At 44.9% G+C, this 144179-nt stretch overlaps 1 protein-coding gene across 1 annotated transcript; it reads right to left on the bottom strand.

Moving 5' to 3' along the window:
• Positions 1-56940: 56940 nt before the first annotated feature.
• Positions 56941-143476, bottom strand: PPP1R14C (protein phosphatase 1 regulatory inhibitor subunit 14C). Its single transcript, XM_030853181.2, has 4 exons — positions 142677-143476; positions 77707-77790; positions 76242-76274; positions 56941-58519 (listed from the first exon to the last, which is right to left on the bottom strand). The coding sequence occupies exons 1-4, from the start codon at positions 142980-142982 to the stop codon at positions 58445-58447; spliced, it is 498 nt and encodes a 165-aa protein (XP_030709041.1). The 5' UTR covers positions 142983-143476; the 3' UTR covers positions 56941-58444.
• Between the last annotated feature and the right edge of the window lie 703 nt (positions 143477-144179).

Here is a 144179-nt window from a genome sequence, read left to right as displayed (position 1 = left end):
GTGATTAGATTGCCTGTCCATTTATCCACCCTCCCTGGGGGTCTTGGAAGTTTCCAGCTGGCCAGAACTGTGTGTCTTTTATCTGTGTGTCTCTGACATGATGCCTGACCCACAGCTGTACCAATTAATGGGTGTTTAATGAAGTAAGGGATTAGCGCTACAGTCTAAATTGCCTGAGAAACAGGAGCAAGTTAACAGGTCCCTGCCTGCCCGCCCACTTCTGATGGAGCTGAGGCTGCAGGAAGCAGAGCGGACATCCTCAGGAGACAGAAAGCGGGAAACCTGTGGAGAAATGGAAAGGCAAATTTCTTCCACTTCTCAGTCCTGTCCAGAGAGGTTCCCACACAGGAGGGTGTCCCCATGGCAGACATGACCAGTAAGCCTGGCAGAAGGGCCTGTGTGTCAATGGCCTGTGTCACTTTGGCTGATTCCCTCAGTTCAAAGTGAAAAAAGGGCAATGAAAGTTCCATTGCCTTCTGTGTTGGCTACTTTTTTTTTAAAATTTACATTTATATTTTAAATGATATGAATGTACCCCAAGGCCTTGTGTTGAAGAGGAGTTTTTGAAAGGGACCTGTAAACAGGAAGCACCGAATGTCACGGTGCTGCCCAGGGGACTTGAAGTCTTCAGGGTGTTTGCTTAACCTCTGCAGCCATAGGTTCAGGACTGAACCCAAACATTGTCACCAGTCACGAAGCCCTGTGTGTGCAAGTGGCTGAGGACACTGAAACGGAAACTCCCAGGTGAGTGAGCTATAACACAAGCACACTCTTTGTATTCAGTGCAACATCTTCTCTTACTATTTGAATTATTTACTCTCAGTATATATAGAGAGATGGACTTGATACTCTTAAGGATACAAAATATAACACATAAAAAGAAACAGTATCTTAAACATTCACCAAAAAAGTGACTTGATAAAAAATATAGAAAATACAACTTTCTATACCTCAAAAAGGATTGGATACAGACTTTCTTTTTTAAATTACAGACGTTTATACCTTTGTATTCTAAAAGTATTATTTGTATTCAGTATAAGCAACTATTCTTTTTAAAATATGAGGTTTTTTCCCTACATATATGACGCTGCTTTCCTTTCCTGTCAAATAAATTCAGCCCCTGGGCTGCCCTGGCTCATTCTGGGCATTAGGACACAGACCTGCCCTTGACCTTCATCTTTGATATGTTTACTGGGCACCAGGTCTGGCAGTCGGTTCTAAGGGGACAACTGTTGACAAAGTATCTGCCTTCCTGGCATTTATCTCCCCAAGGAACAAAGAAACAAGTGAGCCAGCATATGGAGCTGTGCCGATGGTGACAGGCACCACAAGGCAAAGGGCAGGGGGCTGTGACAGAGAGGACGGTCAGAGAGGATGGCCTGGGACCCAAGACCTGAAGGAGGAGAACAGGCAGTGGCAGGAAGAGCCAAGAACAAGCAAACCAGATGGAAGCAGCAGCAGGTGCCAAAGCTCCCAGGGCCAGCGGGGCCCGGCCAGGCAGCAGGGCGAGAGTGCTCGTGTCTGCGAGGAAGCTGAGAAGTTGCTCAGGCGGGAGCTTGAGTGCAATCTGGAAGGATGGGAAGCCACTGGGAAGATTTCTGCAAGGAGATAGCATGACTGATTTACAGTTTTGAAGATTATTCTCTAGATTGTGGTGGTGGTTGCATGAATCTACACACACACACACACACACACACACACACACACACACACACGTGCAAGTAAAACTGGTGAAATCAACTCTGTGGATTGCACCGATGTCAATTTTCTGATTTTGATACTGTGTTCAATAGTTGTATAAGACGGTAAGATGTTACCATTGGGGGAAACTGGGTGATGGGTACATGGGCTGTCCCTGTACTTTTTTTTTTTTTTTTGTAATTTCCTGTGAATCCATAGTTATTTCAAAATAAAAATTTAAAAGATTATTCTGTCTCCAGCCTAGAGAAGGGATGGGAGGATTTGCAGCAGATGCAGAAAGACATGTTGGGGCTTGGAACAGAGATGGAGGTAGAAAGAAATAGAAGGATTTGAAATGTATTTTAAAAGTAGAAAAAACAGTAGCTCTCAACAGATTAGATGTTACCCAGGCCAGGGATGGGGGCCAGGGTTTGGATTGAGAATAACTCAGTTATTGGCTTCAACAACTAGGTGGATGGTGGTGATATTCTATATATTTATTTTGGGGGGAAAAAAAGAATCCCAACCAGCTATCACTTCAAAATAACAAATCTAAATAAACATCTTGGAAAAAATGTGTCATTAGTAATACTGGGGACAAAATTTTTTAAAAGGAGTAGATTTTAGACAGTCCCAAGAATTGAACTGAAGCTAGAAACTTTGGGCTTTGCGGTACACAGTTCTCTCACTGCTGTGGCCCCTCCCGTCACGGAGCACAGGCTCTGGACGCGCAGGCTCAGTGGCCATGGCTCACGGGCCCAGCCGCTCCGCAGCATGTGGGATCTTCCCGGACCGGGGCACGAACCCGTGTCCCCTGCATCGGCAGGCGGACTCTCAACCAGCGCGCCACCAGGGAAGCCCAAAACTTTGGGCTTTAAATCAAGGTTTTGCTATGAAATGTGTGACCCTGGACAAGTCATTTCATTCCCTCAGAGTCTCAGTTTCCTTACCTGTTTAAAAAAAAACAACAACAAAAAGGACTAAACAGAAGCTCTCTGAAATTCTGGCTTTAAAATTCTGTAAAACGTGAGCTATTAATATTGAAGCTATTGAAGGTGACTTCAATAAGGTGACTTATTGAAGGTGACTGTTTTTACTGACCTCAGGCAGGTGAGTAACACAGGAGTGTGAGTTTTCTCTGGACACCAATTCTCAGAACATCAGTTGCTGTTAATTCTGTACCTGTGCCAACTTTGCATTCCAGGAAGAGCCCCCATAGGGCTCCTAGTCCTCGAAAATCAGCATCTTTGCAAGATATTGCAGCCAACACATGGATGGTAATAAAATACAGGGGAATGCTCCTCTATCTCACATAAACCGTCCAAGCTCTACCTGGTCTGCAGCAGGATTAGCTGAGAAACACAGAGAAGCCACTGCTGACTGGGCTGAAACCGTATCTGGGCCTGATGAATGTGGTAGGTGAATGCCTGGCTCACCGCCCGGACACTCCGCTGCATTCGGCCTCCTTGGCTGCTGTGTTAGACCATGTCCTTCCCTCTTGTCCTAAACTATCAGCAGGGTCATTTCCCTGGAGGCTCTATTTTGAGTCAGATTTGACTGACACACTGCACTTATTAAACTGTAGGCGTCGCCTAACTACGTAAATATCTCTTAGGAAGCACAGCGAAAGCGATCTTTGCGAAGGTGTGGCCTCCAGGACAGTAGCATGAGCACCGTGTCCCTACAGAAGCCTTAGAGAAATCAAAACTCTGCCCAAGTAGGAAATAGATGCCCTTCATCTCTCCCTTCAATGGACACTTACTGAGGGCCTACTATGTGACGTGCACTGCGAGTGAGGGGACCAGGGAGCAGCTGCAGGCTTTAGGGGTCTTGAGGAAGCCACTTGTCCTAGACAGAAAGAGACACTCAAAAACTCGGGCCCGGCAGCTCCTTCCCCTTCAACATCACTTTTCAGATTACATGAAATTCAATTTTCCAGATGGAAGTCTTTGAATGATACTAACAATGTAAGAGGCATCACCCTCACGTCTAGTGGATAGAAAATCAAAGTTTGAAAGAACTAACCCAGCATCATCATAGTTCAAACAGCCAACGTCTCGCCCTGTGTCTTTTCCGGCCTTACTGCCCTCTGCTCTCTCATCACTGCAGCTCGCTCACGGCCCTTCCTGGTGTTTGTCTGCAAGCCTTTTCAGGCAAATCCACTGCTAACTATATGACTTCTACGATTCCAATGCAAATTCCAGACAGAGAGGCTCTGATTAATCATTTTGTCCCTCTCGGGTAATGGTTTAATGCCAAGCCCCCTCACAAGTTGACAAAACAGACTGTATGCCCTTGAGGCAGGCATCCTCCCCAATCCGGTTGTCCCTGAGCGGTGGGATGGGCAGGGGGGCAGTGGGGGAGGCGTGGGTTCCTGTGGTGTCCAGGCACACAGTGAAGGAGCTCGTGGTGAGTGAGCTGTTAGCCAAAGTTTGAAGATCCATGTGTGAAAGAGATGTGGCCCAGAGATTCCAACAGCCACGTCTCCATCCCTCTCCCAGCAAACGTGACAACAGGCCAAACCACAAGTGCCATTAAGGGGATACCTAAGCTCTCTCCGGGGACACAAACACTTTCCAGGTCCTACCACTCTGCCAACATCAGAGACAGTGGGGCTAATCTGAGTTGCAACTACTTCAAGCTCTAAAAACGGCTGTTTCTTGGGGGAGAACAGATACATGTATTTGTATGGCTGAGTTGCTTTGCTGTGCACATGAAACTATCACAACATTGTTAGCGGCCATACTCCAATATAAAATAAAAAGGTTTTTTTAAAGGCTGTTTCAAAAAATAGTATCATGGGGCTTCCCTGGTGGCACAGTGGTTAAGAATCTGCCTGCCAATGCAGGCGACACAGGTTCGAGCTCTGGGCCCGGAAGATCCCACATGCCGCGGAGCAACTAAGCCCGTGCACCACAACTATTGAGCCTGCACTCTAAAGCCCACGAGCCACAGCTACGGAGCCCGCGTGCCGCAACTACTGAACCCCGCACATCTAGACCCCGTGCTCCACAACAAGAGAAACCACTGCAACGGGAAGCCCACGCACCACAATGAACAGTAGCCCCGCTCGCCGCAACTAGAGAAAGCCCGCGCGCAGCAACAAAGACCCAACGCAGCCAAAAATAAAAATAAATTTTAAACACTATATCATGGAAATCATCTAGGCTGGGCCTCATACATGTCACTCCAAAAAAAAGAAAAAGAAAACCACGTCACTCTCTTCCTTTCCTCGTCGCCCTCCTTCTGCAGGTGCTCTTAAATGTGAAGCAAAGTCCCTGATGAGAACAGAGGGAACTAACAGAATTACTCACTACATTAATGGATCACGCCAGGGACAGCCAGGGATTTAAAACTCCCATGAGCGTTTTCTTCCTGAGCTAGTAATTTCCCATTTATCTGCAGTTTGCTGAGGTCAAGTCTGTCATCAGCATTAACGTCCATTTGAAAGATTTTGAGATGTTATATTTAACAAAAGCAACTAGTCCTTCATCAGTAAAGGAAAAGAGAGTTGGCTTTTCTCCATCTCTTAAAAAAATGAATCAGGCAAAAAAAAAAAAATGAATCAGGCAAATTTCTGTAAAAACTTTTTTAATTAAAGTATAATTGACTTACAATATTATATTAGTCTCATGTATACAGCATAGTGATTCACTATTTTTATGCACTATAAAATGATCATCACCAGACAAATATCTATTAAGACCTCCCAGAAATGAACTTTTACAGTCCCTACTGTTAAACACAAGTGCTAAAGATGCAGAAGAAGCCTATGGAATGTGGGAAGAATCTACTGTCATATCCACATGCATTCGTTCACCGTGGGCCTGCCTTTAGCTAGGGTGGAGAGGGCATCAGACATGGCCACTGATCTCAAGGGGCCTTGTAATGCCACTGCTGATGACAGCCAGCTCTTACGAGGCACCTACTCTGTGCTAGTGCTTTACATACATTGCCCCTGATCTTATAACCATCTTCTAAGGCAGGTGACAGACTTGGGGAACAGACCAATCATATAAATGATGACTAAAAATATAAAGAAAAGTTTCAAATACATGGTAAAGAAAGCCAGGTTATTAAAGTTTTGAGAAAGGAAGTCAACTAGGGCTGTCTTGTGAGGCTTCCAGACAGTACAACAGCAGGAGAGAGAGAGGATGATGGATCTGTGAGAGGGAGAAGAGGGAGGCAACGTTGAGAGGGCACAGGCTAGCTTGGGGGCAGCGGGCGGGGAGGGAATTTTTCCACTGGGTTTACTAGACCTCCCGCATTTCTTTGTGCATATCTCTGGGCTAAAGGGACTTCCCAAATACACTGCAGTTGGCTCCGAGCCTGCAGAGCCCCCTTTCCCAGGCAGAGCCTGCCTTCCTTCCCAGGAAGCCTTCTGCAGCAGCCTTGGGTCATGACATCACTCCCTTTCTCACCGCCTACAGCATTTACGGTTGTAGAGCCCAAATTATCATGTGGTGGTTTTTACAGTCATGTGTCACTCTCCAATTCTTCATCACGTACATTTTTAGTGGCTCTGACAAGATGACAAACTCTTGGAGGTCAGAGCCACATTTTACACTTGCCACCTCTGCTCCCTGACTCTGCATTTGCCCAGGATTCAACCCTTGGTCTTCTGATCTTCTCCATCTATAGTATCCCTTCAACATGTCTTCCAATCTCATTTTAATCTACCGTTTATTTGCAGATGACTCATAAACTTTTATCTCCATTCCTTCCCTCTCACCCAAGTTCTACTCCTGAACCTCCAATTGTCCACAGGATACTTCCATGGCTGTGTCTTGTCATCATTTCAAATAGGATATATCCAAAATAGAATAATCTATATTCATTGCAGACCAAATTTTACAACTTCCTCACCTTTCTCAAATATATCACAATTCACTGAAACATACAATCCTTCTACAAAAATTCAAATGATAAATGCAATGTTCCTTTAATTGAATTCCAGGACTCTGAGTCCAGGTCTATGTGGTCAGTCTCAATCCACTTGTGACAGCAGTTGCAACAGCGCAAATGCCTAGAGCATCTCTCTTGTGTAGCTGTCATATCCAACAGCCTCCGCTCCTGCCCACAGATCTGAGAGGCTAGAAGTGAGCCCAAATGTTCAATACATTTTTACCATTATTAAGTAACATTAGCAGCCTAAGTGATGCCACAAAAAGAATCAAGATCCAAAGTTTATGACTTTGCCCTAAGGAGAGCCTTCTCGAGGTTTCACTCAGAGCTTATTCTTACTTTACGTTCAGTCCTAGCAAACATGATTATCTGGTTTATAGCTCCGTGGTAGAGGGATAAAAATACAAGGGAGAAGTGTCCCCGCCAAGTTGAGGAGCAGAAGGCAGGCTCTCCATGTGACGAGACGATTTTAAAGCCGTGAGAGAGGCTCCAAAGGATGGCAGTCTAAACAATTTTAGAAAAAGGCAGAAAACTTTGCCGCATTCTGAGAGCAACTCTACTTTATAGAAGAGAGCAAGTTATTATATGGAATGACAGCAAACATTTGTCTAACATTTTACATTTTGCAAATTTCGTCTGCTTCCTCAGCCATCTTTTGAAGGAAACAAGTCAAATATTATTCTGCTTTTGTATTTAAGGAGACAGAGACAGAGAGATGGCGTGACTTATCCAAGACCACAGAGGGAGGAAACGGCAGAGCCAGGAGACTCACTTGTGCCATCTCACACTCTCAGCATCTTCTTGGGGTCAAGTACAGTGGGAAGAGGTTGGTTAAATTTTTCTTCGCAGTTTTCCCGCCTCTGTCTTCTCCTTTCTCACGACAGCTCTGGGGGTCTTGCTTTCCCCATCTGACTACCCCCCATACTTAAAGTTATGGGAAATTCTCCTGGCTGCTTCCTGTACCAGTCAGTACCCCTATTCCCCAAACTCATGACCACCAAATCAATCTACCAAAAACACCTTTTCTCTGCCTATCAACTCCTCAAAAGATGGCTGCCCCTCTTCTACTGAATCACACCTGAGTTCCTGAACGCCTGGCTCCCGTGGCCCTCTGGGATCTACCTCCCCTCCACTGGGCCAGCTTTATGTCCCCTCTGTTCTACCCACACCCCACCCCAGGTGGGAGGAACTCATTGCCCCAGGATCGTAGCCACATTTTAAGGCCCCATGTAATTGCCACCTCTTCCCAGAAGTCTTCTTTGATTGCATTAATTTCTCTCTCTTTTCATTTATAGTATTTTTCTTCCCTCGCTACTTTCCAATCTTGCACTTTTTGAATTTACAAACAAAAAATTTAAATTTAATGTGGTCGGGCTTCCCTGGTGGGGCAGTGGTTGCGAGTCCGCCTGCCGATGCAGGGGACGCGGGTTTGTGTCCCGGTCCGGGAGGATCCCACATGCCGCGGAGCGGCTGGGCTCGTGAGCCATGGCCGCTGAGCCTGTGCATCTGGAGCCTGTGCTCTGCAAGGGGAGAGGCCACAGCAGTGAGAGGCCCACGTAACGCAAATTGGTTCCAACTGTGACATGTAACTCTGAGACCTCAGGCAAGGTGCTCCCTCTCTGACTTGGAGCTTTTTTATCTGAGCGTGAAATGGCAGCTAAGGCCAACGTTCTAATTGCCCTTTTTGTTAATCCACAGATGGAGGGCTTGGGGGCTGTAGACATTTCGCAGAGTGTAAAAGTGCGGTCTTGGAAGCAAAGCTCTGAGCTTCACAGGATCCCATCACAAGGCAGGCTGTGCTGCTATTAGACTCCTTCGCATTCGACAAAGCAGGGCAGGGAGTCTCTGGGGATTTCAAGGCTCCATATCCTAGGAGTCTGATGGGGATGGAGTCTCTGCAGAGTCACGAGGCCATAACAGAAAAAATGGTCTCGTTCTGGAATTCAGTGTGGAAGAGGCAGCACACAACAGAGCAGAGAGGAGTGAACCTGAGGCAGTGGAACATTCTCCCATATTCTTTTAGGGGGAGAGGCAGAGGAGAGTAGGGTTACCAGAAGAAATAATCAGTAGCATTCATCATGTTCTCTTTGAATATAATTTTACAAAGAGAAGGAGGAAGAGGAGAAAGAGGAGAAAAATCCTAGGAATAGCATTTCCCACGTCACGGGGGCCAGATGCAGATGGTGAGAAGGAACAATGGAGGGACCCAAGTTTTCAAAAAGGCCGAAAGAAGAGGCCAAATTGGGATTAAGGGAAATAAGTTCAGGCTAGTAGAATACGCCACCCCAAAATATGACTGTAGGGGTTCAGGATGTGACCCTCTCAAACACACCAATTTGGCGTATTGATGATTTGGAGCCGTGGGTGTTTGAACAACAGCAAATGCAGGGAGTGGCTTTCTCTGAAATCCCCTTCTCCACCCAAAGACGCTCAGTTGAAAACACTCTCCTCTCAGGGAGTCTCATCAGCTACGAAGACTGACACATCACAGGAGAGGAGGCTAGAAGTCAGCACCACCGCCGGCCTTTGTCCCAAACTACCACACCTCCCATCAAGTCTTCTAAGGGCCCATTCATCCTTCCTAAAAATCACTCCCCCCTAAGAAACCTATATCCCCTGTGCCCTTCCCTATTCAGATCATATTTAAGTCTAAATGCTAAGCCACCGTGGGGAGTTACTCCCTGGGCTTCCCGTGTACAGGCGGTTACATGTTAATAAACTTCTATTTGTTTTTCTCTTGTTATTCTGTCTTTTATCCCAGGAGTTTCAACCAAGAACTCAGAAGGGTTGAGGGAAAATTCCTTTTCCTCCCTTATATAAGAATGAGTGTGGACAGTGTATTAGTCAGAGTTCTCCAGAGAAACAGAACCTATAGGATGTGTGTGTGTGTATTCAGTGTGGACATTGGCTCACACAGATATGGAGGCCCACAAGTCCCAAGATCTGTTGTCTGCAGGCTGGAGACCCGGGAAAGCTGGTGTGTCGTTCAGTCTGAGTCTGAAGGCCCAAGAACTGGGAGCTCTGATGTCCAAGGGCAGACGGTGGTCGTCCCAGCCCAGGAAGAAAGAGAGCATCTGCCCTTCCTCCACTTTTTTGTTCCATTCAGGCCTGACGTATTGCAAGATGCCCACCCACATTGGTGAGGGTGGAGCTCTTTACTTTATCTACTGAATCAAACACTCATTCCTTCTAGAAATGCCCTCACAGACACATCCGGAAATAACGTTTTACCAGCTCTCTGAGCATCTAGCCTAGTCAAGTTGACACTTAAAATTAACCATCACAGACAGCCTTGAGGAAGTAGATCTAGGCTGAGAGAAACTCATACATCTCTTTCCCTAATAAACACTTCACACTTGCTGGCTTCAATGTTTTCTTTAACCAAGAAAGCTCTTTACTCAACAAATGAAGAGTAGAGATTTTAAAGAAAATTGATGGTCTAAGGGACTCATGTTGATACCGAGCAGAGCCCTGTGGGCCTCCTGGGCACAAAATCTTTCTGTGTCCCCTCTTTCTTTGATTACAGCCTTCATTCAGCCTCCATGACCTTCCCTGAGTTCCAATGGGCAGATTCAAGCAGTTGTTACTTAGGGACGGGAGGGGATGTGAGACCAGGGAGACACACACAGTCAAGAGTAGCCTTGGGGTAAAGTCCTGTTTCCCCATCAACGGATACACACAACAATATATCTGAGCTATTTTGCAGATGCTGAAACCCTCCCCAGGTGGGAGAAGTTAACCATTAACGAAGGTACACTGCCCACAGGCATGTAGACCCCAGACCAGCTGGACCTGAAGCTTGACGATGCTGACTCACCACCTACTTACCTCACCACCAGCCCATCAGAAGAATCCAAGACTGTTACTGCCTTGATCCTTATCGCATAGCCCTGACCACAAGCCCCAACTACAAGACCTCTCCCTATTCCCCACGGAGGGGGGCACAGTTCTCGAGGCGCTAGCCTGCTGTGTTCCCTCTTTGCCTTGCAAAGAAATAAAGCCACTCTTTCTTTCTCCTCCGTAACTCTGTTTCCGTATTTCTGTTCAGCATCGGTGTTCACAGAGCCAAGATTTTGGCATCAATGTGAGTAATAAAATCAGAGTGTTCACAAAGGCCCAGTGGCCCAACCCTGCCTGTAACTCCCCTGAGTGAATTTCTGGAGGTGGGGGGTGTCCAAACCCCCCGGGAGTTTGGAATTAAAAGTGCATGCCTGGGCTTCGCTGGTGGCGCAGTGGTTGAGAGTCCGCCTGCCGATGCAGGGGACGCGGATTCGTGCTCCGGTCTGGGAGGATCCCACATGCCGCGGAGCGGCTGGGCCCGTGAGCCATGGCCGCTGAGCCTGCGCGTCTGGAGCCTGTGCTCCGCAACGGGAGAGGCCACGACAGTGAGAGGCCCGCGTACCGGGGTGGGGGGCGGGGGAGTGCATGCCACAGAGAATCTGAGATCCACTCAGAGGCTAGTCTCTGAGCTGGTGGTAGATTCTGAACTGGATACCTTGGATGCTATCTTCGAAGCAAGTCCCCAGCAATCTATAGTTTCCTAGAAGGAAACACATCTATAGCTTTACTCATAAATTCTGTGCAGGAATAGTCAAGTCTTGGAAGGAGTTATATCTTCCAGTGTTCCGTGTTACTTTGCATTTAAAGAAGACGCTAATGGTCTGCTTAACCTACATGTAAACATTGACTGCCATTGACTGGAAACCTTACCAATTAACACATATTTTGTACGTGTATTATATAATGTATTCTTACAATAAAATAAGCTAGAGAAAAGAAAATGTTATTAAGGAAATCATAAGGAAGAGAAAAATACATTTACAGTACTGTACTGTATTTATCCATAGTATAAGTTTATATCATGTTTATGAGTCATCCACCAGTACCTACATCTATATTGTCTTATGATACAAATCACTGTAGATGTTATAAGTGTTACTACCACTAGACATCAAAAATGAAAAGATAATGTGAAAAAGAAATTCATATTGATTTACAGGTATGACAATTCATGCATTGATAATGAAGAAGCAGCAATAGGATTGTTTTACGGTGGCCTAGCGGAATCCATACAGTTGCTTCACAGTAGACTGGCCTATACTATAATGAATGAATTGTCATAAAATTTTCATGCCATACAGTATTACAGTCATATTTATAATATAGTATTAGAAACATTGTTACATTTTTTTGAAAACCACTTACCTGTGATGATGGGTTGATTTGCAGTTTCTCCAATTATGACAGAGAGAGGCATACTGTACGGCAATATAATTCTTTGAAAGCAAAGCAATAAAACAGTACAAAAACTGACACATTATTAATTTATTAAGTATCACTCACCTTATGCCTGGGTAAGGATAGACTCTTATCTACATATATTTTATCCGTTCATGACATACCTAACTTTTTCTTAATTTTTTTGATACTTCTAGGCTACACAGTTAGTCTGCGAGTTTTTTCAAATTGTGGCAAGTCTCTGCAAAATTTTCCAATGTATTTATTGAAAAATATCTGTGTATAAGTGGACTCACATAGTTCAAAGTCATGTTTTTCAAGGGTCAACCGTATTGAAAAGAGCTGTCCCCGGGGACCATTGCTCCAGATCAGGGGTCAGAAAACTTCCCTATAAGTCCAGACAGCAAATGCTTCAGGCTTTGCGGGCCACTGGGTCTCCTGTTGCACCTGCCCAGCTCTTCCGTGGTGGCCTGAAAGCAGCCGTGGACCATTCATAAACTAGTGGCTGCTGCCGTGTCTCAATAAAACTATTTACAAAAATGGGCTGCTCTCCTGTGGACCACAGTTTGCTGACCCTTTCTGCAGAGTGTCTTATTCTAGAAACCTTTGACATTTTTTCTATCAGTCTGGTTTGTCTAATTTTAAAAAGAGAAATCTATTTTTAACTGTTTCAACTGAAATGTATTATGATAGGAATGTTCCAGAAATAGCCTGGCTCCCTACGTGCCATGTTGTAAGCATACACCACACAGGTGGCACAGCGAAGGGGAAAGTGGGTCCCCACAGGCTCCAGCTGGCCTGCCACAGGCAATCCCAGCTCAGAGACCTGCTCGTGATCCGCCCCCAGCTCTGCTTGTTCGCTGGGCCCAACGTGCTTCCCATTTCCTGTTGTTTTCCACTCTCGACACAAGGCCCTGCTGCTAGAAACTGTGCTCAGCACCTCGCATCCTTGGGATATTACCAGTCAACACCAGTAAAGCCACAGGCTAAATTTAGCACAGCCCTGCCTGTCGAATCAGTCAGAACTGTCACCCTGTAATTGCAGTCGGCATCACTTCCTAACTGCTTGATTCCTGCTGGTTTTCCCTGTGTCAAGTGAAACTCAACCTCTCACTTGCAGTAAGTCTGTGTGGCTGGCTTTGATCTTTGTCCCTGGAGGGGCTGAAGCCACTGGTTTATGCTCTGCTGATCCCCCGCCGCTCAGGAGCAGACCCCAATGCTCTGACGGACACAGCTGCGCCAGGGAAGAGTGTGATGAACTGTTGGGCCGAAGGGGCAATAAATGATCATAGCCATCCTCCTGTAGAGAGCAGAGTGGAAGACTAAATCAGGAGCACACATTATCTCAATAAGCATTTTTTAAGGCATGTCAGCTTGAGGGTGAGAAGTGAGTCATGGCCAAGATCTAGGGACAAATGCCAACATCTAAAGCCGTCACCGCCCTGGAACTTCCCTGACAGTCCAGTGGTTAAGACGCCACGCTTCCACTGCAGGGGCGTGGGTTTCATCCCTGGTTGGGGAACTAAGATCCCACATGCTGCACAATGTGGCCAGAAGTTAAAAAAATATAATAATAATAAAATAAAGCCATCACCGCCCTGCAGGTACAACTGCGGGGCCCGCCAGCTGGAGCCGCATATACTGACTTCTTTCCTTCCATGTCCAGCTACGCGGAGCCCTGACAGGTGAACAGCACAGAAAAGCAAGCGCTGCTTGTGAGCAGCTCTCCATTGTGAGTGCTTGGCTCTGTACAGCCTCTATTCTCCTGGATCAGCCCTCAGGAAGCAAGTCGCTAATTCATATGCTTCACCGTCCAGACTGATTTGACATGAACACGTCTTAATGTGATTCTGAAAAGCCGACACTAATATGTTGGTGATGTCCATCAACTCAGCCTCATCAGAGAAGAGCCCGGAGTCTCTGCTTCACCCATGTGAAGGCTTAAAAGACCTGGGGAGGTAAAAATATGGATTATTCTAGGAACGACAGAGTCCATCAGGGTGCTCTGAGGGTGCCCGCAGGGAACGGAAGAACATACACATGGACTGTCTGCCCCCTGGAGGTCACAGACAGGCTAGTTTCTGGGAGTCCAGGACAGCTGCACAAAGCTGCTAGAGGCCCTGAGGCAGAGGCTTTGGGCACAAATCATTTTCTCCTTCATAAGGGTTTGTCAGTATTAGCAGGCTCCCACTGTGTCCCGTGGCCCAACGCGGGCTAAGGCTGGGGATGTCACCGGGCACGCGTAGGGAAACCCATTAGCCACCGCGGAAACAATCCCTCTCCGTCTCCTTGCCCTCGGGCCTGCTGATAAAAGGTTGCTTCTAGCTGGGTAGCAGCTGGGAGTGGGTGAGTGCTGCACTTCCACTGGGTCTATTGGGATGAGGCAGCTCATTGTCTTGTAAAACATTGAATCTCCCCAGTAAAGTAATAGAGCACTGGCCTGCGGGTCAGAAAAAGGGGTCCAGGAGCAGATTTGCCACTCATAACTCAGTGGCCTTGAGGACCTCAGTTAACCTCCTAGAATCCTGGTTTCTGTTAAGATGGCATTGTTGGAGGAGAGTCATCCTAAATTCTATACTAGGGAAGACTCTGCTAACATTTTATGACCGGTGCGTCCATGGTATTTTTACTCTGGAACACACAGGTATGTGTCTGCTGCATAAAAGCTGGAATGTCCTGGAGTTTGTAGAAAAGAAAAAGGAACTGTTTAATCCAGCTCTTTTCTCATGAGTAGTTTTCACTCAACTCTCTTTCTGACAGTGACTTACACCTGGTTCAGCCTCACTCGTCCCATAATTAGCTGGGAATGGTAGAGAAGCAGGTCAGTCTCAAGTTCTGATCACTGGTGCTGAGGCCCTTTCATCACACTCGACATCCTCTCCATCAGATTGACCAGCCTCTTGCCCAGGTGTGTGCTCAGTCTTCTAAATGAGACCTCTTTGGGCTCAAGAAGACAGCAACTCGGTAACAATGCTCTTTGGGATCATCTGATCTAAATTCACCTCATCTTCCCTCTCACAGCTGCCTGCATTTCCCCTGCTCACCCACTGGACCAATTCACCAGCCTACTTTCTTCTTTGTTTAGATTCACCATGCTGAGCCCTGCACTGGCCCTTGACGAGATCTGCAGAGAGTCACCTTGGCTCAGAAGGCCTTCTTTCAGTATCAAAGCCCCATTGCTGTCCCCTCTCGCCAACAGTCATTGCAGGGAGCCATCTCACAATCAGATCTTCAGCCCCAAGGAAGCCCAGGCCAACATCTGGACTGCAACCTCCCAACAGACCCTGAGACAGAAGCACCCATAGAAAGCACCTTTGGATCCCTGACCCACAGAGACTGTGAGATAAGAAACATTTGTCACTCTAAACCACTTAGTTTGGGGATCATTTGTTATGTAGCCATAGATAACAGATACACTAGTTAAACTTTTAAGAGACTTAGAGTCCAAATCCTAGATCTTGGCTCTTGCCTGTTGCCTAGGGATATTAATGATAATATCCACCCCTGCAGCAGGGTATGAAATACTTCTATTATGGAGAAGGGCAGATATTCAGAGTGACAGGCATGGGGGAGATGTGGGTACGGGATGGAATAGCATAGTTGGTGCTCTCCACCAGTTTTCACTTTCTTTTTAAAAAGGCTAAATTCCATAGCAGTTGTCAGGGAACCTCACAGAGCCCCCTGACAAATATATTCTTGTTCTTGAGGTGTTGGATTTCTAGCATCTATTTGAAAATTTCTGGCATTAGCAACTGATATGAAAACTTGATCTAAGATGGCAGTCCCAATCCTTCTCCTTCCCTCCAAGGATCACAGCGATTCCTTCCTGGCCTCCCTGTCTGCTGCCCAGTAAGCAGATCAAAATGTGCATTCAGCAGAGAGAAGAAAAGCACAGACACATCAAAGCCGGCCTTCTCTCAACATGTCAGTGGGCAGATGCTCAGAAATTCCTCTCTTCAGGATCTCCACGAGAAAAAGAAAATAATTTCTTTTTCTCTCACACAACCATAAAGTGTGAATTGTGTTGAATTGTGACAGAAGGATTCAAGAAAGACGACAGCAAAAGCAACATTGAGCGTGAGGGAAGACTCTTTTCCCAGCATGGTGGGTCACATTCTGGATGTGACAGCTGAAGGTCCTGTGCTAGCACTGCTATCCTGTCCCCATCGGCCACAGGGCCCAGGGCTCTGTTCCAAGACAACACAGAGCAGGCTGTGTGGCCTCTTCAGTGTCACTGGCATCAAGAGAGAGTAGAAAGACATTCTCCTGCAAAATGTGTCTCCCAGTGCTTCTGGGGGACTGCAAAAACCCAAAGAGAGAAAGGGGCAGGGGAGGGTGAGTAAGAGAACAGCTTAATAACTGACAACAGCAAGTTAGCTCTCATTCCAAATCACTTTAGATCTCCTGCAGGCCCAAGGAGGGTGGAGGGCTGCCAGTACAAATGACCTAACTGGGGGGTCTGGAGGGACCTGGGATGGTCTATATCATTCACACATGTCCTTGTGGACCCCAAGAAATTTTTTCATTGAGCCCCAGACTTGATCCCAAAGGTGACAGCTATAAACAGATCAGCCCTCACACCAAGGTGTGAGCCCAAGAAAAAGGTGAGAAACAGTGAAGTCATAAAAACGTGAAAAGTAAAAGCAATCATTTCAGAAAGCAGCCAGCTGGTAGATCTTCCCCTGGAATTTCCTATGTGTACCAAGTGAACACCCATGAAACATCACACAGGTGAGTATATAAAAAATTGTCCGTGGTCCAGAAGATCCCCTCGAGCTCCCTACCTCCCAGCCATCACCCTGTTACACCCCACTCCTTGAGGCAACCACCATCTTGACTTCTAACAGTAATGTTTAGTTTTACCTGTCTTCAAACTGGATACAATATACGATAATTGGGCATATTTCCTTTGATTCTGACTTCTTTTTCATATTATGTTTGTGAGATTTATTTACCTTTTGGGGTAAAGCAGTAATTGATTTATTTTAACTGCCATTCAGGATTCCACTGTATGAACGTGTCATCATTTATTCATTCTACTGATGATGGTTGGTAATTTCTAGATAATGATGCTATAATCATTATATAATCAGGTATATACTGTAGGGTATATACCTAGGAGTGTGTATTTTCAAATTTAGTAAATAAAACTCTCTTGTAAAGGTGACTATATATTTAAATTCAGAATAATATTTAATGGTGGTGGGTAAGTCACTTATACTCTAATATAAAGATTGAAAGACAAAGTATTAAAAATAACTATAACTACAATAATGCTTTAATAGACACACAATAAAAAAAGATGTAAATTGTGACATCAAATCATAAAATGTAGGAGAGGAGTGTAAAAATGTAGAGCTTTTATATGCTTTTGAGCATACTGACTGTTATAACCATAAGATGTTTTATGTAAGCCTCATGGTAACCACAAAGCAAGAACCTACAGCAGGTACACAGAGGATATCTGCACAGAGAAAGGAATCAAAGCATACCACTGCAGAATATCATCAAAGCACAAAGGAAGAGAGCAAGAGAGGAGGAAAGGAACTACAAAAGAGCCAGAAAGCAATTAACAAGATAACAATAGTATTTCCACACCTATCAATAATTTGTTTAAATGTAAATGGACTAAATTCATCAATTAAAAGACATAGAGTAGCTGAATGGATTAAAAAAAAGACCCAACTGTATGCTGCCTAAAAGAGACCCATTTTAACTTTAAGGACACATACAGGCTCAAAGTGAAGGATGGAAAAGATACTCCATGCAAGTGGAAACTAAAAAAAATGTAGTGGTAGCTATACTTACATTTTTTAAAAAATAGACTTTAAGACAAAAACTGTAATCAGAGACAAAAAGATCAACATATAATGATAAAGGGGTCAATTCCCCAAGAGGATGTAACCATTGTAAATATTTATGCACCAGTATTGGAGCACATAAATATATAAAGCAAATATTAACAGATCTGAGGGGGCAATAAACAACAATACAACAATAGTAGGAGACTTTGATACCGTATTTGCAACAATGGATAGATCATCCAGACAGAAAATCAATATGGAAACACTGAATTTAAACTACATGTTTGAACAGATGAACCTAACAAACATAGGCAGAATATACGATTCAACAGCAGTATAATACACATTCTTCTCAAGAGCATATGGAACATTCTCCAGGATAGATCATGTGTTAGGCCACAAAGCAAATCTTAATACATTTAAGAGGATTGAAATCATGTCAAGAATATTTTCCAATCACAATGGTATGAAGCTAGAAATCAAATATGTATGAGGCCAACATTACCCTGATACCAAAACCAGACAGGGACACTACAGTGTCCATCAGGACACTGATGAACATAAATGCAAAAATCATGAACAACATATTAGCAAACAGAATTCAACAGTATGTTAAAAGGCTACATACATCCTTTTGGGATGAAAGAATAGTTCAACAACCACAAATCAATAAGTGTGACATACCAAATTAACAAAACAAAGAATAAAAATCACATTATTTCAATAGATACAGAAAAAGCATTTGACAAAATTCAACATCTTTTCATGATTAAAAACTCTCAAAAAATTGAGTATAGTGGGAACATAGCTCAACATAAGAAGGTCATATATGACAAGCCTACAGCTAACATCATACTCAGTGGTGAAAAGCTGAAATCTTTTCCTGCAAGATTAGGAATAAGACAAATTTGCCCACTCTCACCAGAGCACTGGAAGTCCTAGCTAGAGCAATCAGGCAAGAAAGAGAAATAAAAGCCATCCAAATCAGAAAGGAAGAAGGAAAATTGTCTCTGTTTGCAGATGATATGATATTATATAGAAAACCCTGAAGACTCCATAAAAAAAACTGTTAGAACTAATAAATGACTTCACTAAATTGTAGGATACAAAAATCAATATACAAAAATCAGTAGCATTTCTATACACTAACTACAAACTATTGGAAAGAGAAACTGAGAAAACAATCCCATTCACAATAGCATCAAAAAGAATAAAATACTTTGGAATAAATTTAATCAAGGAGATGAAAAATCTGTACACTGAAAACTATAAGACATTGATGAAAAAAATTGAAGACACAAATAAATGGAAAGATATTCCATGGTCATGGATTGGAAGATTTAATGTTGTTAAAATGTCCATACTACCTAGATCTACAGATTCAGTCCTGTTTTTATCAAAATTCCAGTGGTATTTTTTATAGAAATAGAAAAAACTCCTAAAATTCATGTAGAACCTCAAAAGATTGCAAATAGCCAAAGCAATATTGAGAAAGAAAACAAAGCTGAAGGCATCACACTTTCTGATTTCAAACTATATTACAAAGCTATAGGAATCAAAACAGTATGATATTGACATAGAAACAGACATAAAAATCAATGGAACAGAGTAGAGAGTCCAGAGATAAACCCATGCACATATGGTTAATTAATTTTCAACAAAGGAGCCAAGAATAAACAATGAGGAAGACATAAATGGTGTTGGTAAAACTAGATATCCACATGCAAAAGAATGAAACTGGACCCCTATCTTATACCATATACAAAAAGCAACTCAAAATGGATTAAAGACTTGAATTTAGAGCCTGAAACCATAAAAATCCTAGAGTAAAACATAAGAGGTAAGGTCCCTGACATTGGTCTTGGAAATGATTTTTTGGATTTGACACAAAAACCAAAGGCAACAAAAGCAAAACAACTACATCAAACTAAAAATCTTCTGCACAGCAAAGAAAACCATCAGCAAAATGAAAAGTCAGCCTATGAAATGAGAGAAAACATTTGCAAACCACATATTCCATAAGGGGTTTTTATCCAAAATAGACAAGGAACTCATACAACTCAATAGCAAAAAGCCAAATAGCCCAATTTAAAAATGGGCAAAGGATCTTAATAAATATTTTTTTCAGTGAAAACATACAAATGGCTAACAGGTACATGAAAATGTGCTCAGACTCACTAATCATCAAGAAAATGCCCATCAAAATCGCAATGATATCACCTCATACCTGTTAGCATGTCTATTATCAAAAGATAAATAACAAATGCTGGCAAGGATGTGGAGCATGGTGCAGACGGTGTGCACTGTTGGTGGGAATGTAAACTGGTGCAGCCATTATGGAAAACAGTATAGAATTTCCTCAAGAAATTAAATTTAGAACTATCTTAGGATCCAGCAATCCCACTTCTGGATATATATCCAAAGGAAATGAAATCATTATCTTAAAGAGATACCTGTAATTCCATTTTCATTGCAACACTATTCACAATAACCAAGACGTGAAGACAACCTAAGTGTCTGCTGACAGATGAATGGATTAAGAAAATGTGGTATACTGAGAAAACCATAATTCAGAAAGAATCATGTACCACAATGTTCATCGCAGCACTATTTACAATAGCCAGGACATGGAAGCAACCTAAATGTCCATCGACAGATGAATGGATAAAGAAGATGTGGCACATATATACAATGGAATATTACTTGGCCATAAAATAGAATGAAATGAGTTATTTGTAGTGAGGTGGATGGACTTAGAGTCTGTCATACAGAGTGAAGTAAGTCAGAAAGAGAAAAACAAATACCGTATGCTAACACATATATATGGAATCTAAAAAAAAAAAAATGGCTCTGAAGAATCTGGGGCAGGACAGGAATAAAGATGCAGACCTACTAGAGAATGGACTTGAGGACACGGGGAGGGGGAAGGGTAAGCTGGGACGAGTGAGAGAGTGGCATGGACATATATACACTACCAAATGTAAAACAGATAGCTAGTGGGAAGCAGCCACATAGCACAGGGAGATCAGCTCGGTGCTTTGTGACCACCTAGAGGTGTGGGATAGGGAGTGTGGGAGGGAGATGCAAGAGGGAGGAGATATGGGGATATATGTATACGTATAGCTGATTCACTTTGTTGTACAGCAGAAACTAACACACCATTGTAAAGCAATTGTACTCCAATAAAGATGCTTTAAAAAAATTTTTAATTAAAAAATTAAAAATAAATAAAAATTTTAAAACGGTACTGATGAACCTAGTGGCAGGGCAGGAATAAAGACACAGATGCAGAGGACAGACTTGAGGAGACGGTGGGGGGAAGGGTAAGCTGGGACAAAGTGAGAGAGTAGCATGGACTTATATACACTACCAAATGTAAAATAGATAGCTAGTGGGAAGCAGCCGCATAGCACAGGGAGATCAGCTCCGTGCTTTGTGTCCACCTAGAGGGGTGGGATAGGGAGGGTGGGAAGGAGGCTTAAGAGGGAGGGGATGTGGAGATATATGTATACATATGGCTGATTCACTTTGTTATAAAGCAGAAACTAACACAACACTGTAAAGCAATTATACTCCAATAAAGATGTGAAAAAAAAGAAAATGTGGTGCATGTGTACAATGTGATATTACTCAGCCATAAAAAAGAAGGAAGTCCTGCCAATTGCCACAACGTGGGAGAACCTGGAGTACATAATGTAAGTGAAATTAGCAGACAGAGAAAGACAAATATTGCATGGTATTATGTATGTAAAATCTCAAAAGAAAAAAAATTTTTTAAAGTAGAACTCATAGAGACACAGAGCAGAATGGTGGTTACTGTGGGCTGAAAGTGGGGAAAATAAGCTGAGGCTGGTAAGAGGGCAAACCTCCAGTTATAAGATAAATAAGGTCTGAGGGTCTAATGTATAACGTGGCCACTCCAGTGGATAACACTGCATTGTATCATTAAAATTTGCTAAGAGAGTAGAACTCAAGTATTCTCACCAAAAAAATTTAAAAGATTAATATGTGAGATGATAGATGTGTTAATTCACTCGATGGTGGGAATCCTTTCACAATCTGTATGTATATCAAATCACTATGTTTTACACTTTAAACATATGACAATTTTATTGGTCAATTATACTTCAGTGAACCTGAAAAAATAAAATAAAGTATAGAAATAGCAATATCATGATTCTAGTATTTATTTGGGGCCCAGCAGTATTTCGGTAGCTCACCTCTGCATGCGCTTGGCTCGCCCACCAGTCTGATCACACACCCGCTACATCTCCCTACATATTTAGAAGTGATGCTGCCATTTCCCCAGTGGAGTACCAGGACTGACCAGCGGCTTCCATGTTATTACTACTTTCTCTGTTCCTTGGAAAAGCACCTGGATGTTCTGAGGTAATTTTAAAGAATCAACATTTAGTTTTTATAAAGAGATAAGTTAGTTCTTCACAAGGTTCAGCTTTCATAAATTTAGACAGGGTACTGTCAGCCTTTTGGAGAAAAAACCAGAGAAGTGTGCTTTACATAAGTCAGCATTACATAACTTTTCTTGAAGCTCAAGACTTAGAGTGATGAGAGAAAACCTTAGAAAAACCATTTCCAGACTCGCAAAATGGACAGCCACCACCAACACCATCACCCCAAAAGAAAACAACAAACTAGAGAAGTTCTCTGTTCTCATCAGAATGAACAAAGATGGGGATTTGGCTCAATTGCCTGAGGCTAACCTCTGACCCTGCCTGGGCATCCTGGCATGTATGGGTCCTGGGATGAAGTTGGTCCACTTTGGGGAGGAAGTGAGTGGCGTCTTTGTTTTTACTCTCGCTTCATTTAAAAAGAGTTTTCACAAGACTCAGAAACCAAAGGTGCATGTAAAGGATACATGCTCACTCTTTTTTTTCAATGGTTCAGACCTAGCAGGAGAAAGAAATTATAATGTAAAACCAGAAAAAAAAAAAAAAAGAGAGAGAGAGAGATTTTTAAAAGTTGCTGGGTCACACTACTAGGAATAAAAACTAGAAGACTTAATGCAAGAATCCCTCAACAATAGCTTAGGGTCCCCGTCCAACCCCACAGACTCACTCACTCAGTTCCAAGTTGGATGCTTCCCACAGGGCCTCCTGTCCTTTGTTTGCTATTTCTTCTCAGGAGAGGCCCAGCACTCAGCTGCATCACTTCTCTCCCCAGGAAGGTTCTACTCTTCTCCCCAATCCAAAAACTCAAAGCTTTAAGGAAATGAAGAACTTCTCTTTCCCATGAGATAATCCTGGGGAGATCTGACCTGACACACAAAAGTACAATAAACTCCCTTTTCCATAAAACTTGAAGCAACCAGGAGTATTGAATCCCATTTTACCCCTTCAGTATTCCACCAGCAGAAATACACTGGGTGAGGGCATATCTGGATTCCTCCAGCTACACAAGTGCACCTGTGCTATGATTCCAACTCTTCCATTTCACAGAAAATATTTTATAATGTAATCCAACTGTTCGCTATTGAGATATTACATTCCAAGCTTTTCTCCTGGAGCTCACCGTTGCCTTTAATATCCAAGCAAAATGGCACAGTGTAATTGAAAAGGCCAGATGCCACGTAGCCCCAAGGAAATATAGCTGCTTCTGATTACTCAACAAAATGAATGTTTTTTTGAGGACCTATTATGTTAAAAACTCAATGCTAGGAGCCTATAAAATACATAGAGATTAAAAAGTGTTGGTCCCATCCTCAAGGTCTTTTATAATCCAGTGAATTTTCTTTTGCTCTCACACCAGGTCTCAAAACACCACCACACCGGGGGCAGGTGGCAGTCCTGTAAAGGCTGAGACTGCAAGGCCCAGACAGGGAAAGTGACCATGAACTGCCAGGGATGAATCTTAGACGAGAAGCTAACGCCTGATTCTTGGGATGGCCTGCAGTAGGAATAATCATACAAAGCAGTGGATCCACTATTTGCTGTTTCTGCAGGCATTCAGGACCACATCACCTCTCTTCTCCTAGCTGTGAGCTTTTGTCAGCACATTTTGTCCACAGTAGGAGCTGGCAAACCCATTACGTGCAACCAAATGCTTCAGTGAAATGGGATTTGGTTCCTTAGGGCTCAGCTTCCCCATGAGAAATGATCCCACCCCCCAGCATCCCTCTGAGTTCTCTGCTGTTGCCAGGCAACCCCCCTGCCTCCCTGAGCTTCAGGGCCCTGACTGTGGGAACGACTTCCTTTGTCCCCATGTGTGCCTTCCTGCCTTTTAAATGTCCTCTGGTGGCTGAGATCACCCCACATGTGAGACCAGCATCTATATCCTGACTTGTGCTACCCTAGAAATGTCTATATCTGAGCCTTTTTTCCCCAGGAACCCAAAGTCCTCCTCTGTATGTCATGAATGTTATACAATCTATATGCAGACAGCATATATGAACACATTACACATGCAAATTGAGTTAGTTCCTTGGAAGTTCTCTGTTTCTTCCTTGCCAGCTGCCAGATTTGGCAGGCCAGCTGACACCCAGCCGGGCCATTTTATTCATCATGGCACAAAACCAGGGTTTGACCCCTCTCTTCCTGAGAATCACAGAATACAAAGGCTGGGAAGACCTGTGGGGTGGCCCTCAGTTCTCCCTTGACAACTCTGGCTTTTTCTTGGGGGCTAAATTAAGCTTTTTGCCCCAGCTATTGTAAACCTGTCTTCCTTATGATGGAGTACTTGTGGCTTTATTCTTTGGGGAGCACTGAGACACTGCCTAAAGAACAGCTGGATATATCAGAAAGAGGGCAGTCTCGGCCTCTGGAGGGATGTCCATCAGGACCCGAGGTTTCTATGTGGCAGGAATGTGTGTGGCATGATAGAAATGTTTCCATTTCATAGAAAACTTACGATGCAATCCAAGTGTCTGCTTGGGATGTTAGTCCCCAAGTCTTTCTTCTGAGAGGTCACTCTTTCCTTTAACATCCAAAAAAAAGAAAAGAAAAGAAAAAACCTTGAGTCCATGCCCCCTTCTTTATGAAGCCCAGTACCCCCATGTCTCCTGGAAGTCTCAGAGGGATTACATTGCTTGCAGTGTTGTCTCTTTCTCTTTCTCTCTCTCCCCCCACTCCCTTCCCTTCCCCCTTCACTTTCTTTCTCCCTCTCTCTCTCTCTCCTCTTCCTTTTCCACTGAATGCTCTGTTCTCATGCAATATCACTCCACCCTATGCTGTCCCTCTTCCTTCATTCCCCAAAGCACCACCAATACAAGAAGACGGTTTAGTGAAGGCTGGGATCATAGAGAGAGAATTACAGCACAGATCATATGACATCAAATTGAGCTTCCGACACCATAGCCCTCATCTCCCCAGCCACACCCGCCATAGAGACTTTCTCCTAGGCGCTCCTTCCTTTCAGGGCTCCTGCCTGCCTACGTTCACAGGAATCCTATGGACTTCTACTTATCTTCATGTTCGTACCAAGTACGTCCTCTCTCCCAGGCTATGAGACCCTAACCCAGAAATCCTGCTACTTGTAACATAGAAAACGTTGGTTCTTTTTTAAAGATTTTTGCATCCAGGCAAGTAATGTATTTCCTTCTGGATTAAAAATATTCTAACCAGTTCTTTACCCAACCTAAAAATGAGATGTATTTTTATTCCTACAGATATTCATTATTAGAAAATCTCAAGAAAACAATCATGGGGCTTCCCTGGTGGTGCAGTGGTTGAGAGTCCGCCTGCCGATGCAGGGGACACGGGTTCGTGCCCCGGCCCGGGAAGATCCCACATGCCGCGGAGCGGCTGGGCCCGTGAGCCATGGCTGCTGAGCCTGCATGTCCGGAGCCTGTGCTACACAACGGGAGAGGCCACAGCAGTGAGAGGCCCGCGTACCACAAAAAAAAAATCATGAAGTCATGTGCAAGCTTTCGTGTCCTGAAGATAAATGACAGCCCTTCCCTAGAACAGAGATTTGTAGACATCATTGTTGTATTTGTTTTTACTAACTTTTTATTTCCAATGACACTGTCATAATGCTTAATGGGATAACTAAAATTCCCAAGAAAGCAAGTCACTTCACTTCTCTCATGAAGTAGGGTTTCCCTCATCTGAAAAATGAGGGATTGCAGAGCAGCTGATCCCTAAGATTTCTTCTGGCCAATACCATGCTGTGTCTTCCCTTCCCTGTAGACTTAGAGGCTGGGCAGGAAGGGTAGGGAGTAAACCCAGTGGATTCTAACATACCTGTTAGTGGTACTTTGGAATGATTCTAAAAGAATCAACTGGAGAGTTTGTTAACTAAAAAAATACAAGCTCCCAAGGCCCATTCCTGAAGATTCTAAGCTAGAAAATCAGGCATGAGGTCCAGTACCTACATTTTAAAAAATAAAACAAACACCTCCAAAGGTGATTTTGATGAGTAACAAAGTTTAGAAACCACTGGATTTTTGTGACAATCCATGATAATAACCAAAATGCAGGTTAAAACAATCGACTGGATATCAAAGAGGAAAAGTAATATTCAGTTATTTCAATAGCTGTAGTCGATGTCTAGGGCACAAGACAACACAAACTGGCTTTTTCCAAAGATGATATAAAAAACCAAGAGGCTCCCCAAAGGATGTGTTGATTAAATGCTCATTAAAATGGAAGTCCAGCAAGCCCAAAAGGCAGAGCCACAGTATCCCCAAATACATAGCTGAGACTAGCAACCAGGGGTTGGCAAGGTCTCTTTAATATATAAGAGCTGGTGCTTCAAAATAAGCCATTTTAGGGTAATTAAGGACATCTTTGCAAGTAAAGTATTCCTTCTAGATTATAAATAATACAACCAATACTTTCCCATTCCAAAAAAAAGGCAATACATATTTTATCCCTCCTTATAGTATTACAAGAAAAATCTCTTCAGTGAAACTAAGAAGTTTGAAGCATAAAGTGTGCAGTATAAAGTCACTTGCAAGTCTCTACCTTTATATTAGACACAGCAAATATTCATAGTTTCTTTAGATCTCAGTTATCCTGAAAATAATAGAAATGCTCTCATTAATGTGGAAAAGGGATCATTAGAAAACAAAGAATTGAAAACTGCTTTTGAAAAGTCAAACTTTTTGTTTCAAAATAGATTTTTCTAGCTTTTACATTCGTTGTCATTGCTATGTTGTAAATTGCACCAAAATTTGGTGACTTAAAATAATACACATGTACAGTCTCACAGTTCCTGTGAATCACAAATCTGGAAGTAACTTAACTGGGTGGTTGTCGCTTGGAGTCTCTCATGGGGTCGCAGTCAAGTCCAGGGCTGCAGTCATCTGAAGGCTCGACTAGGGCTGAAAGATCTTCTTTCAAGTTGGCTCACTCACATGCCTGACAAGTTAGTGCTGACTGTTGACAAAGCTTGTCACCCCTTGCACCAACCTCTCCATGGGACGGCTTAGTGTCCTTACAGCATGGCAGCTGGCTTCTTCCAAAATGAGTGATCCAAAAGAGAACAAGACAGCAGCAGCAAGGTCTTTTATGAACCAGCATTCAAAGTCATGCTCAGTCATTTCCATAATATCCTGTTGGCTGCACAGGTCAGTCTTATTCAGTATGAGAAGGGACACACAAGGGCGTAGGTATCAGGAACAAGAACCATGGTGGACAGGGAAGGCATCGTGGAGACTGGCTTCCACACTGCTTGAAATGAACACCAGACCTCAGTAAACACACATTTAATTGGATCTTAAATACCATTGACTGTAAGATACATCTTTATTTTATGTAGCAGTAAGAAAGAAAAAATGGCCAAGATTGGGAGACTCTCCAAGTAAAGCTAGTCCACCAAAGCTACACCTTCTGTTTTGGGGTAAATGAGAATAAATTCACCCCACAAAAAGAAACAGCAGAAGACTTGCAAGTCTCAACTTGCACTGAGTGAAGGTGGGGAAAAAATATTCCCTGAGGAATTTGAACCCAAGCAGATAGGACCCCCAGACTGAGAGAGCTTTAAATATCAACAGAATCTAAGATCCCCTCTTAAGAAACTTGATTTCAATCCAGGTTGAATGCAACTGAAGAGACATTCAAATTTTAGAGGATGTTAAAATGTGGGAAAATGTGCATCTTAAAATCAAGAAAACACAGTAAGTTATCTCAGTGAGGATTTGGGTAAAATGTACAGAAATGGTTTAGAGTCAGCCTTCTTTAGGGCAAAATTACATAAATGGAGTCTTATTTTTGAAAAAAGAACAGAATCTTGGTCCATCTGCTGTGTTCTGTTGGCCAATACTTTGTCCTTTCTCATATCATTTTCTTAGACTCAGCTAATTACAGAAGCAGAAAATGAAGAGAAGCAGAAAGTTCATGAAGGGAATCAACGTAGAATCAATAGAAATAGAGTGAACTTTGAATTAGACGCACTTAGGGGCAGGTCTTTATAGTTGTGTGATCATGAACAAATTGCTTTCCCTCTCTGAGTCTCCAGTCATATGACTTCAGGTAAGGCCCAGGCAATGATTTACTTTACAGAGGTGTAAGAATTAACTATCACTTGTGTGAAACACGGTGCTTAGCGTATTTGCTCAACAATGAGAGCTATTATTATGATTACTACATATTTATCAGTCTCTAAGACTATACTCCTTTTCTGAGATTTTTTTTTTTTTAAACCTCAACCAAGAGAAAGCCTAATACCCAGGGAAGACTACCTTCCTCCTGCTGTTCATTCAGTAATAACTGTCAAAACCAGAACATAGGTCCTGGATCCATGTGTTATTCTAGCTGTACAAGCTAGGCAGCCCTGTTTCCTTACCAAGGAGCTGTACAGAGAATAGAACTGATTCTCAGCAATGACTTCCTCAAACCATCAAGAGGAGTCCCACGAAGCCTCCATCCTGGAGGACTCGGGCAACTCTCACTGATAGGAGAATTGGAGGGAATGGTTCTTCATTCTGCAAACATTTATTTACTAAGTGTCTTCTAAATTCCACTCTGAACCGGGTTTTGGGGATGTAGAGATTCATAGAACATGGCCAGTGGCCTTGAGCGGCTGATAGTCCTGTGGAAGAAACAACAGGGTGCATGAATCATCACAGCGAAGTTAAAGTCCCACAAGAGCTGTAGGTGGAGGTGGTGGCGGCACCTAGGACACATTGACTCTGCCTGGGGAGATCAGGGAAGGCTTCAAAGAGGAAGTGATGCTTGGATGAGCCTTAAAGGATGAGCAGTATTTTGCCAGACTGATCGTATTAAGGTCTTAGGGGTTCACTATATAATATCCATTTATTTTTTCCCTTCTCCCTTCTTCAGTTGAGAAACAAGACACAAGAGGTAGACAAATGGAGGTCAAAACGTCAGCTTTATTGCTGAGAAAGCCAATTGGAGAACATGGCTTTAGACATGTGGTCAACAAAGCACGTCCAAAACAGAGTAACTTTATAGTGGAGAAACCTGACAGTTGCTATCTCAGCCAGGGGATCAAGGTCAATATTGACAGTAGTAAATCACGTTGATACCAAGTGCCCTTGATATGATATGATGAGAATAACACTTTACCTCCGAGGTCTTCCTCCCCAAAACCTGTAACTCCAGTCTAATCATCAGAAAAACTTCAGACAAATTCCAAATGAGGCATTTTCTACAAAATACCTGACGAGTACTCTTCAAAACCTTCAAGGTCGTCAAAAATAAGGAAACTCTGAAAAACTGTCATAGCCAAGAGGAGCCTACAGAGATGTGACCAAAAAATGCAATGTGGTGTCCTGGATGGACTCAGAACAGAACAAGGACATTAGGTAAAAGCTAAGGAAATCTAAATAAACGATGGACTTCAGTTAATAAGAATATATCAATCTGGCTTCATTAATTGTAACAAATGTATCATACTAATGTAAGATGTTAATAATAGGGGTAACAGTACAGAGTATACGGACCTCTCTAAACCAACTTCTTAGATTTTCTGTAAATTTAAAATTTGTCAAACCCAAGTATCAAAGAGAAAAACAGGTGGGCCCTTCATCCAAGTGGAGACAGTGGGTCAGCTACTTGGGAACTGCGGAGCAGACCCCCGACCCAACATTGCTGCCCAGGACCACAAAGAGAGGAAACTGAATCCCCAAGATCTGAAGGCATTTATTTGATTGGCCCCATCCAACCATGGGCCACTGGCTGTGACCCCAAAGCTGGTCACTAAGGCGGCCTCCATGGAGGGTCAAGAAAAGGTTGCAAGAGGCCAGATATGCTTCCAGAGAAGCTCAAGGCAAAGCACTCAGCCCGTGGTTGCTTGGGCTTGGCTGTCTGAACTCAAAGCCTGGGTTTGCCACTTTCTCCCTGTGTGACTTTTAGCAGGTTGCTTAACATCTCTGAGTCTCAGTTTTGTGATCTGTAAGATGGAGATGGCAATAGAATCTACCTCAGTGGGCTGGAGAGGATTCAATTAGATCCTACAGCAAAGTGGGTGGAGCAGTCCCTGGAACACAGTAAGTGCTCGATGAGTGTAAGCTGTTATTATTACTCTCATAGAAACAGAGAGCCAGGGAAAGAGGTGCCCCCCCTGACCTAGCAGTCAGCGTGGGAGAGGACGCTGTGGCCCAAGAAGCAGCCCTTGCTCAGGCAGGGAGGCGAACGGAATTGAGGGGGGCACGTCAATGCTGTGGCCACAACCCAGGGTACCTGTGGGAAGATGGGCAAGATCAGACTGGAGTGGAGATTGGCTCAGCTGCGAAGCCAAAGAATGCCAGGATTCTGAACTTCTCTAGGGAGAGACAGAAAATATTAAAGCTGTGGTATGCAGACTTTTTCTATAAAAGGCCAGGTAGTAAATATTTTAGGCTTTGCGGGTCAAGAGTCAAAATCAAGGATATTACGCACCTGTTACATAACTATAAATACAGGCCTACCTCGTTTTATTGGGCTTCGCTTTACCGCGTTTTTTTACAAATTGAAGGTCTGTGGCAACCCTCCACCGAGCAAGTCGGCACCATTTTTCCCATGGCATTTGCTCACTTTGTGTCTGTCACGTTTTCGTAATTCTCATGGTATTCCAAACTTTTTCATTAGTATTAGATCTGTTATGGTGATCTGCCATTAGTGATCTTTGATGTTACTATTGTAATTCTTTGGGCATTTTTTAGCATTAAGGTATTTTTAAACTGAGGCGTGTACATTGATTTTTTTTATACATAAAGCGCTTCCATGCTGAATAGACTACAGTATAACGTAAACATTTATATGCACTTGGAAACCCAAATCTCATGTGCCTCACTCGAGTTCAGTACTGGCTTCACTGCCTTTGTCTCAATCCTAAATGTCTCTGAGGTCTGCCTGTAAGTAACAACTCCTAGGTGAGCCTAGTGCAGTTGGATGGCTTAATTCCACCCCATCTCAAATGCACCCCACCCCACTTTAGTGTAAGCATAGGTTTAAAAATGAAAACAACCGAGGTAAATTGTGGGATTCTCTGGTCTACACTTGTTAGCAAATCCATCCTCAGCAACACTGTGTTAGAACCCAGAGCTTCAGAGTCACTCACTTCTACCCTCTTGTTCTCTGTCATTTGAAGTCTCTGGAACAGCTGGTAATAAGAAATAAAAGGAAATGCCCTAGTACAGCAGTAGGGGCAGCTCCCCAAATGCTGTCGAGTTACAAACGCAGATTTACGGCGAACAGAGCAGCAGAGCGAGGCGATGAGGGCATCATGTGGGCTCTTGGCAACTTCTCTGCAGCTATGGCAGGAAACAGCCATAGACAACTTTAGATCAATGGGCGTGGCTGTGTTCCAATACAACTTTATTAACAGACTGAAATTTGAATTTCAGATCATCTTTACATGCCACAAAATGTCATTCTTCTCTTGATTTTTTTCCCAACCATTTAAAAGTGGAAAAACTATTCTTAGTTCCAAGACCCTGCAAATATAGGATGAATTCAGCTTTCGGGCCATAGTTTGGCCACTCCTGTTTAAAAGATGGTTCTAAATAAAGACTTAATCCTATCAAGTCATTAACAAACGACAGACCTAAAGCGTCTTCTCTCCGTTTCCCGGGGCTGATGGTAACAACCTCTCTGCTTGGAGGGTCTCTGCATCAGAGACTTAGTGAAGCAGCTTGATTCACTCTGTTCATCCATTTTCCTTGTTTGCAGCCTCTCACCCCTCCCTTCCATGGCAGTTGCTGTCTCAGATGGCAGGAGGATGAAACTCAGAAAAATCCTTGTCACTCTAAAATGAGGTGATTCTGGGCTCCTACCACCATTAAGATAAAGCTTCTTTGAGCCTCATGACTGTTGCCAGGATTGAATGAGCTCAGTTCAGTCGCTATAATTCACTTCTGGAGCAGCCATGCAAGTTGTTACACTAGATGGAAGCTCTAAGCTCCCGGCCTCCTGGAAAGGGGCTTAGGATGCGCTTGAGGAAAGTGACATGTAAACAACCAAGGGTGTGGTTCAATCTAGTAGCAACGCCTCCACAATTAAAATAGTCTCCGGGGCTTCCCTGGTGGCACAGTGGTTGAGAGTCCGCCTGCCGATGCAGGGGACACGGGTTCGTGCCCCGGTCCGGGAGGATCCCACGTGCCACGGAGCGGCTGGGCCCGTGAGCCATGGCCGCTGGGCCTGCGAGTCTGGAGCCTGTGCTCCGCAACGGGAGAGGCCACAGCGGTGAGAGGCCTGAGTACCGCAAAAAAAAAGTCTCTGATTTTGTAATCTAGTGGCTTGCAAATTGAAACAGGAGATTTGAAATAGTAACAGTAACCGTAGGTGCTGCCATTCACACGTTGGTGCAGAATAAGGAACAGATGCTGGATGAACAGGAGTTAACAAAGAAAAGGAGAAGGGAACCAGAGCACATGCTCCTTAATCAGTCCTGAGGCTGCACAACTGACCCATTTTTCAGCTCATTTTACAGAGAAAGAGACGAGGCCACAAAGGCCAGTGGCTCGTCCAAGCCCACTGGCCAGGTAGAGGTACAGCGAAGGCTGGACCTCAGAGTCCCAGGCTGGGAAGCACACGTCAGACATAGACTTCTATTAGCAAACTGGCTGAAATCACAGGATTTCTATCAGTTTACACCGACGGTTTCATGTTCCTCCACTTTAGGAAGTGGGCATTAGGGTGGGTGCCCAGGACAGTCTTGTATCTATTTTTGTCCTGTAAATAACAGTAACCTTTTCACTCTCAGCAGAGTGTCTGGCTGAACAGCAAATGATACGGTCACCCTAGTATTTGGCTGGACAGATAGCCAGTGTCTGCCAGGCCTCAGAGACTGATCAGAGGGGAAGCGTTCCCCGACTCAGCTGTAGGATGGCAGGCCCTCTTGGGACGGCCTGAAGCCTGTGTTCATAATGTTCTGTTTTTCTTCACCCAGCCCTTAGCCTAGGTATCACTTCAAGTGCAAAGAGTCTTTGGTCCTGTACACTCTGTAGTCATCTTCTTCATGCCCACAAACCGACAAGTTCAGGTGCAGGAGCAGGTCGGCGCAGACAGCACCTTGCAGCGCATCTGCCCCGCCCCTCGGAACAGCCCCGGCCCCTCCTGACTCTCCCGGGAGAGCAGCCACACCAAAGCTCCAGAAAACCTTCTCAGCCTGGAAGGTGCGCCTTTGAAGTTGGGTGCCCTCTGGGAAACAGAAAGCTTAGAAATGCTTACCTGGTGTTGAAAAACAAGTACCTAAGTCTGGACAGAAGGCAGTGGGAGGTAAACACCAAATGGGCCAAAGAAACACAGTGCGAGTCTAATCATCCTGACGTGCAGTTCATAAAGGAAGGAAGGCGGGGGAGGGGCGCTATTTTGAGCAGGTTTCCCAAAATGGGACCTGAGGGCCCCCTGACGGGCACGGTAGAATGGAGATTCCTGACCTCCCGCAGGGAATCTGAGGATGAGGTGGGAGGTTGCACCTACAGAGAAGACGCTGGGGTGCAGAAACGTGTTTCAATAAATATACTCGGACCATTCTTCCCTCTTCCTGCCATTCACGCTGCCTGTGGTGGCGTCACAGGCCTTTTTTCCCAGAACTGAAGGTGAGATCTCCAAAGACGGATTCTGCTGAGAGAAAGAACCAGTCAGTCAAAGAGGGGCAAAGAGACCAAGAGGAGAGGAATCAATCGTGTGCACATCCGTCTCTAGAAGAGTTTCCAGCTGCTCCGTGCTGAAGGCCCTCTGCCCTCTCCTCCCCAGATCATGCAGCGTGACCGGGCTCATGAATTCAGAACATGCCCCGTTCTGTGGGGTGGGTTACAGGTCCGATCCCTCCGAGGCCAGCTTCTCCGTTTGCTGCACTCTGCCATCAAATATCTCTTCCTATACATCTTGCGAGGTGAAAAAGATGGGGAAGCACTATAATTACTGCACAACAAACGTGTTTATTAGCCTTCTAATGATGGCGCACTCAGATCTGATATGCGTGGCTGGACGTGTGGTATGGATTCCCCCCCACCAACAAATTCTCCCACACCAGCAGGGTGTTACACAATTCAACTCAATTCTGACCCTACCTACCAGGAGACAGAGCCAGATCTCACAGGTTAAGAGCTCAGTCCTGTAGGAAGGAATGCCCCCTCACCCTGCTTCAGATGCCAATCACAAGCCCAGGTTGTCACCTGTGCTTCTGACTGACCACCTATAGACCAGAGGTTCCAAGAAGCCCCCTCCTTGGCTTCAGTGCATTTGTTAAAGTGGCTCACAGAACTCAGAAACATTTTACTTACTAGATCACTGGCTTATTATGAAAGGATGTAACTCAGGAACAGCCAGATGGAAGAGAGGCTTAGGGCAAGGCATGGGGAAGGGGCTCAGCGCTTCCGCGCCCTCTGCAGGTGCTCTACTCTCCCCAAAGTTCCTCGTGTTCACCCACCTGAAAGCTCTCTGAACCCGTCCTTTTGCGTTTTTATGGAGGCTTCATTATATAGGCATGATCGATTAAATCATTGGCCATTGTTGATTGACTCAACCTCTAGTCTCCTCCTCTCCTCCCAGATCAGGGGGCAGGACTGAAAGTTGAACCCTCTAATCACCCCCTTGGTTCCCCTGGCAACCACCTCCCCTCCTTAGGTGACCTAGGGGCCTTCCAAAAGTCGCTTCATTAACATAACAAAAGACACCGTTATCATTCTCATCACTTTGAATAAACTCCAAGGGTTTTAGCAGCTCTGTGCCAGGAACTGGGACTAAGACCAAATTCACATCTTATTTTAATTATAAATCACAATATCACACCTTCTCTTCACAGGTTAATTTGGGGTGTGGGGAGAGCTTTCAGCTTGCTTGCAATTGAGTGGGAAGAGGATGCAACATTGTCAGATCCACGTGTTTCTGTCAAAGTCAGACAATCAATACAGGACTGGCTTATCACCAGGAACAGGTGGAAGATTATGCTTCCTTTCAGAGAAGGCTGAAGCTCGCAGCACTAATCTGATCTGAAAACCTCCCATCCAGGCCCTCTCCTCTCCCCTGGCTTGCTTTCTTTCTTTCCCAGTTAATTTCTCCCAGCCCTCGCCATGTCTTCTGGATGCTTCTGATGTGTCAGCAATGAAAAGGAGGAGCTGGGGGTGGAATCCGGGTTGAGGGAAGGAGACAGAAGGAAAGTGCTGAGGTGACGGTTTCGCCACAGCTGGGTCATTTCACTTCAGGTCATTCTCCTTGAAAGATCAAGAAGGCCATTCATCCCTGCAACCCAGATGGACATGTGTTTCTCCTGAGAGAATCATTTTACAACTGATTTGCCCTTTTAAGCTACCCAAGTGCAACTCTAGAAGGTGTGTGAAGCTATATTTAACTTCAAACCCAAATCTGAACTTCTGCTGCTGTGAGGGCTGGTTGCTCCCTCAGGAACCGGCCAGACTGGCCTTTGCTATCACCCACCCCTCACTCACCGGGCCAGGCCTGCTGGGAGACCGCTAAGAAGGATCATGCTCTGACAGCTGCTCTACAGACACTCCTTTTCCAGAGCGAGGGCTGCAGCAGACTAGACGGACACTCCCCGGCCTGTTGGGTTCCACAGCCGACAGAGAAGGACAGCCATCTGCTGACTTTCTACGTGCTTGAGTAGCCGAGTCAGAACATATGTCCAGGGAGTTGTGGAGATACTGCCCATGTCGTGCAGCCTTTGTCCACACACTTTCTAGAACAAAAGCCCTTATTAATTCAATGCACCCCTCACATATCCCCCCTCCCCAGACATCTGTCAGCCCCTTGACAATTCTACCGAGCAGTTTTCTTGTTGTCCGAAGAAGGTCTTTCTTCATATCTTCCAGATAGTGGGGGCCTAATGTCATCTATCACCGGGGGCCTGAAAAAATGGGCCATGAGCACACCAATTTTTTAAGTTAACTATAAAAAAAGACTTCTCTGACAGAGCGGCGAATATTGCAATGGGAAGTGGTGATGTCTCCCTGGTTATGTCCCTACAAGAGGAGCGAGCCCCAGCCACATGATGAAGACCTTGCTCAGCTATACGTAGGTAGATATGCACAGACTAACTTGTTTTCTTGGATTGCTTTTAAAATCCTGTGACTTCGAAAAAAAAAAAAAAGACGGGAAAAGTGCCAAAATGTGTGGCAAACAGTGTGTGGTACAATTATAGATGAGGGCTCCCTTTCTTCCTATTGGATGTATTTTCTAACGTGCCAGCACAAGCTTTTATTACCTTTGTAATCAGAAAGACTGGGGGAGACGCTGTCCTGGCGCTTGGACAGCTGTAGGCTGTACTATGCAAATGAATTAACCTAGGGGCAGATGCTTCATGGGGGTGGGGGAGGGCGGGCAGGTGCATCATTTCCATGACTCATGCCGTTGGAATCCAGTGTCAAGTATTCCACGTGGGCAGAGCTGCCCTCCTTCAGGAACATGCCCAAACCCACCCAGCCCTGGGGTTAGATGTGGAAGCAGAGACTGGTGAGGTATCTCCCAGCCACATTTATAAAACCAGTTAAATTCAGGCTTCCAGAAACTTCCTTATGAATTTGAGAAGCTCAACTATAATGAGAGCTACCATTAGCCATCCAATCTTGGCTAAGGGGTCCAGGAACAAAATTAGAAGAGAAAGAAAGGGAGATGAATAGGCTGCCTCTGACCCATCTGATTCTGTGTCTCTGGCCCATAAAACTGACCATTGTCAGCAATTCTCTTGGAGCTTGCCCCAGCCTGGTTTAGCAAATCATTTCTCCAAACTGCAGAGAGCTTAAGCACAAATTGGGATCAGGGAAGAGGGTAAGTGTTTAGACCTTTCTAGGAAAGTATGTTAAAAATAGGAAGCAATGAGAATTTCCCCTCTCGCCAACTCCCGGCATTGATTTTTAATGGCATACGCTGGACAAAGGAATATTCAGGTACTTCCTCAGTGCTGTGGAGATGATAGCTTGGTAGCTCTTTATCTATTCCAACCTTCTTCTAAGAGCTTTCATATATTGCAGTCACTTTGAAGGATTAAAAATGGAATTTACCAGACCCTTGGCCGGTTTGTCCTGCAATCATGTTCTCCTGAAAATCATTCCTGGGGACCCAGCCTAAAATCCCACGCCTTTAGCCCTTCCAACAATTTTCTAAGCAAAGTAACTACAGTGGACTTTGTTATCTGCAACTGAACCCTGACTTTCAGCAAAGATGTGCTGAAAGTCCCATATGCCAGGCCCTGTGCTACCTGATGAGAGCATAGATATTAAGTCACCTGTATTGAGCACCTCCTATGTGCCACCGATCACTCTGCTATTCTTTCCCTTCAAGACCTTATTGATGATAAAATTACATTTGGACAAACAAAAATAATTACGAATGGTACGTTATGATACAACCAGTTAGTGGATAACAGGAGATCTAGAGTTATGGAGGAGCAGAGAAGACAGAGACCAAGAGTTAGGTAAGCTTTCAAAAATGGGGTTCCGTGCTCCCTAAATGTAACACTGCTATTAACTGCTCTTAGGCTTCTCCAAAAGCCTGCTTCCTTTTCTGGTTGTCTGCCTGTGTGCTAGGCTCAACACTTTCACTCCAGCCAGGCTGGTCTTCTCATGATCTCTCACCTCACCGTCGTTTCTCATTTTAACCCTCGTACCTTGAGTGTTCCTCTTTGCCCATCAAAACTCCTCACTCATCTCTACTTTCTCTGAATTCCTATAGCACTTGGGGGCCACGCTCACTGCTTTGAGTTCAGTCTTCCTCGTGTGGGGTCTGTATAGTTTGTGATGGTCACCCATCTGCTTATCCCGCTGTGGATAAGCAAGGGACTAGGCACTAAGCACGTGGCAGTCGCTAGATACATTTGATATGTGAACAGCCTCCGCTGTGTGAGTCACCTGTTTATCCACATGGCCCTCACCCTTGCTGTCTGGAAGTGAGATCAGCACAAATAGGAATTCAAGGAAGCAGAGGGCGGGGTACACTCAGTTTAAGAGTGAAGAGAGGACAAGAAAGACAGGGAAAAGGGAGGGTATTACACAAGAAAGCAAATGAAAGAGGGAAGGGAAAAAATACTTTGCCCTTGAGCTAGACAATACTTTTCTGTCTTCCTTGAGTAGCATCGCCATCCTAGCTGGTACCTGTTTGACTTCCTGAGTGCCTGTTCAGATGACATGAATCATGTTGAATTCTCCTGATGCTCATATGAGTGTGACAATAGAGGCCAAGTTCTTAATAATGACCCCAGCCTGCCATTCACAATCCCCATCAGCTGAGGTGGTGCAAACCACTGGCATTTCCTAAGTACTTACTGTATTTCCATCGTCCCGGTACCAAACACAAAATCCTATCCATCCTTTCCTGTCCACCACACTGCTGGGAAAACCGATCTGCCTCTCTTCCTCTACTGAGTTCAGAAAAGTAAAATACTTCTCCTGGGAGCAAACTAGGATTTGGAAGCCTTTGTACTATTTATTTCCACATATTTATCTCCAGATGAGAGTGTAAGCATTCATTCATCTGTATTGAGCACCTCTTATGTGCCACGGATCACTCTGATATCCTTTCCCTTCAAGACCTTATTGATAATTACATTTGGCTAAACAAAACAATAGTTACCACCAGCCAGTGCTATAACAGGAGTTTACCTGGGAGCAAACCGGGTTTGGAAGGCTTTGCAATATTTATTTAATCTAGTCACCTTCCACATGTCCCCATATAGGGTCGTACATTTGACCAATGAAAAGGCTCGGCAGCAGCTGCGCTGAATGTTCTCTGAGCATATGGATAAACACAAAAGCGTCACATGGAGGGACTTGGCCCTCAAATGGATCCAAGGTTTTTTTAAACTTGGAACTCAACGGCCCTCGCTTAGAACACAGAGCCTCCCGCTCATGCTGCTGATTCTTCCCCAGGGACTCTCCTAGACACCATTTATTCATCTAGATGCTCCCAAGAGAGAAATTACTCCCCTTGTGTGGGGCACTCAGGGCAGGCGCGGTAACTCTCTGACGCCCCTGGACACTCATTCATCACAGGCCGCTGACCGTCCCCCCTCAGAGCAGAAGGATGTGGTGCAGTTGCGTCCATGGGCCGAGGGTGAGGTGGGGCCGCTCCGCACAGGCACGCTGGGCCCCGCCCCGTCCGAGCCCTCGGCAGGCCTCCCCTCACACAGCCCCGACACTTCCACGGCGGCTCACAACCTCTCGAGGCAGATGTTTCCCTCATGCGTCTAACGATGAAAAGGAGCAAACAAAACAAACAACAGCAAAACCCAGGCCCGGGTGGTGTGAACACCTTGGCCAAGGTCACGCTGCAAGATCGATTCCGAATCCTCAAACTCTTCAATGGCTGCTTGCGCCGATAAAGTCCAAACTGCTCAGCACGTGTGCAAAGCCCCTTGTGAATGGCTGCCGGCTTCACCCCTCCCGGCCTCGCGCTGCAGCCTCCAGCCCTGCTGAAATCACTGGCCTCCGAGACTCCTGGTGCCCGTTCTCAGCCGGATGCTTGAGCTGTGCCATTACCGCTGCTGGGATATCCTTCTGCAGCCGCCAGCCCACCACCTAGGACGCCCCCTCCCGGCTCATTCCCACTCCTCCTTCGGGTCCCAGCACCTCATTCATCCTGTCAGTCAGTCAGCCCACAGGCGTTCTGCTAGTTCTTTCCCTACGTGATGGTACTTGGCACTGAGGGTACAGCAAGGAACCAACAGACCTGGTCCCTGCCTCCCAGAGTTCATAGCCCAGTGAAGGGACATAAGTAAACAGGCAGTGATAAGATGCTGGGAGGAGATGGTGTGACAGGATAAGAACAGGGTGTGTATTCAGGGTTCTCTGGAGAAACAGAGCTAGTGGGCAAGAGACTGTGTGTGTGTGTGTGTGTGTGTGTGTGTGTGTGTGTGTGTGTGTGCATGTGTGTGGACAGAGATATAGAAATTTATTATAAATAATTGGCTCGTGTGATCACAAAGGTGGGCAAGTCTCAAGCCCGGCAGGTAAGTCGTCAAGCTGAGACCCAGGAGAGCCAATGGTTTAGCTCCAGTCCATGTCCAAAAGCTTGAGTACTAGGACAACCAGTGGTGGAGCTCCAGGCCAAAGGCCAGCAGGCTGAAGATGCAGGAAAAAACAAAGTTTCAATTCTAGTCCAAAAGCAGAAAAAGATCTGACGTCCCAGCACCAAGGCAGGAGGAATTCGCCCTCATTTTGGGGAGGGGCAGCTTTCTCGTTCCCTTCAGGCCTTCAGCTGACTGGCTGGGGCTCACCCACAGCAGGGAGGGCAATCTGCTTTAGACGGTCTACCCGTTTCAACGTGAATCGCATCCAAAACACCTTCACAGAAACACCCAGAATAATGTTTGACCTAATTTTCCTGTGGCCCAGCCAACTTGACACATAAAATTAACCATCACAGGGCGCCATGGGGACACACAGCCAGACCCCCAACTCTGGAAGTGCTTCCATGATCCCCACCAAGACTCCATTCAGGGTCCCTCTCTCTGTTCCCACGGCCCCCATCACACTCCGTATCATAATTCCTGTGGGCTTGCCAATCTCTCCCTCCAGACCATAAACTCCTTGATGTTTTTAAAATGCTGTTAAGACCTTGCTCTGAAGTCAGACCAACTAGGCTAACTTCCTGACTCTCTTACTTTTAGCTGTATACCTGGGCAAGGTTTCTAACCACTCTGAGCCTCAGTCTTTTGTTTTTCTTTTTTTTTTTTTTGGTTTTTTGCAGTACGAGGGCCTCTCGCTGTTGTGGCCTCTCCCGTTGCGGAGCACAGGCTCCGGATGCGCAGGCTCAGCGGCCATGGCTCACAGGCCCAGCCGCTCCGCAGCATGTGGGATCTTCCCGGACCGGGGCACGAACCCGTGTCCCCTGCATCGGCAGGCGGACTCTCAACCACTGCGCCACCAGGGAAGCCCTCCTTTTTTTAAAACAAAATTAATTAATTAATTAATTTTTGGCTGCACTGGGTCTTTGCTGCTGTGTGCGGGCTTTGTCTAGTTGCGGCGAGCAGGGGCTACTCTTCTTTGTGGTGCACAGGCTTCTCATTGCGGTGGCTTCTCTTGCTGTGGAACATGGGCTTTAGGCACGCAGGCTCAGTAGTTGTGGCACATGGGCTCAGTAGTTGTGGCGCACGGGCTTAGTTGCTCCGTAGCATGTGGGATCTTCCCGGACCAGGGCTCTATCCCATGTCCCCTGCATTGGCAGGCGGATTCTTAACCACTGTGCTACCAGGGAAGCCCAAGCCTCAGTCTTCTTATCTGTAAAACAGGATAGTATTACCAGCCTCACAGGAATGTTGAGAGGATTAAATGAAGTAATACATGGAATAGGCTGCGTGCCAGCTGGCACATGGTAGGTCCCCAGAAAACAGCAGCTCTTACTATCATCCTCTGTTGAACTTCCAGCCCATGACAGACCTGCACGGCGCCACCTGACTCCCTTTCCTGTCCCGCCAGCAGTTGTGTCTGTGCCCACGAGCATCTCAGGGCCTTGTTCTTACAGGAGGCTGCTAGCATCCCCCTGGATAGGTGCAGCGGGAGGGGAAGTGTCTGGTCTTGTGGGAAGGAAGGTGATGACAGTATGGATATTTGTGAAAGTCTGTAAGCGCCTGGAGCAGCTGTACCGAGAACTATTCCCAACAGCTGATGAACGGTTGTCTTTAGTGACCAGCACTGCCAGGCTTGACCTTCAGTTAACAGCAGGACCGACTTCAATTGGACAATTGATTTTTGGTCAATCACCTTCAAAAGGTGGAGGCCTCAGGACAACTGGTTATCCGGTGTTTGATTTCCACTTCAAGGAGAAACGGTACCCAGGGGAATGAATCAACATTGTGCAATTTCACCTTTCCCCATCATTAAGCGTTCTCCTGTCTTTCTGGGAGATTTGGAACAAGTCCTTTGTGTATTTTTTTTTAATTGAAATATAGTTGATTTACAATGTTGTGTTAACTTCTGCTCTGCAGCAAAGTGATTCGGTTATACATATATATACATTCTTTTTTAATATTCTTTTCCATTATGGTTTATCATAGGATACTGAATATATTCCTCTGTGCTATTAGTAGGACCTTGTTTATCCATTCCATATATAAGAGCTTACATGTGCTAACCCCAATTTCCCACTCCAGTCCTCCCCCCTCCCCCTCCCCCTTGGCAACCACAAGTCTGTTCTCTATGTCCCTGAGTCTGTTTCTGTTTCATAGACAGGTTCATTTGTGTCATATTTTAGATTCCACATATAAGTCATATCCTGTGGTATTTGTCTTTCTCTTTGTGACTTACTTCACTACCACTGCGCCCCCAGGGAAGCCCCCGCCATAGCTTTTTATTTCTAAATCATTCTAACCCATCTTTCAGCACTACAACCACCAACTAAATGACTGTTTATAGTGAGATACTAAAGTATAACAGCAGTGAATGTTAACAGCACAATGGCCCCCAACAGCACTCTGGCTGGGGTTCCTCAGCACATACCACAGAGCTGTTTGGAATTGGGTATTTTTACTCATCAGCTAAAGGGCACTGCCTGAGGCCACAGCATAAGCTGTTTACAGTTCACTGGGCCCAGTATGAAAGCTGGGTGTCATGGGTTTGTGTCCCCTCCAAAAGACATTGAAATCCTAACCCCAGTACCTGTGAATATGATCTTATTTGGAAATAGGGTCTTCGCAGATGATCAAGTTAAGATGAAGTCATTAGGACAGACCCTAACCCAGTATAACTGGTGTCCTTACAAGAAGGGGAAAATTGGACATAGGGACAGACACACACAGAAAGAAGACAATGACCATGTAAAGACACAGGGAGAAGCCAGCCTTCTACAAGCCAAGGAACACCTGAGGCTAAGCTACAAGAACCTAGGAAAGAGACATGGAACAGATTCTCCCTGCAGCCCTCAGAAGAAACCAACCCCGCCAACACCTTGATCTTGAAGTTCTGACCTAATGAACAATGAGAGTATAAATTTCTGTTTAAGCCACGCAGTTTGTAGCACTTCGTCTTAGCAGTATATTAGCAAACTAATACACTAAGCTATCCTTGATTATTTTAATTTGGAGGGACTCTCTCCCATAAGGTAATATCTTTTAAATTATTAAATAGCATACTGCTTCCAGTGTGCACAATTAGCAGTGGTAAGCTAGGAATCTACGAAATGTTCGAGAAAGAAGAATTTGTAGAACTCTGGCCTTCCTACAAGTGAAGAATGTGGGGCTCAAAGCAAAAGAGTCTAGGATAGATGTGTAAATAATAATGGGAATAATAGCTAATATTTATTGGCTATTTCTATGTGCCAGGCACTGAGTTGAGCCCTTCACATATATTAACTCATTTAACTTGCACAACAAACTTACGTTGTAAATACAATTATCACCCCCATTTTTCAAATGAGGAAGACGGCCAGACAGGTTTAGTTACTTGCCTAAGGTGGTACAGCTAGTAAATGGGAATGCTGTGATTCGATCCTCGGCAGTCAGGCACCAGAGCACATCTCTTATGGCTAGAAAGACCTGGAAGCCACCAATTTTATAAGATAAAATTAATTCCGTGATCAGCGCCTCTGAGATATTAAGGAAGGCTCACATATATCCCTTCAGCCCATATTCACTGATGGCCTCTCATGACCAGGCATCATTCTGGGCACTGGGGAAGCAAAGCTGAACTTGACGCAGACCCTGCCTTCAGGGGACACAGCGTCCACGGAACATAGGCCAGTGCATAAATCCTTAATCTCATTTTCATCCCTCTGTGCTAACTCTTATTTCTGCTTACCACAAAATTGAGACTTATACTAGGGGGATTTCTATGATATAGTTGTGATGGTTAGTTTTATGTGTTAACTTGGTTAGACTGTGGTACCCAGTGATTTCATCAAATAGTCATCTAGGTGTTGCTGAGAAGGTATTTTGTAGATGTGAGTAATTTCTCAAAGCAGTTGAGAGTAAATAAGGAGATTAAGCTCGATAGTGTGGCTGGGCCTCATTCAATCAGTTCAGGACTTTAGGAACAAAAACTGAAGTTTCCCAGAGAAGAGAAATTCTGCCGCAAAACTGAAGCATTAACTCTCATCTGAGCTCTGGCCTGCCAGTCTGCCCAAAAGGTTTTAAACTTGCCAGCTGCTACAATCACATAAAATAATCCTTAAGATAATAATAATATGATAATATTAATAAATAATAATATTATATTGATAATACATAATTCTGCAATTAAAAAAATAAATTTTATATACACACATATACACATACACGTTTGTATTGATATATGCATATGTGTATATGCATGTGTGTATTCTATTGGTTCTGTTTCTCTGGCGAACGCTGAGGGAACAATAGTTTTGTTTAAAAATCTCAAGATTAAGAGTTGAAGATTTGGGTATGAGTCCCAGATCCATCACATACCAGCTCTGGAAACTTCAGAAGTTTCTGGAAGACATAAAAATTACCTTCAGAAATTCTCTTCAAGCTTTCAATTCCTTATTTATAAAGTGACAATAAAATTTTTTTGAATAATAATATTTGCCTCACCTCTTTCATAGAGTTGATGTGATGAGCATCAAATAATACAGATGAAAATACTTTTTAAACAAAATGCCACAACAGTATCAGTTATTAAATTCCAAGGGCATATTTCTTACAGGTGATAGGTGACTATTTCTTTTCCTTTCCAACTTTGCACAACTGGCCTCAAAGCGGGACAATAAAAAGACGGTGCTCGGCGTCAGAGGGAATGAATGAAGACGAGCCAGCTGGAGGTCACGGCGAGTCAGGGCCAGGAGGTGATCAATACATGCCGCGGGGCACCGGGGAGGACAGAGGCAGGCAGGCAGGACCTGTGTGCGCTCTGTTGGCATGGAGACAGAGGAGAGAAGGTATTTTCCATCAACCCTGCAATCTCCTTAGGAGACACGTTATAACAGGGAAGAGCCAATCCTGACTCCATGTTGGACCTGTTTCTTTTACCTTTGCTTCCTATTGCTTTTGTTCACTAAACGGATACTGTCTATACAGAATGGCCTGCCTCGGGGAACCCCGCCCCTCTGCCTGAATGTTAAACCAAAGTGCCTTTGTTCAGGGAAGTATCCTGACCCTGTCCACCTGTGGATGGCCGAAAGAAAGAAGAAATTAACACATCCGCACCCCCTGGCTGGCCGTTCCGGGGGATATTTGCAAGACTTGTGGCCTTTTTACTTTACTTCCCCACCTCCTCCCCCTCTCTGTTCTATAAAAGAAACTGGCATCCAAACCCAGATGAGATGATTTTTTGGAGACGTCAGTCTGCCATCTCCTCGGTCCAGCTTTCCGAATAAAGTCATATTCCTTGCCTCCGCACCTCGTCTCCCGATTTACTGGCCGGTCATGCGGTGAGCAGAGTGAGCTTGGACACTGTAATAGCGTGACCACGAAAACCAGCAGGCAGAGTGCCTGCTCCGCGCCGGGCAGTGAAACTACTGGCCGAAGCCTTGGGATCTTGGGTCAGGATGTCCCTGAGCTCCAGCTGAGCAGCCCCCTGTGATTTGAGAGGTGGGGAGGGAACCCCTAGACCCACCAGTGGGCCAGAAATAGGCCTTCAGAGATGCACAGCCTTTGGCTGGGTTAGGAGCGGTGTCCCGTGGAGGGGTGCCTCCTTGTAGGTTGCACGTGGGAAGGACGTGAGATGTGGGGCGCAGAGTGCCAGGGAACCCAGTGAGTGTGCCCTGTGCAGAAGGGAGTGGACAAGTCAGCCACCAAACCACCCAGCAGCACCCCTGTCACCGGGACGCCCTGCAGTTACCTCCCGGTCTACACAGCACGGAGGCCAAGCTGCTGGTTTAGCTGAGTTCCTCCAGGAGCCCCCTAGTGAGTCCGCGTGCTTCCGCCCCTGCATTACAGAGCTCTCGGCAGTCACCATCTCGGGTGTTTGGGGAGCAGCCTCCATCCAAGTCCTTCTCTCTACTCCTCTTTAAGCCAATGGCACCAAAAGCCAAACGACACCACACCTGTAGGGCCACAGGGCCACTGAGTATTTCCCTGGTCTTCCAGGTTTTATCTCGGCCAACTAATTAATTCTGAGAACAAAATGCTTTCTTCTCAAATCCAACAGAGTCAACCCAATCCTCTAATATCATAGTTCAAACTTAAAACGTGTCGTGTGACTGGTGTGAGCTTGTTTGAAGCCCTGCAGCCTGTGGTCTGGAATTTCTCCATTTTCTCAAAGCTCCTTACCATACATTTTTCATCACAAATATTGATTTCACACTCAGCCCTCAAGACGGGTCATATTTTTCTTTTGTATTTTCAAGACTGTTCTGTGTTAATGTTAATCTTTGTCTTCCAGGATTACCGCCATTCCCCATATGTTTTCTTCCCTAGATAATCATAAAAATTAAAAGCCCTCATTAGTATGCATCATTAAGGATGCCAAGTGTTTATGGCTATGCGTCCAGTGAACACTGCCTGGCCCACCCTGTGTCCCCAAGCAGCATCTGTTCTGGAGCGAGAGGCAGGAAGCGTTTCCACGCTGTACTGCCTGCTCGGGCCACACACCAGTTTCCAGAAGTGGGGTAAGCCTCATTCTGTAAGAATTTTATGGAGAAGAGTGACTCTGGCACTCTGCTCCTCAAAGGTAATTGATAAACATTTGAGTTCAGGACTTCCCTGGTGGCGCAGTGGTTAAGAATCGCCTGTCAATGCAGAGGACACGAGTTCAAGCCCTGGTCCTGTAAGATCCCACGTGCTGTGGAGCAACTCAGCCTGTGCGCCACAACTACTGACCCTGCACTCTAGAGCCCGCGAGCCACAACTACTGAAGCCCGCGTGCCACAGCTACTGAGCCTGCGCGCCTAGAGCCCGTGCTCCGCAACAAGAGAAGCCACCGTAACGAGAGGCCCGCGCACCACAACGAAGAGTAGCCCCCGCTCGCCACAACTAGAGAAAGTCCGCGCACAGCAACAAAGACCCATTCAGCCAAAAATAAATAAATGAATAAATTTAAAAAAAAATCTGAGTTCAAGCAAGAGGTTCCCATAAAAATGATAAAACATGCAAGCAGCATATTGGATGGAAGGAAAGAAGGGAGGAAGGGAGGGAGGGAGGGAGGGAGGGAGTCATGGACTATCAGGGAGAAAGGGGAGGTGACAGATTGTGTGACTCTCCAAAATCATCTTAGGAGCATTTGACAGTATCTAATAGGCTTAGAGACACAGGTAGCCTCATCCCGGTGGTACTCAGAGCAGGACCATGCACTAGCTAGTTGCCCAAATCTGCCAGTGTACTGTGTACAGCCCTCAAATTAAGAATGGTTTTTATATTTTTACAGGATTGTGAAGAAGTTGGGTTGGAGGGTGGGGTGTAGGGAGAGAATTGACAGAGGCTGTTAAAAGCTTTGTGGCCACAAGGCTGAAAATTTTTATGATCTGGCCCTTTACAGGAAAAGTTTGCTCTGGAGTTTCCCAAACTTGCCTGATCATTTTAAGACTCACCTGTGAAGACAGTCACACGCATAGATCCCCTGTAATGACAAGTGCCTCACAGCATTGTTCATAATCACTAAAAGTCGGGGCCTAAACATCCATCCAGGAGAGAATGGACACCTCCTGTAGAATAAGTGACGTGGCCAAATTATCATACAGGAAATTCTCACATGTAAAAACCAGGTTGCAGACAGATACATGGAATACGATGCTATTTACATGAAGTTGTGTTTTTTTGGTTTTGCTTTGTTTTTTTTGCAGTACGCGGGCCTCTCACCGCTGAGGCCTCTCCCGTTGCAGAGCACAGGCTCCAGGTGCGCAGGCTCAGCGGCCATGGCTCACGGGCCCAGCCGCTCTGCGGCATGTGGGATCCTCCCGGACCGGGGCACGAACCCGTGTCCCCTGCATCGGCAGGCGGACTCTCAACCAATGCGCCACCAGGGAAGCCCTACATGAAGTTTTTAATGTAGTACTGTTTATGGATCCTACATAAGTAGTGAAAATATGAAGACATGCATGGCAAGGATACACACCAAATTCAGGTTCATATTTACAGCTGCAGAGAGAGAGGGATGGGTCAGCAAGGCATATAAAAAGGACTTCAGTTTTATCTGTTTCCCTTCTTAAGCTTATGACTAGTAGATAAATAGGTGATGAATAGATATTTACATGGATATAGATAGATATATTTCTTTTTTTTTAAAATTTATTTATTTGTCTGTTTCAGGGCCTAGTTACAGCACACAGGCTCTTCACTGCGGCGTGAGGGCTTAGTTGCCCCGAAGCATATGGGATCTTTGTTTCCCAGCCAGGGATTGAACCTGAGTCCCCTGCACTGGAAGGTGGATTCCTAACCACTGGACCACCAGGGGATTCCCCAGATACAGATATTTTGATATTGTTCCTTAGATTTTTTTGTACACTAGAAATATTTTGTTGTAATAATTTCTTTTTAAAATTACTGCTCAGTAATTTACAGCTCTTAATAGATATTCCAAGAAGCTGAAGTCTTTTAGGGTCAACATGTGGATCACATGAAAGAAAATGCACAGTCTCTGTTCCCTTTTTAGATTAATTTATCAAGTGATGAAGATTTAAAATATCAAGTGACTTTTTCTAATCATTTTAGGGCGTGATGTCAGCTGGGCTGATGCTTGATTAAGGAGGCTCCTCCATTTCTTCCCCTGGAATTCCTTTTACACTTTGGTTTTTCTGGTTGAAGTAGGGAACATAACTTCTGTGAGCTTCTTTCTGAAAGCAGCAAAGAATGCTGGTCAGCATCTTTATTAAATACATGGACAGGTGGAGACTGATTTGGGGAAGCGCCAGGAGTGAAAGTCAGTGGGGTAGGGACAGGCAGGGGGTGGCGGTTTAACAGGCTGTGGTCTCAGCCAGGCTTACAACAAAGACACACTGGGAGAGAAAAAGAATGCAGCCTAAGGCGGCCAGGGAAGAAATCGTACAGATGATGCTTCCAGACAGAATGAAACAGATTGGAGCTGCCAGAGTATGGTGAGAGCTGCAAATAAAACCTCGGGGCTAGGAGAAAGGATTCTGCTAATTGGAGTGTATAATTTAAGAGGTGAACACAGTACAAAGCCCTAGAGGGAATGACTGCAGGTTTAATTAAAGATGATTTTCCATAGCCTTGTCCTTGATTTAAAAAAACATCGGCCCCCAGAAATGCTGTAAAAAAACATGTGTGCCTTGTTAGACGAATTTCTCCTTCTTTGAAACTTAGCTATGGACGTCCATTGTCCTACCCATAATTTTCCCCCATGGGGATGGCTACTGGATTTAGGGTACTTACTCAGTGGCCACCTCCACCCCAGCCAAGTATGACCCCAAGAGGGAGAAATGATACAAACACATTTCAATACTAAGGAGTAGAAAGTGTCACACACAGACAACAAAATCAAATCAAAAGTTCTTTCAGGTCCTCCAAGCTTCTAACTATGGAATTGGAGAGCTTGAGAACTGTGGGGTACAGACACTTGTCCCTCACAGGCAGATGCTCCAGTCTTGCTTCTAGAGAGTCTGATGGTGGCCTTGAAGACTTAAGGTGTGCTGTCAACTCCACTGAACTCCCCCTGGTTTCACACCTGTGGTCGAGCAGAATCAGATCAACGATGGGAACAGATCAAGAAGGAAGAGGGAGGAAAAAAAGCAAGGGCCTTAAGGGTAGAGATCATCATTTTCAAAACTGAAAATGAGCAAGAGAAGTATTCTAAGTAACTACACGCAGTATCTCTCTAGTTATATAATAGTAGGGTGCTGTATGTTTATATATGCTAACATACATATAAACTCTAATCCTGTTGCTTTCCAACTTTACAGATAAAGAAAGCAAGGGGCAGACACTTAAGGCAGCACCTGAAATCACATAGATAGTAAGCAGCAGAGCTGGGGCTGATTCCAAGCCCAATGCTACTGATTGATTGATCGATTGGCACCATGTCTTTGCAGCTACTCAAGCTTCCGATCTGATGAATACACTTACCACACTCACTTGCTTCTGGTAGATGGTCTGGTTTTTTTTGGCCGCGCCTCACGGCTTGCAGGATCTTAGTTTTCTGACCAGGGATCGAACGTGGGCCCTTAGCAGTGAGAGTGCGGAGCCCTAACCACCAGACCACCAGGGAATTCCCCTGCTTCCGGTCGATGTTTATGCTGTGCCCGACCTTTTACATTTATTGTTCATTTGCGCCTTTCTACTCCACAAGATAGTTAAGGCAAATATTCTTAATTTTAAGAGGAGGAAACAGAAGCCCAGACAGAATCAGTTGCCCGAAGACCCCAGGCTGGGCTCTGACAGACCCAAGTGCTTTTTGCACTCTGCCAACCCCCTAGAGCCCACTGGAGGCCCACTGTGGACCTTATCACAGTGAAGACCGCGCCCGCCCCACCCACCCCCTTGCAAACTTCAATCCCATGGCCCCTCGGGTATTGTTCTGAGCTAGACCTTCCTCTATGATATTTGTATTGCATGAACTTTTCTGTGGAGGAAATACGCAGATCGAGGTACCAGAATCACAGACTGCTTCATCGAGCACCAAGGGAGGGCCTGCCTCGATGCGTATTTAGTTTCGCTATTTAAAAATTTTTAATTATGAGAGATGCCCTTACTTTGTTTGGGGAGGCTTACATCACAAGATGGGAGCCAAAAGATGTGATGGCCCTTACACAGCCCTCACACACCCAGACCCTCCCCCTCAGGAATCTGACAAAAGCAGAGATGATTAAAGTTTAAGATCCCTACCAAGAGTATGTGCTGGTTAACTTGAAGGAGAACAAATGTCTGACGGTTGGGTCTCTGATGAATGTGGTGGAGGGCTGTGATGCAGAGGAGGGCGGGGGCCCGGGGGCCCACCTCTGGCTGCTGAAAACTCTTCTAGTAGGTGCTGCTAAGCCCCTTATAATAACCTAAGCTTGCTTCCTGCAGGAGTCTTTCTTATGAAGTAAGTGGCACTAAGGGAACTATATTCAATATCATGTGATAACTCATAATGGAAAAGAATTTTAAAAAGAATGTGTATATATATCTATGTATGACTGAATCACTTTGCTGTACAGCAGAAATTAACACAAAATCGTAAATCAACTATATTTCAATTAAAAACAACAAATAAAATTAGCGGCACTATAGCTTGGCCTCAGGGCCACCATTTAAAATGAAAGGGGGAGGGCTTCACTGGTGGCGCAGTGGTTGGGAGTCCGCCTGCCGATGCAGGGGGCGCGGGTTCGTGCCCCGGTCCGGGAAGATCCCACATGCCGCGGAGTGGCTGGGCCCGTGAGCCGTGGCCGCTGGGCCTGCGCGTCCGGAGCGTGTGCTCCGCGGCGGGAGGGGCCGCAGCAGTGAGAGGCCCGCGTACCGCAAAAAAACAAAACAAAACAAACAAATGAAAGGGGGAGACCAGAGGCGGCAGCAACATTATTATTATTTTTTTTTGCGGTACGCAGGCCTCTCATTGTTGTGGCCTCTCCCGTTGCAAAGCACAGGCTCCAGACGCGCAGGCTCAGCGGCCATGGCTCACGGACCCAGCTGCTCCACGCCACGTGGGATTTTCGCGGACCGGGGCACAAACCCGCGTCTACTGCCTCGGCAGGCGGATTCTCAACCACTGCGCCACCAGGGAAGCCCGACAGCAACGTTATTTTAAAAACCTGAAATGCACAGCGTGGTGGGCAAGCTCCATCCACTTTCCTGAGGAGACAATCCCACCTGACAACTACAGGTAATTGAAAAGCTCTCGCGTCATGAGAACCTACTGTATAGCACAGGGAACTCTACTCAGTGCTCTGTGGTGACCTAAATGGGAAGGAAGTCCAAAAAACAGGGGATATATGTATACATATAACTGATTCACTTTGCTGTACAATATAAAATGACACAGCAGCGTAAAGCAGCTATACTCCAATAAAACAAAAACAGAAACAAAAAATAAAAAAATAAATAAAAGCTTTGGGTGGAAAACCAATGTGATTTCCAGACTCAACTAATCCCATATAAAGATCTGAAGAGTTAGTCATAAAACATCCATGGCAGACATCAACATTTACTTTCCCAATTACTCATAAATAACCCCCAAGGACTTTTCACTGAAACTCTGACAACAGAAAAATAACGACCCCCTTAGTAATGAAGTTAGTATTTGAGGGAGTTGACTGGATTAATGATTGGTTATCAGTTTCAAACCTCTTCATTTCTGCTCGTTTTTCCCCAGACGATCGTCACTGAACTAACATTCGGTTTGATATCTGTTGTTGGCAATAAAATGGGAGTTTCAACGCTTAAAGGGTTTCTGCCTTCAGGGTCTGCAGCTCATTAGAAATATTGCTTTGTCTGGTTCATCCTATACATGGATGAGTCATTCTTGATGTCAGGGAGGTGGAAGGGTGGGAGACTGCTCAAGCAAGGGCAGTTTCTGTCCCGAACATTAAATGTGCAGCCTGCTTGTAGAGTGGCTTTATGACGTATCTTCCGCGTTTCCTCCACATAAAGATCATAAATTACGAAGCAGCACCTTGGATTAAATGAGTTTCATGATAAAACACGAGCAAAAAGAGCAATTAAGAGCTTCCCCCTCCTGGGCTTCCCTGGTGGCGCAGTGGTTGAGAATCCGCCTGCTAATGCAAAGGACACGGGTTTGAGCCCTGGTCTGGGAAGATCCCACATGCCGCGGAGCAACTAGGCCCGTGAGCCACAACTACTGAGCCTGCGCGTCTGGAGCCTGTGGGCTGCAACAAGAGGGGCCACGACAGTAAGAGGCCCGCGCATGGCGATGAAGAGTGGCCCCCGCTCTCCGCAACTGGAGAAAGCCCTCACACAGAAACGAAGACCCAACACAGCCAAAAATAAATAAATAAATAAATTTATTTAAAAGCTCAGGAAAAAAGAAAGAGCTTCCTCCTAGACGTTATAAAATAGTTTATGGAATTTAAATTCCCGGCCCAAATATAACACAATAACTTTCTTTCTTTGCACACCTAGGAAACAACAGAAGAATGTACAGAAAAGTGGTTTGTTGAGGTCCAGGACATCATTCTTATCCTTTCTTCCCTCGGTTTTTTTCCCAGGGACAGGATGATGAAGTGTGGGCTTTTCTTCCACTCCTTGCTCTGCATTGCACACCAGTGTTCACATGCTTGTCTTTCACGTGTTTGCCTGTTTGATGACCTAAGCAAGAAGCTAGAAGGGATGGGAGAGGAAGGAGGAGGAAAGGTATTTCTCCAGGTGTTCTGTCAGCCCCGGGTGTGCACAGATTAGGCAAAGGGCTTTGGCCGTTGAAGCAGACCTGTGAAGCTGAGCCTGTTGAAGCTAAGTCTACACCAAAGGCTTGTGATCCTCAGAACCTATGGACGGAACTCACCACACAAAGCAGAAGAGGACGGGGACGTGGAACCCACCTCCCAAACGAGCCTGTGTGTGAGTGAGACGGGACCAGCCCCACTGGCTTCCCTTAGTTCCCCGACCAGGGATCGAACCCGCGCGCCCTGCATTGGAAACGTGGAGTCTCAACCACTGGACCACCAAGGAAGTCCCCGGAACCTGCATCTTTTATAATGGGCAGTAAGCTCACGTGCTTTTTGCTTTAGAGGGAGAAACAATCTCTATCCTCCAAGGCTGTTTGCTGCACATACAAACATATTGAAAACATTTGTCCATAACTAAGGCAATGTCTGCCCACAAACATGCAGAAACATGAGAGACCTGTGTAGAACTGTCTCCTTACAAGGATAACACTGAATTTATATATGTGTGTGTGTGTGTGTGTATAAATGTGAGCAAGTCAACAGCACTAACATTAAAAGTGCCCTTTTTTAAATCCCCATGTTTGATAGGACTTCCTACCTCTAGAATCCACCAAAACAAGGTGAACCCCAACCAGCAAGGTCATTTAATACACCCTACTTGAAGAGCCTAACGCCAAAGGTAATATGTAGCAGAGATAAATCTGGCCTTATTTATTCAATGGAGCCAATAAAAGCACCAGAAAAACGGATTTCCAGGACCTAACTTGCAGTCGTTCTCGTATCAGTACTCTACTAAGTTGCCCGTCTGGTGTGCTGTTGTGGGAACATCCACACAGCTGAGAGGTGAACAGTCCAGTCTCACACAAACAATTCATCCCCAGGCAAGCAACACCACAGTGGCATCAGAACCCTTAAGAAGTGAAGCATTTCCAGCCCTTGTGTCTGAGTCGGGGGGGAAGGGAACTCCATGAAGTCTGGACTGTTCTTTCTTACTCACAGAAGACCGTGAGAAGCCACCTGATTTTCACAGGCAAGTTACAAACACATGCTAGTTCCGTCCCGAGTCCCAAAGGGAATGGCACTAGCTCCCAGTAGTAACTCTCCAGGATCCTTTGGGTTGAAATAATTGCAAGGAAGAAGAAAAGAGCAATGTGGAAAATCACCGGTCCCCCCTGTCTGTGTCCAGTTTGAAACTGGCTTTCCCAAAGTTCCAATTACCAAATACACTGAGTTCTTCTGTGTTTTCGGACAGACCACAGACAAGGGGTCCTCCCCACCCACAGTACTTCCCCGCCAAGCCACCTTAAGCCATTTGAGCCATCAAAGGGTCCTGAGGCTAGTGCCCAAAGCAGGGGTGAAAGGAGGGGGATGACAGGGGTGGGAGGAAGCTCCCGCAAAGTGCCTACACTCAGGGAAGGTCCCTGAGAAGCAGAGGGAAACCCCAGCACCTTTGACTCAGAAGCAAAAATGAGGTGGGAGCAGGGGAGTGTCGATCAGCAGTCACACGAACAGGTGGCTCTGGGCCTGGGCGTCTCAACGAGCAACACCCGAGTGGCAGCAAAAAGAACGACAAGCTCAATCCCAGTGGGCCGGGCGTGGAGCAATGCCCAGAGCAGCACTAAGCCACAGGGCAAACATCTGGCTCCCACTCTGACCGTGGAAAGGGACAAGCTCATCTCCCAGATGCTCCCCAACCTGCATCTCCAGGTGTGTGCCTCGTGCTTGGCTGGCTGTCTCTTCGCTGTGGCCCCTTCTCTGTACCCCTCCATGAAATGGTAGTCATGACTCAAACAGGGCTCATGTTCCCAACCATTTAGTCTTCTTGGAAAGAGCCAGATACAACCACGTACTCCCCTACTGTTGATAAACTGATTCTGCGCAGCACACAGTCCTTCGTGGGGACTCCAGGTTGTAAATGAAAATCAAATATCTGTGTGTTGCAAGAATTGGAAACCACATTACCCTGGGCTTCTCTTTCTCCTAATTTTGTTCTCTCAGGAAACTGATGAAAGGGTGCTCCATGCCAAGCGGCTAAGGCCAAGCTCAGGAGCTTTTTGTTAGGGGAGAAGGCATAAGAGCCCAGAAACAGAGGGGCCGCGGTACAGAGCCTGGCTGCCCTACAGCTCGGGAGCCCTTCGTTCTCAGGACTGAGAGAGAACCGGCAGGTGGCCGAGGACCCCTCCGACCGCAGAGCCTCCCCACGCGCCCCCGCCAGCTCAGGGGCTCGGCTCACACTCCACTGATGGAGTTCCCAGCTTTCACTCCTGTGCATGGCACTGAGAGTAACCCCTGTAAGAGGCAGATAAGCCTAATGGTCAAAGGGTTTGAATCTCAGCTCTGTAACTGTGTGACCTCAGGGAAGCTGCTTAACCTTTCTGAGTTGATTTTCTAATCTGTAAAGTGAGGATAATGCAACGCACCTCATGAGATTAATGTCGAGATTTAATGAGATAAGGCAGGTAAGCACTTAGCACAATGATCAAGAAATGGGAACTATTATTATGATTGTTGTAAATGGACGCCCCTCCGTAAAGTTTAAACTTAGATTCACCAGTGTTCGAGCGATCACTGGGCCAGAAGTTGGATACTTTGGAGTCATTTTCCTAGTCGTGTGCTTTAATTCCCCTCCAGTAGAAAACACAAGGAGAAATAGATAATGTGCTCACGTCACAGCTGCCACCTGCCGTGACAGCACAAGCAGGATGCCATGTGATCAGATGTGTGCATCAGACTACACAAGAATGACCCAGTGGCCCAGAGCCGCTCAACCTGGGGACCTTAAAAAATGCCTAAGCTCTGCTCCTACAAATTCTCATTAAGTTGGTCAGGACTGGGGTCTAGGCATCAGCTGTTTTTAAAGCTTCCCAGGTGATTCAAACGTACACTCAGGTCTAAGAATCACCCTCCTAGCTGGGAAGGAAACAGTTAGAGTTTTCTTGAAGAATCTTTTATCATATTTATTCAATTGGCAAACACCAGGGGCTTAATTTATAAGACCCAGTTCTAACCTCAAGGATCCTAGAGTCGAACAGAAGAGATAACAGGTGAATAGCCAGTAGTGATACCGTGGAGACATGCCACGAAGCCCTGCACACACTTAGGAGGGGTCCAGTCCAGCTCTCCAGAGAGAGCCTGTTGGTGGAGAGTGTGTTCCAGACCCAGGCAATAGTTTTAGCAAAGCTTTGGAGGAAAAAAATAGAGAACCTTCCAGACACCCCAAGCTTGTGGCTTGAGCGCTCAGGGGAGTCAGGGGATGCCAGTCCCTGAGCAAGGGCAGGGAGGAAAGGCAGGCAATGCGTGATGTGGTAGGACCAGAGGCCTCTGCAGGACAAGTTCATTCTTATTTCCTCTGAAGACCGTAACTTGGGCTGGTCAAGCCTAACAGAAGTCCTGCGAATTCTGATTTTTCTGTACTCACAGGGTGCACGGGTTTCTAACAATAGCTGGAATATCTGAGTAATCTGAAATCTTGAGGATTTACACCAGATGGGCAAAAGGGAGTTTTAGTGAAATGCAAGGGGCATGGCCTGAGACGGCTGGACTAGAAGGCAGGCAGGGCCAAGGGCACAGAGTCACCTTCTGTTTCCTTCTCAAGCCGGGGATGTGTCCCGGCCCCTTTGCTTTCACTGCCTGATCTGGAGACACCTCAGGTGAGGTCTAGGATCAAATGACAAAAGACCTGAAAATGAAAAGCTAGATATAAGTGCTTGGGACCCTTGTCTGCAGAGCATCTGACAAAGTGAAATCATCATGTCAGTGTTGTTTTTTCCAAGGCAAACACGTAAGCAGAATTGTAAGCAGCTTCATTTATTTGCGTAAATAGCTTGTAAATAAATCATTGGTAAACATTACAAAATTAAATACATTTTCAAAAGCTTGCCAGTGTACATAAAATTCACAAACATAGTTCTTTTAAAAAATAAAATATGTTCAGAGCACCCTTGATATAAAATGCCTGACCCCTGTCCTCTGACAGGGTCACCTAGAGACACCTTACAGTATGGGGGGTTTCTGTGGGGAGGCAGTGGGGACCTCCTGGAGGAAAGCAAGAGTTTCTCCTCTGACCTTTGACCCCGCCCACAGCCATCTGCATTTTGATCCTTCTCCAAGGATCTGGTATAGAACTGAGAGGGGCAGGGTAGGCATCCCAGGCTCCGCTCCAAGCAAAGGGATCAGGGTGCACAATTAGGGCCAGAGTCCTCACCACACGCCACTGAGAGAAGCCAGAAATGAAATCTCCACCACGCTTCCAAACCAGCAAATGCTCCTGTGTCCACCTTCTTGAGAGGAGGTGAGGCTTTCTCTCTGTTACACCTGCTCATCACTCAGCTCACCTCACCCTGGTCTGATGCTGCCCGGGCACCCAAGTGACCAGAACTACTTCTAAGGAGGAAGAAACTTAATCTGCTCACTTCCTTATGACCTGCTTTCATGGAGAGAGAGTAATACCTAGTATTTGGTTGAAAGCAGAGGATGAATTGCTACACGGCGCTTCCTCGTTCCACTGCAAAACACCACTCAGGTAGCGTGGGCATTTCTCTAGAAATCTGAATAAACATTCAAAGAAAGGGTTCAGCAAACTCGAATAATACCACAAAGGAGGCAATAAGTACATAACCTGGCAAAGCATCCGATTAACAAAATGATACAAAGTCCATAAATTAAGCCCTTGACCAACTCCACATTGTTGTAGTGTAGCTCATTAAAATAACGGATACACTGAATTCTTTCACTTTGGTGCATAAAGTGAATGTTGTAGGTCTCCAGCACTCACGCGAAGAATACCTAGTGGCCTCGTGAAAACATACGTGCCGTGACCTCCAATGAAAGGACGACCACAAGTGTATTCCATCAATGTGAAATAAAACTCACATCAACATGTTAACTTAGTTGCCTGAAGATATATACAAGCACGAGAAATTCAACTTCTGAGTCAAATGTACAACTTCAGAAAAAAGTCTAAGAAAACCATCATCCCTGTATAGTTAGGTCCTAAACATCTGGTTTCTCCAAGAAGATGCCTGGCCCAGCCCAGCCCTGCGTGTCTGCCTGGTTTGTCAATCCCTGGTTGGGCTGAAACCAGAGTGGTGATGTCTTTGCTATTAAAATATTACACCATCAAAACCTTTAAAAACAACAACAACAAAAGTAACATTCCTGAATAAATGTCGAATAGATACCACCCCTCCCTACCCCCAAAAAAGTTGCTCATAAGGACAACTATTCTTTAATAAAAGTCTTCGTGAAGTCGAAATCCCTTCTTGGGTCTCCAGGAGAGCTCCACCTCGTCCGGAATTATACAGTCTTCTTCTGTGGGGGGCTCAGTTTCCTCATGCCTCTTATCCGGGAGAGCAGCTCCTTGATAAATTCCTAAGAGATCAGAAGAAGTTATTATGAGGGGGTCACGCTATTAAAATTTGGGTTTAAAATCTGCTTGAAGTCATTGATGTCAACTGCAGTTAACCTTAGTTGATGAGCTTAGCTGGGTGTGTTAACTCAACTGGTACAATATAGGACATTTTTTAACAAATGAAGATGCTTAACCTTCACACCATCCTGCTTTCTCACTGTTGTACTCTTTAGAGAGAAAACCAAGCTGCCTTTACTCACTGACGTTAACCACTTGGCCCCTGGAGGCCTTTGTGGCTTAGATCAATGCCTCCCAACCTTTACTAAATCTTTAATCCGTGCATACAAATCGCCTGGGGAGCATGTAGACTGAATGAGTAGGTCTGGTTAGGGCTGAAGATTTTGCATTTCCAACTGGCTGCCAGGGTTAGTCTCTGGACCACACCTGAAACAGCAAGACTAGACCAGTGGTCTTCAAATTTGAGTGCACATCAGAATCACCGGTTGCGGGGGGGACCTTATTATATAAACCAAAGAGTGCTGGGCCCACTCCCAGAGTTACTGACTCAGTAGGTCTGGGGTGCGGCCTGAGAATTTGCATTTCTAACTAGCTCCCAGGTGACACCTATGCTTCTGGTCTCAGAATATTCCTGAGAACCACTGGTCTAGATCACAGTAAGAGTCTCTTGACTTTATTTGACTACAAATCACAGTTTGAAAAGAAAAACAGACACGTTTACATTTACAGCCCAGTACGTACGTACAAAAACATAACTGAAGTAAGAATTTAAAGAATAAATACTTACTATATGCCATGCACCCTATCGTTCCTATTTAAAAGGTAATGCTGGGGGAGACCCACTAAAATGATGTCGTGACTAATAATGGATGAAAACCCAAAGATTAAATAAAGGACAACCTAGAATGCTTCCCACTTGAAACCCTCACAATCTTTCATTGTTGCCTCATGTATTAAAGTTTTTGCCTACCAAATGTCACATTTATTAGACAACATTACTTTGTCCTCCTTTCTTATATTTGTTGAAGCAAAGCTGACAGCCAGTCAGACTTTCTGATCAGCAAAGGACAGCCAGTGCACGACAGAACTGTGCACAGTAGGGGCATCCCAGAGCAAAAACACTAAGGAGGCTTCCTCACCGTCACGGTCTCTGAAAACCAGCTCTCAGACAATCTCGCCTACCAATTACAACCCCTAGTCATAGCACCCAGACTAAATGATCCCGTGCTTCTCTCCAGCTCTAAAACACAATATGCTTAAATAGTTAATATTTTATTAGCCACCACGATTTCTTTTTTTAATAATCTTTTTGCTATTATAAAAATAACGTGCTTTTTCTAGAAAACCTAGAAAATACAAACCAGCAACAATTACTCTTCAGAATGAACCACTATTAACGTATTTTCTTCTATGGAAATTATTTTTACCTAATTAAGATCATACTGTATAAATATATCTTTTTTTCACTTAGCATTATGTCAAGGCTTTTTCCCACAACATTAGTCTTTTTAAAAATTAATTTTAATGGTTATACGGTCCTTTATTATATGGAGTCTGCTCAATTCCTCCATCACTGGATATTTGGTTGGTTCCTGGCTTTTCAAAATTATAAATAATGCCACAATTAACATCTTTGTGTATAAATCTCTCTCTGCAATTTGGATTATTCCCTTTGGAGAGCTATCCAGTAGTAGGTCAAAGGACATAAACATTTTAATCACCACTGTTTCTGAACTTGGACACAATGGAATACACGGGAGGTAAAATGACACCCCATTTTAGTTTTCTGAACACTACTTTTATCTAATTTAAGAACTTTCTAGGATGAAATAATGTCAAATTTCCCCACTTATATTTTCCCCACTTATATTCAATTTTCATTTTGTAAAGTTAAATGCATTTCCTGTTGCCCCCTTTACCATGTGGTTTAAACAATGCATAGGATACTGAGCATACAGTTTTAATTTCATTGTTTTTGCAATCTGTTACTCAAATGACTGCTGTGAAAATTTCAGCACTGGAGTGCAGTTTTCCTTTCCCTTTTTTTTTTTTTGAAGCAAAGGTCAAAATCACAAACCTTATCATTTATCTTAACTCTGATCATATTTCTGCACTATTTTAATAACATGTTTTTCATATAGACCATTATAAAAATAAAGACTAAAATCACATAAGGAATAATGTACCCTAAACTACAGACCTTTCTTCTTCAAGAGAAAAGCGGTTTGGTAATTTAAATCAAATTCAAATTTTCTCCAAAAACTGGTCATGCTGTACATAAATCTCAATGATTAAAAAGTTTAAATAATGCATCTTATATTTATGATACATTGACATTAATGAAAAACTAATTTTAAGTTTTATAATAATGCAATTTATATGTCTATAACTTAATAAAACTGTATTGTACATATTTTAAACCATTCAATAAATTTGCATAATGAGATGCTCAGCTAAGTTAAAAAATAGCAAGACCAACATTGATTCTTCAGAGAGAAACTTGTAACACCACTTGCACAGAAGGATTCTGTTGATCACAGATGATTCTCAAAGAAGATTCAAGGATCTCTAATCAAAAATAATGGGCTTCCCTGGTGGCGCAGTGGTTGACAGTCCGCCTGCCGATGCAGGGGACGCGGGTTCGTGCCCCGGTCTGGGAAGATCCCACATGCCGCGGAGCGGCTGGGCCCATGAGCCATGGCCGCTGAGCCTGCGCGTCCGGAGCCTGTGCTCCGCAAAGGGAGAGGTCACAACAGTGAGCGGCCTGTGTACCGCAAAAAAAAAAAAAAAAACTGACTGATGGGTCTTGGCTTATATTACTCAAAAATACTTTATATAAGTAACAACATATCTCATTCACTTCCAAAACAGATCACCGGGACTTGGGTTGGGGACACTACTTTAGTCAAAGAAGGACTGCCCCTTTGAAGAAATGACTTCTGAGTTGAAACTTGAATTAATAAAGAGAGCCAGCTTGAAGAAGATCTGGGGTCTGGGTCATGGCACGTGTGCAGAGTCACTGCAGAGAAACAAGCAAGGAAGTGGGTGTTCCTCGTGCAGAAAGGCCAAGGTGAGCGTGATGGGCGCCATGCTGGAGGTGCGAGGGCTAGCTCACCAGGGCCTTGTAGGCCACAGTAAGGCCACGAGGGAGTATCCTTGGTGTAATGGAAGACCACTGGAGGCTTTAAGTAGAGAAGCAACATCGTCTGGTTTAGGGTTTTAAAAGATCCCTTTGGCTGCTATGTGGAGAATGAGTTTTATGAAGACACGAGTGAAAGAGAGATCAGTTTGGAGCTGTTGCAATGGTCCAGGCAAGGGATGCCAGTGGCTTAGAGTAAGTCCATGGAAGCCAAAATGGGAATAAATGGGTAGATCTGAGATCCATTTCAGAGGCAGAGCCTAGACCTTGCTGCTGGACTGAAAGTGGGAGTAGGTGCAGGGAACAGGCACAGGAACAAAGGAAATGAAGGTCACTGATCCTTAGCAGAACACTGGCAGAGGGTGGTGATGATTACTGAGATGGAGATAACTGGAGGAAGAAAACAACAAGTTTACAGACTTGAGTTGCCTAGTAGGTACCTGAGGGTAAGTGTCAAGAAGTCAGATAAATGTAACTTCAGATCTCAGCTCATGGCTGAAGACATAAATATGGGCATCACCAGCATCTAGATCAGTGGCTTTCACCTAAAAACAAAAACAAACAAAAACCCCTAAAAATCTCTATGTGATCTATCCATGGTTATAGCAACCTAGTACACAGAGATGCAAGAAGGAAACAAAAGTTTTCTGTAAAAACATAACTTTTACTACATGTGAGATATTTTCTATTCTATTTCATCTTTTGAAAAAACTACAGGTCAAGACCACTTAATGGTTACCACCCACAGTTTGTAAACACAATGATCTAGATAGACCCAGGCTATTCAATACAGCAGCCCCTAACCACAGGTGGCTATTTCAATTTAAACTAATTAAGATAAATAAAAATTAAAATTCACTTCCTTGGTCACAGTAGCCACATTTCAAATACTCAATAACCATATACATCTAGTGGCTACCACATTGGACAATGCAGATATAGGATTTTTCCATCATCTCGGAAAATTCTATCGAACAGCACAAGATGACAATACTTGGAATCACAAAACCAGCTGAGAAAACTTTGGAGGAAAGTGTACATAGAGAGGAAGAAAAGGCCACAAGCAAGGCCAGAGGCCCTCTAACAAGTAAGATCTGGCAAAAGAGTTGCAGCCAGCAAAGGACACCTTAAAAAGAAGAACCAATGAGATAGGGGAGAACTCAAGAAAGTGTGCTGTTTTACTTTATTTTTAAAATGTTTAAAAAAATTTTTTAATTGAAGTATAGTTGATTTACAATATTGTGAAGAAAGTGTGTGGTTAAAGCCAACAGAAGGAATTGCTGATGAGAGGTTGAATCAGTCAAAGACAGAGCTATTGGATTAGGCAAGAAAGGGGCCACTGTGTCCTGGAGGACAGAAGTTTCAGTAGAATGGTTGGGATAGAAGCTCTCAACACTAAAAGGATTCCAGGGACTTTTCTGTAAACAGCTTTATTAAAATATAATTGTTATGCCATAAATTAGACATATTTAAAGCATAAAATTACTATGAGCATACCATCTGTACAGTGAACGTAATGGACCCATCCAATACCTCCAGCAGTTTCTTCATTTCCCTTGGCAATCCCTCCCTCCTCTCCCTATTCCTCCTACTCCAGGAGAACACTGATGTTTTCTGTCACTATAGATTAGTTTGCATTTTTCCTGAGTTTTCTATAAACAGAATTGTAACACTATATACTTTTTAGTCTGGCTTCTTTAGCTCAGCATAATTATTTTGAGGTTCAGTGATACTGTTGCATGTATTAACAGTTCATTTCTTTTATACTGCCAAGTGGCACGCCACTTCAGAGAAGTATCACAATTTGTGTACCCATTCACCTGTGGATGGAAATCTGAGCTATTCCCAGTTTGGGGCTATTACAGATAAAGTTGCTAAAACATCACGTACAAGTCTTTGTATGAAATATGCTTCCATTTATTTGGGGTAAATACCTAGGAGTGGAATGGCTGGGTCATTGATCTATTTATGTGTCTGTCCTTACACCAATACCACCGTCTTGATAAGTATAGATTTTTATAAGAAGTCCTAAAATCAGGTAATGTTAGTCAGCCAAAGTTATTAATCTTTTTCAAAACTATTCTAGGTCCTTGAAATTTCCTTCATAATTTTAGAGTTATTGAGCTTGTAAATGCCTACCAATAAAAACCTGCTGGGTTCTCACTGAGACTGCATTAAATCTATAGATCAATTTGGAGAGAACTGACATCTTAACAATAATGAATCTTCTCACCCATGAAAATGGTATATCTCTACACCCATCTAAGTCTGGTTTAAGCAACATCTTGTGGTTTTCAGTGTACAAATATTGCACATCTCCTGTCAGATTTATTCCTAAGTATTCAATATTTCATATTTACGTTATTGTGACTGGTATGCACTTATTTCAATTTTACATTGTTTGCTGCTAGTATAGAGAAATATAATAGATTTTTAAATATTTATCTTGTATCCTGCAAGCTTGCTGAACTCACATATTAGTTCTAGTAACTTTTTTGTACACTATCGGATTTTCTACATAGACAATCATGTTGTCTGTGAACAAAGACAGCCTAAGTGAGTATCAGCAGAAGAGAGGATAAGTGTATTATAGTATATTAATACATAAGAATGTTATTGCTTTTTTCGGGAAAGACCATTGCCCTGCATTTGCAGTACTTGCATTCTCTTGGGATTCCAAAAAACTTGATTTGGGGAGAGAAGAGAAGCCTCGCCTAACTTCTTTGCAGTTAACACTTAATGCTTTGGGGTCCTTTACTTGGCAAGGAGAGTTGGTAAAGTGAGTAATACACTATTTTTGGAAGATAAGCCTGGACAGTTTGAAAATGTTAAGTTTGGGCACAATTATTTAACCCTGGAACTGCACGTTAAAAGCCAGCAGAGTAATAGAATGTTCTGTTGCTCAGGTGCCCACTGAAACTTTTTTTTTCTTTTTTTTGCGGTACGCGGGCCTCTCACTGTTGCGGCCTCTCCCGCTGCGGAGCACAGGCTCCGGACGCGCAGGCTCAGCGGCCATGGCTCACGGGGCCAGCCGCTCCGCGGCATGTGGGATCCTCCAGGACCGGGGCACGAACCCGCGTCCCCTGCATCGGCAGGCGGACTCTCAACCACTGCACCACCAGAGAAGCCCTCGCCACTGAAATTTATAAGGAATTCCAGAAGACACTTGAGTGTGGGCAGGTCTGCTAAGATAGTATAGTCTCAGGACCTGGGAGGCCCAGTGACCCTTTCAGCTTTCCTATGAGGTGAAGACTTGTCATAATGACACTAAGATATTGGCCTTTTTTACCATTCTCAAATAAACAGAGGATTTTCTAACGAGTGGAAAGCAGATGCCCATGAGAACCTAGATGTCTTACTAAAGAGATCCATGTCGGTTTCTAATGTATTCATGAATTATAATAAAGATGACTATACACACTTTTTAAAATGTTACTGCACAGGAATGCAATAAAAATGAATAAACTAGAGCTTCCTGTATCAACATGGACAAATCTCACAAATCTCACGTTGGGCACAATAAGCAGGCTGAGAAAACTTGCAAAGTATCATTTATATAGTTAAAAAGCATGCAAGGTAATTCATGTGCACACTTGTCACTCCTACTTGGTTGCAAGGATCCAACTCCTCTTTGTTTTCCTAGCGTGGAGCTTAATACACAGGAGGTGCTCAGCAAAGGTCTGCAAAGTAAAGATATGTGTGTATGAAGCAATTAATTCATACGGCTGAGGCATTAAAGTGAAGTAGCAGAGAGAGGCAACCCAAGAGCCTTTGTATATCAGTGGGGGAGGGTGGAATTGTACAAAGTATCAACTGGCTCCAGCTACCATGGAGGAAGGTTCTAGAGGGTCTCCTTTCAGCCCTGGAACATTAGGCCACCTGGGAGAGTTAGGGAAAAGGAGAAGCACTTGGAGAAAAGCGGAGCCTAGGATGCTGGGGGTGGAGGGGTCAGGGAGGCATGTGCGCGCGCACACACGTACAGAAGAGATCAAAGAAGCAATAGAAAGAAAAGAAACATTTCCAGTGACCCTGGAAACCTGACTTTATATGACATGCAGCCACCTGATTTACAGAGAGACTCCTAAGAGAGAAAGAAGCCAAAGTACACTTCTGAAGGGACCTGGCAGCATCATGAGAACACAAGGTCCCTCCTCGCTCTGGAGTTTTGGCCGTGTGGCGCTGGCACAGGGCATGGCCTCGCAGTGGCCATGAGCTCTTGTCCCGGATCCCTCCTGGGTCCCGCGGCTTTCAGCTGCCACCCCCTCCTGCCTGCTGGGGTCTGCGCCAGAGGCGGCAGATGGACGCGCATTTTGTAATTAACGCCATAGGCAGGCGTCTGGGACCCTTCCCTAGTCGCTCAAAGTGAAGTGATTCATCCGTGACACTCAGTGATGACACTGCTCTGCTTTAAGGAAGGTGGGTCCAACGGAAAGGGGGAAAAGGAGAAACCAGGGTATCACTGCAAGTCGCTGCTCTGTGCATGATTCAGCTGCACTCGTGTTCTTTCAAGCATTTCAAGTCATTGGAAAAGATAAACAAGACAAATGGATAGTATGCGGTAGCCCTTTGATTGGAAGTATTTCCTGACAAAAGGACTTTCCAAAGAAATGCTTTAAACCGTGGCTCGGTGAATGGTGCCACCCACCACAGTGATCGTGTAGATCATGCGAGCGCCGAACAAGGGCACCCAGCAGAACGCTGGATGCTCTACCTACTTGCCAGAAAAATACCACCCACCCCTTCCAAGGAGTACCAACCGGGGTGAGGAGAAACAGCAGGGGAGGGTTCTGAAGCCTGGGATCATGGGGGTCAGCGGCTTCCCCGTGTGCTGCCTCCTCTTTGTCACCCCAATCAATGCACTAGTCATTTCCTAAAAATGCACGTTCACAGGGCCCATCTGCCCCAGGTCCTGAGCCTCACTGCCAAACGACGGCAAATCAAGTCACCTCGCGCACGTTCTACATAGCTACCTGACGCTTCTTCCCAAAAGCCTGACATTCAACAGATGACATGGGAATCAGGCAAGTAGTGATCGGGTGGAGAAAGAAGAATTTCTTTTTTTTTTAATTGAGAGGTAATTGACATAGAGCATTATACTAGTTTCAGGAGTACGACGCAATGATTCAACATATGTATATACTGCAAAATAACCATGACGGTAAGTCTAGTTAACATCCATCACCACAAAGAGTTACAATTTTTTTCTTACGCTGAACACTCGTAAGATCTACTCTCTTACCAGCTTTCACACATATAATACAGTATTGTGAACTAGAGTCACCAGGCTCTATGAGAAGAACTTCTAGATCCAACAAAGATTAGATACGTGAGAACAATGGAAGGGTAGGTAGTACGTACCTCTTTTCAAACGTGATGGCAACACCTGAAAACTGTTCCAAATGGCAGAATGTCCTCACCCGAAGAACTGGCTAAGCATTTAAAAATCACACTATAAGCTTTCATTGGCTTGGATATCGGGGTCACACAGGAGGCCAAAAGGGGCACGCAGTGAATCAGCCCTGAGGAACACAGCTTCGGGGGCGACCCCATCCCTGTGTGATGCTGGGATTTGCTCCCCACAGCCACTGGCATTATTCAGTACCACAAATGCCATCATCACTCATCACTGAAACACTTCACTTCCCCTGCTTTCTTGGGGGGAAGGGAGAGGGTTTACCTTCAGAGAGGTTCATTTGCTGACAGGGCACACAGAACTGATCCTGTTTCTCATTATCTGAAAAGAGGTTTATGAATCTGCTTTGGGTGAGGGTTTCTGCCTGCTGTGCTCGTAATGACTTCTGCCAACATGAATTCCTGAAGGTCTTAACAGCATCCTGGTTTCCCCGCCTTCAACTTAAAACCACTGACACTATTCTGTCTATTTATTTTCTTGACTATCCACTATTAAAGATTAATTTGTTCTGCTGGTGAGAGCAGCCCCATTAATCTATTCTAGAGATTCAGACCACTGCTCTTAGATTAATTTATTTTGTACCCAAATTCTAACCTTGGTTTATATGCAGCGGAACAGTTCATTTGCCCTCACCAGATTCAACCTTACTGGCATTTAATTCTTCCTTCACTTACTAATGGGTTTCTCACAATCCGTACACTTGCAATTCCCTCAACGTAAGGTCCACATAAGTAATCCAACCACAGTAAATTATCAATGGAGTAAATTCAGCAAAATTATAATCTCCCACTTTATAATCACTAAAGAAACTACTTTCATCATGGGTCCCATTATCAATGAAGAACAATATTATTTACTACAAATACATGAATCTTGTCTAAATGAAAGAAACCCATTTCTGAACTGTTTGAGACTTGCTTCTTTGATTGTGACTCCCTTTGCTAAAGATATAGAAATCCAAAAGTCGTGTCAAATTGTCTTTAACTCATATTTTTTTCTTCTGTCCATTTACGTCTAAACACAAAAGAATGTAAAGCTGTTTTTAATATAGGGTTGATCAGCTTTTAAAACATGATCATTCATTCTGAATTTAATGGAAAAAGAAAAGGCCATAAAATCACAATCAATCACTGGAAAATGCCAACCATTTGAAGATCCACTGCCCTTTAAAGCCTGTACCTCCTCCACCAAGTCTTTTATAAAATAACAATCATTAATTTCTTGCAGGGGGAGGTCAGAGGGGGGAAGCCTCCCAAAAGGCAAGATGCATGTGGCTCTTCCTAGAATGGCATCTCTTTCCTCTTTCCTAATGTTTTCTTGCAATTACTGTTATCATCGTCATTATCATTATTCTCATGGTCATCCTGCTTCTAAGAGTGTAGTAAAGAATTTAACCTTGCCCTAAAGGAGGTCTGGTCTTTGCCCTAGAATCCCAGGTGGCAAGCTCTAAATCCTTGGAATGCCTCCCTGATAAAAGTGCCTTTGTTTACCCGGGGACCTTGGGCCACGCAAGAGAGTCTAACAGTGTGATTTCGGGGGCGGGGGGGTGGGGGGACGACACACTTCAGGTCATGTGGTATCAGCTCTATATCCCCAGGGTCTGGAGACTGAGGTTAGCTACATGCACAGTCAACCATGTCTACGTGTCCAGGTCCCAATAAAAACACTGGACTCCCAGGCTCAGGTGAGCTTCCCTCATTGGCTACTCTGTACATAGCACACACATCACAGCTGAGGGAATCAACACTGTCCGTGACACCACGGGGAGAACAGCCTGAGGCTCTGCATTTGCATTTCCTGGATTCCGTCCCACATATCTCTCCCCCTGGCTGATTTTAACCTGTAGCCTTTCACTGTAATAAAACTTAACTGTGAGTATGACAACTTTAAGTGAGTTCTGTGGGTCCTTCTAGCAAACTGTCAAACACGAGTGTGGTGTGGGGACCTTGGAACTTGCAGTTGGTGTCAGAAGTGAGGACGGTCTTGGGGACCATTCACTAACACTGCAGAGTGCTGAGTAAGACCAGGAAATAAATGCAGAGTTTTGCTCCACGATTACATGTCTTTGGCAAGCTTTCCTAATATTTCAGGGTTGATTTTCCTCAATAAAGACAATCAGAATCAGATTTATAAATACTCCGAAGTAGAGCCTGTGCTCACCTAGTAAGAGTTAAGAGAAAGGCAGTGAGAAGAAGACAGAGCACAGGATGTCGACTCAAACTGTGTCCAAATGCCAGCTCCAGCACATCCTGGCTCTTTCCCCTGGTCAGAGGAGGCCTAATGAACGTGTGTGAGCAACTGACATACTGGGACTAAAATCCTCTGGGCCACAGGTGAAGCTTCCCATGTTTCTGGCTAATAAATCCCAACTCTTTATTATTTACCTGTCTAATTACACTAAGACATAATTAGGCTCTCATCGCCAATGGCTCCAACCACTAGAATGTCATTCTCATTGATTTGGGTCTTTCTTTGTAATTTCCCAATTCTCACTTTTCAGAAACATCGTTCTGAAGGTGACAGCTTTCAAAGGGTAGGTTTCCCTGCATGTAGCCTGCCTCTTCTGCTTTTCCTAGCAGAGTACAGATGCCCTAAAATCACTCTCCATTGAGTAACTGGTTCCTAACTTAGAGAACCATGCGATAAGCTGACACCCTGGCATTTCTGTCCTTTTATTCCTATTTTAATATTCTTTGAGCATTGAAATTCTCACCGTAGTTGGCTGTGTCCTTCTAAGAGATTGTTTTTAACAATCACATATTCACTACCCTAAGTCCCTAGATTAGTTACGGGCACGCAGATTTCAATAAACATTTGTTGAGCAAATGAATAAAGAGAACATAGCAAAATGCCGAGCCATGCCTCCTCCAGTCACTCACCCAGCCTCTCCCAGTTTATATTTTCTCTCTGCTGCAGTCGGCTCAGTGATTAGGGGCTGGGAGTACTTCCATGTACACATAAACTGAACAATATTTTAAACGACAGGTTAAGATGTTAAATGGAAAAAAAAAAGATGTTAAATGGATAGAGGACTGACGTGAGTAGTATGAGTTGACAATGGCCATCACCAAAGCCTGTCAGAAAAGTAAGATGCAGTCACTGTGACACCAAAGCAAAGAAGGAGAATCTGCCTTCCTACCACCAACACAGGACGAACAATAGAGCAGGTCAGCCTTTTTGAAAGCTCTGGTCAATTCCTATGTGCAAACAATAATTAGACGTCCTTCTTCTGTACCGTCACATGGCATGACATTTCCATGACCCAGCTGACTACTGGAATTCAAAGATGCCTTTCACCACCTACTCACAGACTGAGTCATCCTGAGTGAACCCCTGATGCATATCAACTTACAGGCTTTGATCGCTAAGATGACAGGTAGTACCTCGACCTCCATATAACAGAAAGGAAATAAATCAGAAAGAAAACTCTGATGTTTATCAGAGAGCAATGGCACAGCCCCCTTTAACTATAAAAAGAGGCTTCTAGAAGTCCACAGATAGAACTGGCAACTCCCTTAACAGATGGTAAGAGAGATGCCCTCAAGCCCATACTACATGCATTTTTCTGTCCACCATCCCAGTACAATGAAAGCGCTCCTCCGTGATCCTGAGATTTGGAAACCATGCAAAGTAAGAGTGAGAAATAAGAAAAGAAGCTCCTCTCTAGCCTGGCTAGCTGGCCTCGACATCCTTCTCCCTGATTTCTACAATGTCCACTAGGATCCTTCAAATCCAAGTAATAACCAAAACAAAATTACTCCTTTTCTACCTTTAGAAGAAACATCCTTCTTCTACCTTTAAATCAGCTCTATTTTAACATCAACTACATCAGAAATGGCATTTGCTCAAGGGGAAAAAATTAAAACACCATTCTTACTAGTTAATCACTAATCTGTTAGTGTGGTGACCACAATTATACTGCTGTGTTTTCTAAAGGGTCTAAGTCAGGAAAGATTTAAATGTCAAGGGTCCACAGTTTGGAATATGAATCAACATGGGGACACATGGGTCCCTTTCTTATTAGCCAGGGACCCACACAGGATGAAACCATGGAGCCACAGTCTGTGACAGAAAGTGACATGCCGAAACAATATCACTTCAGTGAAATAAGCAGCTTCTTTAAAGTCTGCTCTTCAAATTGAATATCATTATCAGTGAATTTGGGCATGTTGTGTATTTAATATGTAATGGAGTAGCACGGCCTTATATGGAACGAGATTCAACTAGCATGTGTCAAGCTCCATGTTACTTGCTTTCCTATGTACCCTGACTTCTCCACTTATTTACTATGTCACCTGACGCAAATTATGCAGCCTTCTGTGTCTCACATTCTCTAGCTGACGATCATAGTGCCAACCTCACAGCTCCGTTGCGAAGGTGAAATGAGTTAATACATGTGATTAGATCAGTGCCTGGCATGTGCTCAGCAATGACTGAGCTGTTATTATCATTGTTGTTGTTGTTATGGCTAAGAGAATTATCATTGCAAACAGCCCTTACTAAAACCCAGGGAGGTGGTTATGATTACCTCCATTTTTATAAAGGAGGAAATGGAGGCTCGGAGAGGTTGAGAAAATTGCTTAAAGTCACACGCGTTTGCTGCCGGTGCTGGTGTAACATTCTTGATTCAAAGCCCAGCCTTCTTTCCACCCGTCACTCCCCACCCCAGCCTCTGCAATGAAACTATAAATAGACGTGTCTGATTCCGCAAAAATGGCTTCCTTACATTTCTAACTTCAAAGTGGAATAATAATTGTATGTAAAATTCTTTTGATCAAAAAAATAGCACCTCCAGAGAAGACGACTTGAAAAAGAACATCATTAATTTGTTAGGCATTTAGCTGAGATAAGACAAAGTCCTTTAACGTCCTAAAGGTCTTGCCGAGTCAAGCAGCTTAGGAAGACTGGCAGGATAGAAAGAAAGAGCACAAGATCAGGTGTCAGAAACTCGGGGATGAGTCCTGGCCTCTCTGCTCACTGCCATGAGGTCTTAGACAAGGTATGCAAGTTCTCTACTTCAAGTGATGGTTGTGAGGATTAAATAAGATAATGCTTGTTCCCACAATCTGAACTCTAGAGCTCTGGGGAAACACAAGCTATTATGTTTATCATCACAATCCCAGGGCCAGTAAAACCTGTTTCTTACGCACGTAAGCTCAAAGGCAAAACTACCTAAACTTTTCTGAAATGATTCTTTAATAGATCAATGACCTTGACTGAAATTCCCCAGCATTTGACACCATTTCCATTCCTAGAAACCATGAGCTAAACAAGGAACACGAGAGGCTCACTCGTAAATTCCAGCGCTTTTTTCTTCTTTCTCCCTTTGGAACTCTGAGAGCATTCAAATACCATATCCTTTCATCTCATAAGCCTCCTTACAGAGACCGGATGAGGAACGCTTTTGTTCCAGGAGGACAAGACCTTGCATTTCATCTAACTGTTGTGAATGAGTGTAAATATTTTTCTCCCTAGACACTGCAAAACCTCGAGGGAGAGGGGGACTCATGCATATCCAACCTTTCTCACCTAAACACCAAAACATGAACTTCTCCACCCAGAAGAACTGAAGAAAAAGGGAATGATAAAGTGAGTAAATGGCACGTCTATACCCATCAGTCCAGATCTACTCTCAGCTGCAATCCCCCACCCCCTCATCACGTGTTAATTCATCAGCATAATCCGTCACTTTTCCTGACTACGATCCCACTAAGCTTGTCTAACCCTTCACAACAATTTGCTACTGCTCTCCTAATACCTAATTGTTTTAACTCTTACCTTAATTTCCCAACTAACTATAAATAAAGGAGTTCTAGTCCCCAAAGAATTCAATGGTGAGGTCTTCTGCCACCTTCCCATCCTTGCTTCCAAAAAGGCTGAAACCGGATGATCAACCCTCATATAGGAGTTAACAGGATCAAACTCAAAAAAAAAAAAAAAAAAAAAAACTCCAGAAAAAAAGACGTCCAAATAGTGACAGTATGAGGAATCCCCCTGCTCCATACACACACACACTGAAAAAAATCTGATTTGCAACCTGGTCACTCCATGGTGAGACCCACCAATGGACACGCTGTGCTCACACAGATTCCAATCAGTGTACTGGGTCCTAACATTCAAACATGGGTACACGCCCCAGAATCACTAAAGACAGACAAAAACAGACAGAAAAAAAGGTGATTCTGAGAAAATGCAGAGGGCAGAATAATCTTGAAAACAAAAACAAAGAAAATAAAACATTTGACTGATAGTCTCAAAGGAAAAAAAAAAGAAATGAGTGCAGCCATAATATAAGAAGAAATACTAAAATGAAATAGTAGACAGTGATTTAAAAAAAGAGTTCTTAGATATTAAAAATAAGATAGCTGAAATTTTTAAATATCAGTAAAAAGGCTAGAAGATAAAGTCAGGGAAATCTTTCAGAAAGTAGAACAAAAGATCAAGGAGATGAAAAACAGAAGGGAAAAGATAAGAAATTAGAGGTCCCATCCAGAAGGTGAAACATCTAAATAACAGGAGAGCCAAAAATATAGAATACTGAGGGCAAAAGTAATAAATGATAAAAGGCAAGTTCTGAAGAACTGAAAGGCATAAATCTTCAGACTGAAAGAGTTTACAAGGGTGGGAGGAATTGGGAAATTGAGATTGACACATATACACTATTGATACTATGTATAAAATAGACAACTAATAAGAACATACTGTATTGCACAGGGAACTCTATTTAATGCACTGTGGTGACCTAAACAGGAAGGAAGTACAAAAGAGAGGGGATATATGTATATGTATAGCTGTTTCATTTTGCTGTTTCATTTTGCTGTACATTTTGCTGTATATGTATAGCTGTTTCATTTTGCTGTAGAAATTAACACAACATTGTAAAGCAACTATATTCCAATAAAATTTAATTTAAAAAATAAATAAAAGAGCTTACAAAGTACCCAGCATATGAATAGAAAAGGACACACACTAGAGCGTATCACTGGAAAATTTCAAAATATGTAGATAATCCTAAAAGTTAACTGAAGGTAAAAGAATAGGTCACCTACAAAGGTCTGAGAATGGAAAAGGCATCAGACGTCTTAACAACAGAAGTAATACAACAGTAGAATAATGCCTTTAAAACTGATTTTTAAAAATGAATTTTATTCTAGAATTCTACACCATCCAACCTATTGATGAAGATACATTTTCATATATGCAAGGATGGAAAAATTTACCTTTTATGCATCCTTTCTCAAAAAGCTACTGGATGATGTACTCCACCTAAAATGAGGAAGACTGGGATTTAAGAAACAAAGCATCTGAACAGAACTTTCAGGACAGTAGCTACTCAGGAAACCCAGAGAAGTTTCTCCAGATTGTTGCATAGGGACTCCAGGAAGAAAGCCTGGCATGGAGGAATAGTAATTATACGTTGGAGCGTACAAAAAAAAAATTACAAGTTGGACAAAGATTCTGGAGAGTTTAACAAAAAATATCAATAGGCACTAGACAAAAATAAATGACAAGGTAGTTATCAACTCCAGGAAAAACAAATGACTATACAAGAAAGGAGCAGTGGTCATACTTCACTGTTTGATTTAGCAGTGAAAAAAATTGTTTAAATCATAATATTATGCACCTTGACTACTGATTTAAACTAATACTCTTATGTAACTTTATTGAGGGGATGGAGGGAAATGAATTGTGTGGAGTGTGAGGGATCTATCATATTTCCTCTTAAGTCAAGAAGTGAAAAAATAAGTAGTAAATGTATATTTAGGAATAAAAGAGTAAATAGCAGAGAAACAGCCAAAAGTGTTGTTGTATAAAAATATATAAATATAGTATGTAAATATAAAATCTACACCTCTAGGGAAGGGGACTAAGGAGTGGGAAAGACACTCCTACTTTTTCTTCATAAGCCTAATAGTATTTTCGGCTTTCAAAATTATGACTATGTATTACATTGATTAAAAAATATATTTTTAATAACTAAAATTAAAATTAAAAAATCTCTATGAATACAGAATGTAATCAATATAAAGGAAAACTGGAGATTGTTAAGAACAAAGCTCAAATAAGTAACTGACCTCAAACCAAATTACCCTAAAACCCCACACTCATTTAAATGTTACACACTCTTAAAAGCATGCTTTCCTCTCACTTTGTAATTATACCACTTCCAAAAAACAGAAGTCCTACCATCATTGCTTTGATATTGCAAACAGACTACAAAACATCTGATGGATCTTCTAATGTCTCTGATTTATCACAGGAACAAACTGAAAGTACCTCTTTTACCAATATATTCATAACTGATCAAATTCTTAATTTGTACACTGTTCAAGCTTTTGGTCATTAGAGTATACATTAAATGCTTTGCTCTAATCAAACTAACATCTATTGTTTTTTACATTAATACTTAAACACACTTGACAAATATCCAAACAAACCATAAAATGTATCCTTCCAATCAAGGCAATCGCTCAATTATGAATGACAGAATCAGCTTTAAGCTTTAAAAAAATACATACCTATACACTAATAGAATGTATTCTCCAGTTATAAATCTAAAACTTTTACTGAAATGATTCCAAACCCTCTCACAATTTCCTCTGAAGTTTGGCTTTTATATAAAAGCAGGCAACACACCCAATTCCATTAGTTTTAAGTCTTCCAGAACCAGACGTGCTGAGGTTTACAAATAAGCAAGTTAGTATTATTCAAACCCGTGAGGGTTTCCCTGGTGGCTCAGTGGTTAAGAATCCGCCTGCCAATGCAGGGGACACGGTTCGATCCCTGGTCTGGGAAGATCCCACATCCCCCCAGAGCAACTAAGCCTGTGCGCCACAACTATTGAGCCTGTGCTCTAGAGCCCGTGTGCCACAACTACTGAAGCCCGCGTGCCTAGAGCCCATGCTCTGCAACAAGAGAAGCCACAACGATGAGAAGCCCGCACACCGCAACCAAGAGTGGCGCCCGCTCACTGCAACTGGAGAAAACCCACGTGCAGCAAGGAAGACCCAACGCAGCCAAAAATTACTTAATTACTTAATTAATTAAAAACAAACAAACAAACACATGCCCTTCACTTATGGATAATAATGGCTACTTAGTATACACATAATCACCCCGATTTAATAAAAACAAATTCAAACTTGGCATTTAGGAAAAGTAATTTGTTTACCTCTGTTGGTTTGTAGCAGTCTACGAGAGCTTCCTAGAAGGAAATACACAGAAGTTTTATTTTAAAATTCAGTATCATTTTAAAAGTGAAGTCAAAAATCATTTCATCTTTATAGTATTATTCTTAACATGGTAAACCAATTTTTCATATTGACTACCTAGAACCACACTTTATTTCAGCATTTGTTGGTCCTCTGAAGATACAAAAAGTTGTACCCTTCCTTTGCAGGAATGCCTTGCACTCTTCAGAATACACACACACACACACACACACACACACACACACACACACAGAAGCACACACACATACCCGTCCTTCTGGCTGCCAATGTGGTTAATAATGAACTGGATACACTTAAGTTGAGACAGCCTGTAAGAGATGGTGACAATCACACTGGACGTGGAGAGTGAGAGCCTGGCTGTGATTTAACCACAGAGTAGCCTGTCACACCTCAGCAGGCTTTGGTTGTCCTCCCCTGGGAACCAAAGGGGGTGACCTGATGGCAGCCAAAGCCCCTTTCAAGTTCTTTCTTTTAAGAAAAATACTTTATGTCATTACATTTTTTATAGAACTGGTGCCTGTTTTTTTGTTTTTGTGTTTTTTGTATTGTAACTTTCAGAACTAGGATGCTATCTTCTCCCAGCTAAATTTACCAACAAGAGATAAACATTAAACTGAGACTGTTCACCACTCAAGAGACACTAGCAATGGTTAACACATTAAACACATTCATATGTGCCCTTTACTTGCCTTTAGTGATCATTTGCCATCAGTGATAACTGACAGCCATTAACAGTAAATATCAGTGAACATTAAGAACGATGGCAGGTCAAAGGTTAATTGGCTTTAGAAACTCCCAAATGCAGATTTAAAAATGATAGATTTGACTTCCTTCGGGGAAGGGAAATAAATAATTTATTGCTCTGGACAAAGGAGACATGGGGGCATCTCAACATCCATTGTATCAGGCGAGCATACTCCAATAAAGGTTATTTTATTAAACAGAATGATACAGTAAACAATCTTATCTAGAAATTAATTCCATGAATAATATAATCCACAACTGCAAGACCAGAAGCCTGAGCTTAGATACTCCAGTTCTAGCTCAGCCCCTCTCCTTCTCATATAACTGTGGGACGTCACTTCCTTCTCTGGCAAATGGATCTTTGGAGAGAAGAAAGAAAGAACCATCCTTCTTGGAAAGAAAGAACCATCTTTCTCCCAAGAAGTTAAGGCTGGAGAAACTCATATCTGTAAGGTGCTTTAAGAACTGACTATAGTCAAGACCGGCCTTATCACCAGAGATGCAGTTTGTGAGGGTGAATACTCAGCATCCCATTGCTTTCTCTCTGCAAGCGGCCATGGCCTGAGTGCCGCCCCGGGGCAGAATCAGTGCAAGCCAGCTCAGGAGACCCAAGTGGACTCAAGCATCCATCAAAGGTTCTAGATTTTGAGTGCTGCTTACCCGTAATTTTAAAGCTCTCTCTTCTTCACTGTCTGCATCAAGAAGATCGTCAATGTCAATTTCCACATCCGGCATTTCTTCTTCCTGGGGGGCAAATGTGAAAGCATTCTATTTAGTGAGATACTACACTGTATCGAACCAATTTAGTTCAGTTATATAGATGCGTTGACAATTACGGGGTGGGGGGAAGAAGAGACTAGGAGGAGGGGGAGGAAAAGAAGAAGGAATGGGAAGTAGGAGATAGAGAGAGAGGCGGAAACAGTAGAAAAAAGGAAGAAGAGGTGGGAAGGGGAAGGAGGGAAAAGGAACCGAGGGAGGAGTAGGGAGCAAAGGAGACATAAGAGTCACAAAGCGTAGAAAGTAACGCTATTTCAAAAATGACGATTTTCTACTTTCTGGCAAAAAAACCCTGCACATCTGAGTATGTAATGGGGGATTGGCAGATTATAGGAAGAGTAGTGAGACTTGCAGTTTCCTGCCCAACATCTACCCTTCCCTGATCTTTTTTGGGGGGGAGAGGGGAGGTCCGCATCTCCCTTCCTAGCTCTGGGTCTGGGAAAACCTGAGTGTGCCACTCATTTCTGAGGCAGGGCTCTTGGGTCAATATCACCCCAATCCCAGTTACAGACTCAACCGAGACTAATGGGGGTTCTGGGAACAGAAGCTCTTTCAATAGAAGCATCCCTGCTGGAGAGCCAGCTGAGGAAGCCTGTAACCTAGAAACTGCCGGCAACAATCATGCAACCACGAAGGGAGAGCCTGACTCACGGTGGGCAGAGTGGGGAGAAATACGGAAAGAGGGTTCTGGATAACGTCACCGAGTCAAACCACTTCTGAAGCCCACATGCCAGTAAAGCCCCGTTATTATGAGTCAAGTTTCATATTCCTGCAGCCAAAGACATCCAGTCCATAACAGAGGGCAGGAAAGTCCAGCTGCAATGCAGTGACAGACCTCACTGATTTGGAATCTGCAGCTCCAACCCACAGTAGGTCTTGGCTACCTCACATTCTGTCTGTTACCTGATCTTCCCCACATCTCTGAGAACGTTGAGAGAAAATCGCATTTAGGACAGGGCTGTAATTTTGCATTTCCCCTTCCCACGAGGAGTCACCTGCAGGCCAACTCGTCCCAGCCACAGGGATGGCCGAGGAGTGTCTGCAGAAGCCATGGAGAAACCTGTGTGGGGGACACCTGTGCAGACCCCTGGGCTTAGCCGCTCTGTGCCAGCTGTGTTGTCTGGTCTTCAGCGGCAAGGCTGACCTTCTGAGAACGTCCTTTCTAGTAAAATGCATTTACTAATAGTGCTCAACCATTCTCTTTCCTGCTCCAACACAAAAGTGACGACCCAAGTGTTTTGAGAAAACTGAGGAATATTATACACCACTGTGAATAATAATAAGAAATATATATATTGGTCTCTGCCTCCAGTTCCTGACACAGAGTTCCTAAAACCCTTGTAAATAGAGGTGCTGACTTCTTTCTTTACTACGGTGAGATATGCAATCCATACTGGAAAGCTCAGATAAAGCAGAAGGAAAACTGAACCCAAAGCAGAGGGGCAAGTCTAACATCTTAGCCTTATTAAGGTTAAAATCTCTTTTAAAAGTTTTAATAATAATACTAACAAAAAATGGGAAAAAGAAAAGCATATCTCCTGGGCTTCCCTGGTGGCGCAGCAGTTGAGAGTCCGCCTGCCGATGCAGGGGACGCAGGTTCGTGCCCCGGTCCAGAAGGATCCCACATGCCGCGGAGCGGCTGGGCCCGTGAGCCATGGCCGCTGAGCCTGCGCGTCCGGAGCCTGTGCTCCGCAACGGGAGGGGCCACAACAGTGAGAGGCCCTCATACCGCAAAAAAAAAAAAAAAAAAAAAGAAAAGCATATCTCCTTAGAAAATTCAAATGACCTTAGAACTAGGAAAGAACACTTCTTACTGGAGAGTAGGGATAGGAGTAAAACTAAAACAGAATCACCTGGCTTCCGAGGATATCAGGAAAACGGTACAGGGGTGGAGGTGTATCTGCCTATGGGAATATTTGACAGTATGTACCAGGCCCTGAGACTCAATCTACGTATGGCAATGGACACAGCATCACTGCCCTCCGCTTAGATCCGGCTGAGCTGCTGTGGCTTTTCCCTCCTTCACTAGAAGCCATCCATCCCACACTTTCATCCAGCCAGTCTGTCTCTCAGACTGGCACAGAGCTGCTGTTTCAAATGAGATGCCATTTTTAAGCCCCCTCCAGGGCAGAGCAGGGAGATGGGTACAGATGTGGCCTCCATCACGGGGGAGGATGCTGGAGGATCCCAAGGCTGTACTCCATTCAGGAAGGATGCTGCGCAGTGCTTCCCTGTATGGGTACCAGCCTCCCTGGCGACTGCGTCCCCTCCACCCTGGCATTCTCTTGCCCCAATGTGGCCTATGCCCGACTTCCGATTTTGTGTATATTTGGAATTGTGGCTGAAAGTAAGACTGCAGGGGGAGAGAGGAGTCATTTGGGGAGCCACCAATAGTGGTACAGCTCTCAAGGGTCTGCCAGACTTTCCACAGTGAAAGGACCAGTGGGAACTGAAACACCAGCAAAGAAACTCACTGGATTGTAGAACAACTGGCAGCCCATGCACACAGATTGCAGCTGGGAAGCTGCAGTGTGGATAAATCACACATGGACCACGTGGACCCTCCCCAGGCCAAAGAATGCTGAAGCCACAGCCATCCAGCCTCTGGAGCAGCGCCGGGCACACGTTGTGTGTGTATTCTAGCAAATGTGGCTCAAGATTAATTCACCTACGTCTATGGCTTGGCGTGGCTTTAATAACCACCGTGTGAGGTCAAAATACCCAGAACCGATTTCAGCTGACTCTGTTCAAGAAAAGCCAAGCAAAAGCGATAAACCCACAAGTATCTATCTGTGTAACCGTCTATACAGCCTCCCCCTAAGTTCCCCCGCTCCTCCCCCAAAACCGTCATTTGGGTTCAGCATTTATACGTGGTTTGGGCACCAAGTATGTATTTATGTCACGGTTTAATGAAATCAAGCAGAGGAAGCAGGTTGTAGAAACTGTTCAAGTAATCACAGCTAAGGGGAGCTCTGTGTCTGCTGTTCTGAAAGGAAATAAAAGAATAAGCGAACAATGCCCCCAGCAGAACAGCACAGCCACGGGTTTCCCTGCAAACACCGTTCAGCTTTGAAGCCCGGCCAAGTTTGGTCAAACAGGCTTTTACTTGCATAGCAGAGTCGCACCCACGCAGCAGCTTCTGCAATTAGGTGTCCTCTCAGCACGACTGCACTGGGCTCTCCCGCAGGCGCTGACCGCATCTGACCCATTTTTCCCAACCCTTGAGGTCCGGGCTGTATTTCAGTTTAAATTCGCTAAGATGAACTACAGTTAAGAATCCAGTTCCTCAGTCACCTTAGCCACATTTCAGGGCTCAGTTGCCACACGTGGCGAGTGACTGCTGCACCAGACACGGGGCCTTTCACACCGCTGGACGGGACGGCCCTTGAGTCCACTCACCCTCTGGCCCAGACAAAGCAAAGCCTCCTCCCCTCTCAAAGGAGCTTGACAGGAATAAAGAAAACAGCTAGCATCGCAAGGTCACTACCAGGCCCCAAGGGCATGTGGCTGGGAAACCCTGGGCTAGGCTCGATGCGAAACAAGTATTCACTGGCTGAGTAATTACAACAAATCACTAGACATCGGCATTTTCTCCCAACCTATGAGCTTCTCATTACCCCCATCCACTTCTCTCAGAGGCCAGGAGGAGGTCAGGCTCAGCCAGGAGCGTGGAGCAGGGTGGGTTCTGCAGGTCGGCGATACTGAAACCAAAGCCCCACTGAGGACATAGAGATGGGGGTCATGGAGGTGCACGTAGGCAGAAAAGACCGATCTAGTATCCAGCATAGAATCCTGTGTATATGTGGTATTAAATATTTTTAACGAGTGCTGCAATAGTCCAAATTCAACTGTTCTCTTGAGCTCTATCTTCTGTATAAAGCAGTGCCACTGAATAACCTTGGTGACAGATCAAATCACTTACCAGGGAGTGACTACACCCACAGCCTGCTCTGGGGGACTTCCCCACGTTAAAAATAGATCTGCAAACGGGGCTCTGGTGACAAAAACGAAACAACCTCTTAGGAGTGGCTGGGGTAAGTCACCAGCTAACAGCATCCTATATTCACCTTCCTGCTGATACCCACAGAACGAGGCCCTTGACCATGTCTGTGCATCTCTCTGGTTGTACGGCGTTGGGCATCCACCATACACGAGCACTGTATCAACACTGTGAGGCCCTGCTCTGGAGGGGCAGCCGAAGCATAGAAACAAATGATATCCAACGGCACCAAAAGACAGAGACAAACCCAAAGTGCTTTATGATTAAGGAGGGGGCAGGCGGGGAGGGTTTCACAGAGGAGAGAGCATGTAAGCTGGCCTTGTGGAACGGCAGGATTTGGATAGGTTTAGACGGAGAGAGAGAGCACGCAAAAGAGGCAGAATGATATACACAGAAGGCAAAATACAAGGGCTGTTCTAAGTACAGGGTGTAGAAAGGTCCTTGGCCTGGGGCTCAGACAGCTCTGGGCTATGAATATTAATGACTATGAAAGCCAGAATGAGAGCTGAGGCAGGTGGGGGGCTATAAGGAGTAGTGAGGAGTGCGGCAAACAAGAGAAAGCATGCCCCAAGGAAAGGCAGCAAAGAGCAAAACAAAACAACCCTCCATTTCCAACTATTGTAACCTTTTAGGAACACGTGCTCTATGCTGCCAGATTTTCGAACTTTTCAGAAAACCTGAAAATACAGATTTTTAATGCTAAAATATCTTTTCTTTTTTAAGTTGGTTTACAACTCTTTAAAATATTGTGAAAGACAAACAAAATCCATCAGCCTTCATGCTGCCAGTTTCTCCTCAGCCTGCAGAGACTGTAGCCCATGAGGGCTCCAGAGCAAGGGTGGGAAATGCTGGGAGAGCTGGCCCAGCAGCAGGGCCCCAGGAACGAGGAGGGGGTAGGGGAGGCTGCTGAGACGTGGCCATCCCGTGGGAGGTATCAGGGCCTGGATGCCAGCGGTGGCAAGAATGGAAAGATTTTAAATAGGAAGGGAAAAGGGGTGGAATTTGGAGATGAACTGGATGTTGGAGGAGGGAGAAGGGAAAGGTAGAAGGAAGGTGCAGGTTTTGAGCCCGTGAGGTTTTGAAGAAACATGCAGTGACGGAGAGCATGCCTGGGACCTCGAAGACACTCATAAACCAACAGGCAGTTCAGAGGGAAGCCACCTCCAGCAGCCACCGACCCTATGCAGAAGGGGGACCCCGCGCTGCCACTGCACAGGGACACACGGTAGCGCCGAGGGCCAGAGGCACAGCCCCGCGCAGGCAGGACCTCAGCCGGGCCTGCAACCACCCGGGGCCCAGGCACCAGGATGCAGTGGTGCAACAAGCATTGTGCTCCCGAAACAGACGGCCTGCGGTGAAAACACACATGCACACTCACACACACTTCCAACTCGCCAGAAAATCCACACCACGAACCCCGTCAAGCGTGGCGTCAGCTGTTAAAAAAATACAAATGCTCGCCGATCTCCACAACAGTGAAGGGGGCAGGAACGCTAAAACAGCTTGAAAACGGATGATGGGTTCCACGCTCCACAACACACAGCTTAAGGGCTCCCCGAAAGTGACAGCGGCTCCCAGTTCTCTGCATCTCTGTCCCAAGATATGGACGTGAAGGACCGTGAGATTAGAGTGCGGTGGACACCGTGGCAGTGAGGGAGAAACGTGGGCAGCAGGGGTCGGGGTCGGGGGGCACTGGCCTATTCTGACAGCCCACACTCCCCAGGGCTCCCCTCCACAGGTCTACGGGGAAACTGATGTAGGAAAAACCTAAGAAGAACAGAGGCACGCCGCCTCCCAGGGACCATGTGAGTATTACTATTTTCTCTGTGAAATTATTTACATTTCATGCTTTCATTTTTTTTTTTTTTTAATTTATTTATTTATTTTCGGCTGTGTTGGGTCTTCGTTTCTGTGCGAGGGCTTTCTCTAGTTGTGGCAAGCGGGGGCCAGTCTTCATCGCGGTGCGCGGGCCTCTGACTGTCGCGGCCTCTGTTGTTGAGGAGCACAGGCTCCAGACGCGCAGGCTCAGGAGTTGTGGCTCACGGGCCTAGTTGCTCCGTGGCATGTGGGATCTTCCCAGACCAAGGCTCGAACCCATGTCCCCAGCATTAGCAGGCAGATTCTCAACCACTGCGCCACCAGGGAAGCCCCCGTGCTTTCATTTTAATGACAACCCAAAAACATTTCCATAAGCAAGCACATTTATTCTAAGAATCGTCTGGATGACCATTCTATAATCCGATCAGCCCTGTGTTTATCATCAAGCAGAATTAGGTTAATGACCTAATGAGAAAAAGGCCGGAGAGTAGATTTAATGCATAACTGACTTACTTATTCACACCAAGTGAAGCCCGAAGCCATCGCTCAAAGGACTCTGTGCTACCCCCAACTGCACCTAATTCCTCTCACAGAAAGAATGACATCAGCCGTCCCAGGTGATTCACGTTGGACATCTGAGTTCCGTTGGCTGGTTACTTTGTGTTTAATTTGCAATTTTGATTTTCTAATCGGAAGAACCATAGCATAAAGAGTTTTCCCTTTAAGTGGTACATATCTAAATATTATCGTCTTAAATCTTTAAATCAGCCCTGGCATCCGCAAGAAATTTTTTCTACTTAAAAAGGAGCCCAGCCTACCCTATGCACATCACTGTGGAACACCAGAACATTGGGGACGAAGCGGAGATCTGGGAAGCTTTCAGGAGGAAAGCAGGTCACACACAGAAGGACAGAGGATCAACGTCACCAAGATTCCCAACAGCAACGCTGTGAGCTGGAAGCCAAGGGAACAATCATTCCAAAATCCTGAAGGGAAACGATTTCCAACCTGGATGCCTACATCCCCCAAGACTGTCGACTAGGAGTTAGAGAAAAACTATAGACATTTTATGACACATCAGGCCTAATATCTTATATGTTTACCTCCCATTTCAGGAAGAAGTGCTCCAGTGAAACAAAGAAATAAACTAGGAAAGTCACCTGTAGCTGTGGACCATGAAGGCCAGAGGCATAAACAAATCAAGACTGAGGCGGGGAGGCTTAAAGCGCTGGGAAGCTGCGTGAAGGGAAAGGAGATGAGCCTATTTTTAATACGGGCATGGGGTCCGCTGCCTGATGGGCACACATCTACTGGGCCACTTCGAGGGGCTGGGGCAGGAGAGGCCTTAAATGGAACTAAAATGGGGTAAACAATTGTAGGTCATTCCAACTTCAACACTGGCGAATGGTACCATCCCACGTTACTAACATGACCCTAATACACGCTTGTTTTAGAAGTTAAATAACCTTCAAAGGCTTGCTCAAACAGCAAAATCCCCCAAAGTCCTCCTCTAAAAAGATTAAAATATCCTGACTGAACTTCATCCTATGATGAACTGAAGGGATGGTTTAAATAGTATGCAGAGAGGCTGCTGTCCTTGCTGCCCAGGAGAGCAGGTCTGGACGCCCCTTTATACCACACTCCCCACAGCTAAGGTTCATTTCTGGGGCATCAGCGCATACAAATGACGGCTGCAGCAGAAAGCAGAAAAGCCACAGGGCATGCCCTGTCCCGAGCGCCCCCCCTTTCCTCCTGCTTAAGAAAATACACTGTGATACCACTGACGTTATTTTACAAACACCCAGAATATGTTTTAATTTTTTGATAGTTCACCACTTTTATTTGGTCCTTTCACTATTATCATTGAACCAATTACTCGGGACACATCCTCGTGTCACAGCAGCCCAGCTGAGGACTGTCACCCTAACAATCAACAATATAAAACAAATACCAGCTCAGAGATATAAAGATCCACACTACTGGTCACGTGAAAATCCATGGGACATCTAGTTACTGAGGACCTGCTATCTTCCAGAAACTTCCTAGACGCCGGGGATAAAGAATGAGCAAGGGACAAAAATACTTGCTCTCACGGAGATTCAACTCTGATGGGGGGGACTTCCCTGGCGATGCAGCGGTTAAGAATCTGCCTGCCAATGCAGGGGACACAGGTTCGAACCCTGGTCCGGGAAGATCCCACATGCTGAGGAGCAACTAAGCCTGTGCGCCACAACTACTGAGCCCACATGCCACAACTACTGAAGCCCGCACGCCTAGAGCCCGTGCTCCGCAACAAGAGAAGCCACTGCAATGAGAAGCCCGCGCGCCGCAACGAAGAGTAGCCCCCGCTCACCACAATTAGAGAATGCCTGCGCACAGCAACAAAGACCCAATGCAGCCAAAAATAAATAACTAAAATAAATAAATTTATTAAAAGAAAAAAAAACCCTGATGGGAAAGACAGGCAATAAACACCTAAGTACAATATATGATGTAGCACATGGTGATAAATATTTTCAAGAAAAAACAGCAGAGGAGAAGGACAGGGGCTAATACGATGGCTGGAATTTTAATAGGGTGGTCAGAGTAGTGAGAGAAATATCTGAAGAATAGACCTGAAGAAGGACTGTGCTGAAATCTGAGGGAAGAGCACCGAAGGGGAACAGAGCAGGTGCCCAGGTAAGTCTGAGAAGCAAGGTTTCCAGGGTCACTGCAGTGGACTTGGGGTAGGGCCCCTGTAAAGACTCTGACTTGGACCCCGACTGAGACAGAAGCCTCTGGGGGGTTTGAGCAGGGCATGGCGTGATCTGATTTTCTTTTCTTTTCTTTTCTTCTTTAACATTTTTATTGGAGTATAATTGCTTTACAATGGTGTGTTAGTTTCTGCTGTATAACAAAGTGAATCAGCTATACGTATACATATATCCCCATATCCCCTCTGATTTACCTTTTACAAAGGCTCGCCCTGGCTGCTTTGTGAAGAAAGGGCTGAGGGCATAGGCAGGACCACTTACAAGGCTGCAGAAATAACTGGGTAAGAGATGACATTGGCTTAGACCAGGGCGACTGCACAAAATGTATTCTGTTCTTATTTGGGTCACCGCTAATCCAAACCTCAAAGGGCAAACTCCTCTATGTGTAGCTGCACCGGTTAACAAGGGGGGCTGAGCCGGAGCGTTTTGCGAGGAGTTGACCTCAAGGCCCCCTGTTGAGCTCGGTGGGTGCGACGGTGGGTGTGAGCTGTTGGCAGTGAGGGAGGGCACCTGGCGAGGGTGCCCAGGCCGAATGTTGGGGGAGACGACCTAGATGCTGCCTGGGAAAGCGTGGAGCCCGCTGAGGGGCTCTCCCCAGGCTGCACCCCGGTTTCCTTCCCTACCCTCCATGCATGCCACTCCCCTTCCACAGGGCAGCCGGGGTGGGGGCCTCCTCTACCCCCAAATCTCTGCCCTTCCTAAAACACTTAGCAATTCGTTTGAACAAAGGATTGTCTCTGGAGAGATCATCATAACTCTCCAAACAAGGTTTTTAAAAAAGGACTCAGAGTTGGGGCAGAAAGGGTTATATGTCCCATCCTCGGTCCCAGGAGCTCATGAGGCCACATCCTTCTGTGATAAAAGGACACCAGGGAGATCTGGGTCAGACCCCGCATGTTCCCACACACGCCTCAGGCGGCTCTACTTCTCAGCACATATGACACCCCTCTGGCAGGGGACACATAGTGGTGGGCCCAGTGCGCGGAGTTTGGAGACAGGGCCAGGTTTAAATTCTGTCCCTCCCCCTTACAACTGGCGTGCGAGGGGCAAGATAACTCACCTCCCTAACCCTGTCTCCCACACCTGTAATTCTCAGGGCTGGATAAGAAGCTGGCCTGCAAGATAACTCACCTCCCTAACCCTGTCTCCCACACCTGTAATTCTCAGGGCTGGATAAGAAGCTGGCCTGCAGGTGCCTGGCCAGGTAGTGCAAAGTAGCAAATGGTAACATGACCTCAGAAGGTGCTCAGTTGACTGGACACTTTTGATCACTTCATTCCTCTTTAAAAATAAATAAATAAAGTTCCATGTAAATGTCTCTTCCAAGAACTCTTTCATTCCTGATGACTGAAAATGGTAAGTAAAGACCTAGCACATTGACAACTTGTTCAAAAACATAAGGACTGGGCTTCCCTGGTGGCGCAGTGGCTGAGGGTCCGCCTGCCGATGTGGGGGACGCGGGTTCGTGCCCCGGTCCGGGAGGATCTCACATGCCGTGGAGCGGCTGGGCCCGTGAGCCATGGTCACTGGGCCTGCGCGTCTGGAGCCTGTGCTCCGCAGCGGGGGAGGCCGCGGCAGTGGGAGGCCCGCGTACGGCAAAACAAAAAACAAAAGACAAAAAAACAAAAAACAAAAACATAAGGATTAAGAGGAGAAAAGAAAAAGAAAATGTAAGCAAAAATCCCCAGATGCAGAGCTTTCTGGAAACAGAAACAGATGCAGAGCTTTCTGCATTTCTGCATATGAACATTATAACAATGCCAAAGTGACAAGAAAACTGGGAGGTTGTCCCTAACAAGGTATTTGAAAATAAGGGGTGGCTAAGGCATATCATAAGGATGACAGGGACAACCTTCTTAGCCACGGCATACCTGAGGACAGTGGGGACCGGACATCCTAAAGGCTCTGGCTACAGCAGATGCTCAACCACCATCCTCATGCTCCCTGGGCTGACTGACAGCACTGCCTGGCCTCTGACCCTCTCATCTCCATGGCAGCACCTGCATCATGAGGAACACCTCACGTAAGCTCCCAAGTGGGTACCGAGGGAGTGGAGGACACAGACATTAGGACACCATGAAAAGACAGGAGGGACCGGGCAGCTCCAAAACATAATATGAACAAGGCAACTCAGCAATGATCTCAAATTGGTCCTGGACTGCAGGCAGTGAATGAGGACACTGGGGAAGAATAGTGTGCCAAAGGACAGGGCTGATGTCGTCCAAGGAGAGCAAGAGGCAATGGCCGTGCAGCCTGTCTCCAAGAAGTCACACTTGGCTATGACCCGCTTCCCATCCATTCAGTGATCTGGCCAGGAACGTCTTCTGATAAAAGATGGTATACACTCACCTTTGCAGTAGAACTGCTTAGGGACCAAGCAAAACTTTTTAGGCTGGAAACCCTCAATTTACCCCCAGGGTGTCACAAAGGCAATAATAACGCAAAGTGTGGTACAGCCCAATTCTTAGAGAAGGCAGTTCTCCCAGCTACCAAAACTTTCACTGAATCATTCCAATGGGAATATGGAGTCACTGTGATTTCCTGAACACGGAACACTGAATCCAGTCATTTTCCAGCTCCTGTCTTGGGAAGGCTCCTAAATCAGCCAAATGTCTTCAGGACTGACAGGTGCGGAGAAGGACAAGACTGAGAAGATGATGTGGAAATGCCGCTTGGAAGATACACCAGGCACCGAAAAGAAATTGTGATTTCCACAAGGAGACCTCCAGGTACAGACCGGTAGCCACGGTGCAGATGGAATTCAAAAGACTTGGTGAAAGGAGCTATCAAATCACGAGAAGACGTGGAGGAGCCTTCATGCATATCACTAAGTGAAAGAAGCCCATCTGAAAGGACTACAGACTGTATATGTAAGTCATACTGTATGACATTCTAGAAAAGGCAAAACCATGGAGACAGTAAAAAGATCAGTGGATGTCAAAGGCTCACAGGAAAGGAGGGTTGAATGGGTGGAGCACGGGGCATTTTTAGAGCAGTGAAATCACTCTGTATGAAACTGTCATGGTGGATCCGTGTCATCACTGTCAAATCCCACAGAATGTACAACACACAGAGTGAACCCTAATGTAAACTATGGACTTCAGTGAATAATAACGTATCAATATTGGCTCATCAATTTAACAAATACACCAGACTAGATACCAGTTGTTAATCACAGGGGAAACAGAGGGAGGGGCGGGGACCGTGACAGGGGTATGGGAGTTCTGCACTTTCCGCTCAGTTTTTCTATGAATGTAAAGCTGTTCTAAAAATAAAGCCTACTGATTAAAAAAGAGAGAGAAAGACTACTGTTTGGTGGTGACAACACACAGCAGTGTGAGAGGCTGACCCTCCCGTTAATGGCCATGTGAATCCTTATTACAGTATACGGAGGTGTAAAAGGTCCCAAGTGTGAGTCAAACTATGACATTCAGCCAACTTAGGTGTATCCAGGCACTTAGCTCCACCACGGACCAGGATGAGGGTGTAGGATGAGGACCCTGGGGGCAGACTGAAAGGAGCCTGCTCGGCCTGAGTGGAGGGTTCAACTTCATGCTGAAAGGGCCACATCGCTGTCAGAGGGTACATGGGCCCAACTGCCATTGGTCAAACACCAGCCTCAGGGAGACAGGCCAGCCCTCTCGTCCCCCCTTAAAAGTCATTTAACGAGAGTTTCCATGAGAACTCAGCATACCAAAGGGAGAGCTGCTTTATAATTAGCATAATAATTTACATTTAATGAGGGCTTACTCTGTGTAGGCAATGTGACTATTCAAGGATACCTTGCCCCCGACCCCTCCTCTCCCTCTGTCCCCACCATCAAATCATCACCAAGTCTATCAATTCCACGGCTTAACTGTCTCCTGAACCTGCACTTTTACCACCTTCCAAGTCTAAGCTAAATCATCTCTTGCCTAAATTATTCCAGGACTCTCTTAATGGCCTCCACACATCCACTCTCATTCCCCCTCCAAATAGCTTCCAACTTTGAGAACACAAATCTGTCACTTCCCTGCTGAGAACGTTTAGTGGTTTCCCATCGTTCTTAAAAGCCAAATTCTTAACACAGCCTACCAGGCTCTGGATGCCAGGTCCCTGGCCTCCTCTCCAGCCTCATTTAATTCCTCCTCACACTCCCCACTTAGGCCTCCACAGGGCCTTTGCACATGCTGCGTGCATATGTGATATGCAATACTCATTAGCTCAGCAATTACTTCCTTGGTCTCCCTTGTAACGAGGTCCCCCTCCCCACCCCTGAAAAGTGCGTTCCTAACATCATGCATCTCTCCTTTGTGCACTTACCAACAGATAAAATCTCCATCTGTTGGTCTCCCTCCCTAAACTCCAAGTCCATAGAGCAGCGCCTTGCACAGGGCCTGGTACACAGTAAACCCTTGATAATCATTTTTTGAGTTAAAGAATGAACAATTCCTGGAGGTGGGTATTATTATCATCTCTATTTTACAGATGGAGTGTGTCAGGGTCTTGACTAACGGGGCTGATAGGTTTAGTTTCAGGAACCCGGACAACCTGACCCAACACGTGTGCTCTACGTCTTTCAGGATGAGGCACTGTTGGGGGAAAAGCTCTCTCCCTTTGATTTCCGTGACTTTTGGAGCAGCGAGGGAGAATGGCAGAGCCTTGTCAGTGGTGGGGGGCCAGCAGCCAGGGAGCCCTCCAGGCACTCGGCACATCAGAAGCAGCCGGGGTACCCACGGCAATCTGGAAGCAACTCTAAATTTCCACGGACCACACCCTTTGTGAGATAGAAGCAAATGGACTCAGGGTTTTAGGGCAAGTCTGGGAATGACTAACCATTTCCAGAGAACATGCTAAACCGCCAGCTGGAGGCCTGGGCCTCACCTGTGACAAATCCTATGGAGGTTTTTTGATTTAGACATTGCTGTTCTCTGAGTCTGTTACATCTGCCCCTGAGGGGACTTGTCCACAGGGCGGGAGCCGGGGGCTGGGCCAGTGCCCACTACCCTGCAGTCAGTGGTGAGAAAGGAGTGTTCCCCAGGCTGGAAGCTGGAACTGGATGGATTTCCTTAGGGTGCAAAGGATAAGCCCAAGTCTGGAGACTTGGGTAGAGAAGGGTTCAAGGTTACTGAGAAAAAAAAACCCTCAACTGTTCTGTAGAAGCAAGTAATTAGGACCCTGACACCAGGAGGGGCGGTTGTGATGTATCGCTAAGTCTCCTGGGGCTAAAATCGAGTTTCTTTAAGATCTGATATTTGGAAACTTACATGTTTTTAAAATGTATGTCCAGTAATTGTTTATTATTGTTCTCCTACAAAAGTACTCAATTTTTAAAATGTCAGCTGGTTGCAACCATGCCACTGAAGATTTAAAGTGTACTTGAAGAGAATTTTAAAGTGTGCCTCGGAGACTCAATGTGGGACGGCAAAGGAAATCAAAGGTTGGGAAACCCCAGGTGCACGACGAAAGCAGGGGGAAAGGGCAAGAGCTCCCTTCTCCAACTGCTGATTCCCCGCTTGGAGAGATTTTTCCAGAGCACTTCTCAGCTAGAAACTTGAAGGTCTCTTTCTCAAGTCATCATGCATGGAATACCTGCCCCCGAAGCCCCCTGTGGAGGTGCAGATTCCCGGGCACCCCCCCAGGGTCATCTGGACCCTAGCGTGTAGGGAGGAACTCAGAAGCCCCGCAGGTAACCGGAGCCCAGGGGAACTGAGGCCAATTACAGCTTGCGAACCACTGCTTCAGGAGGTTCTGAGCGTCTTCTAAGATAGTGACAACAAAAAAAGGAAAAGCCTTTCCTTGTCCGTGGTGGCTGATTTCCACAGCCCTTTAAAATCCTTCATTCTACACTGGCTGCCTACCAGGGGCTGGGCAGGGGCTGGGTGCTGAGGACTAGACCACGAACAAGATGGGAGACCCACACCTGTGCACAGAGGATGCTGACGGAGGCAGGTGGCCACTACCCAAAGGCACGCTGCCGCTTGACCGTGACAGCAAAGCTCAGCTAAGCGAGCGGGAGCCGGCCGCCCTGTCCCGACCAAATCAGGGGCCCGGGAGGTTCTCTCCAGGCCCAAGGCCGCCACTGCTCTGCTGCTGCTCAGGACCCTCTGCAAACAGATGGCACTGCTGCGATCACCTGAGTGTTTCCCAACTCCTGCCGGGGCCTCTATTTTGGAAATGAGTCCCCAAAAAGCCATCTTCCATAGCTTTTGTAATTGCGCAGGTCTTAAACACAGGAGAATGCCCAGGATAAAGGAAGTTGCGGCAGGGGGACTTGAGCCATCCACCAGCCCTCATCAAGGAGCTGCCCTCCTCCCGCGGGGGATGGACGTCATCTGACAACAGCGCAGCCAGATCAGGGCCTAACCCAGGGCCTCCACCTCATCGACCGTGGCAGTCAGGGGACTGATGTCACAGGCAGATTGCTTCCACACTGGAAGGCGATACCTACCACCAGACATCCCATAACAGCCTGGAATTCAGCAATCTGCCAACCTACAAGCAGCCCTTTAACTTTAACTTAAGGGGGCCACCGGCCCCCTTCTCCCTCACTTCACAGATCCCAGGGACGGGTTTAACATCAAATTCAATTCAAACACGTGGTGCCTTTTACACGCAAGCCAAGTGCCCTCCGGAGCCACGGGTCTGCTGGAGCAGCTTCTGGAAGCAGGTGCTGGTGAGAAGAGGTCCACAGTGGAACCTCCTAGACAAAGGACAGGGAATAGAAAGCAGTCCTCACCTGAACTGAACCTGCAGCGGGTCCAGTTTAAATTCTCAGGCGGGGCTGAGGTTTCACCCTGGATCCCTCTCCTGACTTTCTCTCTCCCACAGAAATACTCCCCCATCCTCCACTTGTAAGTGGCCGGAGGAAGGCAAGTTCGGCTGCTAATCCCCTGTAACCCCCTCGGCAGTCCTTCTAGGACAGTCTGAATCGTTCCCCCAGGCTACGTGTCTGGGAACTAAAGGGGTGAGGCAAGCAGCAGAAGTTCAAGGCTTAGTCAGTGGTGAATGGAAGGTTACTAGGTTTATGTGGCACCGCGGGCAGGGGAGGGGAGGACGCCCAGGCCTTCCTGAAACCTGGGAATTCTCATCTGTCTTCCATAAATGCTGTCAGCCCTGATTATGATAGAGCTCCCCCTTTACGATAACAGCTTTGTAACTTAGACCCTGGGCAAGTCACATACAATTCCAGTAATCCCCAAAACTCCAATTCTGTTATTCTGATTCAGACACAAAGTAAACTTCAACTAGTGAGGCAGCGGGTTGTCACCTCGCCTCCATCTGTGACTTTAGCTACTGGAACAGACACTCATCTGAGATCACCATCACTGGCAGATGGAACAGGAGCAGGGGTGCTATACTTTTTCATTTTAACAAATGCATGGATTGAACTACAGATTTATTTTTCAAAGGGAAAAAACGGTGACAAATAACAAGGGGGGCAAATTTCTTGCATTTACTACGTTTTTATTCCCAGAAAGGTGCTGAATGATCTAATCTTCCCCCAAAGCTTTATTTATTTTGTCCTGAGCAGAGAACAATTTGGATTGAAGATGATACACTCAAAACCACCTTACCAATTTTTTCAGAAAGTCCTTAGAACAGAAATTAGATTCAAGAATCCGATGCCTGCTCCTACTCCGCTAAATATTGACATAGGGCTTCCCTGGTGGCGCAGTGGTTGAGAGTCCGCCTGCCGATGTAGGGGACGCGGGTTCATGCCCTGGTCCGGGAAGATCCCACATGCCGCGGACCAGCTGGGCCCGTGAGCCATGGCCGCTGAGCCTGCGCGTCCGGAGACTGTGCTCCGCAACGGGAGAGGCCACAACAGTGAGAGGCCCGCGTGCCGCAAAAAAAAAATAAAATAAAAAAATAAATATTGACATAAATGGGGGAAGAAGGCCTCACACCTAGTGGGCAGTCCATAATTATCTGTGAGCGACCGCCTGAATGATTTAGTCTGAGTCCCGATGGGCCTTTGCACCAACAAGCTAACTCCGCTGTTACAAAGGCAAGCAGGGTTGAAGATTTATGATGGCCCAGTTGCCCCCATGACCATAAATCGTTGCCAGCCTCTAGGCTGCCTGAAGCAGTCCAGCTAGTACTCAGCAGGCATAACGCCAGTATATTGTGATGATTCCCTTCTGAAAACCCTGTTGTTATTCCTACTTGGAAAGGGAGGCTCTACTAGGACTATAGTCCTCAGAGTCTATGACACAGGACAGGAGAACCCTGTTTCTCCCTCACTGAGACAGGTTCTTCTGCCCAGACAGTGATCAGGCCAAAGGGTCTCGGGCCTTCTCCCCTCGGTATCCAGTGAGCATCAGTAGATGGGGTGCCAGCCATTCAGGGCAACCACTGCCCACAAGCGGACACTGTGTTAGCACCTGGAGTCTCCAGCCGCCCGCACTCTGCAGTCACTGACACATTAAATCTCATCACGGTCACTAGCACATTAAAACTCATCAAGATGTATATCTGCTGTCTCCGCCGGCAAACTCAGAGCTCCAGGAGGGCGGGGGCTGTGCTTCGTTTATTTCAGTAACCCTCATGTATACCATGGTATCCAACCCACATAACCGCGCAGTGAAATTTTTATTGAGTGAATAAATGAAACCCTCTCCCAAATAAAATGCTTAGGCCTGAAGCTTTACCATTAAACACACTTTCTAGATTATTCAAGTTAGGAATGAGGAAGCCATATAATCGCATGGGTACTTAATTTCCTCTTGAAATTGACCCAGAATTGGAGATAAGATAATCATGCAGGTTATATAAGAGAGGCTGTAGATAGTAACTGCTCTAGGTATGTAAGTAAAGATAGTCCGAAGAGAAAGTGGGCATACATTCTTTTTATAATTCTTGCCTTTGTTGATTGATTCAACCCAGACAGAGACCCTCTTGGATCTATCGTTATATTTATGAACTGGCTCGAGCTCACCTTTAAATTCAATATCAATAATTAAATTCAATAAGCATCAGTACTTAAACAAGAGGATTTCCCCTTGACTCATTGAGATGTTATAGAATAGAAAACATCTACTGCCCAGGAGTTTAAATAAATGAAACAGGGTTTTAAATTATGGAACAAATTATAAGAGCATCTTTTGCATTTTGTAGTCGGCCAAGGCAGGCATTTCATAAAGTTAACAAATGCCAAAACTGTTGGTGCTAAAGGTGAAATGACGCAAGAGTCGCCAGCTTCTTACTAAGTAAAAGGGTTAGTGATGTCAGAATGAGGAGAGGCCGATGTAACTCTATACAAAGTAAAATATTTTAAATGAGAAGTTTTTTCATCACTTCAAAATAACGTTCAAAAAACCATCCTAGGATAATAAACCGTTACTTGGTAGACAATTGGAGAGGTCTTCCTTTAAGTAATGGAAAAAGAATGATTTGTAATTGACACGTAAATTATGGTGGGACATTAGTTGGTTCTCGTCACTAAGTTACACACACCGCTTAGAAGTCCTGTTGACTGTATCCTTCTGTACACATTCTTTAAAAAGAAAACAAACAGAGCTGTGCAATACAAAGATAAATCTTGGCTCAAGCTGTGTCCGAATCCTCAGAAGGGTTATGGACCCGTTGAGTAACCATTTCTTGGGATAAGAGAAGGGTAATCAAAATGGAAGAGGGATTTGGGGGAAAAAGAGCTAAGAAAACCATGCCCACATCAGGCATTCAATGAATGTCTGCCAGAGAACTGGATGAGAGGCAGGGTAAGGAGGCTTAGGACAGTGGTGTCAGGAGCCACATCATAGGAACGACAGTTGAAGGAAACGGGGAATGAGCTATTATCAAGCCCAGCTGTTCAAAACCAGAATGGGCTGCACTGGAAGGCCATTCCAGACCTGAATGACCCAGCAGAGGCAGATGGAGGGCGCCATCCCTCCTCCAGACTATAGTCTCCTTCTGTTTTTCAATGTTGATTCTTGGGCCCTTTCTCCGGAGATGCAGATGAAGTAGGCCTGGAGTGGCTTTAGAAAACTCCACTGATGACTCTGATAAGCAGTAAGCTTGGGAAACACAGGACTTGATAACCTCTAAGCTTTTCCCTCCATGAATCAAGGCCTGGCCCCTACCTGTTGTCCAGTGGTAGCCTACACAAATGATTTTTACTTTGCAGTTAAACAAGAGATTAAGAGAGGAGACATGCAGAAAGGGAACCGAGCACTCAGAATGTTCCAGGGCGTATCTCCTACGGGAAGCTTAGAAACAGACAAAATGGAACTGCAAACCAAGTGACTCATTCTGCACATCGAGTCTGAAAGCTCCCGCCTCCACATACATGGGCGTCCACACCTGGAATGCTCTTCCATCCCCATCTACACCTCACTCCCAGCTTAAGACCACTCTGGTGCCTGAAGCCACTTCCTTGTAGAACAGATGGCAGGGTAAGATCTCTCTCTTTTAAAGCCTCATATCGGGATGGCACTTAAATAATGATTCTAAAAATAGGTGTTATGCACATGTCTTTTCTGTCATGCTATCGAGAACAGTCTGAGAGCATTATACAGTCTAATTTATTTTTGTGTCCCTCCCAATTCTAAGCACCATTCTTTGTGCATAGTGACCATAAGTAAACATTTGGCAGATAAATTCATTCCTCAGATATTTATTGAGTGCCTACTATATGCAAGGCATTGTTCTAGGTACTAGGAATAGAGTAGGAAACAAAATAGACAAAATCCTTGTCCTCCTGGGACTTATTTAGGTATGCAAAATAATGTTAAGTGGAGATAAGTACTATAAGGAAAATTAGAGCAAGAAAGGGATATACGAGGGGTTGAGGTATTGCAACACCAAAAATGTTGACTGTGGAAGGTTCACTGTGAGTAAAGCGCTGAAGGAGGTGAGGGAGTAAAACATGCAGGCGTCCAGGGGAAGAATATCCCAGGCAGAGGAACAGCAAGTTGCAAAGCCTGGAGAGGAAACACACATGGCTTGTTCAGGAAAAGAGTGAAGGGAAAAGAAGGGGAAGATCAGAGAGGTAACGGGGTGGGGGTGAGGGTCAGATCATGCAGACTCTGTAGATCAGAGGAAAGACATACACATGATTTGACTTACAGTAACAGGATCACTCTAGCTCCTGTGTTGAGAATAAAGGGGTAGGAGGCAAAGGAGGAAGCAAGGAGAACAGGTAGAGCTAAAATAATCCAGGCAAGAGAAGTAGGTGATACAGATCACGGTAGAGGCGGTCAGACTCTGGTTATACTTTGAAGGTAGAGCCAATGGGATTTGCTGACCGCTGGAATACAGGATGCAAGGAGAGGACGGCTCCAAGGTTTCTGACTTGAGGAACCATTAGGATGGGGCTGCCATTTCTGAGATGAGCAAGATGGGCTGGAAGAGCAGTTGCGGGAGGGATGGAGCTACAGGTCAGAGCTTGGTTCTGGACGTACTGAGGCTCGGCCACATTCTAGGTATCTAAGCGGAGATGTAGAGGATGCTGTTGGATATGTAAGGATGAAGTCTGATGGACAGGTCCAGGCTAGAGACATAAATTTCACAAGTGTATAGATGACATTTTAAGCTATGAAACCAAATAAGAACCCCCAAGAGATGGAATGTAGAAAGAAAAAAGGTCTGAGGGCTAATCCTCGAGACCTCTAACGTGTAGAAGTTATAAAGATGTGGGAGGGTGTTTGGAAGGTCTTCCCTGAGGAAAACCAGGCCACAAAGTCTGGGAGAATTTGCTGATTCTTCAGATGTGGAAATCCTCACAACAAAAATAACAAGGCAGGGAGTCAAGATGGCGGACTAGGCGGATGTGGAATTCGCATCTCCTCACAACTAGGGCACCTACCAGGCACGGTGTGGGAGACCACAGACATCTAAGGGGACGGGAGGAACCCCCAGCAACCAGGTAGGACGTGGGGCATGGGGGGGAGTGAAGGGGGAGGAGAAGTGGGATGGGACTGGCACCCTGTGGGGCGGCTGGGGGACCAGAAAGGATCCCACGCCCAAAGGGATAAACGGGTACCACTGGGAGGGCAGAGGATCAAAAGGGAGTGTGGCCAGGTTTCCCCTGCCCACTTGGGCCCCCAGGAACCTGCTGAGATTCCGGGCCTGATCCTCTGCCCACCAAGGCCCCCTCCAGCCATGCGGGTCCTGAGGGAGCAGGAGGGAGGGAAGGGCGAGCAAAAGTAAAGGCTGGACCTCGGGTACGGCACCCCTGAGGGGTGGCTGGGGGAGGGGACGAGTTCCTACACCCAGTGGGACCCACCCACAGTTAGGGGTCCAGCGGGGACAGGGGCGACCCTCGGGGAGATGGTGGGGGAGGGGCGCGAAGGGAACGGGGCCAGTGCTTTCCATGTCCACTTAGGCACCCGCAAGCCTCTTGGGCTCCCGGGCCTAATCCTCTGCCCTCTGAGCCTCCCTCCTGCTGCGCACAGCCCAAGCCCCGCCCCTACACCCCCACCCCCAGGGCCCCACCTCTACACTCGGAGACCCCGAGCTGGGCCTAAACCACACCCACACACCCTCCTCAGGGCCGTGCCTCCAAGCTCCAGAACGCCACACTCCGGAGGCCCTCCTTCCCACGTGCTGCCTCTTCCCTTCTGCGCAGGTCCTAAGCAGAGGCCCCACCCCATGCTTGAACGTCGCTCCACCTAGGCTCCGCCCCACATTCAAACGTCACCTCCCCACCCGCCTAGGTCCCGCCTCACCCTAAACACTGCCCCTGCCTAAACTCCGCCCCCATGGCCAAGGTTTTTTTTTCTTTTCTTTTTTCCTCTTCTGGATTGGCGTCCTGTTTTACCTTGTTGATTCATTGTTGTTGATTCTTTTATATTTTTATTTTTCCTGATAAATCTTTTATTCTTCTAATTTTATTTTATTCTTTTTACTTTGTTAGTGATCTCTCCTTTTGGCTTGTTTCCTCCCCCCCACCCTTTTTTTTTTTCTTTTTTCTGTTGTGGTTTTATTTTACCTTGCTGCAGTTGTTTCAAATATAGTTTTATTTTTCCTAATATATTTTTTATCTGTCTAATTTTATTTGGTTTTTTATTCTTTGGTATTATACTGCTCCTTTTTCTCTTCCTTTTTTTTTTTTTTTTTTTTTAACTGCACCATGAATCTTGTGGGATCTTGGTTCCCAGGCCAGAGGCTGGGCCCAAGCTCCTGTGGTGGGAACTTCCGAGTCCAAACTGCTGGACTAACAGAGAACCTCAGACCCCAGGGAATGTCAATCAGAGTGAGGTCTCCTTGAGGTCCTCATCTCAGCACCAAGACTCAGCTCTATCCAACTGTCTGCAAACTCCAGTGCTGGACGTCTCAGGCCAGACAACCAGTAAGACAGAAATACAGCACCATCCATCAAAAAAAAAAATGAAACGACAAAAAAATTTGTTACAGACAAAGGAGCAAGGTAAAACCCTAAGGACCAAATAAATGAAGACAAAATAGGCAACCTCCTGAAAAAGAATTCAGAGGAATGATAGTAAAGATGATCCAAAATCTCAGAAACAGAATGGAGAACATACAAGAAACATTTAACAAGGATCTAGAAGAACTAAACAGCAAACAAACAGTGATGAACAACACAATTACTGAAATTAAAAATACTCTAGAAGGAATCAATAACAGAATAACTGAGGCAGAAGAACATATATATGAGCTGGAAGATAAAATGGTGAAAATAACTGCCAGGGAGCAGAATACCTCTGGGACAACATTAAACGCACCAACATTCGAAGTATAGGGGTCCCAGAAGAAGAAGAGAAAAAGGAAGGGTCTGAGAAAATATTTGAAGAGATTATAGTCGAAAATTTCCCTAACATAGGAAAGGAAATAGTCAATCAAGTCCAGGAAGCACAGAGAGTACCATACAGGATAAACCCAAAGAGAAACATGCTGAGACACATATTAATCAAACTATCAAAAATTAAATACAAAGAAAAAATATTAAAAGCAGCAAGAGAAGAGCAACAAATAACATACAAGGGAATCTCCATAAAGTTAACAGCTGATCTTTCAGCAGAAACTCAGCAAGCCAGAAGGGAGTGGCAGGACATATTTAAAGTGATGACAGGGAAAAACCTACAACAAAGATTACTCTACCCAGCAAGGATCTCATTCAGATTCCACGGAGAAATTAAAAGCCTTACAGATAAGCAAAAGTTAAGGGAACTCAGCACCACCAAATCAGCTTTACAACAAATGCTAAAGGAACTTCTCTAGGCAGGAAACACAAGAGAAGGAAAAGACCTACAAAAACGAACCCAAAACAATTAAGAAAATGGTAATAGGAACATACATATCAATAATTACCTTAAATGTAAATGGATTAAATGCTCCAACCAAAAGACATAGACTGGCTGAATGGATACAAAAACGAGACCCATACATATGCTGTCTACAAGAGACCCACTTCAGACCTAGGGACACATACAGACTGAAAGTGAGGGGATGGAAAAAGATATTCCATGCAAATGGAAATCAAAAGAAAGCTGGAGTACCAATTCTCATATCAGACAAAATAGACTTTAAAATAAAGATTATTACAAGAGACAAAGAAGGACACTACATAATGATCAAGGGATCAATCCAAGAAGAAGAAATAACAATTGTAAATATTAATGCACCCAACATAGGAGCACCTCAATATATAAGGCAAATGCTAACAGTCATAAAAAGGGAAATCAACAGTAACACAATAATAGTAGGTGATGTTAACACCCCACTTTCACCAATGGACAGACCATCCAACATGAAAATAAATAAGGAAACACAAGCTTTAAATGACACTTTAAGCAAGATGGATTTAATTGATATTTATAGGACATTCCATCCAAAAACAAGAGAATACACTTTCTTCTCAAGTGCTCATGGAACACTCTCCAGGATAGGCCATATCTTGGATCACAAATCAATCCTTGGTAAATTTAAGAAAACTGAAATCATATCAAGTATCTTTTCCAACCACAACGCAATGAGACTAGATATCAACTACAGGAAAAAACTATAAAAAATACAAACACATGGAGGTTAAACAATATGCCACTAAATAACCGAGAGATCACTGAAGAAATCAAAGAGGAAATCAAAAAATACCTAGAAATAAATGACAAGGAAAACACGATGACACAAAACCTATGGGATGCAGCAAAAGCAGTTCTAAGAGGGAAGTTTATAACAATACAATCCTACCTCAAGGAACAAGAAAAATCTCAAACAACCTAACCTTACACCTAAAGCAATTACAGTAAGAAGAACAGAAAAAACCCAAAGTTAGCAGAAGGAAAGAAATAAAAGATCAGACCAAAAATAAATGACAAAGAAATGAAAGAAACAATAGCAAAGATGTATAAAACGAAAAGCTGGTTCTTTAAGAAGATAAACAAAATTGATAAACCATTAGCCAGACTCATCAAGAAAAAGAGGGAGAAGACTCAGATCAACAGAATGAGAAATGAAAAAGGAGAAGTAACAACTGACACTGCAGAAATACAAAGGATCATGAGAGATTACTACAAGCAATTCTATGCCAATAAAATGGACAACCTGGAAGAAATGGACAAATTCTTAGAAAAGCACAACCTTCCAAGACTGAACCAGGAAGAAACAGAAAATATAAATGGACCAATCACAAGCACTGAAATTGAAACTGTGATTAAAAATCTTCCAACAAACAAAGTCCAGGACCAGATGCCTTCACAGGTAAATTCTATCAAACCTTTAGAGAAGAGCTAACACCTATCCTTCTCAAACTCTTCCAACATATAGCAGAGGGAGGAACACTCCCAAACTCATTCTATGAGGCCACCATCACCCTGATACCAAAACCAGACAAAGATGTCACACACACAAAAAAAAACTACAGGCCAATATCTCTGATGAGCATAGATGCAAAAATCCTCAACAAAATACTAGCAAACAGAATCCAGCAGCACATTAAAAGGATCATACACCATAATCAAGTGGGGTTTATCCCAGGAATGCAAGGATTCTTCAATATATGCAAATCAATCAACGTGATACACCATATTAGCAAATTGAAGGAGAAAAACCATATGATAATCTCAACAGATGCAGAAAAAGCTTTTGACAGAATTCAACACCCATTTATGATAAAAACTCTCCAGAAAGTAGACATAAAGGGAACCTACCTCAACATAATAAAGGCCATATATGACAAACCCACAGCCAACATCATTCTCAATGGTGAAAAACTGAAACCATTTCCTGTAAGATCAGGAACAAGACAAGGTGCCCACTCTCACCACTATGATTCAACGTAGTTTTGGAAGTTTTAGCCACAGCAATCAGAGAAGAAAAATAAATAAAAGGAATCCAAATTGGAAAAGAAGAAGTAAAACTGTCACTGTTTGCAGATGACATGATACTATACATAGAGAATCCTAAAGATGCTACCAGAAAACTACTAGAGCTAATCAGTGAATGTGGTAAAGTAGCAGGATACAAAATTAATGCACAGAAATCTCTGGCATTCCTATACACTAATGATGAAACATCTGAAAGAAAAATTAACACTCCCATTAACACTCCCATTTACCACTGCAACAAAAAGAATAAAATACCTAGGAATAAACCTACCTAAGGAGACAAACGACCTGTATGCAGAAAACTATAAGACACTGATGAAAGAAATTAAAGATGATACAAACAGATGGAGAGATATACCATGTTCTTGGATTGGAAGAATCAACATTGTGAAAATGACTATACTACCCAAAGCAATCTACAGATTCAGTGCAATCCCTATCAACCTCTCAATGGCACTTTTCACAAAACTAGAACAAAAAATTTCTCAATTTGTATGGAAACACAGAAGACCCTGGACAGCCAAAACAGTCTTGGGAAAGAAAAACGGAGCTGAAGGAATCAGGCTCCTGGACTTCAGACTATACTACAAAGCTACAGTAATCAAGACAGTATGGTACTGGCACAAAAACAGAAAGATAGATCAATGGAACAGGACAGAAAGCCCAGAGATAAACCCATGCACATATGATCACCTTATCTTTGATAAAGGAGGCAAGAGTATACAATGAAGAAAAGACAGTCTCTTCAATAAGTGGTGCTGGGAAAATTGGACAGCTACATATAAAAGAATGAAATTAGAACACTTCCTAACACCATACACAAAAATAAACTCAAAATAGATTAAAGACCTAAATGTAAGGCCAGTCGCTATAAAACTCTTAGAGGAAAACATAGGCAGAACACTCTTTGACATAAATCACAGCAAGATCCTTTTTGACCCACCTCCTAGAGAAATGGAAATAAAAACAAAAATAAACAAATGGGACCGAATGAAACTTAAAAGCTTTTGCAAAGGAAACCATAAAAAAGACGAAAAGACAACCCTCAGAGTGGGAGAAAATATTTTCAAATGAAGCAACTTACAAAGGATTAATCTTCAAAATATTCAAGCAGCTCATGCAGCTCAATATCAAAAAAACAAACGACCCAATCCAAAAATGGGCAGAAGACCTAAATAGACATTTCTCCAAAGAAGATATACAGATTGCCAACAAACACATGAAAAGATGCTCAACATCACTAATCATTAGAGAAATGCAAATCGAAACTAAATGAGGTATCACCTCACACTGGTCAGAATGGCCATCATCAAAAAATCTACAAACAATAAATGCTGGAGAGGGTGTGGAGAAAAGGGAACCCTCTTGCACTGCTGGTGGGAATGTAAATTGGTACATCCAGTATGGAGAACAGTATGGAGGTTCCTTAAAAAAACTAAAAATAGAACTACCATACCACCCAGCAATCCCACTACTGGGCATATACCCTGAGAAAATCATAATTCAAAAAGAGTCATGTACCACAATGTTCATTGCAGCACTATTTACAATAGCCAGGACATGGAAGCAACCTAAGTTTCCATCAACAGATGAATGGATAAAGAAGATGTGGCACATATATACAATGGAATATTACTCAGCCATAAAAAGAAACGAAATTGGGTTATTTGTAGTGAGGTGGATGGACCTAGAGTTTGTCATACAGAGTGAAGTAAGTCAGAAAGAGAAAAACAAATACCGTATGCTAACACATATACATGGAATCTAAAGAAAAAAATGGTTCTGATGAACCTAGGGGCAGGACAGGAATAAAGACACAGACGTAGAGAATGGACTTGAGGACATGGGGAGGGGGAAGGGTAAGCTGGGACGAAATGAGAGAATGGAATGTACATATATACACTACTAACTGTAAAATAGCTAGTGGGAAGCAGCTTCATGGCACAGGGAGATCAGCTCGGTGCTTTGTGACCACCTAGAGGGGCGGGATAAGGAGAGTGGGAGGGAGACATAAGAGGGAGGGGATATGGGGATATACGTATGCATATAACTGATTCACTTTGTTATAAAGCGGAAACTAACACAACACTGTAAAGCAATTATACTCCAATAAAGATGTTTAAATAGAAAAAAGAAAGATGTGGGAGGACCAGCAAAGGGAATGGGAAGAGTGTGGTGCCTGGGAAGCCAGATGTAGAAGAACAAGTTTTAAGGAGGAGGGGCCAATCAGCTGCATCAGATCCTGCAAGTGAGATGAGACACTGGACTGAGCACCATGGACGTGACAGCTCCCTGACAAGAATGGCCTTGGTGAAGTGCTGGGGCAGAACCCAGGGTTGGACACAAGTAAAGCAGGTTCCTTTTTAGTGGACCTCTCACGTCACCTTGCACACTGTTGACACTCCATTCAATATTTGCTCCCGAAGGAACATTCTCAAACCCAACATCACCTGCACCTTCAAGCCGTAACAGTATTTCAGAACATAGACACTAGAGCCGAGTAGACCAGGGTTTGGGTCCCAGCCCTGCCAGTTATAGGCTGTGCAACCTAACCCCTCTGCAGCTCCATTTCCTCGTCCATAAAAATGGGAAGAAGAATAAGACAGCCTACCTCACTGGGCTGTTTCAAGGATTAAATAGCACGTCTTTTGCTTAACACTGTGCCGGCCTTATGGTAAGTGCTCACCAATGAGAGCTTCTATAATCCGAGGAAGTCAACAGTGGACCCAGGCCAGGGAAAAGATTAGTCTTGATTCAAATTCTTTATCATATCTGAGCGATGCCTTTGTTTACCGAGCTCAAAATATTTTATTACGCAGCTTTTTAGGGCGACTGGCCTCTGTCCAGAAGACCGCTTAGCAACCACCAGATCTACAGCCTCTGAGAATCAGGAAAGCCCCAGAGTAGAGACTATTATATCCACTGATTAGTAATAAAAAGGCAAAGTCCTGAACCATAATCAGCTATGAATCAGTGACTTAGAGCCTACGTGTTTATTTTCTCTAAGAAATCTGTGTAAAACACAAACTATCACAAAGCACAGGCGTAGGTCTGGTCAAATAGTGCAAAAGTAAGTAAGGCAGTCCTCTGTTTTTCAAAATAATAATAGCTAATATTTATCAACACCTCTGTGCCAGGCATTGTGCCTGTAACTTTTACAATCGAGTTTAATTACTTCTCATCTCAACCTAATTGTAGGTACTAGTATAACAAGTGAGGACATGTAGACTTCTAGAGGTTCCATGATTTGTCCTCCGTAAGGCAGCTTGACCCACAGGTGATCTGACCAAAAACATCTTTTCCCTCCTTTAACCTGCAAGTGAGATGGAGAATCAAAGCCAGGCTAAGAGCCGGGAAGGTCTTGATGGGCAGTGACCTACTTGACCTTCACCTTCCAGGAGCTGGTCTGTGTTGGGGAGAGTGGGAGGTTACAGCCCGGAACAGATCTGTGTGACTCCATCGATTCAGAACACTAGGAAGAAGGGGGTTGGATTCAGTACAGAGCCAGCCAGGATTAAGATTCCAAACCATAGTTGTCGGTGTTAAGATGTCTACGGCTTTCAAACTCTACCCAGAGGTATGCTTATAATAGCTTGGCCGTCACCAGAATCCCTCCAAGGTAAAAGATGGCTTGATGACATATTGAGGATGAGACTTGGGTATTTCCTCAGTCCTCCACAAGGCGACCAGAACACCTGCCAAATTCAATCAGGGACACGCAGGTGTCTTCCTTATCAAATCAAGAGTCCGGAGTCTCCCTCAAATCCAATAACAGTGACCATGAAAAATGGGACGAGGATGTCAATTAAGTCATGAAAGAACACTGCAGTCTGCTCTATTGCATTCTGACCTCCGTCTGAGCTGGCACTGTGTCAACAGAAGGAGATACGTCAAGAAGCACAGCGGGTGAGGGATGAGACGTGGACGCAAACATTTTAAATGTGTCACTCTTTATCTGGCACTTTGGGGGGAGAGGGATCGCACTGCCTCTCAAGGATTGATTTCAGTCAGATCCACAAAACATAACTCAAAGGAGGGGGAATTTAGGGAGTGAACAAAGGGAACTGAAAATACCTCCTACAAAGGCAGCTCCCTTTGTTCTGTTCACCACCAATCCTTTGATCTCCCTTCTCAGTACCCTGGTGCCCCTGCCTTGCAGGACAGCTGCCCTGAGCAAATGACCACTGTCGCCTTCCTGCTAGACATGACACCCATCCACTGGCAAGTCCTGTCAACTCACCTCCAAGGAGCACCTGCACCCACCCCCTCCCCCCAGCCCCACCCCCTTGGTCCAGGCTACAGGGCCCCACCAGCCTCCTAACTCTCTCTCGAACTTGGCACTGTCTACACACAGCAACCACCTGGGTTTTCTCCAAATTCTGATCTGCCTTCAAACATTGAGAAACAAAACTTATAGTTTTAGAATGTGTTGGATAAACATTTGTCTGACCATCTAATTAAGCTCTTACCAAAAGAAGAAAGATTCAAGTAAATAGATTATCTCACCATAAAACCAGCAAAGCCAGAAGTATATAGATTAATCTGTTGAAATTAGAAACACTTAATGCTTTAAGCACACACACACAATGTTAAATTTTGACAAAACAACAAATGGTAGCTATCACCTAACAAGAGAAATAAACCCTGATAATAAACAGATCTCTCTTCACAGTGACTGAATCTATGTGAGAGAATAATATTCTCCCTCTGTTTTTTGTTGAATTTTCTGTGTGAGTGAAAAATACTGGAAAAGATGAGTTTAAATGTGGTTATTCAGCATAAAATATAGCTTTAGGTTTAAGACAGAAATTTTGCAGAGAGTCATTAGTCGTGGAAGTATAAATCATACCAAGAAGTAAAGCATGGGAAACAAAAAATTATGACTAAATCAAGAATAACTTTAAAAAAAAATCAAATCTGAACACCTTGCTCCCCTGCTTCCACCGCGACGGACTAAACTCAAAATTCTGACTCCTCAGTTTGCCCACAAGGGTCTCCTGATCTGACTCTACCATCTTCATTTTGTGCCTGAGGCAGCCATGTAGGCCTGCGAGCCTGTCCTGCAGTGCACCCCCCCCCCCACACACACACACACACACACACACACACGCCTTCCACTGCAGGCCAGCTGACTGCTGACAGCTCCACCACCTGGTCAGCGCCTGCGAGAGGCCCAGCCTGCCTGACCCTCCCTCATTCTTCAGCCCAACACTTCCCTTTGCTTCTTCTCTCAAGCCACCATCGCTGTGTTTATTAACCGCATGACCATAGCACCCCAGCTCCCAGCACAGTGCTGGGCACAGGGAGGTTACCCCCCCAAAGGGTTATTTATGAGATTATCAAAGCATGCTTACTGGATGTGGAACTTATCCATACAATGACAGGCCCACCCAGTCATCAGGATGCAAGGCTGTATAAACCCCTGGCAACAGCCTGATAAAATAACTGAGGGGCTTTCCTTGTAAAACACTCCCCTTTGAGGCCCGGCTCTAGATTACACAGGACATGTGGTCTTCAGACAGACAGACAGCGGTTATTTCCTTCAACGTGGACGGGAAGACTGTTCCGGGGGGGCTTTGGAAGACCCTCAAAAAGGAAAACCCCATTTGTTAAGCTTCCTGGGATTAATTTGTCTCCTTGACTAAATAAAATAATGATTTAATATGAGGGCAGAGACGTGGCAGGAAACAATCCCTTTAGTGACAGTAACACTCCATTTTTCAGCAAAATCTCTCTGGTTGCAAATATTCTGGTGGCTCCGTCCGGGTACAGGGAGGGTCTGTGCTTTGCTGCTCCCTCTGAAGTTAGGTGTGGCAAGTGACTTGCTTTGACCAATAAACGGGGAGCGGAAGTGCTGTGTGCCCTTCCTGGTAGAAGCTTTAAGAGCCCATGGGTGTCTCACACGCCACTTGATCTGCTGCTTTGCTAATCGTGGAAACACGTGTCTAGAGGGAGCCCCGTCGGCCTGGGCCCCTGAGTGGTGATGAGGAACACAACCCCCCGCATCAACCCACACTGGATACACGGCATGAGTGAGAATGATGATTTTGTTGTTTCAGACCACTGAAATTTGGGGGTCACACCTGATTGCAACATAACCTAACCTATCTTGACTGACAACGCTGAGCTGATTTGTCACTGACTGTTGTAATAAAAGATCATCATCAGGGCTTCCCTGGTGGCGCAGTGGTTGAGAGTCCGCCTGCCGATGCGGGGGACACGGGTTCGTGCCTTGGTCCGGGAAGATCCCACGTGCCGCGGAGCGGCTGGGCCCATGAGCCATGGCCGCTGAGCCTGCGCGTCCGGAGCCTGTGCTCCGCAACGGGCGAGGCCACAACAGTGAGAGGCCCGCGTACCGGAAAAAAAAAAAAAAAAATCATCATTAGTTTCCTATTACAGACTAGGAGTCTGCAGATCTGTTATGTAGTAGAGGCCTTCAGACTGTGGGGCCCTGAGCCTCACACCTGGCAGGGGCCTAGGCAGGGAACCTCAGCATCCTCCAATCAACAGTTACTTATTGATATGCATTACTTGCAGACCCTGGGCTAAGTGCTAGGGATACAGTGGACTGTAACTGGAAAACTACAGTAAATTTTCTGGTGGCTGTGAGGGGTGTCCCCAGGGCAAGTTGAACAAAGTTCGGAAACCAGTGAGGTAGCTGGCAGGGGCAAGAGTAAAGCAGAGATGGCCCAGGGCCTGAGTGGAGACAGCTCTGCATGTGCACACGACACTGAGAGTGACTGTTAGTGATCAGAGCTGACCACTGCCAGGCACTTTCTAAGTACTGACACTTCACACCATTAACTCCTCTCCTCCTCGCGGCCAGCCCATCAGATGGGCAGAACCACGGTTGTCATTTCATGGATAAGGAAAGTGATAAGGAAAGAAGTTCAATAACTCACCCAAAGCAACCCAGCTAAGCTGAGAGGTAGGGATGTGAGAATGCAGACATTAGAAATTAGCTATCTTAATAATAATATGAAATTAAAAGGGGGAAAGATCTGTAACAGAATGTGATAGCCAAGATCCAACAACAGATGGTATGGTTAGCAGAGAGAAGGTCCTGGCTGCCCGGCCAGGAATCAAGGGCAAGAAGGGGGAATCAGTCATTCCCTCCCCCGGTGGATGAGTCAAGACCAAAACCTCTTCATTGTATCTCAGGCAGGCCACGTGTGCCAGCTCTGGTTTGCTCAAAGACATAAAATCATTCATTCACTGACTCATTCACAAATCTTTTGGGGCGCCTGCCACATGCAAGGTACTATTTACTGTACATTCAAGGATACAATCGTTAATGAGCCCATGCAGTAGCTGAACTCCAGGAGGCTTTTATCCAATGAAGAAAACAGACAAACTGCGAGTGTGGACCCCGTGGGCAAACCAGGGGTCACTCTATATCTTCGGCAAAGAGAAGCTCTAAACATGCCTAAAAAGCAATATCCCCCAAATTGCAAGCAATGGCGAATCACTGCACGTGGCCATAAGGGGAGAGCAGTGGGGAAGGGGACAGAGAAATAGGCATCCATATGTACCTGGAGCTGGCTGGATGTGCTCATCAAAGAGAAGGCAGCTTGCCTGCTAACAGGAGGACGTGTCAGTGAGTAAGACAGCCCCTCGGTGCTCCACACAAGTGCCACCTCAGCTCAAAGACGTGACAGGCCCAGTGCTGAGCCCCTGCTGTGAGAGCATCACATGCTACCTGGGATACATGCTCACCAGGTGCAGCACTTACTGTACTCAGACGCATGACTACACCTGCAGATTAGTCAATGGAGAGCCCAGACATTAACTTCTGAGTCCGTCTATGACAAGGAAGAAAATGATATTTAACCTGCCCGATTTAGTTGCTCATCAAGTTTTGACAACCAATCCTTCTTCAAAAGCCAGATGAATCACTGACCTGACACCCAAAGTGACTACTCAAAACTTGAGAAATATATGAACGGTCAAAAGGAGAGCATTACACCATAGCACGTCTCCTCTGCTTTTCTCAGATGTTTAAAATAAAGACTTATTAATGTTTGCATCCGTGTGAGATTTTACATAAATCACTGAAACTTTTCTGTTTTACTCACTCATCTCAAGAAACTTCCCAGTTTAGAAAGGTAGAAAGCAACACTCAGATGTTTCGCCATAGGTTTGTAATAACTCTCCGTGTACTATGACATTGGGAAGGATTTTTCTGAACGCTGAACTTCCCTGAAGTCCTAAGACAAAATACATTTTATTTTTCATTCTATTTCCATTCTGTGGAGATAAAGTTGAATTTATAAACCCATTTCACCAACTTGTTTTCCTTTTTATAATTCTGTAGCTAACTGTACTATAGAACACTCAATTGAAATTTATGATTAACATTAGCTAGAGTTGCTTGGTAATAGTCCAAGATAATTCATCTTAAAAAATCACTCCCTTTCAAATGTGGAAAGTCTAAGTTACCACAGCAATTATGAAAAAGACAACCCACAAGCCAGCAGAATATTTGCACTTTAACTGGGGATTTATGAACTTCTAGAGTTATAGCGTGCTTCCTTGGTGACGGTACAGCGCACCTTACATGTACCATTTCATTTAATCCTCACACTGACCCTATAAAGGAGGTATACACCTTTATTATCCTCAGTTTACAGTTGAGCAAACAGAGGCTAATAAGTAACTTGCCCCAAGGCACACAGCTTGGAAGTGACCAGGCCAGATTCAAACCCAGCAGGTCTGAATGTTGAATACGTGCCCTTGGCCATACTAAACTAACAGTGCTTCTGGTACTGACCCTAACCAATTTGATAAAAATGGTTCAATGTAATCCAATGACAAGATTAAGTTCTATTTTTCTTTAATATTGTTGACACCCAAGTTAGTTAGCTGTATAGTCCACATCAAGTTCAGCATTTCCAAAAAACGGATTCTTTTTTTTTTTTTTTTTCGCGGTACACGGGCCTCTCACTGTCGTGGCCTCTCCCGTTGAGGAGCACAGGCTCCGGACGCGTAGGCTCAGCGGCCATGGCTCACGGGCCCAGCCGCTCCGCGGCATGTGGGATCTTCCCGGACCGGGGCACAAACGCGCATCCCCTGCATCGGCAGGCGGACTCTCAACCACTGCGCCACCAGGGAAGCCCCAAAAAACGGATTCTTATTCTACCCCTGCACCCAATTTCCCACTTCATCCAGGAGCTGCTATGGAAGAAAAGGAAGAAAGAGACAAACCATTTACCACACAAGGTAGTTTTATTTCAAGTCTCAAGTTAGAGGAGCAATGAAAAAGAAAACCAGTCAGAGACCCAAATCAAAAATAAATCATCGGGACTTCCCTGGTGGTGCAGTGGTTAAGAATCTGCCTGCCAATGGGGGACACAGGTTTGATCCCTGGTCCGGGAAGATCCCACATGCCGCGGAGCAACTAAGCCCGTGCGCCACAACTACTGAGCCCGTGAGCCACAACTACTGAGCCTGCTCACCTAGACCCCGTGCTCTGCAATAAGAGAAGTCACCACAATGAGAAGCCTGCGCACCACAACGAAGAGTAGCCCCCACTCACCGCAACTAGAGAAAGCCCGCGCGCAGCAACGAAGACCCAACGCAGCCAAAAATAAATTTTAACAAATAAATCAATCAATCATCACATTAATGAAAAATCTTAACAAAGATACCCACAAAGTGTGCCATGTTTGTCAGGTAGATGGCTCACACAGACTGTGGGCAACCTCTCTCTCCAGTGTGCTACAATTAAGGCAAAGGACAAAGCATCTTATGTTTAGAAACAAGAAGTCTAGGCTCCTATGTGACATTTTCCCTAATTAAGGTATAAGCAAGAAAACCATTATGTGTAAGAGACCTTTTTTAAATTTGAGAAGTGTGACACCTGGGGAAACAGGAAGGAGTAAAAGTGAAGAGCTGGCATAACAGAGAAGAACATGAATAACTAACAGTTAAATATTCAAGACAAGATTTTTTAAAGGTTCTACCATACTGTTAACATTTCTCCTCTAAGGACAATCTGAATCATAAAGCAGAAAGGAAGGGGAAATGCCCACCGGTGCCTCCCCTCCCTGAAAAGTGCCCTCAAATGATAACTCCAGGTGAGGAGGTGATTCCCCACCGGGCTGGGCAATCCTTATCAAGACTATCTCCTCGACTGCCAGCCTCACCGAAAGCAGTCAGCCCCTTGCAGAAAAATAGACAAGGAAGCAGAGCGAAGAAAACTTGCACTTCTGAAGACAGGCTTAGTTGATTTCACCTTAAAAAAGATACATATCATTTACTACTAAATTTAAATCTGACCATTAGTTCCTAAGGGAGAAGCTATAGTCTGTCTACCTTGCTCTCACCCAAATAAACCTAAACTCTGACTGTCTGTCCTTATTTCAGATGCACTGCGATAAGAACATGGACATTAATTTTTCTAGTGACAATGCAGATTGGCATTAAATCATTTCTTTTTTTAAAAATTAATTAATTAATTTTTGGCAGCGTTGGGTCTTGGTTGCTGTGCGCAGGCTTTCTCTAGTTGCGGCGAGCGGGGGCTACTCTTCGTTGTGCGCGGGCTTCTCATTGCGGTGGCTTCTCTTGCGGAGCGTGGGCTCTAGGCACGTGGGCTTCAGTAGTCGTGGCACGTGGGCTCAGGAGCTGTGGCTCGCAGGATCTAGAGCGCAGGCTCAGTAGTTATGGCACACGGGCTTAGCTGCTCTGTGGCATGTGGGATCTTCCCGGACCAGGGCTTCAACCCGTGTCCCCTGCATTGGCAGACGGATTCTTAACCACTGCGCCACCAGGGAAGTTCCAACTGAGTCATTTTTTATTGCAAGAAGAGCCCCTCTGAAACCTGATGATATGGTTCAGGATTAGCATTCAGCAGTAAAAACCACACCCAGGCTTCCTTCAAGTTCAAACCTGTAGTTTTCACACTCACCCACCCCTTCCCCCATCACACTGTTTGGTGACAGTCCTAAATCTCTGCAAAATCACCCTGGTGTCACTCTGATCTCCACATCCCATGTGCTGAAGGAGCTCACACAAATGGCTTCTCCTGTGACTCCCACTGAAGTGACCCCTGGGATGTCCTCCAGACAGACGCTTAAAGCATCACTTGTATGGCTGTGACAATGTTTACATCAAAGAAAACAAGCAAAGGCAAACTGAGGAGCTCTCGAGATTTATCTCCATGTGTAGAGTTCTTTATGCAATGCTGGAGAATTAAAAAACTACCACGTATGGTCCAAAGTACTTATATTTTGTGAAAGCATTTTCCCCAAACACTATCACGGTCGCTCTTGTGACAGCCTTTTCATATAGGTGAACTCATCTCCCCATTATACGAATGAAGAAACTGAGACTCAGAGAAAAGAGGTTCAGTTACTTGCCCACAGTCACACAACTGGAGCCTTGTATCAGTCTACACTATTCCGCCCCAAACATTATAATAGCTAACATTTACTGAGAGCCTAGTATCTACCAGACACCGAGCTAAATGCTTTATCACCTGGATCACCTCAATTCAATCTCACAACATCCCTTTCGTGACCCCCAATTTTACAGATGAGGAAACCGAGGAACAGAAAGGCTAAGTAATTTCCCCAAGGTTGCACAGTCACTATGTGGCACAGTTGGTGCTCAAACTTTCCTCTTCCTCACTCATTCTTTGCATGCTATTATCCTTCAGTTTCATCACAACCACATTACAAAATAATCAGAAGGATGTTTCGTCGAACATATATAACATCATCCTGAATAATGGCCATTATTTTAATAGCTCATGAACCAACAATAGAGTTTTAACATGAGATGCGTATTTGGGGATTCAGATTCTAATTAAGGGCAAATCTGCTGGATTAGTTTCCCCCTAAAAGACAGGCCCCCAAGTCCGGACACTTACTGGGACCCTCGGCCCTGGGGGGCCGTTCCCTTCACTGAGGATGAAGGCCTCTGGGCCTGGAAGTCTCTTCCCTCCCTGTGCCCCTCCCCAGGCTTCCCCACACTGGATCCACTCTCAGGACAGCTGACACCACAGGCCTCCCTGCCGTCCAGGAGGAAGTGGGCTGGGAGGGTAATTTAGGAAGTAGAACAGAGCTTTGAAAGGGACTTCTGCACTCACAGTGACAGAGAGTCTAGGAAGCTAACAAGCACAGCTGGCTGGCCTTCCCTGGAGAGCTTGCTGTGTCTGCGGCATCCAAGAGGAGCACGGATCTCATCTTCCCTCCTTCTCTGTGGATGAAGAAATGAGTCAGCTGTGCGATTTGAAAATCCCCATCTCAGGGAGCGTGCCTACATGCCTCCGTATCTCCTCACGCCAGGTCAGAGTCTGCCAGCTCTTCATCTCAGATCAGACGTAGTAACACAACAACCAACAGCACAGAGATCCTCTTCAGGGTTCCTGATGCCGTATTTTGTAGCACCATGACTATTTTGAAAGCCAGGTGTAACTCTGATTCCAAAAAAGGAAAGTGGAAACCAAGCCGTGTGGTGATGTGTCTATGACTGTGCTTAGCTCACACAGCCATCTCTTGGGTTGAGATACTTTTCCAGCAGGTCTCTAGATCAATCATCAATTTACTAACATGAAGAACTGAACTTCAAGGGCTGGCCGGGCATAAAAGGAGAACAACAAATCTTCACCTGCGGTAACCCCCTTCCCCTGCAATCAGAGCCCGGAGTCTCCTGAGACCCTCCAGCTGGTCTTGCCCCTCCCTCTCTGTCAGCCCCCATAGGACTTCCACCGTCCTCGTGGCCCCCAACATGCTCCTCTGCCCACACTTGGGGTTTCCTCCAGCCTCCCGCATGGGCTGGGTTATCAGACAGACCAGACCCTTCGCCAGACCTCCCACTACTGCTCCCAGGTGGGCCCGAGACAGGCCACCGCACGCCTTTCCAGCATGGAGCCAGCCCCTGATCCCAGGACGCAGACGGACTAGGAAGCCTCCTCAGGGGAACTGTGGGTGGTGGCGAAGGGCCCCGGGTGCCAGGACACACATATGAAGCCCGCTGGGAAATGATGTCACAGCCCACAGCCATGTGCAGAAAGCATGTTCATGATCGAGGTAAAACATTAAACCAATAAGCAACTGAACAATGCTTGTTCCACGGCCAGGGCTAAGTGCAAAGAAGAAGGACACAGACAGCAAAGAAGCCCATCTTCCTCGCCCGAGACAGGGCCCTGGCGATGAGGTCTGTCCTGTCTACTCGCTGGGAGGATCTCTGAGCAGCCCTGGCCACTGGGTTCTGATGCAGGACCAACCGGCCCAATTAAAGTAACTCTCCCCCATCGGTCCTCTGCCTCCATCCATGGGAGAGGAAGACAGGCGTGCAGAATGGAAAGGAGAAGGGAATCACCGCATCTCCGCAGCCCCTCGGATACACCTCACATGACCCTGTTTCCCTTCTTTATTGTCAACAGACAGGGTCCAGTCCTCGGTCACATTGGCAAGGATTTTCACTTCTTATCTGCCGAGATAGTTCCCTTCCCAATATAGACTTGGCCTGAAAGCCCCATTAAGTGAGACCCACACCTGGGCCCAAACTGTCACTTCATTTTCCATCTCTCCTCCCCAGATCCCTTCACAGAAGCGACAGGTACAGAGTGGTGTGTCCTTGCTCCTCTGGAACTGTTGGGATGCTTCTCCTGAAGCAGACGCCCCTTCCCTCTTGGCCAACCCGCAATGCAGGTGAAAGGCCTGCATCCTCTCTGCTGCCTGTTGAGACTGGGCTTAACTGTGTACAGAGGACAATACAGGGCCCAGGGCATCTACAACAAAACCACTCAGCAAGTCACCTGTCGGGAACTAGGGCCCAGTTTGCAGGCTGGGAACATGGATATTAGAATTTCTGGTAAAAGGAAGACAGCAAACAGGACATGGAGTCATGAACTCGGGAAACCAGAAGGTAGAGAGACAGGCCAGCTAACACACAGGGCAAGGCCAGGTCACTTGCCCGGGGGCACCTGCCTTAAATAACTAGCTGTGCCTGCAGATCTTTCATCCCACTTCCCTGAGGGGCCTCATCAGTCAGTATAAAACCCACCGCCTCACCCACAGGGTCCCCCCAACAGCGAACAGGATTCTCCTGATTCAGTCACTCCTCCAAGCCCTCTGCTGAAACATGCATCTGCGCGATGGCAGGGACCTGCCTGACACGGGCCTCACCCCCAAGAGCAGCTTAAAAGAAAAATCTCGCTTCTATGACCTGAAAGGGATTTGTCTGAACGTGGACTAGTTGAAGATGATCGTAAAGGCTCTGCTGGTTCCCAGCACACTAACCCACGAATCCACCAAAATGCCCATATAAAGAAGCAGAGCGTGAATCAGAGAACAGTTCCTTCAGATGCACTAAGGCAGTCCTCACAGTTATTGAGCTTCAACTTAGTTGGTACTTTAAATGTCAGCACAGACAGAAACAGGATGCTGCTCTTCTGTCATCCCTTTGGCATTAAGACTTGCAGTCAAGGAGAAAGTTCAGTTTAAAACAAAAGATATTGCCTTGAGACAGGAAACAAAACAAGAGGTGACAGCACCCGCCTCACAGGTCTGTTAAGAGGATAAAGAGTTAATAGGGGGAAGGCTAACTGTTGTTCGGGTTTTATTATTTGCTCAGCGGGGATTAGAAGCCATAACAGCACCATTAGCCACATTCAGGCCACTCACAGTATGCTTCAGGTAGAATGAGACCAAAACACACACACTCTTCATTATTTATTATCACATGACTTCCCAGGAAATCACACTTACTTATTAAAACACATTTATCAAACAGGGAACATCTGCTGGACTTTCCGGAGGACACAATATACTATAAACCAAAGTTCCGACCCTCAAGGAGCTTACAGATGAATTAAGAAAATAAAACACGTACACATAAGAAACCACACCACAGGCAGCATATGGGAGGTGCCAGCTGCACGATGCCTTAGCATTTATTTTCAATTGATTTATAAATACTAAGAAGTGCTGTGTAAGCTGATTGATTTCAGCCTAAAGTGAAAAACATCGTGGAGGTAGAATCTGAGTTGGGCTTTGGAGGATGGATAGGAGCCTAACTGAGAGAGAGGGAGAGGGTTTGAGGAAGGGTAATGTTGGCCCGTCTTAAATTTGAGACGATGGACTGGTGTGTTTAAGAACTTAAGGTCCTGAGTCAGACGGCCCCTGTCCAAACCCCTGCTCAACCACATACTAGCTGTGGGACTGTGGGCAGTTAGTTACTTAACCTTCTCTGTGCCTCAGTTTCCTAATCGGTCCCCCTCATAGGTACTGTCCTGAAGACTAAGATAAAGCATCTCAGGAGCTTAGCACAGTTCCTGGCACACAGTAGGAGTCAAGGTCAGGCATTGTGAGACATTAAGTGGTGTCAGGGAGGCTGCTGCTTCTCTGCAGAAGAGGCCGAGGTCAAAGCTGGAATGTGGTGCAAGACGAAGCTGGAAGGTGAGAAAGGAGGCTGCGGAGAGCCCAGCTTTCACTCAGGGAGAGATCTGAGCCGCCTGGGAAGAGTCATTTTACGATGGTTCACTTGGCATCTCTGGGCATCTCACAAGAAGGTGGGAGAATTGGGGGCAGGAGTCTGATAATAATGGGCCAGGGTCCACATGTGAGTGATAAGGAGCTGCAGCTGCATCCAGGCACTTGTCCCAGGAATGGGAAAGACGGGCAGGTGTAAGGGGCCAGACCAGGTGGCTCCAAGAATGGCTGGGCTAGGAGAGAAGGGGTCAAGAACAAACACCACTAAATGCACTGGGATATTCTAGATTAGGTCCTGGAAGAGAAAAAGGACATTATTGGGAAAACAACAACAAGGAAATCTGAATAAAGACTGTAGTTTAGCTAACAGTATTGTACTGATGTTGATTTCTGAGTTTTGGTACATGGACCAGATGATAAGATGTTGGCATTAGAGGAAGCTGGGTGAATGGGGATATGGGAAAACTGAATACTATCTTTGCAATTCTTCTGTAAATCCAAAATTATTTCAAAAAAAAAAAAAAAAAAAACTCCAGGTCTTTTTGGGTGAGTCATCACATCATCAATAAAAAGACGGAAGCCACGGCAAGTACTGGTTTGGAGTTCAGGTAATGAGTTGATTGACCAACTTAGACAGCAATACGGTTGCTGGGAGACCAAGGAGATACGCAAGCCTGACATGGGAGAGCGTGACCTCGTGCCCACATCCATTAAACAGGGAACATCTGCTGGACTTTTCGGAGGACACAATACACCATAAACCAAAGTTCCTACCCTCTAGGAGCTTACAGAAGAATTAGGAAGATAAGACACATACACATAAGAAACCACAGGCAGCATATAGGAAGAGCCAGCTGAGCGATGCTATCACATTTATTTTTAATTGACTTATAAATGTGCTAAGAAGTGCTGGGTAAGCTGATTGATTTCTGCCTAAAATGAAAAACATCACGGAGATGAGATCTGAGTTGCACTTCGGAGGATGGATAGGATCCTAAACAAGGGAGAAGGAGGGTTTGGGGAAGGGGAATACTAAGCCATCTTAAATCTGAGTGGAGAGACTGCTGTGTTTAAGAACTTAAGGTCCTCAGTCAGATCTGGACAAATCTGGCCTCTCAGGGACGTGGGATGGCCGGACTATACTCTCCAGTCACCATGTTCACGGTCCTCGTCAGGAAGCTACCTCCCCAGCCCAGTTACGTAGAGCATCCCCCTACACGCACGCTGCTTCCTGTTACAGCAATTTTGCCCAGCAGGAGCCGTGTCAGATAGCATTTCCAGAGAACTTTATCTTCAGACCAAGAAGCTTCTATTTTGAGGCCCATAATAAACCGAGGCTTCTTAAGGAAAATATACCCCTAGCAGCGGCTCTCAGTAACTCAGGTCGGCCTTGCTCTGTAGCAAGCCTTGCTCTGCAACTGTGCTCCCCACCACTCCACGCGGCCTCGTACAGAAGGCCATGTGTGGTCTGCTGCGTTGCCAAACACACACAGAAATGCACTTTCACAAAAGAGCTTCACCATCTCACAAAAGCACCAACACCCCAGGGTTAGAGAGATCTTCTAGAAAGTTGACTAGTCTCACTGGCCTGGGAGAATCAAATATTTCCTACCTATACAACTTGAACCATCAGTTCTGAATGTTGAAAGTAGCATAGAGTGAATATATATGTATACAAAATATATGTATCATATATATATACCTGTGCGTGAATATACCATATAATGAACATACATAGGTTAAATAAAACCTATATAATGAATATCCTTTAAAACATGAGTGATGAATCAGTAAATTCTTCAGTAAAATACAAGAGAGATTCTGAACACCTACCACATAATAAATGCTAATAAACATTCATTGATTTTACTTAATGACATGGTTTGGTGGTCTTTTTTTTTTTTTTTTTTTTTGCGGTACGCAGGCCTCTCCCCGCTGTGGCCCCTCCCGTCGCGGAGCACAAGCTCCGGACGCGCAGGCCCAGCGGCCATGGTCCACGGGCCCAGCCGCTCCACGGCACACGGGATCCCCCCGGACCGGGGCACGAACCCACGTCCCCCGCATCGGCAGGCGGTCTCCCAACCACTGCGCCACCAGGGAAGCCCTGGTTTGGTGGTCTTTAAATTAATCCTTCCAAATAAAATATATCTTATGCTAAATTATGAAATCAGGAATCGGGTTGTTTCCATAAGAGTGAAATTAGAGAGCAACAGGAGAAAGAGATTAAACTCCTGTCCTGGTTTGGAGCCTGAAGAAAGTCCCTTAACTTTCAAATGTGTATGTCAGTTATGGGTTCTGTACAGGGACATGGGAAATCCGAGCAGCAGAAGCCCTGGAATATCCTTTTACCCGACTGTAGATGGAATTAATGTGTCAGGAAGAGAGGGCGGAATAGATGATCTCTAGGGGCTCTTTTAGATCTGAGCTTCTGGGATTCTTTCACAGAGTTTAGTTTGTTGTTATGGTCAAATAAGGTTACACAGTATCCCTCAGCTCTAAGGAGTTAGGTATGTGCAGTGGGGTGCTGGAGCGGGTTTATACCAGCTCACCAGAGACAACTGGTAGCTTTTCAGGAATTTTACAAGACAGCTAGTAAACAATCATTATTAAAAATTAAATTTTATAGACATACAAGTAAATTAATTATATATAAAACAAAGTTAGTAAATATTCAAAACTCATCACTTTCTAATGATTTTATTAATTTCACTATTATCTATGCTCTTGAGGTGAATTCCCTGCTCTGAGTTTGTGACTTCACAATGGTAGCCTGAAATCAACCATGGAGGGAGTGTTTACACCGAGGACATGGGCAAATGCTATAAATCAGGGGAGTTTTCTTCTGAGAGCTGGTTGTTATACATTTACCATCAACGCACTGGACCTCTGTGTCCTTCAAAGACAATGGAAATGGGAAACTGTATTGTGTTGGGGAGGGGAAGGTGATAGGGAGAGAGGAGAGAAAGTGGAAGGGCAGAGAAAGTAGTAAGGGGAGATGGGGAAGTGGGAGGAGGGAGACAGGGGAGGAGAGTGGGGAGGGGAAAGGGAGAGAGAAAGGGCAGGAAGAAAGCAAGAGGGGGGAGCAGAGGAAGAGGGGAGAGAGGAGGAGGAGAGATGGGAAGACAGAGAGAGAAAGAATTGTTTTCTCGATTCAGTATTCTGAGGAAAATAATGGCTCTATATGTGTAAGCAAATTATTCCAGACAACCAATATTTACAATTTTTTTTCTGAAATTTGCTCTAAATGTGCCTGCCTTCTGAAGCAGAGGTTACCAACAGAGTTGAATATTCTCTTAATAACTCAGGTCAGACGTCCTACTGCGCTGCACTGCAACCCTCCAGGCCACTGACACGCGTAGAGCTCTTTGTCTTCTGTGAAGATGGCTCCAATCTCCTGAGCTTTTTATAGATTCCCTGTCAACCCCCTACCGTCAGGCTGTCAGCCGTCTTGAAGATGTTCTCCCCGTACTTCTATCTAGCAGCCTACTTTGCTGCTTCTAAATCAGAATGAACTAAGAAGACGGGAAATCAAGCTTGTTAGAACCACGGCTAAAGTAGGAGGAAACAAGCTCTCCCCAAAGCCTCAGGCCCTCTCCAAGAAAGAAAGAACAGACACTCCGGGACAGCTCCTTCAGCTCCCAAAGTTTCCCATTCTGCTTTCTTTTAGGTTCTTCTCTGTGTCCAAATGAGTGGCCTCTGGATAGGTGAGGTTTAACTCAGCACATAAAAACATTCAATTGAGACAAACTAAAAAAAAGAGAGAGAGAGAAAATAAAGGGCCAACATTCACTAAATAAGAAAGTGAATCAAAGTCCTGCATGTAAGTGATAGTCGAAGGAAGGAAACCCTGTTCTCTTGCCAGTCTCTGTCCTTTTCCTGAGCCAGAGGGCAGAACCGGCCATGGCCCAGCTCCAGGGCTGCCTCTCCCAGTGTGAACAAAGGGCTCTGAGCGCCGGAAACCACCAGAAACAGGCAACAGTGGGCAAGGAAGTGCTGGCGGGGGCAACCCCAGTTTCCAGCAGCTAATGCTGGCGGCTGGCTCCAGCTTAGGGCATCTGCCCAACCCAGCCCTCCTCATTCACATCCCTGGAGAGAGGCAAGGAGCGGGGCCCTGGGACATGAATAGAGCCCTAGCAACACGGAGCAAGATGGCGGCCACGGAGAAGCCATCAACCGACAGGTCACGCAACGGACAGGTAGCAGGAGTGGCACCAACATGAGACCCACTTACAGTGCAAGCTGAGGTAACAGCACCAACTCTTCTAGGCACAGTGCCAACCTCCTGAAAATGCACGTCTCTATTCCTCTGAATGTGTTCTTTGGGCTGGCACTAAATTCTGAAAATAAAAAAGGTATTTCACTGCTCACTATATTCACTGGATGAAATAATGTGCTTTTAAAAAAAATGTTTGGGGCTTCCCTGGTGGCGCAGTGGTTGAGAGTCCGCCTGCCGATGCAGGGGACACGGGTTCGTGCCCCGGTCCGGGAAGATCCCACATGCCGCGGAGCGGCTGGGCCCGTGAGCCATGGCCGCTGAGCCTGCACGTCCGGAGCCTGTGCTCTGCAATGGGAGAGGCCACAACAGTGAGAGGCCTGCGTACCGCAAAAAAAATAAAAATTTAAATAAATAAAAATTTTAAAAAATTTTTAAAAATGTTTAATCTCTTTTCTTTTGTAGGGTTTTGTTTTAAAATATTCTGATAGCAACATAAAAGCTCTAATTCTTAGGCTTGTTGCCTGTTTACCCAGACTGTCACACAAAAATAATTTAAAATAACTATAATAGAACAACAAAGCTATCCCCGAAACAGAAGAAAATTCTAAAAATTACCCTCCTCACACTGAACATTTAACTTGTAAAGAAAGAAACAACAAATGTTCTAAAATCAAAAATAGAAACTCTGGAAGTAAGTCAGAAAGAGAAAAACAAATACTGTATGCTAACGCGTATATATGGAATCTAAAAAAACAGCACTGATAAACCTAGTGGCAGGACAGGAATAAAGATACGGACGTAGAGAATGGACTTGAGGACACGAGGAGGGGGAAGGGGAAGCTGGGATGAAGTGAGAGAGTAGCATAGACACATATACGCTACCAAATGTAAAATAGATAGCTAGTGGGATGCCGCCTCATAGCACAGGGAGATCAGCTCGGTGCTTTGTGACCACCTAGAGGGGTGGGATAGGGAGGGTGGGAGGGAGACGCAAGAGGGAGTGGATATGGGGATATATGTATATGTATAGCTGATCCCTTTGTTGTACAGCAGAAACTAACACAACATTGTAAAGCAATTAAACTCCAATAAGGATATAATAAATAAATAAATAAATAAGAAAAACAGAAACTCTGCCAAGAATCCCATTGTTTCATAGTTCTACTTTACACCTGGCACATAGTAGGCCCTCAACAGCTATTTATTGGGTGGCTGACTGGATGGTTGAATAGACGCGGCCCTACCAACTCGTCTGAAGTTAACTGACCTTCCCTAGGACTGTGGCCAGCAGGACTTTTCCAAAACCATATTTGGGCCTGTTGAAGAAATATAGTTAAGTAGTCAGCAAAGTCTTCTCTAAAATGAAATCTGAGTATCTTTTCTTTGAGCCTGAACCTAGGGATTTTACATACTCTTGCCAAAAAGGCAAGTTCAGACCTGATCATCAACTAGCTAATACCTACTGACCCTTTACAGTGCATGGGCCATTGTACCAGGACTTGGAGATGGAGTACAGTGAGAGTGACGGGAAGGTCCCATCCAGCATGAAAACACACTCAACAGAAGCTATAATAGACCCATACATACAAGGTCCTCTGTTTTGTGACTACTGCACAGTGGGGAAGAGGATGATCTTTTCAATGAATAGTGCTGGGTCAACTGGATATCCCCACGGAAAAAAACGAAATCTTGATCCCTGCAGTATACCATACACAAACATCAATTTCAAATAGATTACAGATCTAATTATAAAAGGTAAAACAATGAAGGGTCCAAAAGATTGGAGAACACCTTCATGAGCTTGGAGCAGACAAAGATTTTTTAGACAGGATGCAAAAGGCACTAACTATTAAGAAAAAAAACTGGTAAACTGGACAATATTAACATTAAGAACTTCTGTTCATCTAAAAACACTTAAACATTAAAAGAGTAAAAAAGGCAACTCACAAAGTGGGAGAAAATACATACAATACATATTTCTGACAAATGACTGATATCTAGGATGTATAAAAGATTAGCGTCCAGGATATACAAAAATCAGTAAGACAGGCAACCCAACCTAAGGTTTTATTTTTTAATGGGCAAAAGAGTTGAACAGGCACCTCACAAAGAGGATACCCAGCGGGCCAATAAACATGAAAGAGGACTGAACTTCATGATAAATGCAAATTAAAACCACAATGCAACAACAATATATACCTCACAGATGGTTAAAATGAAAGAGAAAATACCAAGTGTTGGCAAAGACGTGAAACAACTGGAACTTTCAGATACTGTAGTGGGAATGTAAGTCACTATAGTTACTTTGGAAAATTGTCTGGGAATATCTAGCAAAGCTGAACATATGTATACCCTATAAGCCAGCAGTTTCTCCACTATGTAGGCAACCCAACAAAAATGCAGACATATGTTCACCAAAAGACACGTGCAATAATGTTCACAGCGGCTCACTTCAGAATAATCCCAAACTGGAAACTTCCCCAATGTCCATCGAAAGCAGAGCAGATTAACAAACAACTGTGATGTATTCATACATGGAACACTACATGGCAACTAAAATGGACAAACCTCAATGGCATGCAACGACTTGGATGTATCTCACACAATGTTGAACGAAAGAAACAGACATAAAAGTTATTTTAAAAGGCAACCAGATTACCTTGCAGGCAGGGGTGTGGGGGGTAGGGTGATGCTAATGATGGAAAGAGGGCACAGCAGGGACTCCTGTGGTGCTAGCAATGTTCCCTTTCTTGATCTGGATGGTGGCTACGCGGTGGGTTCAATTCTAGACAATTCATCAGCCCACACACTTAGGATTTGTGTTCTCCGTATGCCATACTACAGGAAAAAGGTTTTTTTTAAAGTACTCTCACTCATGATCTCAGCTCACATTTTTTTCTGTCCCTAGTCCCTTGACCATGTCAAGGTCCATCCTGCCTTGGGGTCTCAGCATTAACTGAGCCCACTGGGAAAAAGCTCATCCTCTCCCATCTTTGCACAGCTGGTGTCATTTCTCACCATGTAGGTCCTGGTTCAAATGAAACAAACTTCCTCAGAGAGGTCGTCCCTGGTCCTAGCAACCTAGGCACAGTCATTCATACTTTATTCCATTAGTCTGTTTTATTTCTTTCACAGAACTTCTCACAAGCTGAAACCATTTTGTTTCACTCATGTGTATTTGCTTTCAGAGCACAGGGACTCTGCCTCTCTGCTGTTTCCCTAGCACCATACCCCTAGCACTTAAAAGTACATCTGGCATATTTACCCAAATGATTTGAAATTTATAACCACACAAGAGCCTGTGTGCAAATGTTTATGCCAGGTTTATTTATAATTGCCCCGAAACTGGAAGCAACCAAGATGTCCTTCAACAGCTGAATGGACAAATTGTGGTACAAGCCAATAAACAATGGAATATTATTCAGCTATAAAAAGAAATGGGCTGTCAAGTCATGAAAAGACATAGATGAATCTTAAACGCATGTTGCTAAGTGAAAGAAGACAGTCTAAAAAGGCTACATATTACATGGTTCCAATTGTATGACATTCTAGAAAAGGCAAAACTACGGCAATGGTAAAAAGATCAGTGGTTGTCAGGGGCTCAGGGGGAAGTAGGGAAGGTTGGATGAGTAAAGCACAGGAGGTTTTTTTTAGCGTAATGAAACTATTCTATATGATACTGTAAGGGTGGATACGTGACATCATGTGTTTGTCAAGGCACATGAACTTTACAGCACAAAGAATACGTATGCAAATTTTTAAAAAATCATTTAAGAGATTGGGGGATCCCAAAATGGAATGCAGAATCTGACAAAACAATCTGACTATATTACAAATGTATGAAACAATCTCACTGAAGGAGGTATGGGGAAAAGGTGCTGATCTAAGTAACGGGAAATGAATAGAGTCTGTAAGACTAAATGCAAGTGAATTGCGCGTAAGCACTCTAGTTGATAAAGCTGTTTCCCACAGGGGTATGGGTTAACTCCGATGCTGCTGTACCTGTATGCCACAATCGAACAATTAAGTGAATGGATGGCAGGTGGTGGGAACTTCAGGTTTCTTGCTGATGGAGTGAGAATTTACAGATGGGCAAGAGAAAGAGGCTAGAATAATTCACGTGGTAATGGATTCGAGCTGGAGACATCATCTTGAACTCATGTTTCACTTAATATAGATACTGATGGCTACGTATAGAAATATTTACAGATATATGTATATACACAGGTTAGTATACACACATACATTTCCTTACTCTGACAGCTGACAGACCCTAGAAACAATGACACCCCAGTAGCAACAAGCACACCTATCATCCACGTCTTGGTTTCTGATACCATTCTCCAATAAAAGGAACCAGATCTCCTTGGAGAAATGGCTGATTCTATGCCTGGGGCAAAAAATGTACAAGATGAACCTGGAACACCTTGTAGTGCCAGAAAGTATTAAACACACACACACACACACACACACACACACACACAATGATGGGAGTACATCAAACATACAAAGGAGCCACCTGAAATAGCTCCCAAAGTTGAAACAATTTGAGCAATTTGAATTTTAACCCAAAGTACATAATAAATATCCCCAAGTCCATATTGATTTAAATAAATTATTGACTAAATAAACAAATGGGGGAGAGGAGACAAATGTCCCATGCAGAAGAATTCCATATAAACCATACAGAAATATAAGGAGTTGGAGCATAACTCCCCATTCCTTAGGTAGGGACTGCACGTAGTGATTTCCTTCCAAAGAATACAGTATAGAAAGCGGGAGAGGGAGTAACTTTACTGTGAAGGAACCTGACAGGCACCACGCCAGCCAGGTGGTCAAGGCCAGCATCAACAGTGATAAGTCCTGTTGATAGCATGCCCCTTGACAGGATGTGATGAGAACTGCCCTTCACCTCTGTGGCCTTCCTCCCAAAAACCCATAATCCCAGTTTAATTATGAGAAAAACATCAGACAAAACCCATCTGCAGAGCATTTCTACAAAATACCTAATAGTACTTCACACAACTGTCAAGGTTATGAAAAACAGGAGAGCCTAAAAAACTGTCATAGCCAAGAGGAGTCTAAGGAGACATGACAACTAAATGTAACGTGGTATCTTGGACAGAACCCTGGAGCAGAAAAAAGACCCTGGATAAAAACCAAGGAAGCTAACTAAAGTGTGGATTTTCGTTAAAATCAAGTATCTATATTGGTTCATTAATTGTAACAAATTTACCATAGTAATTTAAGGTAAATAGGTAAAACTGGTCACAGAGCACATGGAGTACAGTCTTTGTAGTTTTTCTGTAAATCTAAAGCCATCTAAAAAAATAAAAGTTTATTTGTTAAAAGAAAAGTAAGTGGGCCCAACAGAAAGTGGTTGCAAGGACTGATGGATGGGTATTGGAGACAGGGACAGACGATGGCACAATGGCTGATGGATGGATAATGGATAGAGTGGCTTCAGAAAGCAGGGCAAACACTGCTGGGGGGGGGGTGGGATGAATTGGGAGACTGGGATTGACATATATACACTAATATGTATAAAATGGATAACTAAAAAGAACCTGGTGTATAAAAAAATAAATTAAATAAAATTCAAAAAAAAAAGAAGAGAGAAAATGCCCAGGATTCCAACTATGGTCTGAGATAAATAAATTTATTTAAATAGAAACAAAAAATCACAAAAGACGAGAACTGAGATGGACACGAGGGTCTCAGCAACCTGAAGGGCATAAGCCCTCTGGGTGGAGTGACAGCGACACAGCAGTGGGCTGCGGGGAGCAGAAGGTGATAAAATGCAGGCAAAAGGTACAGACAAGCTCCCTGTTAGACCTGGGCAAAGAGAGGAGGAAACAGGGAGAGAGTCTTGTGTCTGTGTGTCTAGCACTTGATTGAGGCATTATTTACATACCATTAAATGCACAGATCTTAAGTGTACAGCTCTATGACTCTTGAAGGAAAGGCTGAAGATGAAGAAGAAAGCCCCTTTTGCGTAGGAGGATGGGGATGGGCTCCTCAGAGAAGGTAAAGGGTGATCCCATCTTCCTTCTAAACTTCCTTCTGTCCTGTGGTTGGTAGCACCATCCTCTCCACAGATGGTCTTTCCACCCAAAAAGATAGACACCCTACTTTCCAAAAGCCTTATCACTAGTTATTCTGAAAATGAAAAGCATTTAATACGAACACACTTGTTGGCTCATTTTCCCCTTAATTGTTTGCAATTAAAAAAAAAAACTGGGCTTCCCTGGTGGCGCAGTGGTTGGGAGTCCGCCTGCCGATGCAGGGGACGCAGGTTCGTGCCCCGGTCCGGGAAGATCCCACATGCCGCGGAGCGACTGGGCCCGTAAGCCATGGCCGCTGAGCCTGCACGTCCAGAGCCTGTGCTCCGCAACGGGAGAGGCCACTACAGTGAGAGGCCCGCGTACCGCAAAAAAAAAAAAAAAAACTGCCTGAGAAGGCAAAACACCCCAAAAGTTGCTCTGAACATTATCAAGCCCTGTGACAGGAGAGAGATTGATCATGGAAGAGAAAGGAAGCCTTTTCTTACGATGACAGCAGAGCAGGATACCCACCCCCACCTCTTTTTCTAAATAACTTAGATTTCTCTTATTAAAGGAATACACATTCATTGTACAAAGCATAAATAAAATTAAAAGTACCCATAATGATACTAAAAAGCACTTTTTATTATATCTTTGCGGTCTTTTTTCTAAGCACAAAGACATCCTATGAAAACGATTTGTATCCAGAATGCAAGTTAACCATTATCACTTAACTCAAATGTGATAATTCTCTTGAATTAAAAAGGTAATTTTCTTGAAGCAACCCAACAAGAAGACTTTTCATTGGGACACTGACTAGATTATTCTATATCCACAAAACCTGGTGTGTGACCAAAATTTTCAATCAAGGTGTAAACTCCACCAAAAATTATTCAAAACAAAAAAACTCAAAAAAAAAAAAAAAACTCCAGGGCTTCCCTGGTCGCGCAGTGGTTGAGAGTCCGCCTGCCGATGCAGGGGACGCGGGTTCGTGCCCCGGTCTGGGAAGATCCCACATGCCGCGGAGCGGCTGGGCCCGTGAGCCATGGCCGCTGAGCCTGCGCGTCCGGAGCCTGTGCTCAGCAACGGGAGAGGCCACAACAGTGAGAGGCCCGCGTACCGCAAAAAAAAACTCCAAAAGCCTCTTCTCTCTTTTTGACCAAAGGACGTACCTTTCATTTGAATATATGTATTAACAAGGCAGAATTAACTATGGAAAAAAAGATCACAGACGTTGCTAGTAGTACTTTCATAAGCATCCTTGACTTTTCCTGGGATGATTTTTTAACCTTATTAACCCTCAAAACATCCCCGAGAGGGCTCTATCATTTAAAGGGGGAAATTAAAGGAAGCCAAGAATGACGGCTCACACACAGTCTGCAAATAAAGGCGGGTCGGGGGAGCCTGCCTCCTCCTTCTGGAAGACCACGCCCACCCCTACCCATCCCGGCATAAAGGATGGAAAAAGAACCGTGATCCCAACCAGTAGGGATCTTGAGATGAGACAACCTATTTCCTATCACCAGTAAGAAGCCGTCTCTAAAAACGTCAGTTTGTTTTGATTAGTGAAATGGAAAAGATAGCCTGAATTCCTTGGGAGGAAGGCCAGGTCCACACTCACGCCCTTCAGGACTGCTCAGAGGTCGGCCTCGCACCCGCAGAGGCAGCAGAGGGGGTTAGCCTCTTAGTCATAACGACTGGCTTGAGAATTTGGATTTCACTTCACTGTTTTATATGTTCTCTGTATCTCATTCTTTGCCCTCCTTGATTGTTTTAAATTGCTTTATGCAAGGCAATTTACAGTAAGGTGTCAAGGATAAATAAACTCGTTCCTCATTTTCTTCTTCTTCAGAATAATGAGTTAACGCAACCCAAGGATCTTCCACGTATTAAATGCAGCTCACTGTCCCTCTCTGAAATTTAACATGGGAATATTGCAGAAGTTTGAGACGTGACTGGCAACTAGATGCTTTTAAAGACTCAGGCTAGTTTGGGTGATGGTCTGTCTGTTTACCTAGATACACACACACACACACACACACACTTTCACTATCTAAACATCCATCCATATAAACTGCTTCTGGCATAAGCTTACTAAATACTGAACCATCTGGGGTTTGATGATGAAATGGAATATTTTAGCTTAACAAAAGGCCCTTGTCTACCAGAGATAGTACATGTTGTTTTTTTTTAGTTATAATATTTGTAGAGTGTTTTCATTATAGCAAGCATAATCATGTTTTAGCACCAAATCAATGACTCACTCTCTTCCGACTTGTTAGAGAGCTTCCACACCCCATCACAAACAGGAGAAAAACCAGTTGACTAGTTAGAATTGTTACGTGGAGTATTAGCTCATAAGAACTAAGCAGAAAAGCTATCTTTACCAATCTGAAAACTCAACATCTTACCTGCTTGGCTTGAAACAGATTTGATTCCATTAACATTTGCAGAAACGAATGAAGGAGCTCTGTCAGCTGTACTACTGACATAGAAAACATAAAAGATATTAATAGATGGTGGACCATAGCAGCTCAGGACAAAAACATCCTTAGGCAGAGAAGCAAAGGATGTTGTTAAGGGTTTTTCACATTTTATTTAGAAGAAGCATTATTTCTTTACTTCAGCCATGTCAAAGGTAATATTTTGTACTTTCAAACATGTAGGATAAAATGGCTTATTTAAAGTGAGTTTCCAACTTTTTACCTCAAAATTCCATCTAAGTGGATAAATAGAGAACATAAGGACTCCAATACTAACTGCTCATGCAAACCTGGCAATCAGAAATAAGTAGCACACTCAACTGTGATGTATACTTGAGAACTAATAGATTTGAATTTTTCTAAAGAAACAGCTGAATCCTGTAAATGGTTCATCTAAAAAATAACAGAATACTGTAAATTGTTCAACTAATGCAGTATATTTGAAAATATGTCAAATAAATTAAGCAGAAAAGGCTTGCCCAGTGTATCAGTCAAAAATGCTAGAATACATGGAAATGATCAGGGGGTGAAGGTGAAACTGATGTTCATGGTTTCCAAGAGCTGTTTCCAACTCTGAGTCTTCCTTTTCTTCTTACTGGCAATTTCAGCGTGGGCATGTTACGAAGCCCCTCTGAGTCTCAATTTTCACATTTTAAAAATAGGATAACTACTTACATCACAGAGCTTTTGTGTGGATGAATGGGATTATCTGATGGTGCTTTATGGATTCTATCATGAAACAAAATAAACAAATATTATAAAGATCAATCAATTCTGCTTTTCACTTCCTACCGGAACTGCCTATGAAAAATCTTACTTTCTTTTTTCTATCCCATCATGTTCTAAAACTAACTCTAAAGTGACATTCCAGGAATAAATTCCCCAGTGAAAATTAATTTGTTTAGTACAGATTTATTCAGACTCTTATTTAGGCTAATTTGTACTCTTTGCCTTTTTAAAAATTTATTTCCTAAAGCTGCTGCACTTTTCTCTCTCAGATGCTCGTTTTATATCTCAACACAAATCTTCCTCAAGTTAAAATAAACACCACCATTAGTTAATTAGACACTGCCAAGATAATGGACAAATAATAACAGGAAAGGCCTCCAACAGGCAGTATTATAATTTATATGCCTAAAAGCTTTAAGTCAAATATGCCAGCTCTTCTTAAAGGTTAACCCAATTAAATGCAAAAAAAAAAAAAAAAAAACAATAGGCAGATAGGGTAGCTCTGAGTATCTGCACTGTTAATTTAACTTGGAAATCAACAGTGGGGAGGAAATGCTGGAGGGGAAAAGAGGGTTTTTTTTAAAAAGGCTTCTCAGCTGGATCCTTCCCATCCAAGTGGCATCACATAAGACATCATGCAAGGGAAGGTTGGAGACACTCACTTTAGCTACTGAAATGACTATGTAAATCGGATGATCCTTTGGTGAACTAGTCTGTCTCAGGTTTGCCTTGAGAGAAAAGACCCTCTATTACTGCTTTAAATATCACTGTCTCTTTAATAAATCTCATTTTCTCCAATGCACGGTCAGCTTTATTATAGAATCTCTATAAAGATCAGAGCTTAAAAGCCCTAGACTTCCCTCTTTTTTGTTTTTTTCAGATGAGGAAAGAAAACCTGAAAATAAAAGCCTATGTGAAAATGACTTGCCAAGGTCATCTGGCTGGTAAGCGGCAGCCCTGCTAGAACTGAGGCCAGGACCCTTCCCACCACATCATATTGGGAACACGTTTCATAGATCTCATAGATGCCAACATGGTCCCACAGCCCACAAATGATACAGCCTGCCCTGTGTATTCACTCCCGAAGTTCAGCTATTAAGTGACGACTTTCTCTTACTTAAGACCTTACTTCCTATTAACATGAACGATAAAGTGTTTTTAGTCATTTACATTATAATGTCAATGAATTTAAGATAACCTTTCCCGAAAACAGGCTTTGAGTAAAGGAAGAAATACACAACCACTATGTGGTAAATAAGTGTATTGAAAACACTAATACAACCATGAACAGGAAATAGTTGCCGCCCTCAAAGGGCTTCCAATCATATGGACACCTCCGTTCTTCCCCTACAACAGGAAGGTTTCCTTTACTTTCTCTTTTTCTCTTATACAGTTTAAATGGATGAAGGCATCTTCCTCCTCTTTCCCCATCTATGTAAATATCTGTTGGAATGAATGAATATTCCTTCCCTCCACAGGTCTTTCCACAGCTTGACCTAAGGATTCTTTCAAAAAGGAAAAGCCCTTCTGTGATCACTTTTTCTTCAACCATAAAGTGACGCTTTACAGACTAATTCACACTCTGGTCTCTTCTTTTTTCTAAGCTTTTACACAGTGGAACAGATTTCCAAAATGCCAGTGGTGACTAAGAAAAATCTGGTGAGAATTTATTGGCCCGGACTTTTAAGCAGAGGCAGGAATCCTGGCTTTCATTCCTTGTTCTATCAAGACTTGTGTGAGCCTGTTGCTCTGAATCTTATCTTCTAATGGAAAAGCCCTCACCCCTTCCCAGCACAGCAGGCATCTCCACTTCCAAAGAAATGAACGATTACAAACAAAATAATATTCTTGTACATACTGAAAAGTTAAAATTACAGAGAAGAATGGCAGTAACGTGTGATTACTTCCTTTGAAGACTTTCATCACCCGGGCATCTGTGCCTTATTCCATCATAATGTCCTTTTAGCTCACAGTTTCAAAAAAACCACATGTAGGGGCTTCCCTGGTGGCGCAGTGGTTGAGAGTCCGCCTGCCGATGCAGGGGACATGGGTTCGTGCCCCGGTCTGGGAGGATCCCACATGCCGCGGAGCCATGGCCACTGAGCCTGTGCGTCCGGAGCCTGTGCTCCGCAGCGGGAGAGATCACAACAGTGAGAGGCCCATGTACCAAAAAAAAAAAATGTATATAATTCCTAAGCATGAAAAAGAACTGAAACTTAAGGTCAACAATAGAAGAGCAGATTTTTTTTTTTTTGGCTGCACTGCGTGCAGCATGTGGGATCTTAGTTCCCCAACCAGGGATCAAACCCACACTCCCTGCAGTGGAAGCTCGGGGTCTTAACCACTGGACCGCCAAGGAAGTCCCATGAAGAACAGATTTTTAATACAGGTAGAGCCAAATTAGATTAATGCCCTTAACTTGGGGTATGTATTTCTGAAATGCACGGCACCAGAAGATGCTGCCGTCTGGTCGAGGGGACCAGTTTCTGCGTCACTCACTTGACAGCCAGGTCCTGGACCCCTGAGTGCAGCCAGGATGCAAGAGGCCACTAGGGCTGCAGGGACCACAAGATTTTGCCCTCAGAAGCTGCAGGAGACAGAATTATAGAAAGGTGCCGAGACAGGGGTGAGCACAGGCCAGCAAAGGGCTACCAGCCGGTGACGACACCTGTGACAGAGGTTTGCTGGAGGAGAGCAGGTAAGACGTAGGCAGGTGAGGAGGAGGGAGAGGTGATTCTGGCAGAGGGAGACAAACGGGAAGGGGTTCTTGCCTGACCTGCACTAGGACCTCGGTTGATAACTGAAGAAGCAAGGGTGGGGTGGGGGAAGGAGATGAGACCAGCGAGGGGGCAGCAGCGGAGCCCTGAGCCTTGTCGCAGGCCATATCCTGACAGCTGTGGGGAGGGACTAGATCCGGTCAGGATTTTAGAAACACTCCAGCCGGCCGTGTGGAGGGGGCTCTGAAGCTCCCGTGGTGAGGGAGAGCTGGAGATGAAGGACCAGAGGAGAAGACCCCAGCCCAGGAACCAAAGACAGGGCTTCACTCCAGCCTCTGCCACTTGAGAATCACGTGTCCCCTGACCTGTCACTCAAGCTCTCTGTACCTCAGTCTCTCTACCTCCCTTGCAGAGTTACTGTAGGGAATGAACGAGGGCTCAGGGAGGACGGGTTGTGCAGTAAGAACTTAATAAATGCAGCTGCTGGAAGCCATGGTAGCATCGAGGCTATGTGACTTTGGGAGTCAGCGTGACCTTGGACAAGCACAAGGAACCACTTCTCTGACCTCAGTTTCTTCCTCTATAACGAGAAGAAATTAAGATAATACCACCCACCTCATAAAGTTACTGTCAGGATCGACTGGAGGAGATAAAATGTATAAATCACCTGGCCCTCGACCGAGAGCTACTCGAGTAGCAGAAGTAGCGATAACAGCAGCAATAGTAGAGGGCTGGTAGTAGTACCAGTGCTAGTAGGAGCAGTAATTTGAGGGACATGAGACCAAAGTGTCTCTTCTATAATACAGGTGAGAAATTATATGGTGCTGGACTAAAGCGGTGGCAGTGAGAAGCCAAAGAATCAGATTCCAGAGCTCTAAGGAGGCGTCCACAAGACCTCCTGACTGCTGGATGTGACCCGCAGGGAGAGGTCAGAGGAGGATGCCAGTATACTCTTGGCTGGGACACCTGTGGACAGCGTGCCTACCATTCACCCAGGGAACTGAGGAAGAGGGGCAGGTTGCAGAGGAAAATGAGAAACTCAGTTTCAGAGCAGCTGCAGTTGAGGTTCCCACGGGGCATCTGAGTATGTCTGGTACTCAGAAAACAGATCAGGGTGAAATATACAGATTGAAGAGTTGTCAGCACATGGCCAGCAACTGAAGCCACAGGAGTATTCGTATCAACCAGAAAGAGGATGCAGGAGTGGGGAAAAAAATAGAAAGAATAGAGCAGAGGCCCAGAGACAGAGGCAGTGTGACAGCACTGAAGAGGTGGGCAGAGGACGAAAAACCGGAAAGGAGGCTGGAAGGGTAGCTAGAGATTAGGATGAAAGCCAGGAGAGGACTGCTCAAAGGTTTCCCTAGGAAATGGTGAAGGGCACCTAATGCCTCAGAAGGTCAAGTAAAAAAGACCCAAACAAACCACTGGACTGCAAAGCAAGAAGATCCTCAGGGAAGCCATGGGAGGAGCCAACATCAGATTGCAGTGGATAAACAGTGGGTGTCATGGGGGGAGAAAGAGCTAGAAAAATAGTAAGGGAAGGAGAAGATAGGGCAGCAACCAGAGGGAGTACAGGATTGAGAAAGGGAAGCATTTTTGTGGTAGGAGGTTGTTGGTAAGGGAAAGAAACACCGCAACTTGTGTATGTGCTGGGGTGAAAGGAGGAGGTTGAAAAGCAGCCCAGGTAGGAAGGTAATTAAGAGGAGGAAGTGCCCGGGAGGGTGGATGGTTGGCTAGAACAGCGGGAGGCTGCAAGGGGCAGGGCAGGTAACAGAAAGGATGCCTTGAAAAGACAGGTGGGGACTTCCCTGGTGGCGCAGTGGTTAAGAATCCACCTGCCAATGCAGGGGACACGGGTTCAAGCCCTGGTCTGGGAAGATCCCACATGCTGTGGAGCAACTAAGCCTGTGTGCCACAACTACTGAGCCTGCACTCTAGAGCCCAAGAGCCACAACTACTGAGCCCACAAGCCACAACTACTGAAGCCCACGCACCTAAAGCTCAGGCTCCGCGACAAGAGAAGCCAACGCAATGAGAAGCCCACACACCGCAACGAAGAGTAGCCCCTGCTCGCCGCAACTAGAGAAGGCCCATGTGCAGCAACAAAGACCCAACACAGCCAAAAACAAAATAAAAAATAATAATAATGATGGTTTTTTAAAAGACAGGTGAAGGTTTGAAATAGACAAGTGCAGGAAACGGGAGACAAGAGAGTAAACTACAAAATGCAGTTATGCACATGGTGCACACACCACATGGAAAATGAAACAGACTCAGTTGTTCCCTCCATCTAGAAAGAGATGATGTCTTTGAGGAGACTATGAGCTGAGCAAGGGTACCCTGTGAAGCCAGGTTGTTTCAAAGGTGAGAGAAAAACGGAAGATACTGGAAACAAACAGGTGTCAGAGATGAGAAGGGCAGGTAGGCTAGTGTGGCAAGGGGAACAGTAGAAGCAAAGGAAAAGGCTGGACAGGAGACATGAGGAAGATTCAATTTTCAAAAGAATTCTGTCAGTCTAAGCTTAAAAATCAATTAGCTGCGACTACTGTCTTTAAATTCCTGTTTTGAGCAAATAGGTCAATGGAGGTAGGTGTATATCCAAAAATGCTGAAATAAAACAGTAATGATGCAAGAGCTTGATATAGATGATTATAACCGAACCCTGCATCAGTTTTTTTCCATAGCCATGAGTATGATCAAGGAGCACCACCAAATAAGCCGGTAGTAAAAGATCAATGACTTTTAAAAGGTTTTCGGAAGGTTGACCCTTTTTCATTCACTCAAATAAATGCTTAAGGGCCGAAGAACTGTGCCCTACAAGGAACACAAAGAAAATTCAGACCAATCCTGCCTTCAAATTGTTGATGCCTAAGTTCTCTCCACATATATGAAAATCCACAGGAACTTCCAGAATGAGGAAGGCTCTAGGAAAAAAGGGAATGACAGAGCGAATATTTGCCCATGTTCAAGTTCAGAAATACACCAATGCCTCTGACCTCACATCCGTCTCCAAATTCTACCACCAAATAGGTATGAATACTTCTTTTTTCTTCCCCCCTCCTGCTCTCCCACATCACAGAGAACGACCAACAGTTAGTGGCTGGTTATGATTCAAACTACAACACTGACTAAGGTCCATCTCCACGGTCTGACCCATTTGGTCCTCCTAACACCACCACAAAGGGGCCAGGACTATTCCCTTCAACGCAGGGGGAAAGTGGGGCTCAGAGAGGTTAAGGAAATTGCCCGATCTCTAAGCACTACTAAATGCTGGGGCCAATGTACCTTTCAGGTCCACCTCGCTTCGAAGCATTTACTCTTTTAATCACTGCCTCCACACCAAATTTCCCTAACCACTGTTCCAAAGGGAAACCTGTTAAGTACAGTTTTCATTTCATCCTTTGGCAATTTAGTATTCTTTTATTCATGGACTTTTAACATGTTTAATTTATTCCTTAATATTTTACAGATTGAGTTTATGGAGTTTTTTTTTTAAGCAGTTTGGTTTAAAAGTCTATTCATTCTCAAATACCTACACAAATGGGGATTCACCACATAATCCACAAACCATCTTCTAGACAGCACTTTCTACCTTCCAGCTGCGGGACTAACAAGGCAGCAAAGCAGGCCAATGTGGTGTTGCAGAGGAGGAATCTAGAACAAAGCAACGACCTGAACTAAAAACAGGAGGCCTGATCTGAGAACAAATCCACGGACACTGGAGTCCCCCAACATGCAACATCAGTCAACTCAGAAGTTACAACCGCTGCATCAGGGGAGCAGAAAACCTACAGGGGTTCAAGAAGGTGCCAGGCACTGCCCCACCTCAGGAAGCAGTGATTAAGGTACAGCTGACTTTCTGGACACAGCCCTGCTCTGCTGTGTCCCAGCTGAGGGGCCTGGGGCAACTTCTTGACTTCTCTGTGCCTCAGTTTCCACATCCATGAAATGGGAATATCAGAGGTTGTTACTAGGATTCCATGAACCATACCTGATACACAGAAAGCACTCAATAAATTTTAGCTAATTATCTTATATATGTTTAAGCTTTTCCCCTTCAGGAGCAGTATTTTTTTAATGGCAGGTTACAACCCCAAAATGTGTTATGAAATCAATTTAGAGGGTCACAACCAGCAATTGTGGTAAATTAAATAGAACAGAATATTGTATTTCAACATTAATAAAGTCATATTTTATATTAACGTTGTAATTTTTCTTTCACGTACATGGTAACATTAAGTGGCGCTTCGTGAATCTCTGTTTTCATCCATCCACGTGTCAGTGTATCTATCAGGCAGCAAGAGTGTTTCTTTCTAGGGCCACAATCAAAAAAATTTGAGAACCACCGACTTACAGAATGAGGATGGTAGGGAGTAAGGGAAGATGAAAAAGCGTAATGTGCCAGAAACCACTTTTTAAAATGTAGACAGCTGCAGCAAAAGGAAAGCCCCCCAAATGGACATTCAGGATAACCCAGGAGATACTCTCAGTGTACAAGTCTGTTCATGGCTAGGCTGCTGCAGGCGTTTCAGTAATCCGAGGTTAACAACAGGCTCTTATTTCCAAAGCAAATCAAACCGCAAAACTGGAAGTACAGATGTTATCTTGATGCTGGGCAAGATGGGAAAAATTGACATGACTTATCCAGTTAAGTCCTCTTGCAATACTCGTCAAAGTAAACACTATGCCAGATATCAAATGCTCTTAAAAACTATCAGGGTTTGGGAGAGATATGAAAATGTCTTAAAACAGAAATTCTTACATGTGGATGTAGATTTAACCTAGCAGTTCTGTTATAAGTAAATTCCTAGGTGAAAATGTAACTAACTGTACAAGAAGATGAAATGGAAAATAACTATAAACGTAAATAATCATTTTAGAATCTATAAAGACATTTATTTATGTAACCAAAAGGCTGTATGATGTGGGGGGCGGGGGTTATTACTTTTTATTGGTGTATAGTTGCTTTACAATGTTGTGTTAGTTTCTACTTATGTACGATGTGGTGTTTAACAATACCACCCTTAGACTGTGTAGGAGGGCCACAGCCCTGGGCCCCACTCATCTTCCTGCAGAGTTCCTGGGACCAGGTGGACTTACCCATCCAGACAGGTATCCCTCCATCTGGTTTTAGCCTACACTCTGTCCCCAGAATTCCCTGATCAAATACCAGGACACTTCCAGGGCATGAACAGGCTCCTTCCAGGTCTGGCCTCCCAAAGGGGGACTTTGCCACTGGTTGGAGCCAGAGGCACAGTTAGAGGGGGGACAAAGGGTGTGGACAGACTGGACATGCAAGTGCACACGATGTCCTTTACCTCATTGAAGGTATCACAGGTGAAGAACCGAGGGAAGAACCGAGAGAAGCAGGTCCTGGCCCAGGGGAAGAGTCTCCCAACCAGCTATGAGCTCTGGGAAATCTGAGAATTCCAAGTTCAAGCCTAGCTTTCCAGGCCATTATGAAGATATCTTTGCCAAGGTAGGATGACAGAGTATATATAAATGCTCATTAGCTTGATTCATAACTTTGAAACGTTTTGACACATGCTATGAGGGCCCCCATCTGTTCTCTTGCACAGGACCCTGCAGAGTTATAAGCAGGCTCGGTGCTTAGAACATGGACCAGAGCCACACTGCTGGGTTCTTACCCCACCTCACCCAGTGACATTCACCGGCTATGTGAACTTGGGAAAGCCTCTTAATCCCTCTGTGTCTCAGTTTCCTCATCTGTAAAACAGAGATGATAACAGCACTCTCTTCATATGGGTTGTTGTAATGACTAACTGAATCAGTGCCTGGAACAGCACGCCGTGTGTAATATAAGTACTCCATAAATTCTGTCTTTGTATTATTCTCTGTATAAAACCGATTGGCCACTGAAAACTTCTAGATAAAACCATAGCCAGGAAGTTATTCTGTGTATTTCTTCTCTCCCACTCCTTTCTAATTTTAAATATCATACTTTATGCCACTCTAAAAGACCACTATTTTCTATTCTTAAAAGGACAAGTCATCTAACTGCTGACCTGCCTGATGCAAGTTCTTCTGAAATTAAATACATGTTCATCTGGAAGACCCCCAACCTGGCAGATAGCTCAGGGCTCTGGCTGGTTCGAAGTGTGGCAAGCTGGCTTTCCGTGTCAATTTCACGGGCTAAACATTTGGAGACATTACCAATTTTAAGTGTAAAAAAGGACATTTCCTAACCTTCATATTCATGAGATTCAGAGCTACAAGCCAGGTAGGTCCTTCTCGATTCATAAACCAGAGGCTGAAATACTTGAAGCTATCAGCAAGGAAAGGCTACCAGACCAGAGAAATGAAGTTAAAAATAGAGCCCTAACAGTGGAAAAATAGATGGCAGAAGACAATCCCTTACGTGGATACTTATTAGTCCACAGGCTTTTCATTATTCAACGAAGGTGTAGCATCAATATAGTATTTACAAATTGCCAACAGCCCTTTCAATGACTTATATTTCTTCAACCTAAAATGACAGAACAACTTGAAGAGGAATATTTGCCCCATTTTAATGACATGCGGGCAGCCTATAGCATCTTGTGTCATTTCACCACAAAACCTCTCAACTCTCTAGCTGTTTGCTATACGTTGAGGTCTGAAATGGGAGAAGTACAAGGAAAAGATTCAAGGTCATATTTACCCTTTAAAATAGGTACCTAACCTACATGTTTAATACAGTGAGTATTCAATCTTTCATTTTTTTCCAATTATTCAGAAGAACCTTTAAAATATATGATTTGCCAACCTGATGAGAGGCTGGAACTCTTTCCCAAGCTACATCTATTTAGTCTCCCATAAAAAGAACATTGCTAAATCATTGTTAATTTCAACAACAGTTTCTCTACTAACCCAAATCTTCTCCAAACCCAAAATGGAGTATAAAGACCAGTATGAAATAAGTGAAAAGTAATTGGATTCTACAGAGGCAAGACTGAGCACATCCATCCATCCCACAGTAATCCCATCTAAATCAAATATATTGTTTCTTTAAAGAGTTTTGCCAACTTCCTATCTAAAAAAAAACCCATAAACACTTCCTATTTTGGCCAGTTTTATTTATGCAATTAAAATGGCTTTTTATAAGAGCTGGGCTGGAGAAACAATATATTTTTACAAGCCCATTAGTCATATAGTCAAGCTTCATTATATCACAATCATTCATCAGGAGTCTGTAATGAGAATGCTGTTTCCTTGCGCGATGAGAATGTTAAGGAAAATATGTATTCACAATAGGCCATAAAATGTGTGAAATCTAAACCAGAGGAAAAGCCAGTGGGTTCATCTGGCTTTCATTTTTGCTGTAGAGGGTAACAGCCCTATAGACACAAACCTAGCTTTAACTTAGAAACCATATCCTTAATTATTAACCCTCTTCATTCTTCCACCCTTTCCAAACTCCACTCCCTTAAAAGAAGTAGAATACTTCATTTACAAATACTGTTATTAAAGACTCTCATGGGCGATCATGTTGGCTTCGGTCATTTTTCTGCCATAGTTTTGTTACAGCTTATTCTAAATATTTCTCCTTACATCAACTATTTCTCCTGACGCGGCAGTCAGATTTGCGTATAAGCTTAGCCCCTGAACTGTGGGAAGTAAATGTCGTGGCGGAGGGGGAGCTGGGCGATTCCGGGCATCCCGCACACCACCCGCAGGCTCCCTTCCTTCCACCCAGGCACCCTTCCAGGTTGCCCAAGGCTCTCATTCTGCGCCCGTCAACGGGAGTAACTGAAACTGGGCAGGAAGAAGGAAAGCGGCTTCAACAAAGCCCAACGTGTGCAGCTTTGGTAATGCAAGGCCGAACTATGGAGACGTGCGTCGGGGCTGGCTAGCAAAGGGAAAGCGTTCAGCTTATGATTTTGTTGTATATTTCAGAAACCGAGGTGGTCTCTAAGATCCCCAGAATCTCTCCTCTCCGTTAAGCAGCTTTCAGTCTTTTCCCTGCTCCCCCTCCACAGAAACCGGGTCTGCCAGGGTCCCAGCAGTGAGCGCTGTTCTCGTGGGTTTGCGCGCAGCCGGGGTGATCCCCTCCGAGCCCCACTTCGGGGAGCTGCAGCTGGAGCCGAGAGGAGCCCGGGGCTGGCAGAAACGCAGCGCGCCGAGCAAGACCCAGCTCTCGGTACGGCCATCAAGGGGGCCCCCAGCTCTCCGGGCACCCGGCAGCTGAACCCAGGAGGGGCTTCCCCATCGCTGCGCCCCGGCACCAGAGGGCACTCTGGAGAGAGAACACGCCGCGCCTCGCTCCCAGCCCTGGGTCCCCAGGAGCCAGGGCGGTGCGCGCCAGGGAGTCAGAGCCCTGGAGAATTCCTGTGTTTGCGCAGCGGGGCCAGGGAGGCCCCCGACCCTCCCGGTCCCGCGTCCAGGTACCTCGCAGCCGTAAAGCTGTCCCAGCTGCTCCACGATCCACTCCTCTAGCACGAGCCGCTTCCGAAGCTCTTTGCGATCGTATTTCACTGTCACTTTTCCCTGCTGGTGGCGCCGCTGCTGCTGCTGAACGTGCCCGGCAGCGGACGCCGTGGCCACGGGCGCCGAGTCCTCCCGGGAGGAGCCCGAACCGCTGCTCGAGCCTGGGCTGCCGCCGGCGCCGCCCCGGGGGCTCTGGAAGAAAACCCGCGCGCCGCCGCCGCCGGCGGCCCCACCGGCCGCCTCACTGCTGCCCGTCACCACCGACATGTCCCCGTGCGCGCCGGAGACCGAGTGAGGCCCGGAGGAGGGGGCGGGCGGAGCGCCCGGCGCCGCTACCGCCTTGGGCCGGGCAGCGGCATGCGCGGGCTTCGTCAGCACCTGCTCCGCGCCGCCGCCGGCTCGCGGGGAGCTCTGGAGGAGGAGCCGCGGCGACCGGGAGGAGCGCGGGCGGGGGAGGGCGGGGAGGAGGGAGGGCGGGGGCTGCAGCCCTAGGGACTCAGCCGAGGACCCTCTGGGTCCAGCCCCGGAGGCGGATCCGGCGCCCGGCAGGCAGCGGGCCCGGGGCGTGGGAGTTGCGCGCGGCGAAGGGGGTGTGGGCGCGCAGACACACACGGGCGACCGGCGTGGGTCTGGGGCCAGGTCCTCTGCGCGGGTGACCGTGTGCTGCCCTGCTGGACACGGGGATTGCGCTTCTCCCGCCGCCTCGGCCGGCGCTGCCGGGGACTGCGCTGGCGACCGCCTGGGGCAGGGGACGCGGGAAGGGGCCGAGGCGCAGGTTCCTCACAGAGGTTTCCCTCTCCCTGCCGCCTCCTCTGAGGGCGGGGCGGTGTCTCCTCCCCTCCCGGGCCCATCCCGCCGCTCCAAACACCCGTTCCTATCCGTGCCACTTCCTCTCTGGGAGAGTGAGAAAAACTGACGAGGCGATGTTTGTGCCATCAGGCAATCACCGCGCCTGAGAAATTCTCTTCAGACCAGACAGTGTCTTGTTACCTCAATGACAGTGCATTCAGATATCTTCGTATCTAAAGGGCAGAAGGCTTGATGTCTCTTGGGCAAAGGACTGGGGATATCCTGACAGCAAATACTTCTCTAAGAGTCAGTGCTGGTTACTGGTCTTACATTTCTAGTATTGTATTCCCTGCATAGCCAGCTTTCTTAATACCATTTCCAAACAACGTCTTTGAAGCTAGCAAAGTTACAGCACTGACTGACTACTTTTAAAACATCAGGCAGCCAAGAAGGGTTACAAATGAATGAGCTTACTATGCGGTTTAGGGCAAGGAGATGGGGAGGAAAGTTCTAAACAGAAAACTGCATGTGTATGTGTGTAAAATTATAGGGAGACACTAATATGTTTCTGTTGTACATAACAATACATTTCTGTTCAGGCAACTGGAAGAAACCGCAAAAGATGTTCAAACACAAGTAAGTAGCTTTTATGAACTTTTTTAAAACCTGGTAAAG

The sequence above is a fragment of the Globicephala melas genome, chromosome 14, assembly GCF_963455315.2.
Source record: "Globicephala melas chromosome 14, mGloMel1.2, whole genome shotgun sequence".
Classification (NCBI taxonomy): Eukaryota; Metazoa; Chordata; class Mammalia; order Artiodactyla; family Delphinidae; genus Globicephala; species Globicephala melas.
This window is presented reverse-complemented; position numbering and strand designations above follow the sequence as displayed.

Bases quoted from the DNA above. Each gene is read 5' to 3' on its own strand.
- PPP1R14C (XM_030853181.2), bottom strand. From the start codon at position 142,982: ATGTCGGTGGTGACGGGCAGCAGTGAGGCGGCCGGTGGGGCCGCCGGC. The intron at 76,275-77,706 runs GTAAGCAGCACT...ATTTCCTTCTAG, and splicing joins AGAGAGCTTTAAAATTACGG to GAAGCTCTCGTAGACTGCTA. The intron at 58,520-76,241 runs GTAAACAAATTA...CTGATCTCTTAG, and splicing joins ACTGCTACAAACCAACAGAG to GAATTTATCAAGGAGCTGCT.